Raw genomic sequence first — 129,664 nt, 5'->3', positions numbered from 1 at the left:
CAAGTCCGAGATCTTTGGGAATTTGTGAACGACTCAATGAAATAAACTTTTTTTTTCCTTTTCAACTCGAAATTAATTTTAGGCGATGATCGCGCTCATTTCATGTTTAAAATAAATTTAAAGCGGGAGATCCCCATTAAATCCCGCGCACCCGTGGGAATCCGTACTTACAGCACTTCCTTTTCCCAGTCTTAAGAGGATGGGCGGGTGGGTGGGTGGGTGGGGTATATTATTTTCCCTTTGGTGTACCTGGAGACACCAATGCGCGTGGATGCGTCTTTAACCCGCCACATCTGAACTGTTTCTCTTTTCCCTTAGTTGAAGGAAGCCACCTGCCTTTCGAATCTCGCCGGTCATGCAGACCGAAGCACACATTAGAACGATTAAAAAAAAAAAAAAACTCCTCGCGCGAATATTCATTCCTCCTCCAGAAATAAGCTTCGTGTGTGCGCAGCGCATAAACTGTGTCCTTCGAACAACTAAAACACTTCCTCGCACCTAAAAATGTCTTCGCTTCAAGTTCATAAGAGTTTGACAAACGACCTTCGCTTTGCCCCGTCTGCAAATCACGTGCAGGAAGAATTTAAAACATTCCGCGGGCATGTTTATCCACGTCGCCATGCCACATTTGACTCCGCACCCCGCCGCTCAGAAATAGGAGCGTTCCACTTACGATACCGAAGCTGGAGAGAGAGAGAGAGAGAGAGCTCGGTGCGGTGGCCTTGGGTGCGGCTACCGTTACTTTCCGGGACTTTGTAGCCACAGTCGATTGTTTCCCCTCGTGTGCGAGAGACTACACGACGACCTCTTCCTCTACCGTCGTTGCTTCGGATTAGAGCAAAGGTACGTGTCTTTTTCTTGTTCATCTTCTGCTAGTCTTAACTCGTGCCGCAAACTCCGGATGTTTTACTGCATCTGCATGGGAGAAGCGCGCGCGCGCGCCGTCGTTGTTGTGTCATTTCTTCTGACAGAGTTTTCGTTGCGTATGGAGAACATCACGTTCGGTTTGACGTCATGTGCTCCGTAACTCCGCATTGCCGAAATGAGATGAAATGTGTTGGGTCCAGCGGGGAAGGACGAAGGGCAACTTTTTTTAATGTTACCGGCGAAAGCAAGTCGGCTGCTTGTTCGTTCATCCACTTGTCAGCAGCTTCCAGTGGGCGGATCGCGAGCCATTTTGCAGCACAGTGTGTCTCGATCGGTGGCGTCAGCGTTCATTTCGCAAGAACGCCTCTCGCTGGGGGGTTTGCGACAACGGTTCGGATGTGTTTGCTCATCTGAAACGGGTGACAGTCTCAGAATAAACACTCCAGACCGTCTGCTCCGCTGAGATATTCGTGTGAGATGCGAAATATTACAGAAGCACTAGCTCGAGGGCGGGCTGTCTGTGCATCACGCGCCACATTGCGAGCGGAGGATATTTTTACTTCGGCTCGTGTGTGGAAGCCCGACTTTATCATCCCACTCGAAATCATCGCAATTTTGATGTCTTCGCCCCTCCGAAGGAAAAAGATTCAGAAGGGGGGGGGGGTCCGCACGTTTAACAAAAGACGCAGTCGATCTCGACGTAGTCCGCAGAATGCGCAGTTTTTGTGTGGTCACGTGGTCAACAAGCAATAATGAAAACATCGCCGATCTGAGGCTGCTGCGTGTTTCGAGAGGAGGCTCGGAAAGGTTGTAACGCGGATGAGATTAGTTCTCGGCATAAGAAAAAACGGAGACTACATCTTCAAGAAATTTTCATTTCACTTGTAAGATTTCTTGAATTATTCACCTTTTTTCCTGAGAAATGAGATAAAATCTGCGTGCGAACAAAACCGAACGAGCTTAACAAAGGAGGGAGGAGGAGGACGCCTCGTTATGCACAAGCGACGACTGCGAAAGTTTGATTCTTGCATTATTAAGAAGACTGAACTGATATTTAGAATTAATCCATCGTAAGAAACGCATAAAAGTGTGGCTTGCAGCGCCTCCTTCCCGCCCTCCCCTGTGGCACGACTGATTAGGAAATAGTCGACCTTTTTTACCCCCCCCCCTAGATGAGTCCGTTTTAATTGACAAGTGATGAACGTCTCAAAAATATTATAAATAATAATTAAATAATAATTATAAATAATAATTAAATATTATTCTTATAATTTTATTATTTTTTACTACTACTAATAAATAAAATGAAAGAGTGGTGCTTCAGTTGATTTTGAAAGCAAGAGTTCAGAGGTTAACGGAATGGCAAATCAAATCAAATGAAGTAAGGTGGGGGGGGGGGGATTCCCCTACTCTAAAGAAAGAAAGGAAGAAAAAATATCGAAAGAAGCAACCAAGGAAATAACGCACTCCTTGGAATTGACATCCGCAGAATTTTACGCAAAGAAGAAGGTCAACACGCAAGGAGTGAAAACGGCCGACGTGGTTGCAGTCCGTAAGAAAGGAGACGGCGAGATTTTTATCCAAGAGATTTTGCACATCCCATTTGGAAGGACTCAACTCCCGGGAAAGCTTAGAAAATTCGTCACCGTTTAATTACAGAGCGATTGAGTGTTGAAGCCACTTAAAGCCAGTAACAACAAAAGGCCACTTTGGGTTTCGTCACCACAATTTTAACCCGCGCTGGTGAGGTGGGAAAATGTAACAAAAGGGGTAAGGTGGGGTTCCACAGACCCACCCAAATAATGTGTGTATTATAGAAAGCCATATCTTTTTAATCAATATTAGTGGATTCTTCCTCACAGTCTTGTTCTGTACCGACTCATGGTTACTAATTAATTCCCAATCAATTTCATTATCATCATCATCTCCGCTAAAATGGCTCCTCGTCTGTCAAAGCATCATCTATACGTTGACGTAACCGTTCTACCTGCTCATAACTCATCTGGTAAAAAAAGATATTATTCTCAAAATACCCTCCAAATATTTACGAAAACGTATTTGCGTATAGTTGGTATGTAAAAATACAGAAGACACAGCAGTAACGATGATGTTTTAGTAGAATATACATGAAAACAACTTGCGTTTCGGAAGTAAATCTAGTCACCCTTTTGGTAAGGTGGGTAAGGCAAGTTCAGAGATGTAAAGCACACTTTAGACCTCTGAACTTGCTTGCGCGCAACAGCCTGTCGTCTATGGCGTCGAGTAGCGGGTTACGGGAGGGGAAGCTACACTGAGACGTGACTCACTGCCACGCGTTGTTAAAAAGCTATAGTCAATTTAAAATCTTTGGGGTCTGTGAGACCCCGCCTTACTAACTCGGGTTAAGGCACATTTTTGTCTTATGCGCGTTCTCCGGGGCACTTTTACTATTCCACGGAATGAAAAGCCCTTCCATCCTCGTATGAAACACGACGACGATTCATCTTCGACTGAAAACCCCTCACAAAAGCTACTCGAGTGCTACCGAGACTATTAATTCAACTGATTTGCATCTTGAACAAGAGAGAAAGGAATTAAGAAGGAGCTGAGTGGGGTGGAACAACCAAAGTGCGAGAAGCGAAAAACTGTTGTTCTTGTCAGATGAATGAATTGAGGTCACGAGTGCGTTCCGTGAGGACCAATCAGCGAGCTCCTCTCTTTTAAGCTTTACTGTAAAGTTTTCTAAAGAAATGAATAGCGAAGTCTTAAAATTTGTGGTAGTGGTGCACGCGCTCATTCTTCATTTCCGTCACCAAACTCAACAGCCAACCCTTCTCCGCAAATCTTTGCATTTCACATCGTTTGTTTCTTCCCTAAACTTATTCTGTGATATTTTGCACCTAACATACATGCAGGCACACCACTCGTGTGTACGCGTGGATTAAGAACAACAGTTCAGTAATTCAAAAAATGATAAAAAGATATCGACAATATATACAAAGGATAATATATACAATATATTTATATTGCGTCCGCGCGGTTAGCCGAGTGGCTTTGCCCTTCACAACCATATGCCTGGGGAAGGAGTGTCCTTGGTTCGATTCCAGTCGACGACGTGAAGAGCTCAAGGATCTTTCTCAGCCATAGCCAAGTTAGCCGGTCTTGGGCGTGGACAGCAGGGTTTTTCCGCCAGTTTATCTGGGGTTTTTCATCCCGCAAGCAGGCAAACCGGACCCCTGAACACACAGGCTACAGTCATAAATACAGCAAGGAAGGCAGCGGCAAACCACCTTGCGTCATTATCTCCCTAGTAATCAGCTGCAACCCTCTCAAGAGAGGAAGCCACAGCATCGGATCGGATTTATATTGTACACGTGGAATGAGAACGATGCAGTTCAAGAATTAATTGAATATTTTATTGGTTAATTAATTTCTCTAGATATAAATTAGTTAATTGCTTTTTATAGAATTATTCTAAACAAATTTTCAATCTTCTTATAAAAATTTAGGGACTGTCTAATCAGATTTCTGGATGTGTTCATGTTGTCTACAGTTTCAATTTAGATTACTTTTACAGTTGTGTAGGAATATATGGATGGAAAAATTGGCTTTACTGTTAGGTGTATTTTTGAATCTAAAAATGATAATTTTGTTTTTCCAGCATTCAGAGTGAGTTTGTAAACATGATACCAATTCGTCACTATTTGCAAATCTGTGTTCACCCCATTTTGCATTTCATTTACAGAATTTGCAGTGAATATCAATGTGCTAGCATTGTGTTTACAAAGGTGTTTACTTTACTTGCTCATTGTAGGTCACAGAAGTCGTTGATGTAAACTATAAATAGCCCAGAACCTTGAGTAACACCACATTTTAGCTGAACGAAATTGCTGTAACTTTTGTTGATTTTTACTGCTTGTGATCTAGACGGTAAATGACTATTAAACCAGTCACGTGGGGTACTGTGTCAAAAGCTTTCTGCAGGTCTGGAAAGACTGCTAGTTTGTGTTGGTCTTGTGATGATTAAACCAAGTTTGTGAAGTGTAGCAGCGCGTGCTCAGTGTTTAGTTTCTGTCTAAACCCATAATGATTCTTAGAGAAGAAGGGTTTTTTTTTCTTGAATAGTTGCTAATCTATTTTTTTACTAATTTCTCCAATATTTTGGAGGAAACCGGGAGTAGGAAGATTGCCCTGTAGTTTTTGAGATCATTTTTGCATCATTGGTATTACCACAGCTTTCTTAAATTCTGTTGGAAACACGCCAGTCATCAGCGATAGACTGAAGATAGTCATCAAAGGCGCTATCAGATATTCCTGGCGCTTCCACACAATTCTGACATTCATACTATCGTGGCCAGGAGCAGAAGAGTTTTTAATTTTCATTATAATATTTTTGATTTCATCCTCACGAGTAGGAAAAAAGTACTTTGAACTCTCATTTATTTCTTTTAAGTCCGCAATTTACGTACGGATGGATTATAATCCATCCGATTATAATCCTAATAATTATTAGGATTATTTACAAGTTTTTCATTGGCGGTTACGAAGAAATTATTAAATCTCTCTGCTAATTTTGAAAATTCGTTCGTAATACTCGTTTTTTCCTTCTTTCAATTTTTGACTTTCTCGGTTATCCGAAGCTATTCTCGTACTATTCATTGTCAGGACTTTTTTTGAGTTTTTTTATTCATCTTATCTCTGAGTTTTGTACATTGTTTTATGTCTTGCGTTTTCCATGGCTTCGCTAGTTTGCGCCTGTCCCTTGGAGTAAGACAGCGGCGAGTTGTATTTCAGTATCTTATATTTCAGTATGTTAATGAGTTTGCAGTAAGCACCGTCAACTCAACATTGCTTTCACATCGGCTTTGTTCCCAAGATTGGTACTTAATTTATATTTTAGCAGACTGCGATTTATTGTAGGATAATACTGGACTCTGATGTCTTTTGTCCGTAGATGGATTCTTACGGCTATCAATCTGTGAGTGGCTGTTTTAACACTGCTGTCTTGGTTTTAGTCGGACTTTGTGTTGGGATGATGTGTTTGTAAGAGCACGTGGTCCCAACGCGAAGCACACCCATTGAAATCCCTCGTCGGGATATTTACATGTTGCTCCACACATGGCTAATAAATCCATTAAATCTAAAGTCGCAAGGGGTATAAGAGAGATCTATAAATAGCGATTATGTACTAATCGTAGTTCTTTAAGTAAATGTTAGCATTCTCGGCTGTTTCCGTCTGCTAATGTGTTTAACAGTTAAATGCCTTCGAGCAAATAGCATTAATCCCCCCGGATCGGTTATAATCCCTGCAGTGATAGTAGTTTTAAACCCTTCTAAGTACTATAAGCTAGCTTCATGCTACTTTATCCGTATTTCTGTTAGTATTAAAATATCTATATTATAATCGAGGTCCTTTAATATTCGTTCTACTCTTACACTTCTAATGTTTAAACGCAATATTTTTAAAATTATTGAAAGAGAAAGATTTTTATCATTCTGTTGTGTCTTTGCAAATTATACAATTTTCAAAAACAGAATATCTACGAGTGTTCTTATTGTCCATCGTAAAAATAATCAGGGATTCTTTCGTTATTTTTTAAGATTTTGGAAGTAATCTTCGCACCTTATCCTCCATATATGTCATCTTTTCTCACGAAGAGTTTACCGTCCTTGATCCAGAGATGCTTCTAGTCTTTATTCTGTTTATATTTTTGCTGCCTCAAGTAGATGCTCCGTGTTCGCAGTCAAACGCTCATTCAAGTATATCTTGCCGTCTTTAAAATGACTACTTACATCTCTAGTACTTATTATGTGTTCTTGTTTCCTTCCAGCCATCTATCTCTCGTCTCCTTAGACCTCAATTTGATTATAATACGTTTTGACTTGTTTGTTTGTGCGTTATGGAGTCTGTGGGCTGCTTCGATGTCCTTCTCATTAAAATCCACTTGACTCTTCTGTGAAATCGTTTTTATTATTTCATACACGCTTTCATGGAGCTCTTGAGGAACATCTACTATTTCCAAAATTCGATTTAGGGCTTGTTGACTGATGTCATCGACAGTTTTATTAATTAATTTAAGTTCGCGCCGTAACTGTAAATTGAAATTTTCCAGTTCTGTATTTTGTGTGACTGGCAGTTTTAAGTTCTTTGATTTTTTCAGTTGGCCTAACTATCGTGCATAGAAACTCGCCTATTTTGGCAGATGTATAATCAGCAGAGGTTTTCAGTTCACTTACCTCCTCCTTTAAGTCCCAGATCACACTCGTTAAATTAGCAGTGGACATTGCTGCACTGGTGTCAGGGCTGAGTGACTGATTTGCCTGCGAGCACTGGGATGCATACCGCTTTGGGACAAAGGACTTCATCGCTGTGAGCTTGGTTGCTCCCTAAATTTACATGGAATGCATTTCCAGTTCTGCTTTCTGTCTTTTGATATTTTTTTGTACTGACTTTCACTCAGTCCTGCGCAGTTAAAATGATTATTGTTGTTGTTGTTGTTACAGCTAGAGTTTACGCGCCTTACAATAGTCTTATTATCGACGGCTATTTCCTCGCATACTTTGCAGCGTATCTCCATTTCCTAAGATAGCAGTATGTTAACCCTTTAGCTCTTTGTCCTACTTACCCTGTACGTAGGTCAGAAAGTTATGGCGACTGTTGGCAGTCATCGGGTTTCGATATATTTTACGTGCACTGTTGGGACACTGCTAGAGGCACACAATTATTAGTTATATCACCTTGTAGGGTAGTTGATAATTATGGTACATGGCGCAACTAAAATTTGCGTCATTGATACTGCGCCATCTAGCGGTATTCACGAACTCTTCTTTCTTTATTGCTTGCTAACGAGAAAAACCCTTCGATCACTATTTTCCCACTTAAGGATCTGAGCAATTCTTTGTACCACTTTGTTACATTACGTAATCCCTTTTCGAGTTTATTTCCTTCTGAGATGACACGTTAACCACTCTCCAGCAAAAAGGCTGCGGGTTCGAATCCCGCCGTGGGTATGGATGCTTTCAGAACTATCATTACGTCACTTTATTTCACATCTCTGTCTGTTTCTTTCGTTATGTAGTCATTCATATATTTTGTGGAGTGAATGTGTGCAGAAAATGTAAGGAAAACGAGGAATTAAAGCGTGTTTCAGGTCGTGAGTGCGATATTTTTGTGGAATGTCAGAATGTAGAAAATAGCGATGTGATAAGAAATTTCGAGATTGTACCAGAGAGCTGCGAGTGGGGCGTTGAAAGTGAGAATGAAAGTATTAATACAGAGCAAATGAATGGTTTAACAGATAATAAAAAAGATGAGATAGATGCAATGAGTGAGATCGCACGGTCGAGCGGAGAGATACGTAGGGCAAAGCGGCAGCTGGAGCGTATGCACAAATGTCTTCCGAGTGTACCAGCCAATAAAAAAAAGTAAGATAGGAAAAATAAGAGCATGATAGTGAACGTAAACAAAATGAAAGGGCGAGTGCTGTATGGAGATTCGTTAGTACGAGGTGTGATAGTTCAGAGTTTGACAAAATCGTACCAACCTGGTGAGACCAATAAGGAAGTAAGTGAGTCTATTAGGGAGCAAAAGCAAAGGGTTGAAAGAAATGATAGTTGCTGCAGGTACGAATGATTTGAAAGGAGATGAAATGGAAATGATAGAAGACCTGAATGAATTGTTTGAGGTAGCAAACGCGAAGAGTGAAAGAGTTAGATTGGTGAGTCTGTTTCCATGGTATCACAGTGAAGAGTATAGTAGGAGGGCCATAATTGCAAATGACGTTATGCACGGGTTATACAGGAGGAGTGGTGTGGAATTTGTGGACGTGTGGAGTGAGTTCGATGAACGAAAGGATCTATATAAGATGGATGGTTTGCATTTGAATGGATTCGGTGTAAGGAGACTTGAAAAAGTGTTGTTGAATAAAGTGGATGTGCAGAATCAGGGAAACTAGATTTATTAAGGGGAGGAGTAGATATGCAGATCTTAGGGAGGCAGTTGAGTGTATGAATGAGTATAATATGCCCGAGCGAATAAGGACAACAAATCAGAATGGGATAGTTAGTATAAGGCATCAAGGTAGGGATGGGGCTAACAGGGGTCTGCAATTCATGTATACTAATGCCAGAAGTAGTAGGATCAAGAAGAAAGAATTTTTGGCCTTGGTTGGCACTTCCAGACCACAGGTTATTGGCATTAGTGAAACATGGCTGACTGAAGATGATATAGCTAGTGGGATTGAATGTGATGGGTATAGTGTGTTCAGGAATGACAGGGAGAATAAAATGGGGGAAGAAGTGTTATTGCTGAACTGCAGCCAAGGAAAATAGAAGTTGAATTGCAGGATAGAGAAAAGAGCACATTTGAGGCCATTTAGTGTGAGATTGTGGCTAGCAGAATAAAATATACAATTGGGTGCTGCTATAGACCAGGTGATGGAAAAGATGGCGGAGATGGTATGCACAAGCAAATAGAAGAAATGGGTGGAAGGAGGGTGATTATTATGGGAGATTTCAACTATGGTCGCATTGATTGGAGTGAGGAGAGGACACAAGGGAGGAAGGAATTGGATTTTATGCGGTTATTAAGGGATAACTAACTGCGACAGCATGTAATGGAAAATACTAGGGGTCAAAGGTGCTTGACTTAGTAATTGCATCTGAGGATTTGACTGTAATGAATATGACCACATTGCTACCAATTGGTGAGAGTGATCATAGGGATTATCGGGCTGGTAACTATGACAAGCTTAGGAGTTTGCTTGGTTCAGTGCCATGGCATGTACAACTGCAAGGGCTGGATGTTGATAATGCATGGGAGGCGGTTATGAAGTGTTTGCGGGAGGCAATGACTGACTGACTGACCTAGAGACCGAATAATAAATCAAGTAAGGGTTAAATGGATGAATAACACCATTAAGCTTGAGCTGCAAAAAAAGAAACGACTGTGGAGAGAATTTAAGCAGAAAGGTGACCTGCAGGCACATGAACGGTATAAAGCCCACGCCAGGTAACAAGTGTGGTAAGAAAAGCAAAAGTGGATTATGAAAGACATTAGCCATGCAGGCTAAAGAGAATCCCAAACAGTGTTTTCGATATGTTTCAAGTAAAAGAAAAAATGTATATGGCCGAATGATTTTAAAGAATGTCGATGGTAGGGAGGTAACCGAATCAGTTGATATAGTTGAATTACTGAGCGAGCATTTTGCAAGAGTATATCATCCAGGTGGTGACATTGCAGAAATGGAAGAACCAACAACTTATACGGGAATTGTGGTGAATGAACTGGAGGTGAATAGTCTACTAGAAAACCTCAATGTCAATTCATCTGCGGGATTGGATTGTATACCAGCTCGTGTCGTACGAGATGCGGCTAAAGAATTGTCAGTGCCTTTGACCATTTTGTTTAATTTGAGTCTCGGGTCTGGGTTAGTCCCGGGGAGGTGGAAAGAGGGGAAAATAGTTCCACTGCATAAAGGAGGTTCCAGGACTGCTGTTGTAAATTACCGGCCGTTCAAAATATCAGGAATCGTTGTCAAGGTCTTGGAGAAAATAGTCAAGAGGAAAATACAAGATTGGATAGATGAAAATGGGATACTGTATGGGGGACAGCATGGTTTTGTGAAGGGTAGATCATGCCTCAGTAACTTGCACACGTTCTATAATACAGTGACGGCTGAACTGGATAAGGGTAACGGGTTTACAGTGATTCTACTGGACCTTGCTAAAGGTCCAGTAGAATCACTGTAAACAAACTGTAAATTGTAAACAAAGCGCCTTTGATAGGATACCACATGGAATTCTAATCAGTAAACTGCAGCATATGGGGATGGATATAGGGTTGGTGAGATGGATAGGAGGGTGGTTGATGGAGAGATATCAGAGAGCAGTCTATTAAGGAGTAGAGTCCAAAAGACAGCCTGCGACTAGTGGTGTTCTGCAGGTTCTGTTTTTGGACCACTGCTATTTAATTTGTACATTAATGATATAGGAATGGTTCTGAGAGGAAATGTTCAGTTGTTTGCTGATGATGCAAAGTTAGGTATAGCAATAGTGAATGCTCAGGATGTCAAAATTTTGCAGGATGATTTAGATAGTTTGGAGGACTAGGCTAAGTGGAAGGGATGTCATTTTAATGTGGCAAAGTGTAAGGTTATACATTTTGGGGATAAAAGGTTAGCAGAGTATATCACATTGGTGGAACTGTACTCCAGGAGATTGACAAGATCATGGATTTGTGAGTGTTGGTGGATAGGGAGTTGATGTTTAGGGGGAACATCGCAAAAGTGGCTAAATCAACTCATCAAATCATTTGGTTGCTGAAAAATACTTTAACAAACAGAGACAAACAGGTTATTGTTCCGCTATATAGAGCCTTGATAAGATCCCATCTGGACTACTGTGCCCAGTTATGGGCACCAGGGTTTCTTCGTGATGGGGAGGAGGTGGAGAGAATCCAGAGACGAGTGAACAAAGATGATAGCAGGTCTGTGGAATGAACCTTATGAAAACAGGCTGAAGATTTGTGGGTTGCAGAAATTAGTTGATAGGCGGAATAATGAATAATGATATGATTAAGATATTCAAATTACTGAAGTGGGGGGGGGGTGGGGGGGGGGGGGGGTGGGGGGGGGGGGGGGTGGGGGGGGGGGGGGGTGGGGGGGGGGGGGGGTGGGGGGGGGGGGGGGTGGGGGGGGGGGGGGGTGGGGGGGGGGGGGGGTGGGGGGGGGGGGGGGTGGGGGGGGGGGGGGGTGGGGGGGGGGGGGGGTGGGGGGGGGGGGGGGTGGGGGGGGGGGGGGGTGGGGGGGGGGGGGGGTGGGGGGGGGGGGGGGTGGGGGGGGGGGGGGGTGGGGGGGGGGGGGGGTGGGGGGGGGGGGGGGTGGGGGGGGGGGGGGGTGGGGGGGGGGGGGGGTGGGGGGGGGGGGGGGTGGGGGGGGGGGGGGGTGGGGGGGGGGGGGGGTGGGGGGGGGGGGGGGTGGGGGGGGGGGGGGGTGGGGGGGGGGGGGGGTGGGGGGGGGGGGGGGTGGGGGGGGGGGGGGGTGGGGGGGGGGGGGGGTGGGGGGGGGGGGGGGTGGGGGGGGGGGGGGGTGGGGGGGGGCTTCCCCTCTCCACCACGTGCGGAACGGGGGGAACGCGGAGGTACCTTCTTCTCGAAAAATGGGAATTCCTCTCTTTACGATATCTCATGTATTGGCAGCGCAGGGCCATTTATTTTCGCGGTATTGATGACAACACACGTCTGCGGCAAAACTGTCGCATCCTATTCATTCAAGGCGCATCTGAAAAGACATCTCGAGGGCTCAATAAACATCGTCAAGAAGAGAAATCCCTTTTGGAATTCCCGCTCATTTCGTTGCACCCGAGGTCATTTCGGAAGTTGTGTGTGTGGTCCGTAATTCTGCTTTCAGAAGCCGAGTCGCAAGTCACTCGTTTAAAAAGCGAAAGTTATCGACCAACTTATAAAGTCCTAAGAGGATGACGAAGCCGATTTTTTAATTTCCGTAGGCATTTTTTCACACACCTCGTGCACAGTATGCATTTGGCAAATTCAACGTGAAATATTCAGACGTGTCGTTGATGGCGCAACAAACACTGATTACTAAACGCAATTTTTCGCGTGCATCTTAAAAATAAAAATAAAAAAAATTGAGACGCTCAAACAACGACAAAAAATGCTCCTCCCGACAAACCATCGCAGCTTTGGTTTCACTTCTCGCCATAAACAGATATTTTATCACCGTATTTAAAAGAGCGAACCACGTCTGGGATTGCGATGGTTATCTCTTCTGTGCCTTTTTCCTCCCGAAGGTACTCGAATCGCTCCGTCAGAGTTGAGCCATTTCCGACTGCATTAAATTTCGGCGTGAATCTGTTCTTGCCTGAGACTTCAATAATTCGAGAATAAATTGAATAAACGGATTTACGAATTTTAATACGTAGTCTAATAATAATACGCCCGACTGAATAACGCGGCAGTGCGAAAGTAAACGGAGACTGCAGCGGTCTACTGTTAAAGGGTGCAAGGCGAACCCTTTTCGCATCGTACATTCAGTGCGGTGCTGTTATTTATCTGCGAGGTGGCTTCCTCGTTTTCACTCCGCTGTCCTTCGACGGACTCTTTCAAAGACACAGTCAGAAGCAAGGTGCAGAAATCCTGCCTAAGATGACGCAACGCTTCCTCCTCCTTCAGGTGACATTGTCGCGACACGTGAAGGATTAGCTGCCGCCTCGACGCATCGACAGGAAATCCTTCGAAAGCGAAACGCCTTGCATTTGACGAGTAGGTGCGTTTCTCGGCCGTGCAAGATGGGCGTTCGTTCAAACCTGACCTTCCTCCGAGCAAGGAAATACTTACGCAACGAATTCGGGGTTGGGGGGGAGGCGTGTTGATAGCTTTTTTTGTTTTGTTTTGTTTCATCATCTGCTGGCCACGTACAGCTTCGAACAGGAACTCGTTTCGCAAGCAAAGTCTCCTCGCGGCAGAATTCCACCCGAATTCAGTTTAAGCGAGTGCGATGCGGGGTGTGTGCCACTGAAAGTTCAGAAATTGTTTTGGGTCAAACTACGGAACTGCGTTAAAATTAAACGAATTTTCGAAGGAGCACTCGACACATTTCCGAATTCAAAAATATCGTCTTATTTTCATCTTAGGTTATATCGAAAACACAAACCCTCCCCCCCCACCCCGTACAATGAGAAGAAAGTTTGTAAATAAAATGAAAAGAAAGAAACTCACCAGAAAAAAAAACAAAAATCGTACGATTAGAAAAAGAAGTCAAAGACATCGCCTCGCTCGACCCCACTCGGATTTCTGAAACGCGGTTCGATGTTGCGGTAACCACGAATGCAAACAGCACTTCGATGAACCGCCGCTTTTTCTCAGAAGAATTCCGCGTCTGCCTGAATGACGTCGCCATTAAGCACCCACTCCGTAACATTAAGAGGTTTTGCTCGCGGAATTTTCACGCGCATCGCCATCTTCACGTGAGCCCGTGCCAAATACTTCCCGAAGTATTCTCGATAACATTCGGCCAGTTCGATATTGCGCCACGAACGAAAGAAATCGGCAGCCGTGACCGACCAAGAAGGAAAAGGGAATCCAGGCAACCCAAAGACCCCCCCTCCCCCACATTTATTTGACATTTCGTGACACGTAAATTCCATTTTCGAAACTTGTTTTCCCCCGTTTCAAATTCGCTTAAAACACTGCGAGGTTTATTTCAGGTCATCTCGTTCACGTACGCGAGAAACTTAATTCCCCACGGCGAGCGGTGCTTCTCTCCAAACCTCGTTTATTTCCGTTTATTTCATTTCCGTGGAACGAACTCAGTTCAGGGGTTCAATCGCTCTCCTTTGGCGAGCTGAGTGCGCCCAAGGAGAGCATTTTCTAAATTTGCTTTCTGAACGTGAAGTTTTCACTCCGACACTTCCAATGCGGTGCACTTACACGCGTTTGGTTCGCAGAATTTCGCGTGTCCCTATTAACCGTAAGTGCAAGTGACAGTCTGCATTACGGCAGCCAAAACTCCGTCGTAACAAATTAAAGAGGACTGCGGAAGGGCTGTGTGGCCTTGAAACGCGAGTGCTCAACTCAAGACGGTGTGCAAGGAAGAAAAGGGGGGGGGGAGACGTGGTTCTATTGCAAACCCAAAGCAGCCCATGCGCCTTGGTCGGTCGCTCTTAAAACCCTCGAAAGGCGGTCCCCGTGCAGCATCAGTGCCGCGTGTGGACTACGCATTGGATAATCCGACTCCTCTGCTCCAGAGGTCAAACATTCGCATTTTCGAGTCGGTGCAGCTCCAGTAAGCAACGCACCTCTCTTTTGCAAAGGTCATTTTATTGCGGTTAATAAAATCATTTGCCCCCTGGACGTTTAGCCAACAGGGATGCGGCAATCGAAATCTGACTAAAAGTCCGTTCGTTGTCGTGTAGCCAACGGACTGCTTCGTTGTAACTGTGGCCAACTCAACCTACAATCTTAAGGCGTTTTGTTAATTTCTTTGGTCTTGTTCGACAGGTTGGCGAGGTGTGAAACCAAAGCCTCACAGGAGGGTAAGCCGCGCCGTATCCACAAGACGTTGACTAACGTACTTTCAGCTAAAAAGCCTTCATTAGGGATCTTCGTGTCCTAGACAGGATTCGCACCCACTCGGGGATTTCCAACTAAGGAACAAACATCGGAACTGCGCTAAGAAGGCCTCGCAGCCTGCGGTGAGCATTTTTTCTTCACGGTGAAGTGCAAAGTCAACACGCCCTTCGTTGGTCGTAGTTAGAAGTGTTTGACTCAGAAATGTTAAGTAGGTCTCCTACAATTCTGCTTGTTCAGGCCTTAAAGTGGGTCCGATCTAAAATCGCTTTCCCTATTTTGTATTTTTTTATTTAATTTTTCATTGAGGAAACCGGAGTTGAATAGCCGTCGAAATAATCCGTGTTTAAAAAAATCTCCATCTGAAATAGAGGGAGCTCATAAAGGCAGTCATCGCATTCGGCGAAATTTTGAGAATTTCGAGACAGAAATGATTTTTGGACGCAGTTTACTTTCGCTAAATACGAAAACAATCCTCATTTCAAAAGAGCCTTTTATTTGAATATCACCACGTGTTAAGCGGATAAAAATCCTATGTTGCTATATAGCCAGTAAGTGAAACTCAAGATCGAGAACTGCGATCTATGAGTTTCAGTGCCGAAAAACTATCGGCGAAGGCAATTCGAAGCAAAGGTGGAGCAAGATCCCTCACCATTTTTGATATTCTCTCATAATGTAAAACACAGCTCCTAGGAGATGATTTAGCAAGTTGCTAAATCTCCTAGGAGATTTAGCAACTTGCTCACATTCCATAACAATGTTGCCATTGAAGTAGACAAGGGGAGCGGATACACCATCATAATTTTGGATTTTGCTAAGGCTTTTGACAGAATACAGCATGGCAGACTGCTGCATAAATTGGAGAAAATGGGTTTGGGTTATACAACATTAGCGTGGATGAAAGGATGGGTGACTGACATATCAAAAAGTGGTATATATATGGGGGATGGGAGTCTGCAAGATTTGGGAATCCGAGGGGTTGCGGTCTTGGCTTTCACATCCCCTGAGACATTTCGCAAGTGCGGTAGTAGGCAGCTTCCTATGGGCGATTCCTGGACACCTTCGGGTGACTTGTTGACCTGCTACGGTATTCCTCCCTTCCAGGGTTAAGTTTCCTCGCTTGCAATAATTCATGAATACCACCATACCTACCAGTGCAAGAATTATCTTCATTCCAAAGAAAGAAACTTCAAGCCGTGCATCGGACTTTAGACTTCTTACCATCTCCCCCGTGATACTTAGACTATCTTAAAATCTTAGATCAACGACTTCAGCAACATATACAGCATGATTATAAACAGAGAGCTTTTGTCCCTTCGGACGGCTTTGCCGAGAATATATATCTTCTTTCTTCTCTCTGATTCCCAACGCCGCCTTAAGCCTCTGTATATGGCGTCGCTGGACCTCCGAAAGGCCTCTGACAGCGTCTCCCTTCCTGCTCTCCTTCGAGCGCTGTCTATTGCTGGGTATCCAGAACCTTTTCTTTCCTATGTTATGGAGCTATACTTGGGTAGCTCCATCACTACAGGGTCCCGCGCAAATTCTATTCCCGCAATGCGGGGTGTTCGCCAGGGTGATCGTCTCTCTCTCCCCTTTTCTTTAACTGCGTCATAGACGAGTTTCTCCACTCTCTTCTTAGCCATATAGGCAACTCTCTAGGCGCTTCTTCCTTTAATGCTATTTGCTTTTGCGGACGATCTTATTCTCGTAGCCTCTACTAAGGTAGGCTTGAGGAACTCCTTGACCGGACAGTTGACTTTTTCTCTATTCGAGGTCTTTCTATTAATGTAGAGAAGTCCTGCTCTTTAATTCTTGTCCCCTCTGGTCGTGACAAGAAGCTTAAGGTAGAGACTATAGAGTTTTCCCTGCAGAGGCCGTTGTATGCTTTTACCATCCTGGAAGAGTGGAGATACCTCGGTATCATGTTCATCCCAAAGGGAAGGTCTTCTATCCCTTCTATCCTAGAGGCTGTCGCTTCTTTGAGGAAAGCTCCTCTCAAGCCCCAGCAAAGACTGTTTCTCCTTTCCTACTATCTCCTACCTCGCTTTTTACCACAAGTTGGTAGGACATATATCTCGTATTGTCCCGAATGGACAAGACTATCCGTTCAGCAGTGAGATCATGGCTCCGACTGCCGCCTGACACCCCTACTGCATATTTCCACGCGAGGGTGAAGGACGGCGGGCTTGGGGTTCCATCACTTAGATGGCTAATCCCACGCCTGCGGCTGTCCAGAATCGCGAAGTTAGAACCATCTTCTTCCGCTATCTGCAGAGAGGCTTTCTATATCCCATTAATAAAAGAAGACTTGAGGTGAGCTAAAGGCTGGTCCCATTATCAAGGTACTTTAATCGAGTCAGCACCCGCAGAACACGAGAGATGGGCATCTCTGTTGCACTGTTCTGTAGATGGTGCTCCTTTAAAAGAGTCGTATCTGGTGCCTCCCTGGCATGATTGGGTAAGGGATGGTACCAGACTCCTCCCTGGGTTCGAGTATATTGACCTTATGAGAACGAGGATCAATGCCTTGCCTACTCGAGCCCGCACAGCTCGATGGGGGTAGCGACGACCCCAACTGTAGGGCTGGCTGCCACTACAGTGAGACATTGTCTCATATAGCCCAATGTTGCTTCCGCACCAATGGGGGTCCGTGTGCGGAGGCATGATGCCGTGGTCTCCATTATGAACAACCGCTTTAAGAACGAAGGTCGGGAGACTGCAGTGGAACCACATTGTAGGACCTCCGCAGGTTTTCATAAGCCAGATTTAGTGATTAAAAGAGGTGGTGACGTTTGGGTAGTTGATGCCCAGGTGGTGGGAACAGGGCGCCCACTAGCCTATAGCCATAATAATAAAGTAAACTATTATAAATATAACCAAGATCTAGTTAGTAAGATACGGGAGGAGCATGGGGCAACTCCGAGGTTTACAAGCACAACCATCTCTTTACATGACGTATGGAGTGCAGATAGCTATAAGGACTTAAAACAGCTTGGGCTTACGCAAAAAGATATAAAAGTTCTTTCCTTGAGGGCCCTACAGGGTACATGGTGTTGTCACCAGAGAATTACTACTATGATAACTAGAACAGGCATAGAGTGAAACACTTGTAAAGGCTTAGGCCTATATCAAGTGTGGACGTGATGTAAGGGTAGTACTGCTCATAACCAGTACAAAGATTAATAAAAATTAAAAAAAACCAGTAGTGTACCACACGGATCAGTGCTTGGTCCACTGTTATTCATTCTGTACATTAACGATATTAGGAGATTTGACAAGTGACATGCAGTTATTTGCTGATGATGTGCAAAGATAGGTTGGGTAATCAGGAATGCTGCTGATATGCAGAATGACTTGAATAGGCTGGAATTGTGAGCGTGGGGAAATGGGTGTCAGTTCAATGTCAGTAAATGTAAAGTCATTCGCTTCGGCGTGATAAGGTATCCAGTGTCTTGTTATATTGGTGAGATTTGGCTAGAAGAAACTGATGAGGCTAGGGATCTTGGAGTGTTAATAGATAAGAAGTTGAAAGTTAGGGGGGGCCCATGTGGTAAAGACTGCAATTGGAATGCTGAAACAAACGTTCACATGTAAAGATAAGGATGTTATTTTGCCTTTTTACAAGGCTTTGAAAAGACGACATTTGGACTATTGTGAGCAGGTCTGGTCTCCTGGTTTCTGATGTGATTCTGATATACTGGAGAGTGTGCAAAGGAGAGTGTTAAAAATGATATCAGGATTGTGGAATACCGATTATGATGACAGATTGACAATTTGTTGACTGCAGACTACAAAAGACTGCAAACAGGAGAAAGAGGGGTCATATATCATTGAGACTTACAAACTTCTGAAAGGGTCATACAGGATTTCAATTGATGGAGGGTGGGGAAATCACAAGAGGGCATCCTTGGAAGCTGAGAATGAAGGCTGCTAAGAAGGGGGGGGGGGAATAGATTTTTCTCTGAGAGGGTGGTGTGTGATTGGAATGGATTGCCATTGGATGTTGTGAGTGCAAGCAGTGTGAATGAATTCAAGAATAAATATGATAGCTGGTGTGTGTAGTATGTGGCCTCCCTCGATGAGTCTCTGACTCCCTGGTGGTCTCTCCTAATAATAATAATAATGATTCAATAAAACTTGCAGTTCGACCTCACCATTTCTTTCTGTAGTAGAAACTGCTGACTGATTACGATAATAACTTTTCTTGCTTCTTGGTGAGATGCACAAGTTGGAAATGCGTTTCTTCTCCGACGTTTCGCTTCTTTTCTGGTAAATATCGTATTGCCGTTTAGTTAATTTTGCCTCTGGTATCGCTGGTGCTCTGTGGTCACTGGTATTGGATTTCGGATATTACTATGCCTTCTTATAATTCGATGCTCGTCTTGGGGGAGTTCATGCGACATTTTTTATTACATTTGCCGCGTCTCCATCAGAACGAAGACGCATTTGAGCTGCATGTGCAAGCTCACGTAAAACGAAGTTCTTCCGTCTTGCGTCGTTTCCTTCGTTCGGTACTTTACGAAAAGTCGAGAGGAGGTCTTCTAGCTGAAAATCGGCAACTTTCATACTTGAAAAAAGTCCTTTCTAAATAGAAAAAACAAATTCGTGCGAATATTCAGAATGTTAAGAAACAGAAAGTGCTAAGATTTTACCCAAAAAGTGGCGTTTTTTTTTTTTTTTTTTTTTTTTTTTTTTAAGAGACAAGGATCAGAAGAAAAAAGTATTTGTCTGACAGAACACGCAAAGCAGAGAATTCCCTTCAGTTCAGGGGGAAAGTTAGAAAATTTTTATAAGGTTTTACTTTTTTTCCCTTCTCACAATAAAAACGAAAAGAATAAACTCACACAAGTGTTCGCAGTGTCGGGCATGCCGAAAGAAACATCGAATCAGAATACAGATGACCTCTCTGTGGACCGAGCACTTTTGCCGTAACGAGTTTACTCAGAAAGCGGACGCCGGCCATCGAGTAATCCCAAAAGGGTGAAACGCCGAATGGCTCATCGATCGTCTTTGCTGAATGTCACGGGCTCATTCTTTCGCTGTGGTGAAATCAAACACCCCTCCCATTCTTTTGACCAAGAAAGTCCAAAACTTGATTTTCCCAAATTGTTTTTTTTTTTTCTTTTGATATTTCAAAAATTCCCTCAGCGGGGAAGAAAACATGCGAGGAGAAAAGAAGTTCACGGGAAGGAACCCGGCTTGGAACCATCGCGCCTTCCTTCCAACTTAATCCGTGCGGTGGATGTCCCTCCCAAGGGAGAGGAGCAACTGCGTCCTCTCCCTGTGCGGTGAGGTCGTGGTAGCACTGCGGTATTTCTGAAACGCGAGTGCAAAGTTTCTGCAAGTAAGGACGAGCTCGAATTCGGGTAATTCGAATTCGGGTAAACCCGCACTTCACCGTGCAGGCGTTCGAAACCGAAATCCTGCGGAACAGGTTGGACAGTCCTTATTCCGGGAGTGTCTTATGTGTGCAGATCCGTGTGCGTTCACGGGCTCATTCTTTCGCTGTGGTGAAATCAAACACCCCTCCCATTCTTTTGACCAAGAAAGTCCAAAACTTGATTTTCCCAAATTGTTTTTTTTTTTTCTTTTGATATTTCAAAAATTCCCTCAGCGGGGAAGAAAACATGCGAGGAGAAAAGAAGTTCACGGGAAGGAACCCGGCTTGGAACCATCGCGCCTTCCTTCCAACTTAATCCGTGCGGTGGATGTCCCTCCCAAGGGAGAGGAGCAACTGCGTCCTCTCCCTGTGCGGTGAGGTCGTGGTAGCACTGCGGTATTTCTGAAACGCGAGTGCAAAGTTTCTGCAAGTAAGGACGAGCTCGAATTCGGGTAATTTGGGGTCCGAAGCTTGTACTCGCACGAGCATCCTAGAGAGTTAACCGTACATTTGGAAAAGTTTTTTTTTACCCGTTCGCAGTTTAATGTTCTGTTGGCCCCTCTCTCTCCGGGATCCGCGTGTCCTGATCGCACTCACGAGTAAACCCGCACTTCACCGTGCAGGCGTTCGAAACCGAAATCCTGCGGAACAGGTTGGACAGTCCTTATTCCGGGAGTGTCTTATGTGTGCAGATCCGTGTGCGTTCACGGGGAAGGGTTGCCTTTCTTGAGGAACAAAAAAAACCACAGTTTCCGAGAGGAATCCCCCCCCCCGTATGAGACCGGGTAACTCACATTCGCTTGATAAAGGTTCCTCAGGTCATTGACGGGACTGGTCTCTCCAACCAAAAGACTGGACTAAACCTACCGAGCTAGGAAGCTCCAGGGCACGTCTAAAGATCTGTTTCCTGACCACCAAGAAGAGTTGACGCTTTTCGGATGTTTATACGTTCGGTTCAGTTTTAAGACGACCCCGAGGGCAAAAGTTTTTTTTTTTTTTTTTTCTATTGATCGTCAGAACAGAAGCCACTCCGTTGGAAGCACGTGTGGAAATTCTCTTAAAATAATCGCGGCATTAGTTTCTTAAGGATGACCTTTCTCCCGTATCTGCTTAATCTTTTAATACCGGTGCGAGATGAATTTGCTTCTTCCAGTAACAGGCGGTGACCTTTTGTAAGGCGTAGACGAAAAGCACAAGGGAGGGCTGTAAAACCTACGGCGTGTGCTGCCCTGAGACCCAGGAAAGAAGGGCATCTCTTTACTGGGTCCTGCACTTTAGCGTCCTCAAATATTCAGAACGAATCTTATGGGAAAATAAATTTCACTGAATAAAAATATAATAATTTATGAAATTCCGTATGTCTTTAATAAAGAATTTCATTTCCTCGTCATATCATCCAAACATCGCAGGCCCATCAACCCCACACCCAGACATGCGCAGTAATAGATAAATTCAGTCACCTCTGGTACTTGGATGAAAAAAACCAAACATTCACTTTTTTTTCTTCTTTTTCCCGCTATGAAGGAGAATTTATTCAACAGTTTGCTCAACAGCTTGACTAGAAGTTAAGCACTTTGTATGTTGGCTTCCATTTGAACTCTTGTCCCTGTTCCCGCAACTGTTAGGGGACGGCCTGTCTCCTCCCAACTTTCCAAGTATTCCTTAACGAACAACAACAATAATAATAAAAAAAAAAACATTTGCGGTTTTTAAATTCTCAAAGTGTGTGTGTGTGTGAGAGAGAGAGAGATTATTTAAAAATTCAGCCGTGAGGTCATCGTCTTCGACATCGAGGAAGTTTGCAACCAACATTCGTAGCCATTATTACTGCAAATCAAGGCCTCGGCAATCGGTCATCGGGTGAAGTCGCCGAGCCTCCCTCGCCTTTTTTGTTTCTGCTGAGTGGTAGGAATGACTCGTCAATCGGCGACACATCGTGCTGCCTTCGCTTCAAACCCGATTGTCCCTCGGATTTACGAACGATCATTTCCTACTACAAAACGCACGACAGCCCGAGTTCGTCCTTCGTTACCTCATTTGCTGTCGCCCTCCCTCCGCTCGTTTCCCGCCTCGGAGGTAAATAACGAGAAAAAGAAAGAAAAAAAGGCGAGCGCCGACCAGATGGCTTGTTGGTGCGGCCACTCATGAAGAACGACTGCGTCACAGGAAGTCAGCGCACTGTTGGGACAATTTGACGCTCGTCTGTGTTCAGGGTCACTGTGCTGTTAAGCGGCACGAAGCTGTAGCCTTTGGCCTTTTGTCGTACGCACACAGAGAGAGTGGGTGAGCGAAGGCGGCCACTTTACACGCCCGTGCGCTGGTTTTAGTCGTCGTCTGTCCAGTACCTGGAGTTCTCGTGCTACAACCCCGAAGTCGACTCCGAGCGAAGTGATTTCTCATCAAGACGGATGTCTGCTGCGGAGTGAGGTAAGTTCTCGTACGAACCTTCAGGCCACATATCTCAGCCTATCCGCAAGGCAGCGCGATACAAAGCCGAGTCACCCGATGACGTCTCGTCGGTCGGATGACTCCACCGCTGACAACGAAACACTCGCTAATTAGATCGAAATGTCCGTGGAGCAGCCTCGCATCAAAGGCGATCCTTGCTGGTGGTGCGACGCCTCCGCCACATTTTCCCTTAAACAAACGCGGTCATTTTAATATAACTCCCCCCCCCCCAATCCTTCCTCGCTTAATCAAGCAGGCCGATCAGACAGTCACTGCAGTGACTCTCTGGTCATGCGCACGACGTCAACGACCATTTCTCTGCTTCGCCGAAGGATGTGAAACTGCTGTCGCCCCATCGAATTTTCTCTGAATAAAAAGCCGATCGCATTTTTGCCTTTAACTTTCCCTTCAAGATCACGTGTTTTAAGAGATATGTGGATTATCAGATTCCCTTTAAATGTCTAAATACCTTCTTCATTCTTTTACGTAGAGTAGTAAGAGTAATAGTTTTTCTTGTAAGGCCACAGTTTTTCTTAAAAATAAGCTGTCCGAGCATTCCCTTTATTTTTTAATGTTTAAATTATATATTTAAAAATACGCATATTCAGGTTTATAATAAAACTCAGATGGCTTGTTTTACATGAAAAGTTAACGACGATGCACAGAGATTTAACATGTGAAGATATTTTTAATGCATTACTATTCGAGATGCCGATGTATTCCTTATAAAGATTATCACATTCCTATTGAAAATATTGATAAGATAATGTTGAGCTACAGAAGTACCACACTCTTCTGACCATCTTTCTGAAGAAAATCGAGTTGAGATAATATTAAAGTTAATTTGAAAGGAGCGTTGGGGATTTGGAGGGGTTCAGTTGCCCCTATTTTCATGGCTCATAAAAATAATATTACGAATGTTTAGTTCAATCGCTAAAAACACTCCGCAGTTTTTTTAGTTATCTCGAAATGTTATTCAGTGTTCACTTTTTGTAATATTTCTATTTATTTATTTATTTATTTATTTAGATTGCGATGATAAAACTGTTGCGAGGCTCACATGAGCAGGAACGGCACCGTTTTATGCAATATATAATGCAAGTGGTTGTAGTGTAATAATTTCTGTCTGTAAATTGCGTGTTCTCTGGCCGATATTTCTGTACGAGGATGAAAAACCGGAGTTTTCAGGGTTTTTTTTTTTTTTTTTTTGGGTGGGGGGGGGGAACTCCGCTACCTGAGGATGTCGGCGTGTTTCTTCACACTTAATGCGTATAGACACCCCGCCAACTTGAAATGATTACATTTTCTTTTAAAAGTTAAAACCTTCCATTTGGCAAACAACCAGTTTCGTATTCATTTGTACCGAATCCAGGAAGACCAGAAGTCGCCTCATTTTCAGTCCACAGCTGGGAATCTCCTTCAAGGTGTTTCCTCGAAGGAGATTTTTCTAAAAGACAGATGCAGCTGGGATGCCGGTTTGCCAATTTCCGAGAAATTCTTGGTTTGTAGAAAATTTTCAGCTTATCACAACCAAAACGTTGGGAGAACAAAACAATTTTTTTTTGTTTGTTTTTTGGTGATCGTCTCTTCTTTAAAAAAAAAGTGATTTAACGACCGTGACGCATATTTCAATATCTGATTTCGGAACAGGTCCTCAGGTATGCAACGGAACAAACTGAATAGGCGGAGGAAATCAAACATCATCGTGTAATTGGGATCTTTCCCCGTTTGCCTTTGGAGTCGACCATCGTAGGAATAAGTCAATGCACAGTGCACACTGGGCATCGGTTGCGCTGCATGTTTCTTAGCAAAACGATCGAAACTGAATCCGGAGATTATTGATTAGCTCTAAATGAGGCAATTTGGGGTCCTCCCGTCTTTTTTCCGTGCCCTGTAAGACAAGTTCAAAAAATTCATTCCCTCCGATGAGGGAACGAAAATTGGCATTGGAAAGGGGTTTCGGTTCCTTTTAATGCCGCCAAATTTGAATTGTTGAAAAGGGAATTTCAAGGGCAGAGAAAGTCGCGTGAGTGGGGAAATTTCTGAACTAGATCGGCGGGAACAGTCGAGAAACATTTCGTAAATGCGAAGAGAGGTTAAAATTTTGAATCTTTAATGCTCAGAATGGGACGATCGCTAATTTCCATTTCGAATGTGTTCGCCTGAGCGGGTTTGCGCGCGTTTTCTCATTTGTACGGTAGGAATTCGCGCGCCTCAAAGATAGAAATATTTTTAAATCGAAAGCATCTGCACAGCTGCTGCTCGTATACTTCGACCTTCATTCTGCGGCAAGCAGTTTCGCTTCTGCTCAGGAGAGCACTCTTAAAACCTTTTACGGTCGTAAAAATTCCGCGCATTACAATGTGAAATGTAAACTGGGAAAACCTGCGAAGCGATTTACGACCGTTCTGTTTACGAAGTGATTTTACAAACTTCTCAGGAACAAAACAATGCTCACGTCATCTGATTACCCCGAAGAAGAACATCGTAATTAATTCGCAGCTTCCCTTTACCCATCCAAATACGAATCACACGTCTAGGAGTCGCCATTCATTCCCTTCGATCACCTTTATTTGCACACCATCGCTTCCGCGAAATCCCCGTTTCCGCCAAAAAAACATGAAAAGAAAGACGTGGTCGAACATTACAAAAATTCAACCGAAGGAATCCGGACATACGCAACATTGTGTCAAGTTCAACCTCTAATAATCCTGACCCCTTTTCATCGGGGGTGCGCGAAGTTCTTTTAGCCGTAATTAACTTTTGAAAATCGGGATGCAACTGTTCTAAACCCTTCGTCACCGACACTGAAATGGCGATCACCAGTTTCAGAGCTGTCGAGACAATTGCATGGAACAGACTTCCTCCAACTCGTGATCCTACCGCCCGGCATTCACGCTGTTGCCGTATGTATTACTGCGAGTTCGTGGTAGATTTTTTTCTGAAAGTCGTTCAATTTAAAACAAAGCCTTCGGCAGGAGAGGGAACAAAAAAAACTACTTGCTTGGGTTCGACTAACTCGCAGTCAACTATCGACTAACTAAGGGACCCTCTGAAAAAAAGTTCCTGTAAACTAGGGTTTGTCGGTTTTTAAAAACCGTATTTTTTTGTTAAATTTATAAAATTCGAAAACCGGGTTTTAAATTAAAAAAAAAACCGGTTTTAGATGATAGAATTAACATGTAAAAATTAACTCATTATTTAGTTAAAAATGTTAAATTTTGATTTGAAGTCGTCTCGGGCACAAACGTATTGCAGTCAAAGTAATCTTCATGAGTCAGGCGAATGTTTGACATGCAAATGCAGTTACTGATGCGCGATATAAAAATAAAGAAATTGCTGAAACCGATATTACAAGTGAGGAATCGGAAGATGACGTAGAGTGTGAAGATGACGATGGCGAAGATTTTTTAAATTCTCTTGATCTAGATAACGACTGTGGATTCCGTATTGCATTTGTAATTGTCTGACAATTACAATCACTTTCCCAAATTAGAAAAATTTGCAAATTTTTTAGAAAATCTCCCGTAAGAGATGCCATCCTTCAGAATTATTTGAAACAAGAAAAAGGAAAGGACTTAAGCGTGGGTCTTGACTGTCAGACGAGATGGAACAGTTTAGAGGCCATGATCCAAAGATTTATAACATTAAAAGAATGTGTTGTTTTAGCTTTGAATGATTTGGTGCTTCTCCTATGTGGATGAAGCTCAATATCCTAAAATCATGGAGCTTCTTAACGTGTTGGGACCAGTACGTCAGGCAGCTCTGGCCTTAGGAGGGGTGGGGGGTGGGGGTGAGATGCCAATTTATTAAGTGAAGGCATATTTGAATTTCTGCTAAATGAACTAAAAAAATGTAAAGACTGAAATTAGTTCCAAATTATTGAAAGCTTTAGAAGTGCAATTCAAGAAAGAAGACAAGTTGGATTGGTAACCCTTTTGCTATATTTGCAAAATCCACAAAACATTTCGACAAAGAAATCGAGTGGATTTGCACTAGCTTCAAAATTCAATAATATTAAGTTATCGGGAAAAATGTTGTCCAGAATATATCCAAATTTTTGTATGGAAACAGATTCCGATGATGAATATCGGAGACGGAGAAGCTGTTAATCAGATCAGGGCAATGCTCTAAAAGAAGCCGTGGAAAAATCAATTCATAGGTTTCTTGAGGAACCCGAAGAAATAACATCAAATCCAAAGACACCGAAGACCGAACTTTCAGTGTTTGAGGCAACCAATAAAAGAACAAAGAATTTCGATTTTTTATTCGATGCCTTGGAAACGATAAAACCAAGTTCAGTAGCCAGTGAGAGAACATTTTCCATTTCAGGCAATTTTGTATCCAGAATAAGAACAAGATTAAGTAATTTGTTCGGTGAACATTTTATGTTTTCTGAAATCCTATTTCCTGAAGCAAAATACTAAAGGAAATAATAATTTATATTTTGTACGGATTTTAGTTATTTTATTTCTTTTATTTGGTTTTGTATGGAGTATATTTTAGTTTGTTATATTTTTCAGTTCAATAAATATTAAATAAACCGGAAAAATTTTTAAGTAAGTATAAATTTTTTTTACTGTTTTAATTTAATTTTTTTTTTTTTTTTTTGTAAAAATTCGAAAACCGTTTTTTTCAAAAGTCGGTTTTTGTGTAAACCCAACTGTAAACAGCGATTGGAATGAAGAGTTTCTTCTGGGGGCGGCATAACATGGCGACACCAGAAACGCTGCTACAGTATCGAAAACGGCATTCGCCGCAGATTTTTCGGAATAACGAAACCATAATGAGAATTAAACAAACGATCGGAATTCATCGTCGTGCCACAAATTCTCATCGACTTCACAATCTCGCCCGTTTGGCAGTTGAGATTCAAAATCGCTGTTTTTAACCAATCAAGACTTAACGCGAATGTTAGAACGCTCTTCTTTCTATCTGAGGATAAATTTTAAAAACGGTCTGCACACGGACAGCATTTCCCACTAGCTCTGCCTTTCTCGTAACTTAACCGAATAGAAAATGTCCTTCTTTTATTTATTTTACGATTCAAAAGGGACGTTAAACGTCGTCCCATTCTCGATTAGAAATTTCAATGTGTTTTAGGGTTGAGTGAAACGAATTAAAATTCAAAACTTCGAAACACAAAGTTCTCTCCCCCGTGATATTTCTCTGCTTGACCTTTTTCTACTGAAACGAAGTATCGAACGGAGTATCCAACGACCCCAAAAAAAAGTAGGTGCAGTTTTCTTTTCAAAGTTTTTATTTATTATTATTAAAATAAAAATCTTATTGTTTGGGGAAGGGGCGTGGCAGCTGTTTCCGACTGGGGGGAGGGTTCTCATTAGAGGCCGCAACAACCAAAAGCCGACTCTCGATCGTGTATGGATCGAAATGAAGAAGAAAAAGACCACAGAAAAAATGTGGGATGGTCACGTGAACGGAGTGAAATGGGAGAGGAAAGGTTAGCAAAAACAAGGATTTGCTGCTTCAGTTTTTTTTTTTTTTTCCTGCCAGAGAAAAAGTGTACCGTAGAAGATGGGTGGGGGTGGGGGGGGACCTTACCCCAACCAAGCGCGTCCCTCTGGTGGCGGATGAGGGAAGCCCAAGTGGGCAGCTCCGAATAACGAATAAGGAGCCGTGGACCAAAGGCCCACTTCAGAACCGTGGTCAGGAGAAGTGCTGCAGACCGACCACTGTAAAGATGCCAGCAAGCAGAAAAAAGAAAGGCCCAGTCCTGCTCCGCTCTTTGAAATCTCACCAAGGTGGTGGTGAGAAATCTGCAAGAGCAAGGAGTGCTAAGAATCTCGCAGAGGAAGGTAGACCACCATCTGGAAATTCGAACCTATTTGTTGGTTTTTTTCAACCCTCGGACTCTGTCTTCCGACTCCCATATTGATTTCCGGCTTCAAGAACTGCAAAATGTAAAGTTTGATGTCCTTGCTATTTGTGGAACCCGAAGAAGCTCTGAATTAACAGCAAAATGGAACAATGGCGACCAGATTTTCCTGGGGCCTCAGATCCTCCAACCTACAAGGGTTGGAGGAGCGAACTTCATCCTAAATGAAAAGCTAACTAAAAATATTATTTCTTGCACAATCCATTCTGAACGACTAGGAACACTAAAATTAAAAATAGGAGAATCAGTAACAATAAAAATAATAGTAGCCTATGCAACCACCTCAACAGCTGACAAAGAAGAAATGGAAACCTTCTATGCACGCGAAACATTACAGAAAAAAACAACATACACAATAGTGTGTAGGGATTTCAATGCATTGAAATCCCTACACACAATAGTATTTTCATCTATGTACAGGATCAATAGATCCTGTACAAAGATTGGTATAGGATCTGTTGAAGAAAAATACATTGGACCGTGGGGGAAAGAAATGACGAGGAGAAATCCTGGCAGAATTTGTAGAAGCAGAAAGGCTGTACATTATGAATATTTTTTTTTAAAAAAGAGAACTGGAAAAAGATGGACTTGGCAATCTTCAAATGGAGAGACAAGAAATGAGATTGATTTCATTCTAACGGATTGCTAAAGAATAATAAAAGATGTCGAAGTCATCGAGAAAACCTACTGCGACATTCATTCAGACCACCCTCCAATAAGAGCCACCCTCAAAATACAAAGAAAAAACACAGTCCAATCATTAAAAAACGCTCAAAACAGATAAACCCGGAAGAAAAATGTGGAAGAACCCGACTGGAACTTAAGAAACGACATCGACGAAGATTCAACAAGCTTCAATAATCATTTATTGAACTGCAAAGAAAGAGCCTCCTGTGAACTTCCTCCTAAACCAGGGAACGCCAACCAGCAAGAACGATAGAACTATTGAAGAAAAGAAGAATACTGAAAGATAGAGGAAAAGACCGTCTAGAATATAAAATTATTTGTAAACAACTGAGGCAGACCATCAAAGACGACTATAACATACATAGAACGACAAAAGTGGCAGAAGCAGCCAGGCTCCGCAGTTGCCTAAAAAAGTAGAAAAAGAAATAAGTCTAACGCAACCACTACCATCAGCCTTCATAGACAATCAAGGAAACAGACACACAAATAGAGGTGAAATGGAAAAAATAGTAAAATCGTTTTATGAGAACCTTTACTCATCTAAACAAGTAATCACAGCTCCAGTACCAGGCGAAAATTGGGATATATCATCTGTCCTACCTGAAGAAGTAAAAATGGCTCTCCATCATGTGAAAACTGATCGAGCACCAGGAAGTGACGCTATAAAATCGGATGAATTAAAAATGGGTGGACAAATACTCTTTAAAGCTGTAGCAGAAAGGTTTACCCGATATATGCAATTAAGGAAAGTACCTGCAGAATGGAAACATCAAAGACCATAATTCTGCATAAAAAAGGTAATAAAGAAGACATCAGTGACTACAGACCTATCTGTCTATTACCACACGCATATAAAATATTCGCCAGAGTCATTCTAAACGGAATAAACACCTCCATCAATGAAAATAGCTGCAAAGAACAGGCTGGTTTCAAAAAAGGCTTTTCAACAATAGATCACATTCAAACTATTACTCAGCTAACAGAAAGATGCAGAGAATCCCACTTTGTCTTCTTTTTATAGATTTTAAAAAGCATTTGACACTGCTGAGCATAACGCAGTATTCCAAGCTTTAATAGAACAAGGCGTAGAAAAAGCCTACATCCAACTCATAAAAGATATCGACAAAGAAGGCACAACAAATATCACCCTTTTCAATCACCCGATTAAAATTAACTTACGTGGAGGAGTACGTCAGGGCGTTGTCTTATCACCTAATCTCTTCACATCTACTCTGTCATTCGAAAAACTGAAATGAAAGATGGAATAAACATTGATGGTGAAATGTTAAATATGCAATTATTCGCCGATGATGTGGTATTAATATCTCACTCACCCAATCTCTTAGAATCAACGCTGAATAACATAAGCCAAAAAAAAATGGATTGGAAATACATCCGGACAAAACAAGATGGATGAAAAACAAATACTGTAAAGATCATACAATCACTCTAGAATCTCACATCACTGAAAAAGTTGAAGAATACATCTACCTCGGCTAGTCCATAAAAATGAATAATGATATATCAAATGAAGTAGCAAAGAGAAAAAGAGCTGCTTGGAGAGTCTTCAACAAAATAAAATCAACAATCACCAACCAAAGATATAGAAATCAGAGCCCATCTTTTCAGTGGTCACATCTTACCAGCATTAACTTATGGCAGTGAACCATCGAACACAACTTTAAAAGATGAACAAAGCTTAATAACAACTCGACGTGCAATGGAAAGAAGAATGTGCAATAGAAACAAAATAGACCACGTAAGACAAACAGAAATCAGGAAGAAGTCTGGACTCAAAGATGTAATAAAAGCGATCTACAACAGCAAAAGAAGATGGGCAGGACTTCTCGCCAGAATGAGAGACAACAGATGGACAGTCAAAGTTACAAACTGGCATCCGAGAGATGCTAAAAGGAAACCTGGAAGACCGGTCTTAAGGTGGGAAGACCCAATGATCAAGAAAGTTGGAAGAAAATGGAGAAGAAAGGCCCAAGACAAGAACAGCTGGACTCTTTACAACCTGCAGTCATGGAGAAATCCTGACTGAAATCACAGGCCCATTAAGGTAAGCGAATTCTTGACACGAATTTCGAAGAAAACTCTTGATGGGGAGTTGATAAAAAAAAAAAAAATAATAATAAAAGCGCTTGAAGATGACAACCCGGGGACTGGTTCTCCACCATCGTTCCTTCCCCGTGTCATAGGTCCCTCCCCTCCCATAAAATATAAATAAATAAAAGTGGACACTTATAAGCACAGAAAGAAGGGTGCTGAATAAATGTTTGTGCTGTTTCAGGGACGCGCAGTGCACTTCAGTGCGTCCGATGCTCCGAACAAAAGACCTTTCACAGTGAACTTTATTTCTCGTCACTTTGACGTCAAACGGCGTCATCATCACCCCAGAAACAAACAAATAACGAAGCGCACACACCGACAGACCTTGAATGTGCGAGTGGCTTTGCGAGCCCAGCGCGGGATGGCCGTAGAGGAGTTCGTTTGCCTTTCATTCCGAACTGAATTCCGTCACTTCGTGATCTCGAATTCTGCGAAACGACTTCGGCACTTGTACGAAATTATTTAAAAATGTAAATGCGAAGATGGCTTTGATTCCGTTGGGACTGTATTCGGTCTCATGCGCGGAATTTGCATCTTTTTTTTTGGGGGGGGGGGATGCAAATAAGTGTTGTTTCTTGTTCATAAACTGAACGCAACAACATTGATCGCTTCCCGACCAGAAGAGGACGAGGATTTCGCAGCCGTCAATGCGCGACAGTCTGATTCCAGTTCATCGGAACACACACAGTGAGATGACCGAATTTTCCAGAATCAATCGATCGCCAGTCTCCGGAATTGGCGTTCTAATATCACGAGACGCACCTTCCGTTCACCAGCACGAAGCTGCGCATCAAGGATGCGAAATTTAAAACAAAAGCAAAAATCTAAATAAGAATTTCTTGAAGTCAGTCGTCTTAAACGGGAATATTTCAAGCAGATTATCTGCTTGATAGAGAGAAATTTTCTTATAATGAGAAAAATATTCTTCGGGTTTGCTGGCATTTCTTAAGATGTATGTGATTGGAAATTTTTCAAATGTAAACAGAATTTTTAAGAGGAAATTTGTCACTTTACAACGTAACGCCTTGATTTTTTTCTTTCCTAAAATAAAAAATATGATCATCGAGACAGAGGTTATAAGATCACGAGAGGAGGTTGCCATGGCACGAAAGGTTCATGTCGACAGCATGAATATCTTCCCTGTGCACGGATTTTTCTTTAGGCAAAGTGCACATTTCGGGCATAAAATCAAATTCGTGCATTTCTGTTTCTTGAAAACACCAAAACACTTTATCCCCCCCCCCCACAGTAAACCCGTTCGCAATGGTTGCACTCCATACTTCGCTACTTCGTTTTCGTGGGTGCTTATCATCAGAGGTCTTCTTAGCAGCGAAAGTCCTCAAGTTTTGATGTCACAAAAACCGAAGTCCCGCTTTTGTGACATCACCGATTCGAGAAAGTGCAGTTAATTGTGGACGACACGCGGCTGCTTTGGAACAGCATTCACGTTACATGGGAACAGACCTAATATTACGGTGATAACACACTACACCGTCTTATGTGGCGCGTTAAGCGTGTTTGCTGTAGGGGAGAAAATGTCTCCATTGAAAAATTTCTGAAGTCGAATTTCGAAAAAACAGAAAAACATCTTTTTAATCAAAATCAAAACTTAATTCGAGTGGGTTGAAGATGAAATTCGAGTCCGATTGGGCATGCGAATAAACGTTACGCAATCGCGTGTTACGGTCTGGGGGATCTTTTAGGTTCAAATATTTGAGATTAGTGCAATTCTATTTTGTTGAACAAAAGAAAGAATTCCCCTTTCCCTTGGCATCACCCCTCAGACAGGATCAGGGGTGCCTTCTTCTCTCCACCAACTTTTCCACTCCTGAATCGCTTCTCGCTCGCATTCCAGGGTGGTTTTGATCTGTAAAAAGTCCAAATCGCTTCGTCCATCACTAGAATTGCCGCTTTCGTGTTTTGAGGTGACGGTCCTAGAAGGCACCCCCCCCCCAAAAAAAAGTCCTTGGTTATCCTCTTCATAAGCGAGTAACTGAGTTATTCCTCTTCAACGCCGACGAGTATCTTTTGCTCGGTTGGTCGTTTCTTTTCTCCCCTCTGCTAATTCGCATTCCGGATGTGTCGCATCTAATAAATTTCAATTAATTAGTGGAAAGTTTTAAAATAGCGCTCGTGCACTGAGACCACATGTCAGGAATTTGCTAATGCTGACTTCCGTGGCCTGTTCAAAACCTGCAAATCGTGAGGTAAACCGGTTTCAGTCCAGTATCAAACCCGCCAAACAAGCGTTTCCTTCTTTACTTTCTCGCCCCCTCCAAAAAAAGGAGAAGTCGTTCTTGACTGTTTTTCTTCTTTCAACATATCTTCGGGGGTGGACTCGGCCTCAAGCTGTTATTTCTATTTGTTGCCTTTTCCCAACTAAGTAAACGATTTTTATGAACTCTAAAATTCAAAGGGGGTTTTCTGATCCCCCCGACTGTTAATAGCGAATTCTCCTTATGGTTGAAACAGCAGGCGCACTGATCTGTATGCATGACCTCGGGGGCAATTGTCGTCGGTGCAAGATAATTTTACCGCCCACCACGTAAGAGCGAAATTAAAACTGTCTGCCGCTGAGTGTTTGTTGTGCATCCCGGTTGGTGAGGTAGCGGTGTCCCCCCCCCCCACTCCCTTTTTCCTTTGCTAGACAAATATTTTCGTAGACACGACGAGGTCTCTCCTTTTAGAATCTTCTACGCGAAAGTCGAATTCTTCAACAAAACTGCGGCTTTGATGACGACAAACTGTTTCCTCTCCGTATTCGAACTATTTTAAGGTGGCCTCATCTCGACTCGATTATTTCCTGTCACTGATGGGACACTGCGCGTGTTAATAAACGGCATGCGTATTTTCGGATCATTTTGCGGAGAAAAATATTCCAGTTTCCAAAGGAAATTCCCTTTCGTCACTTCCTTCTTAATGCGCGAGGGAGAAAAAAGAATTTCTGGCTCAGGTTTAAAAAAAAAAAAAAAAAAACGATGACGACACTTGAGCCGCAATATTATTTCATCTTGAAATCCGAATAATTGCGACGTGAGGTACGGCAATGGCACTTTGAGTTTTGTATATGTCATTGAGGTGCAACTAGCCGAGAGATGCGGGCTATCGGTCGGTCCCCTGTCTGTACGATGCTTCTGCCTCATCACGAGCGCTTAAAAATTCTTCTCATTTCACTTTGACTTCGGCGTCGTGTCTTGGGCTGACAGAGTTCATTTTATTGCGTCGGATTCATGATTCGCGGGGGGAAAAATGAAACCGACGAAGATCATACTTGCGAAACGGCATTTTGTTCAGCAAACAACGAAGTATCTTCGCTGGCTAAAAAGAAGAAACCCTCAATGCTCTCGACTTGTCTCGGAAGAGTTTTCGAGACAAGCCGACATTCCGGCCTGCAAAAACGTTTGAACAGCACGTGACTATGCGGACTGCATTACGAACAAACGAGCAAGCTGGAAGACGGCTTGTCTGCGGCCTCCTTCGGGGTAGGGGGGGTGGAGAAAGAAAACCTGCACACTCGACAACGAACGAGGGGTTTTCTGGCAGCGATTATTTATTATTATTTTTTTATTTATTTAATTCTTAAACAGAAGCCTCGTTAATACACCGAAGGTCATCCAAAACTGGCTTTCGCTAACATGCACGCCTTACGCCATTGCAAGTAGCGATGTTTGCTGCGACAACAAATTTCTCAGAACTCCTGCGGAAATTGTTCGCAATCTCGGCAACGATTTCCTGAAAATATTTTCGAACACCCTCGAATTAAACTTGAACTTAAAATTATTTACAGTGAACGGAGGCTGAAAGAAGTGCGTCGTCGATTTAACCTGGGCGGAAAGCTGAACTAATTCAGCGACGGCTCCTTAAATCGTCGCCCAAAGAAAGAACCCCGAGCACAAGAAACGACGTGAGGAATGCTTTTAAACCCTCAGCGCGATTGATTTCATCTAATGCACTCCAGAAAGGGCCCTTTTGCGGAGTCCCGTTTGACGAGAAGCGATTTCGTTTGTTCTCAAAGTGTGCGGGAGCAAAGGGGGGGGGGGTTCTCTTCCTCCTTAAAGCGAACAAAGGTGTTTGTGAATTTCTCCCTCACCAGAAAACAGGCTTCGTTCTCTTAATTCTCACCACCCCCATTATTCCTTTATTGTCGATTTTCTGTTAAAAAGTAAAACCGTCGCGTAGAATGCAAGAACACGTTTACGACACCTTTTTCTTTTTCTTTTTAATTTTTGTAACGCGGGTCGCCACTGTGAAAAAGAGAAGCATCTTCAGCACTGCGCATGCTTGAAGAAGAGGCCTCATGGAGTCAGTGATCACGGAGTTTTGCATCTCTGTTGATGGCAGTTTCGAATCGCATCGAATTATTACCGAGGATAAATGAATTACGGGAATGGCTTAAGCGGTGTCTACGGCGAATATTAAATCTTTAATGTTTTGAATGCACGTAATAAAAGTGTACGCTTACGCGCAAGCCTTCCCACTTCGCTTCGTTTTTCTGCCGTTTGCACAAGTAAGAACCCCGAAGGTCCAATTGCCACACGTGACAAATGACTCGCTGTCGCTCTTCCCGCACTCATCTCAGATGGACGTGAACTGCGCGAGCGTTTTTTTTTTTTGCCTTCGTTCACAGACAGAAAATTAGTGGGGTGTTAGTGACACTTCCTTCTTGTCCTCTTCCGTGTTCTCTCCTGTCTATCGTTTTTACCGATTGCCTCCTCCGTTATTTTTTTAATTCTTCCACTTCTGTCCACAACACGACGATTAAAACTTCAAGATGCACCCGCGTAATCATAATTGGGCGAGAGGTCGTCGTGCATTGATCAGCAACTGGAATCTCGATCCCGATGGAGACGCAAACTACATTTCGGCGAAATCCGCCGCACAGGATGTGTCCTCTTAAACGTCGTTATGTTTTATGGCAGCGAAGACCTTAAAAGGCAGGATGCGAGCAGAAACGAAACAAGGGCAAGAAGGGGGGGGGCAGGAATATCTCCTGGCCACTTGAAAGAGATGAACGCACCACACACCGAAACACATGCGGCTTCAGGGTTTCCGTCAGTAAGATGGCGTTCGTATTTGCGATTTTAATCGGTTTCTACATAAATGACCACAATTTTGGTCGCATCTTCACATTCGTTGCCAAAATGCTCCGGCGGAGCTTATCAAGGTCATTTGGCTCCTCATTGTGTCTCATTGCTTATTCCTAAATGCGGAGGAGTTTTCTTGCAGAGTATGTATTAGACATTGAATTCTTGAAATCCCTCTATTAGTGCGTTCTTTAAAACAGGCGCATTAATCGAAAACGCACCAATCGAATATAATAACCTATGGGGAAAAGTATTATTCGTTCGTCAAATTTCTTTTTGACCCTTAATTTTTTTATAAACGAATTAAGGTATATCTTAGGGCCTAGTTAAAAGAAAGGCGTGAAGCTGGAAGACAATAAAACATATTCAGAATATAAATTTCATTATTCTGCTTCTTAACAAAGAATTGAGCTGACGTAGTTTGGCGGGCATTTTGTTTCTTATTTTTAAACAAGCGACGGTATGGCCCTATTGCCTCTTCCACTCTTCTGCAAATTTTGCTGCTTCTCTCTTCATCAGGGTCAGCCTCTAGGCATTGCTGCTTAAAAACTTCGCTTGTACGAAAAATATTTTCAAATTGTTTCTGTGAAATCTCTTTGGGCTGACTATCAGTGGTTTAATTTTCTTCATATTCTTCGGGATCTTCCCGCTGTGCATCTAAATTCAGCTGGTCGGAATCACTCAATTCTTCAGAATGAGATTTAATTAACTGTTGGACGTCATCATTGTCAATCTCATCAAAACCCAGTTCATGCCCGACGTTGGCAATTTCCTCAACAACATCATCCATTTCATTTGAAAAGCTTCCAAAATCTTTTGCACAATGGGGAAGGATGTGCTTCCAGATTGCTAGCAGTAACTTCATTCCGATATTGATGAATATTTTCAGTAGCAGATTTAACATTCAATTTCTTCCAGAATTCTACTAATGTCATATAATTCTCACCACATGTTGCTTCTATTGCCTGTTTAAATGTTCTTCTCGGGTAGTATGCCTTAAAGGTTGCGATAATCCCCTGGTCTATAAGTTGTATGAGAGAAGTTGTATTTAAATTTTTTTAAAATAGTTAGCCATAAAAAATGTATTGATAGAAAATTTTTAAAATCTGTAACATTTTTTTAAGATGAATATAGGCGCACTAATCGAGGGATTGCTGTGCACAATAAATGTAATTCGTAACGTGTTGTTAATGTTTTGTTTTATTTTTTCCTGAATGTCTGCAAACTTAAAATTAAGAAGTTTGTGAAGACCTCCTCTTAGAGGGTGCACAAATAAACTAGGAGATTTCTGCAATATTTAATTTAATGAATATGGATGTGCAGAACCTTCGTCGTACTTCTGTTAGTGAGGATAATAAATAGATACAATAAATAAAGTATTTACTCGTAAGCTAAGCATAAAAATATTTAAAGAATAAGAAACAATTTCGATTTCATGCGAGGGAATATTCAAGGAAATCTTCATCTGCGATAGAAATTGCATCCACTGATGAAGACAATTTTTTTTTTTTTTTTTTAATCTACAAAAATAAATTATTTACGATGAAATAACTGGAACGAAGATATCGCCCGAGATTGATTGCTTATTTCGGTAATCCGACTTACTTTCACGGGATTAGTGCAGATTAAAGCAGCGGTTCTGAGTGCGCTTTTGTCGAATCGGATCTTCACCCGCTGAGCATCGATTTTCGGGAATGGGGCCAACACGAAGCCGTAAATAGTCGGCTCTGCAGATGTGGAGCAGCAGCAACACACTCACCGCGCTGTGCGAGGTAGCTTGACGATATTCCTTCGGCTTTGCACGTTTTCCGACCGTGACCTACGCCGTGTATTCTCCGCAGAATCTCGTTTCCCAAACGGCAGACTTCCCGAGTATCCCTCTGGGATTGCCAGGGGACCGATCGAAGTGTCAAAGGAACGCTGTTAAAAAGAGCGGCCGCACGGAGCTCTTCTATTTTCTGCACGCGCTCCATTTGGGAGTTGCAACACTGCACGAGGAATGTGTGTGCGCACTCAGTTGCATCACGTCGAGTGCAAAATGTGCAACGCTGCACGTCGCTACTGACCTCACTCGCCATCTGGCCCACTTGGAAAAACATGAAACAGGGTTTCATTGTACTGAAGTGGAGTTGCGCGTGGTCTGGCTAATTAAGAGGGGGGGGGGGGGATGCATGCTAATGGCGACATTTTCAAACTGCAGCGAAGAAAATGAAGAAAGATTTTGCATTTCCGCGTTCTGTAGTCGTATAAAACCTTCCGAGAATTTGGGTTTCTTTCAACCGTAACGAGACCGCGCTCGCCGCCATTCTGTGAGAAGTGACGCAGTTCAGAAGTTATTAAATCGAGTACACGAAACGCGTGATCCACTTCATTTGTGTGTGCGCGCGCGCAAGTGTATGTGTAGTGCTTTTTTTGTGACTGCACGGACATGCAACGAGATCATCGTTAGGGTAAACGCTGTCCCCATGCAAAGTCAAGAAAACATTTACTTAAGTATAAAGAGCTAATAAGCTTCATTTCGGCAATGAAAACATTACTTAAATTAATATCGTCCGGTATTGTACTACGTACTAGGGTCACTTGCATTGGCTAACGCTAGTATCGCCGATACTTTATAGTTTACTATATTCGGCAAGAAACTCTCTGATTCCAATCTTGGAGTTTCTTATTCGGTTTTAAAACTATGCGGGATTTAATATCCCCTTAATTTAAGTCAAGAAAACATTTTAAAAAACGTCCTTTTATTAAGGGATATACTATCCCTTAACTTAAAAACGTCCTTTTATTAAGGGATATACTATCCCTTAACTTAAAAACGTCCTTTTATTAAGGGATATACTATCCCTTAACTTAAAAACGTCCTTTTATTAAGGGATATACTATCCCTTAACTTAAAAACGTCCTTTTATGTTTGAATTTTTTTTTTTTTTTTTTTCGGTTTTCGTTCCACACCAAAATTCTCGCTCCTAACGATGATCTTGGTCAGGTCACGTGCTTACCGTTGGGCACCCTCACTAAAAAGCACTGTATGCACACACACACACACACACACACACACACACACACACACACACGAGTGGCGCATGGATCGCGTAGCCGAATTAGTCGCTTATTGGTTTATTACGAAGGCCCCGCACGTGACAGCGGGTGTGGTCCATTTGAAATTCGCAATATTCAATCGTTTCTTAACGAGAACGAAAAGAAGTCGAGTTATTTAATGACGCGTACATTTTCACTACGTGTGTGGTTATTTTTATTGTACATTCGCTGTATAATTTTCATAGGAATTTATTGTATGCATTTTACTAATGTTTTTTTTTTTTTCGCGTACCATAAATTTATGCTTCATCAAGTGTTACACACTTGATATTCGTGGAATAAGAACAACGAACTGTTATTGCGATTATTATTACGCATCCAAGGACTCTTCGTGGGAGGGCGCACCACTACATTCACGGTCTCCCTCGGTTGATCCTTCACCACACAGCGACACTACTACCATCTATCGTCGACTACCACCAACACAAATAATATTTATTGTTTGCCGATTTGCCTCTGTGAAGGAAGAAGCAAAAATGTCACAAAATTTTCTTTCCGCGTCGTTTTTATTTTCAGTCTTTCCTGCTAGCAAGGAATGAGTACCTACTGTTTTACAAAGAGGGGAAAAATCGTTGTGTGCGTGTGTGGCTAAAATGAATATTAGCTAAATATCGTTCGTGTTATCGAGGGAATGATCGTTCTCGTCATATTCCTTAATATTTTAACTTAAGGAATGTTAAAAACGGTTTCAAAATTGCGGTTTTCGTTCTATCACACATCGATAATCGCGAAACTGCCCACCCAGAGATCTTCTTCTGATAAAACTTAAGAAGAAATATTTTTTCCCTCCTCTGCACCCAAGAACGTGGAAGTAACGTTCCTCTTTGTAGACGGCAACAAATCGCCAGTTGACGCACAGGAAGCCCGCTCAGTTGCGACTCGGCGCTTTCATACAGTAAAAGGGATTTTCGAGGTAATGATGCGGTCGTACTTGTCGCTTAACGATTATTCCTTCTGTCTGCGATGAATATCTCTTTCGGAGTCGGCGGCTAATTGCTTCGCGACTCCCACGCACGACGAGGGTTTTCTTCGCTGCTTAAGCGCTTCTCTCTGCGAGCCAGCGGAGACTGGTGCAAGAACTCAGACAGGATTTCTGGTTGGGCACTCACGTGGTTATGCGGACTCCACCCATACGCGAGCGAACGGAATCGCACACCTTGAAATGTCTTTTTCGCGATGATATCACGCGCGACACTTTCATCTGACCTCGCTGTCGGTGAAAGGCGAGCTGCTGAATGTTGCGAACAGCAACGTCGTCGGCATTTTGTTCTCAATGTGATTAAGCAGACTACTTACGGACACCGACTGGCTCCGTAAGTAGCCAGTCGGTGTCCCAGAGTGCTGCCGAGAACTCGCTTTGTGTCGCAAATGACCAAGCCCATCGGCCTTTGTCCAGAGCAATGGCGGCCATTTCCATCTTTCCTTGCTCAAAATAAAACTTTTTTTTTTTGCTTTCTTTCCGGGATTTTTGCCCGAGCTTTTCACGATGTGTCTCGTGAAGTAAACAGCAGTTGAATTATGCGCTTCAGTGGGATTAAATTAAAGAAAAAAGTGTTCATTAAGCAGCTGCAAAGCATAACCACGAGATTCATTCGTGCCCGCCGGACAGAGAGAGAGAGGTTTCTATTCTTTAACCTCTGAATAAGCGGTGCGTCCTTTGTTATGACTTCCGTGCATGCGAGTGCTCGTGGAAATTCAGAGTTGCACACGCAAGCGGGGCTTCCCCCTCCCGCTATTTACGACAAACCAAACTTAGCCTTCAAGTGACGCTTAAGCGCGCGTGATGGTGGAAGGGAACAATGTGTGCATGCTCCTAGAAATCGTATTACTTTTCTCCCCTAAGCGAATACGTGCAAATGCGCGTCCCTCACTGCGTGACTCGAAACCCCTTTCAAAGTAAAAACGGTTTTGCGTTAATTTTTTAAAAAGTGATTTCCGCTTTCTCTTCGCGTGCCTCGAGGCGCCGCGCAAGAAACGAAAACTTCGACTATTTTCGACAAACTTACTTTCCAAAATGCTCCTCTCCGGGCGAGTTGATTCTGTGGCGCGGAAGGGATGTCGGAATTATTCGTTTCCTTCTCCCCTCGCGACCTACTTTTCTTTTATTTATCATGCACAGACTTTCGAAACGCGTAAAAATATCTCTCCTGAGGGCACTTCACCCTCCAATAGAAAAAGGGGAGGGGGGAGGTGTCATTTCCTTTACTTTTGTTTCCTTCGCTTACGTCTTCGCTTCTCAAAATCGAGTCCGCCATTATTAAGCGAAGCCGTTCCGTCGCGGCCTAACGTGGGTGAAGCACAGTCTAAAATGGACACCATACACGAGCGTGCCGTATTATGCGAGGGCGCAGTGACGTAGTTCACTGCATCAATTATTGCCGAAGAGAACTTTCGGCCATTTTAAGGAATTCCGAACAAGCGAAACTGAGGAGGTTCTTAAAATGAGGTCGACTGGTCGTCGTTAAAGCCGTTCGAACAAGGTCGTAAAAGGGTGTTTCTATCTTTGTTTCGATTTTATAAATTCCCGAAGATGCGCCGCAATTCGCGGGAATCTGTGACACAAATAAACTGACGTCCGATTTTTTAAGTTTATTTGGGTCCGAATCCGATGTAGTACACAAAGAACCTTTATGAAGCGCTCATCAACAGAAGTGGGGTCATCTGATCTCATACGGGGACGGAAGAGACCAGATGACCATCTCGCAACTCGGCCATGAGAAACCCGCACTTGCACAGACACAAGTGCCCCCCCCCCCTCCCCCGATATCTTCTTAGGCTTTGGCCTTCCTTAATCCCTAAACAACGGCACAGGAAATAGCTCCAAAATACTACTCTAGATTAAGATTTACAAATCTATTGGAAATCCCGAATCTCTAGGACTTTAAAATCATCAGTGAACCTCGGCCCTTACATTCTTGTAATTTTCCACGTTGCAGATTGTTCAATTCGCATTGAAGGAAAATAATAAAGCGTATTGGAACGATTTGCTTGTTTGTTGAAGTCCTCTCCCCGCTTTTATTTATTTATTTAAACTTCTCCGAGGAAATTTCTGTTCTGCCGATGAGTCCTGCGTTTTGACAAATGAAACATCCACTAATAGCCTTTGTTTTCGTAGGGTTTCTTTTAATTGCCAGCAACTGTGGTTTTCAGTCACTCAACTGAACAAAATTGATCGTAAAACTCACCATTCCAAACAGTAATATATATCATCATCAGCCATTGTCGATCCACTGCTGGATGAAGACCTTTCCAAGATTACTCCAAAACTGTCTGTCCATAGCTCTCCTTTTCCATGTCACTCCTGCAAATCTGATGATATCATCAATCCACCGTGATTTCGGTCGGCGTCGCGGTCGTTTTTCCTCTCGTGGAATCCAGTCCAGCACTTCTTTTGTCCATCGCTGATCTTGTCTTCGAGCAATATGCCCAGCCCACTTCAGATGTTTCACTCTTCCTATGATGTCAGAGACTTTCGTTTTATTTCTTATCCACGTATTCCTTTTGTGATACCAAGCATACTTCTTTCCATACTAAATTGCGTTGTTCTTCATTTTTGAATTTCCTTTGCATTCATGTTTCGCTGTCATTTGTCAATATAGGAAGAATACATTGGTTAAGAACTTTTCTCTTCAGGCATAATGGTAGTTGGCTTTGGAATATTGAACGTAATTTTCCAAATGCTTTCCACCCAAGCATCGTGCGTATTTTAATTTCGTACATGATATTGCATTCCATTGATATCTGTTGTCCTAAGTATATGTAATGATCTACTTGTTTAATATCCTCATTATTGATTTTTATTATTTCTGGTTGGACATAGGTATTGAACATAACTTGGGTCTTCGTTAAGTTTATCTTTAAGCCTGCTGTTCTGCTAGCAATTTGGAGTTCATGAATATGAGGCTGTAATTCATGCACAGTTGAAGTAAACATAACTATGTCATCTGCAAAGTGTAAATGGCTCAAATATCTTCCAATTATCTTCAGACCTTTCCCTTCCCAATGAAGAAGTTTGAATATTTCTTCTAGGCATGCTGTGAATAATTTTGGAGATATTGTGTCACCCTGTCTTATACCGCTCTGTATTTTCACAGTCCATGTTTCCATTGAAATGAATTGCAGCTGTGGCAATGGTGTATGCTGATTTGATGGTTATGATGTGGGGCTCCTCCACTTGTTGGTTTCGTAATGCTTTACGTTTCGTACAAGTTGTAAGTGAACCAAAGGCTTTCTCATAACCAATAAAACCAAGACATAGTGGCAATTGATATTCATTACACCGTTCAATAAATATGTTTACAACTTGAATATGGTCGTCCACTGTACTAAAGCCCCTTCGAAAGTCTGCCTGTTCTGTTGGTTGTGCTAGGTCTAGAGCAAGGTTGGCCAACCTTTTATAGTTCAAGCGTCAATTTGTTTCATTTTGTAGTTAGATGCGCCATACAAACGTATACCACTTTTCAGACCTTTTAAAATATGGTAATATGGATATATTTAACAGTTATGCATAAAATGATTTATTATATATATATGGTAATATAGACACTTTTAGCAGTTTTAAATAAACGGTTTCATTTAAAGACAAAGATAAACATTAATTATTTTACTGAGACTTTTTGAAATTGCTTTGCTTTTGCTAAGCTTTTAATGTTTGGAGTTAAATTAGTTAAGAAAGCATCAAACAGTTTTTCAAATTTGAATCAGTCAGTCGCGACCGTAGTTTGTTCTTAATCATTTTCATTGATGAAAATGCTCGTTCGCATCTGGATGTAGTTCCAAAACGACAGATATAACTCTGAGCAAATTTTCTCGGTTCTGGAAAATGTTCACAGGGCAACGATCGCCAGAAATTAATTATATCAGAAACATTTGGAAGTAAAAAAAGTTAATTAAATTTCATTTTCAATAAAGAATTGGTTTTGAGTAATAAATAAGTTCAATAAGTTCCATTTGTATGTTACTAGGCATCGTCAAGATTTTTTGTTCAGTAAGTGAAAAGGAATTTATAAATACAAGTATGCAGTCTTCTTCTTCAGCTAAAACGACTGTTAAAGGACTCTTGCAATAATCTGAGTTTCTCAGTATATTCTGTAAAGTTGCCATTATCTTCAACAGATTCACTATGTTCTTTTAAATGTGGAAATTGACTTAAATGCCCGTTTTCTAACTGGGAGATGAACAGTTTTAATTTCATTTTGAATGCGCTGATGTCATTTACTAAGCTAGGAAACAATTTGTTCTTGCCCTGCAGTTCGAAATTTAGATCACTGAGGTGGCTGGTAAAATCAACTAAAATTGCTAAATGAAATAGCCATTTCTCATCACACAACAGGGCTTTTTCCTCATGCAGCTCATCCTTCTCTTCCAGAAAATTACGAACCCTTTCTTTCAGCTTCCAAAATCTACTGAGAACTTGCCCTTTAGAAAGCGAGCGCACCTCACGATGAAGCATGAGATCACCATATTCCTTATCTAGCAGTTCACAATATTCTCTGAATTCTCTTCTGTTTAACCCTCTTTGCTCTAATTTTATTCACACACTTTACAACTGGTATCATGACATGCTTCAAATTTAGAGTTTTTCCACACAGAGATTCTTCATGTATAATACAGTGATACTTTAGTAGAGAACGACCTAAAAAAAGTTACAGTCCCAGAAACTCAACCTGCCATTGACGGTGCTCCATCAGTGCAAACACTGATGAGCTTACTAGAATCTAGTTGTTGATTTTCTAGACATGACTTTACTTTGTCAAATATGCTGACCCTCTGGTTTTTCCATGAAGTGACTCAAGACCGATAAGTTCTTCAAAGATGCTAAAATTACCATCAATTCCTCTTATAAAAATGCTTAATTGGGATACATCACATATGTCGGCGGATTCGTTCAAGGCTAAAGAAAAGAAAGCACAAGCATGAACATGGCCTTTTAATTGCTCAGTAACATCATGGGAAAGTTCTTCGATGCGTCTTGTAATTGTTTGCTTGGACAGAGCAATTTGGTTTACTTTTCTCGAAAAATTTTGCAAATTTTTTGAGACAGGGCTTAACAACTTCCTCTCCATCAGAGAAAGGCTTGTGATTTTTAGCCAACACAAAGGCAATTTCATAAGACGCCTCCAGCATTGCCACACTTTCACAACTTCGTTTCACAAATATATTTTGTCTCTTTTTTATTTCTTCCTTTTTCTTAACCACATATTCTTTCCGCAACTCAGACCCAGGAACTAACTTCAGTTTTTCTTCTAATTGAGCTTGATGTTTTCTATAATGTCTGTTAAGATCATGTCTTCTATTATCTTTCACAAACAATGCACAACGGTTTTCTTGAAGGATCCGCAATAAATAAGAACTAATTTTCCCACGGTTCATTAAACGGGCGTTTGCTATCACCTTCTGCTTTTCTTCTGCTCATTTTCTTTTGCAGAGTAATAGGTAACTGACTGTAAAAAAATATATTTCAAAAAGTAAATCTTATTATTAAATAATTTATTTAAATTACTTTATCCTTTTAAACATTATGAACATTCAAAAACACTTCTACAAGTTTAAGATAAGTTTCCTGTTTTCATGAAGGCCTAATACAGTTCTATAAGTTTAGAAATTATAATTTTTTTTTCATAGAGAGTTTTCGTCTCTCTCTCGTAATATATTATGTCCAATGAAATCGCTTCCTGCCATAATCAGCTGGCAATCACACACACAACCCAAACATTCTCATTACGAAAGCTTTGCTGATGATCAGTTCAATTTTAGGAATAAACCTACGATACGTAAATCAAAAGGAAAGATATTATATAAAAAAAACACACACATACCAATACACCGAATAATTGCGAGTTTCAGTGATCAGCAAATTAGGGGATCGGGAAAGAACTTGACATACACGTTCAAAATGCAAAAATCTATTTTTAAATTTACAGAACAATATTAAGCCTTCATGAAAACAGAAATCTTATCTTAAACTTAAAGAACTGTTAATAAAAACATATAAGTTCGAAAACACAGAATTGTTCACTCCCATCGAATCAGAAGTTCATGGAACGTTATGACACGAGAGTCAGCTGTAAACTGATCGAGTAACTGGTGACGCATGTCAGCATTTGCCGGTGCCTGTTCCTTCAAGATCAAACAAGTATAATAATAAGTGCACACTCTAGAATTCAATCATAGGTTAACTGTGTGTTTATATATATATATATATAATCGTGTATATTTTTTTTTATTTTTCTCTGAGGTTCAGTGCGCCACTTCTAATCATGCAATGCGCCATAGGTTGGCCACCCCTGGTCTAGAGTAGCACTAAGCCTATGAGATTTTTGTAAACACTTTGTAAACCACTGATAGTAGACTGATAGGTCGGTAGTTCCTCGAGTCTTCTATCTCACATTTTTTATGTAATCAGAATTGGAGGAGCCTTCTTCCATGTTGTTGGTACATCATTTTTCTTCAGGTATAAAGTAAATAGTTTTGCTAAGAGTTTGGAGATTATTTCTTCAAACTTCTTCTGGTAGAATCTGTGGTACTTCAGCTGTGTCGTAGTTGTCTTCTTCTTCATTTAATTCATCATCCTGATATCGTAGTATTGAGTAAAATTCTTGAAATCTTTTTGCTATAGCATATCTATCTCACAATTAACCACAATTATCTCCGTCTTGTAATTTGACTGCAACCATCTGTTTGTTGCTTTCCCATTTCCATCCAATATCCTCTTTTGAGGTCTACCCTGCCTTCTCTTTCCAATTGGCTTATATTTCAGTATTTATTTAAGATATCGGGTGTTGGCCATTCGGTTTACACGTTCTATCCATTTTTGTTTGTAATTGTTTAGTTTTTCTTCTATTGGTCTTCCTTTTTTGTTCTTCTCATGAATCTCATTTCGCTTGTTTTTATTCTTTGTTGATCTTGTTTGTTTATTGCCCAAATATAGGGTCTCTTTTCACTGCCAAATACTAATGTGGGCACTTCTAAAGTATTGTATATTTTCAAGGGTGTTTCTTTTTGTACTAGATTTGGGTTGAGTGTTTTCTTTATCAGGCCTATAATTTGTAAAAGGTTTGAAGTTTTTAATTTTATGTCTTTTTCTCCTTCATATGATATTTCGCATCCAAGATAACTAAAAGTATATTTCTGTTCTATTATTTTATTATTAATAACTATTTTGCTTCTAACTGGAGTTTGTCCACAAAATGCCATTGTTTTAGTTTTATCCATGGATATTTTCATTCCAAACTGTTCTACTGTAATGTTTAAATTATATATAGCTCTTTGCAAATTGTCTTCCTTATCTGATATTATTACCTGATCATCTGCAAATAATCGCGTATTTATTTTGTTCTTCCGGGAAATTTCTATACCTGCTGGATTGTTTAAGGTGTTCCACTGTGTTAATATTTCATTAATGTAAATATTGAAAAGTGTCGGAGACAGAGGACATCCCTGTCTTACTCCTTGGTTTATAGTTTGTTTTTCAGAGATTTTTTCATTTATTTTTATTTCATTATCTTTGTGCAATATATTCAATATTGCATGTAGTAAAATATTCGGTATATTTATTCTTTGTAATATATCAAACAGTATAAATCTTTTTACTTTGTCAAATGCTTTTTCGTAATCTATAAACAAATATGAGTTTCCAAATTAAATTCCCTTCTTTTTTTTAAAGTAGTTTTAAACAGAAAGCTGCATCCATTGTGGAGAATCCTTTTCTAAATCCATTTTGACATTCTAATAATATTTTTTCACTACTATATATTTTGTAGCATGTATTCAATAAACTAATACCTCTGTAGTTAGCAGGTTTTGTTTCATCCCCTTTTCCAAATATAGGTATTACTATATGTGTGTTCCATTCTACTAGCATTTGTCCATTTGTATATATTTTATTTAAAAATTTCAATAATCTCTGATGAAATTTTTTTCCTCCAGCAAATTTATAGTTCGGAGTTTATCCCAGCTTCTCCTGCTGATTTGCCATTTTTTTATTTTATTTAGGTTGTCCTTTAATTCTTTCATTGTTATTATAATACCGGCCAAGACGTCAAAGTAATCATGGATGCGAAGTGCATATTAAAATTATATTACCGTTGATATTCCATTGAAATATACGACGGATACGAAGCACACGAGGATGCGTATTTGATCCATAACGGCCGGTGAGGGGGTTCATTAGTGTAACATTTTTTAATGCCAGTATAATCCAACCAAAAATCTGTAAAGTAATCCAAGAATTCTTTTACATCTATTTCACAATTTATATTTGCAATTTCTTTTTATAAAACAATCCCTGGATTAATGCGCCCCTCCCCCCTCCGATTAGTGCGTCATTTTTTTTTCTATACCCAAATTCGATTAGTGCGCCTCTATACATCTTAAAAATAAATTACAGATTTAAAAAAATTTCTCTCTGTACATTTCATGGCTAACTATTTTAAAAACCACTCACCGGGATGAAATAAGTTAGTTGCCGATTTAAAACATTTCAGAAAGTGAATTTTAATGGTGTGCCACACTATTTCCAATTACACTGCGTTCCAAATTTACCCTCAAAATGTAATTCATCTGCTAATCACAGAGCCTTTTGATGATCACATCTCGTCCCTCTTTTGCAACTGTTTTTTCCCTTAAATTTTTTATTTTAAATTATTTTCCCAGCCTTAAATCACGAGTAAAAGAATTAGTGAGCAAAAATGTGGAAGTGTGAAAATGATTCGAAAAGTAATCTCGTTGGAAGAAAAACTTGAAATAATAAAGAGAAATGAACAAAGCGAGTCCAGAGCAAAGATAAGACAAGAACACAAAATGGATGAAGCAACTATAAGAGCAATTTTACGCAAAGCTGGTGAATACAAAGAGAAAGGTGAGGCTGCTTCAAGTTCATCACGCATGCACTCGAAATCAATGTATTAGAATGATTGAATTAGAGAAACTTCTTTCTACACGGATAGAAGATTCATAACCAAAAACGGATCACTGACCTTATTAAATCAAAAGCATTAAGTCTTTTTTGCAACATTGAAAGAAAGAGCTATGAATGATGGAAGAGAAGAATTCCACGCTAGTGCTGGGTGGTTTGAACGTTTCAAAAAAGAGAAACAGCCTACATAATGTTCTAATCACAGGCGAAACTGCAAGTGCAGATAAGGAAGTGGCCGCAAATTATCCAGAGATTTTGAAGAAAATTGTAGAAGAAGGGAGGGGAGGGGACTATTCTGACTAACAAACATTTGATGTCAATGAAACCAGCCTTTTTTGGAAGCGAATGCATTCCAAGACTTTTCTGGCCAAATCAGAGAAATCTCAGCCTGGTTATAAAGTCGCAAAGTCGAATGACATTTCTGCTGGCAATCTGCGAGCAGTTTGGAAGCACATTCTTCCACATTGTGTAAAATGGTTTTACAGGGTTATCAAATGAATCCAAGTTAATTAAATCTCATTCCGAAGAACCGAGTGATTCCGATCTGCTAAATTTAGATGCACAGCTGGAAGATCCCGAAGAATATGAAGAAAATTAAACCACTGATAGTCAGCCCAAAGAGATGTCACAGAAACAATTTGAAAATATTTTTCGTACAAGCGAAGTTTTTAAGCAGCAATGCTTAGTGGTTGACCCTGATGAAGAGAGAAGCAGCAAAATTTGCAGAAGAGTGGAAGAGGCAATAGGGCCATACCGTCGGTTGTAAAAAAAAGAAAAAATGCCCACCAAACTACGTTAGCTCAATTCTCTGTTAAGAAGCAGAATAATAAAATTTATATTCTGAATATGTTTTATTGTCTTTCAGCTTCACGCCTTTCTTTTAACTAAGCCCTGAGACATACCCTAATTCGTTTTTAAAAAAATTAAGGTTCAAAAAGAAATTTGAGGAACGAATAATACTGTTATAGGTTATTATATTCGATTAGTGCGTTTTCGATTAATGCGCCTGTTTTAAAGACCGCACTAATCGAGGATTGCTGCATCTGCATTCCTGTGTTTCAGTATTTTGTACGCACTGGGTCTTATTTTGCAAATGTAATTTTCTAGATATCGTACAAAATTTTCGCAGCTTTCTCTGTGTCTCTTTCTGGTTTCTCTTTTGGCCATTGCTCGTCTTTTTTACGTTCAATTTCATGTTCTTGTTTTTTTTTGCTACTTAACCATCTTTCAAAAGCCAGCTTTTTATTTTCAATTATTGTTTTTATTTCATTGTCCCAGATATGCAATTTTTTATTTTCATAATATTTTTGTGTGTTCCTAGACGTTCATGTGCTGCTGATGCGATAATTTCTTCTATATTATTCCATTCTTTCTCGATGTCTTCATTTTCTTGTATTTCTTCTAAGTAGTTATTAATCCTCTGTTAGCATAAATTTATTCTACTTGAATCAGTTAGTGGTCTTACTTGGTAATTAGATTTTGTTTCTCTAGTTTATTTTTTTGTATTTTTGTAACCAGTTTGGTGGAAACCTTAGTTTTGCCTGCACTAAAAGTGCTCTGTGTCGATTTCTAGCCCTCTTCTAACATCTAAGAAGAGGTTTGCTGCTTTTTCTTTTACTATAAAGTAGCCTATTATTGATTTTTGTTTGTCCTCTTGCACGCCTTGTAAATTTTTATGTTTGCAAAATGTATTCATTATTTTTAAATGATTATGTATTGTATAATGTATAATAATTTAACCAGCTTTTGCATGTATTTGGTTGTCCACTCCACTATGCACATCACTATATATATATATATATATATATATATATATATATATATATATATATATATATATATGTGTGTGCGCGTGTGTGTGTGTGTGTGTTACGGTTAGGGACCACGAGATGGCGTCAGTTGTCTACCATACTCACCTCCCCGGAAGCCAAAAGACTATCAACGACTTTTAACACAAATCATTTTTAAAGCTTTGGCTCAGCTATCCAACCTGTGATGGGATAAAGGGAGTTTCGCTGCCTCCTGCTCATCAAAAGTCCACAGTCCGCGAGGAGGGACAGTCACCATTTATTTGCTAACGCACGACAGGTCATCAACCTCTTGTGAGGATTTTAGACATGCTTTGGGAGCACAAGAATTTCACGAGTACCAAAGTGCGATTAAGGAGAACGTGTTACTTGAAAAGTCTGTTTGTACCTTTGGGGAAAAGATTATGGAGAAGTCCATTTCAAAGAACAGAAGAGGGTAATGAATGAAAGAAGAGGACAAGAAGTTGATTCAATAAGTTCTAATCCAAACTGTAAATGAACGTTCGTGTTTTTACGTACTCAGAAGGCAGTGGGGGAGGATGGTGGGGGTGTCCAATTCGGTAGTGCAGCGCACATGAAAATACGGAAAGGCAAAAAGCAGGGACGGAACGTTTATGAGAAAGTGAATTGAAATTAATGTTTGAGAGAGAGAGAGAGAGAGAGAGACGGATTAGCTGTTCAGGCCAGTATTAAGAATTTTATGGAAGGGTTTTGATGAACCCCTGTCAAACATGAGAACAGTATTCTAAACGTGGAAGTGTTTTGGATTTAGGTACTGCTAGGAGTTGTACAAAACAGCGGTGTCTTGAACAGCAGAAGATGAAAACATTTCAGACGGAAGTTTAGAGACGCGATTCGTTTTTGTACTGAAAAAGAATGAGGATGTTAGTCCAAGAGAAATTTGATCTAGAAGGACATCATCTAAGGAGAGGGGAAGTCAAGATCTTACCTACTAGAAATAAGACGTGCGTGTATTTTCGTAGCGTTAAAATTTACGAGGCTGTTCTCAGCCGATCTGAAAGGGAGTAGCCGATCTCGTATGCCGGACGAAGACCATTCTTCCACAAGAAAAGCAAGCAAGAAGAACAAGCGCACACGTGTTACTGGAAGAAATAAGACCCCTGCCTCATGGCCTGAGCTGTTTCGCCATAATTCAAAACCAGCAGCCCCAGAGCATTAGTATACAACCCCGGGAAGAGTAATGACCCGATCTCAAAAGGGGGAGACAGACCATAAAATTGCCTTAATGTAAGCCTCTGCGCTAGACGAGGTCAAATGCGGTGATGTTGCTGCAGTGTCGCTTTGATAAGAGAAGTGGGAGGTCAGACGTGATGCAGAGAAGACTTTTGTGGAATTGCCGTTTGAGCAAGACGCAAGTTTTCTGCATTTGGCGCTTTCAAAATCGATTTCGATTTATTTTTTTTAAACGATATCGTCGACTGCGATTTATTACCGACCGATATTGTGCACGAGACACGAGGGGAAATCGTGAACGTCTTTCCATTGTGTTAAAACTTCTCTTTTCTTAAACATACGAGAGGGGAGCGCTGAAACGTTCTGATAAACACCTCGAACAAAAATGATATTAAAGCAACTCTTCTGAAACGTCCTACAAGAAAAAGAACAAATCATTACGATTCGATGAAGCACGGGGGTTAAAAGGGTTTTACGATGTTTCTTTCATGTTGTCATATCATTTTTGTTCCAGGTGTTTATCACAACTTTCCATCTCCCCTCCCCTCCCCGTACATGTCGCAATTTCCACACGATCAACAATCACAGCCGTAACACTTTTCAGCAGACGAACAAAGAATCGAAAGTTCGTCATCAGATGACGTTTTGTTTCATCGTTTCCGACACGTACAACCAAACGAGGGAAAACCGTTCCCTTCATCATCCGGAACTTCGTGAACTTTTGTCACGAATCGGGTGATGTCCCGAAAAATAGTAACCGCCGTACCAGAAGGTGCATTTCGCTCTGAAGAGCGCAACTAGATTTAAAAAAAGGAATTTCACTGCGTCATCAATAAGGGGGAGGGGCATTTCAAGAGCTAAATTTCCGCTGCGATTAGCTGCCCTTCATACGCAGGAATCTCATGAAACCATCGCACGTGCAAAAAGCTGACGAGCGGTCACTTCACGCATCATTTTAAATAATTCCTTTTGCTGCTGCGATGTTTCACTTCGAACGTTGCACGTGCAACAACCAAACATTAACGGCAGCCAAGCGGAGGCCCCTTTTCCGGTCTCCTCCCTCCGCAATGTTTTGCAGGTTGATTTTCGTTTAACGAACCCCCCCCCCGTTATCCTTCGAAGTGGATCAAGCAAGGAACAGTTGAATAATGCGGTCTGTAAAGGACGCGACCTCCCCACGCGCACCCACGGCCACTGCCAAATTCATCAAAATCGGTTGCATGATATGACCTGTAGAAGTGTCTGCGAAGGTCACCCCAAAGAGCGAAGAATTCTGCCTTCATTTTTTCCGTTAGGCTGAAAGCATGAACATCGTAAGAAATAAGTGGGGTTCAGGTTTTGAAGGAATATTCCCCCCCCCCCCGCCACACACACACAACCTCCATTTTAGTGCTACTGGAGTGAATTTCTTCAGAACACCTCCAGGAAATCAGGGGCACATCGTCGGAAGCTGCACCTCATCACCCACACCAGCCGTCATCCTTCTTCCAGAATTCATGCCACCCCACCTCGCAAGGCAGCCATTCCAGCCACGCACCATCTAATGAGAGAAAAATCCATCCTGTTCTCTCCCCTCTTCCCTGGCTGCGTTCAGTCTCAGCTTCCGTTTATCTTCTTCCCCCATAAAATGACAAATTTCATCCACAGTTTGCGATATTAGTGTTTCTTCTTTTAGAGATCTCAGAACACAACAAAAAATATTTCTTTCGCTTGGCGCACCCTGTGAATATTTTCATAAAAAATTGTCGAAAGGAAATTATGACAAGAAATGGTCACTTGCGAAACACTTTAAGAAAACATTAAAAATAATACGACAAAATAGTCCTGTTTCTTGAAATCGGCCAGTTTAATAAAAATTTTAATGAGAAATACGCGCTTTTAATGAGAACGACATAAGTTTTGGGAAGAAGATAAAATCGTCAAAGTCAACTCGCATCTCCATTAAGGTTGCAATGCTTTGCGAATTCACTTTCACATAATGCGAAAGTTGAAGGAAAACGGAGAATGGCTCAAAATATTTTTTCCCCGCCTAAATTCCAGTATTCGTTATGAATTTTTACTCAAAAAATAATCAAGTGATAAATTCTTATTGAAATTTTTTATTGCATTCTCTATAAAAAAGATCTCCCAACATCACAAAAGATGTGGAAGAAATACCGTAAAGATAATGCGTAAATATGATGTCCGTTAGGAATTACAGGCAGCAGGCTCGAAGAGTCACAAATGTTGTATGGAAAGTTAAGTCTGATTTAGAAAAGAAACTGCCTTTGAAAGCAAAAGCTTGAGGAGCCAAAGTGAAAAAGAGAAAAAAAAAAACACAACCCAAAAGAATGCTATCGATATGCTGCAAGTAAAAGAAAGAATGATAGAAAGAAAGAATAAAAACGACAGAGTATCTCTTCCCGTCCCCTCGCTCCCAAATGGAGTGTACGCTTTTGTACGCGCGTAGGGGAAAAATCAACTGAACGGCAAATGATGCCCCTCCCCAAACCCACCATCTCGTTTACGTTGCTGGCAATATGACGGCTCTTCAAAGCACTTCGGATTGGTGACTGCGGGAGAGGATCTGGGGACGGACACCGTCGTACATGGACGGTTGCAGGAACACCTTCTCCCCCACTAGTTAATTTATCACGGGCCCTTTTCCTCTTCTTAGAGTGCACTCCCCCCCCCCGTCGGAAATCCTTCTGTCCAAGAACCGAATCCTAAAAAAAGTGCGAACTCCCCTTTCCTAATGTAGGTGATCGGAGCGTTTTTCTTGGAGGACGTTTCCGGTTTAAACTGGGTTTTTCCTCCTGTCTCGTAGAGTGCCTAAGGAAGACATCTCTCAAGAAGTCGGATTAAAAGGAGGTTGCGGATATCAAAAAGGTTCCGCCGAGAGTTACTCATTGAGAAATTATCTTGCACCAAGCTTGCGAAAGTTAAAGATCCTCGGGAGGACTTTGAAAGCAAACCAGCAGTTTGTTTAACACTTCGTCAAGAGAAGTCCTCCTGCTATCGAGGAAAAACACGAGAGCTTTCAGCGTTCCTCTTTACAGTGGTCGATGCAGATCGCCCTTCGTCGATGACCCTTGTTCGGCCTTTTCTACGTTATATTAAAGCGGGTACATTGAGAAGCGCTTTATATGCGAATATAGCGCACGTGAGCCTGCTTGACCCGATTTCTTATCACGAAGAAGGAATCGCACGCAGAAACGAGGAAAGAACGAAGAAACGTTAAAAGGATTTGTTTGTTTATTTCTTCATAACGAGGTTCGCCGTTCATAAGAAGCCGCACATCCGAGGCGGCCCTCACTTAGATCAGCGAGCACTTAGAGCGGCTGTTGGAAGTCGTCAAAATGAAGTTATGACCGCGCGCAGGCACCGCTTCCCGTCCCGAATTGATTCATTTGTAAAATGAGCACCAAGGAGAACGCAGGTCAAGTCGCACCAGCGAAAAACAACACCGCTCCATTATGCACGTGTCACTGATGTTGTGCGCGCATTCAACCGAGTCAAAACAAACAGACATTAAACATCGTTACGAACTCGCTTTAAAGCTCGGTAGTTTTTCTTCAGTAATGGAAAGAAAGCGTTTAAATGGTGGCAGTTTGTGTTTTGCCAGTTCGGCAAAAACCCCTTCGCCTCGGATAGTATCGCATTACGATAGAGGGGAGCATAACTTCCGGCACATTTGAGGTTTTGCGTTTTAACTCTGCGCACAAAACGTGTGCGAATTTATTTCTTTAGCATCTGCAGAGCAAGAGCAGTTTGCGATCCCAACAAATATTGACAGTGTGAACAACTTAAAATTCTGACAGGCAGAACTAAATGTAATTTACTGGCATATTGATTAATTACTTCCAACAGCTGTATTCATCTTTTAAAAAATGTTACGTCATCAATTACACGAACTACAAATCAATCAATCTCTCTCTTTCCAGCTATTTTCTTACACGAAGAGAATGTATTTGACTCTGCGATTATGCCAGATTAATCTGGCATAATCGCAGGCATCGAGTGTTATTTAAGTGCATTTTTCAGCTCGTACAAGCTGATTAGGCGATCGTATTTGTTTGTTGTTGTTGAGGTGCTCTGGAATAATCAAAAGCAATTAACTCTCCGAGGGCAGCGTATTATTTGACTCGAGTGGGCGTGTTCTTCTCTCTCTCTCTCTCTGGCTTGTCCGTCTTCCCCGGCGAAAACCCGAATTTTTTGGGCTCGCGATAAACAAGATTCAGTTTAGGTGGGATGATCAAATGGTCACACTAGGGTTGGCGATGGACTTTCTGAGTGAGAGACGGTTTCGTTTTTCATGGCTAACGCCATGAAATTCGGAATTTCTTAACAGAAATTCCGAATTTAAAAAGCGAGTTTTCCTTTAATGCACGGAAGAGCGAAACAGTTCATCAGTGGTCCAAGGTGGTTCCGAATCGACATTCGTAAGCGTGTTTTAATATCGATAACCACAAGAATTGTCCGCCGACGGCAATGGACATCGCTGTTGAGATTTGCTTTTACGCTTTTTGGAAAGAATTCATTTGTACGACATTGATCGGCACTCGCCGATCAATGTCGGTGTGCGGATATCGATTGGCGAGTATATTTGTTTATTTCGGTAAAGAGAAACGTTTGCTTACGTGCGGAGAGATTTTCATTTTTACGTTTCTCGTAAATGAGTCCGCTTTTATTAATTCTGCACGGCGATGCCACAAATACATTTTGGTGGGAAGCAAAACAGACATCTTCGTCTGGTTTTTCCCACCAAAGGAAAAAGAGATGAAAAAGGGCTTTTCTCTGTTCGATTCTTTATGCGATCATCGGAATCCCACATTCGCGCGATCAGCTGCAAAAGGGTCGGAGACTTACCGAAAGGAAATCCCACTTCTTTGGAGAAAAGCTCGCGCTGGGTAGAAATTCGTCGCCTGTGGGCAGAAATGTTTTCGTATGCATCGTGTGTGTCTATGAAAGCGGTTTGGTGAACCCTTTGCTAGCGGCACGAGAGGGTTTATCTGTCGCTCGCTGCCATCACGGGGAAAGCAAACTTTTTGTCGCTCGGATGAAAAAATGGTTTTTTGATGCCCGACGGCTCACTGCAGAGCAGGCCATTCGCTGCTCGAAGGGGGCTCCCTTAACCGAGATGTCCTGGAGGGCACACACATCGTTGGCGTCCGGGAAGGAAAAGCGAGGAATGTTCATCCGAAGTCGAATGATCTGCCTTCGTCACTCCGCAATTCACATAACGGTGCTTCTTAGCTGAGTGCTTGAAAGACTTATGAGGAAACGGTCGTGGTTTCTTTGGGAAAGAATCTAAATTATACGATCTGTCTCACAGTTGAATGAATTCCTCTCCTTGGTAGCTCAGCTGAGATCGATAATTGCCCTTTCTGTCGGAAAAGACCTGCGTTCGAAGAACACTTTGTATTCCTCCCCCGCACCCCCCCGCATCTGAAGGACGATTCGTCGGTTTGTATGAAGGTGGGATTCTTCCTCTGGGAAAACTCGGGGTTTTGATGCCAAACAGAAAACCCGCCAGAAAAAACATGGACACTCTTAACATTCCCTTCTTCCTCTTTAGCCCCCCCCCCCCCCATTCTTTCCTCTCTATCTTTCCCTGAACGCCTTCACATTCTATCTCAACTAACTATATTTCGCGGAAAATTTATCTTCGGATCGGCTTAGTGAGCTCATTTTCCGATCTCCTTTCGAATTCAGCAGGAAAAATTTCGAATTAAAGTAGAGAATGCGAGTTCGTGCGTTGCGTAGCTTGAACTGCGCGATTAATAATTGTTATTGAACGCGCTTTCGGCAGAACAGAAGTCGCGGTCGTTTGTCGGAATAAGCACCCACCGGTGTGCTTATCAAGCTTCGTGCGGAGAAGCATTTGGAGTTAAAACGATTTTGCTTTCGTGATTTGCCGTAAGAATTTGTTCGGTAACTCTGGTGGTTGTTGTTGCGGCAGCGAGTTTCGTTATCGGCATTACCCCTCGCTCAATCACTCATCGCTGTAAGTTCTGGTAATCCGCTAGAATGCAGTAAACGCGTGCAAATCCAGGCGGCGATCCGCCGAAACGTAAGAAACGAGGTCACGAGGATATATCGACAAAGTAACAAGACGTCGGCGCCACTACGAAGCATAAACAACAGAAATGTGTCTCGCGTGAAGAAGGTTTCGGACTGCGGGAGGATGGCGAAGTAAAGCTGCGCGAAATTAACTTCGAAGACATCCAGCTGCGAAGATTTAAGAGAGCAAGTTCAGATTTAAGCCGCAGATCTCTCGTTGAGGTTGAAACGCTTCCCTCCCCTCGGTGACACCGTTTCTGCAGAAAAATAACATCTCAGCCCGCTGCGAGGAACGAACGAGGTTCATCGCAGGTTAATCCACCTGTCGGTGGCATCATTTCTGCCCCGACATCATTTTCGCCTGTCTTGGCGAAACAACACTTGCTCAATCCACGCGCGTGATGCCTTTCCTTCTGTTCCCCAGAGGTAGCCCGACCGAGGAACGGGCATCGTGTTATAAGTACGTTGGCACCGGGGTGTTCTTTTCCCTTTCACACATTGGTGGGGGAAAAATGCCCTCTTTGCATTTGCCAAAGAACCAGATTTGTTTCATTCGCAGGGAAACAAATTCTTCGTCAAATGGCTATTAATGGAATCCGTATGTTCATTAGAAACTGCGATTTCTTGGCGTAGCCATTCGAACTCTTTAGTCGAACGTTACCGAACTAAAAATGAAAATTTCGATGGCGCATCCGCAGTGAACGGAAGTAATTTTAAACACCTTTCGTCATCGGTTCACTCCAACCACTCCCGCACTGCACGCATTTTTTTGTAATTATTTCCGCGGCCAATGTTCTTCAGAACTATCCTCAATACTCCCCCCCCCCGTCTCTCTCTACGAAACCTATCACAGTCCGACTCCCTACTCACCGAGCAAGTTTCTCTTCCCCCTCCATTCCCACTTGGGAACGGCCTCCTTCCCTTCCCTCGCACGCTTCCCAAGGAATTCAATGCGCAAGATTTCAAATCCACCGCGAACAAGTTCCTCGTTTCCCGATTACGTCGGTTGACCGACCGACCAACCTCTCGTGTGCGAGTCCAACATAAAAATAAAAAGATTTAAAGAAGACGAAACTGAGATGACGTCATTTGCACGATTTGACGTGTCGCATGCAAAAAATCTTAAGAGGTCGGATGGTTCTGTTAGCATCAGCTGACCTGGAGTTATTTATTTTTTATTCCTATTTTGTCACGTGCCACGGCGTGCGTAAGAAGGATTCATTTCACTTTCGCCAACAAAACTCTCCGCGAAAAATACTGAAGGAATTAATCGAATTAGACGACGAAGAGGGAAAATCGCTTCCTGTCAATTCGGTTTCCTGTTCGCGGTGCTTTTAACGTGAAACGAAGATTTGTCATCCGAATGGGCTTCGGCAGAGGATGATTGCTGTGGGGATAATTCGTTCATTAGAGACGAAAGGCAGAATTAAATGCAAATGCAAATTATGCGAAAAACGAAGGATCAGAGTATGAACGAACTACAAATATGGAAAGCAGAAAATAAAAGAGAGCGCGCACGTAAAGAGAGAGAGAGAGAGATTGACCAGCTGTGGGAATAACTCTTGAAAGCAACTCATGGACTGTCTACCTGGAAGCACGAAAAAGAATCGTGTGATCCTTCGTCGTAATGAATTTGGTTAACCGCATGAAACAAGCCTTTTATTTTATTAGCTTTTAAAATACGGAAAAACAAGAAAAAAACGAACTTTCTGCCACAAATAATGTTAATCTAAATACTAATTCTGGATCTACTTTTGTTGCATATGCTAACCAATGATAAATGAATGATGTTGTGCAGCATTGACAGGACTTCGATGATAGCAGAATCCCATCAGGAGTTGACATTAAAACAAGCGCGAGTGTTAGTGGGCACATCTTGGGATTCTGATTGAAGTGAGTGAACTGTCTTTGGAGAAGGGAATATTCTGATGGCTTAAAATAAACTGTTGTTGAAGTAATTTTTAAAGAAGACAAAGCTTAGTTCATAATTATAGCCAAGTATTCACGTTGCCAGTATTTACTAAGGTGATTCAATAAAAAATTATACAGAAAGAGAGAATCCACCACATTTACTGCAACAATTGCATGCTGGAAATGGTAGAAGAGGTCCTTTTTTTTTATGAATTGAAAACGCTTATATTAGCTGAAACATTTATTAATTGCTTCGTTGTGAAAAAAAATGGGTTTAGAGTTAGGAGTAGTGTTATTTTTAGAATTCATTCGTTCATTTCATATGGTGATTCAACGGCCGTGAGCCCCTTTTGCGGGGAGGTACGGCACCACCTCAATCCCCCCCTTTTTTTTTTTTATCAGGGCTCGGGACCGGCATAGCTGACAATTCAGAGCTATGGCTGGAGGGAATGTCTTAAGTGTTCCTGATTGTCTCCGTGTGTGTTCACGGGGCTGATTTGCGAGATGAAAAACCTCACGATAAACTGGTTGCGAAGTTCATATGGTTGCAAAGCTCAAAGCCACTCGGATATTTTCAGGATTAATGAATTGTTATTGCATTTCAAAGTCACACTTCTCCGCCGATTAACGGAGAATTTGAATGTAATGCTGAGCCATCGGATGCTCCTGAATATGAGCACCCACCTGCAATCTCATCGCGACGTGCTGCAAGCGAATTGCATTGAAACACAGCAAAAACAAAAAGGTAATTATTTTGGACTGACCAAATTAATACTGCGATTGCACCGATTGGGTCTTGTGTTGCCAAGCAACGGTGAAACTACCCAGCGGCAGAGAGGTGCGGGTTATTCTGCCCAATACTCGGATGCGTTTTGTGGAAGAGATGAAAAAGTACTTTGGAAAAAGAATCAAAGGCGTCTGTTTTTAGTATTCGGCACTGATTTCATGGAGATGCTTTCTATGCACGTGCATCTATCGCCATTCGGTTCTGCGCTACATTGCAATGTGAAGAATATGCGGTTGGGAAGTGTGCGCACAGCCCTCACGTGGTGTGCATTTATTTTGGTTAATAACAGAATAGACATAAAATATAAATGAAAATGGGCAAAAGTGGAAAAAAAAATCACAAACTAACATGAAAAGGATGCCTTACCTGTCAAGGTGACGAAAGATCTTAAGAAGTGCATCCACTGAATATCCGACTGGCATCCTCCTTTGAAACCTCCGTAATCTTTAGTCACAAACACCAACAGTTTTGGTTTCCTGTGTGTTATGTTGTTGCTGTGTTATTTTGATTCGCGTGCTTTCGTATCTTGAATAAAAACAAGACCGACGCGCACTAAATCGGCAAGCGGGAAGGGCAAACGTGATCCACCGCAGTGAAGCTTCACTTAAAATTCTCCCTTTCTCATGGCGATCCGGTGTTATCACTGATCATTCGGTCAGCATTGACATTAGCAAGATTTTCTTCACCCTTTTCCTTCCTCAATGCTCCCACACCCCGAAGCACAACCCCTACTGCACTCTCGTTACATTGCGAAGCTCCTCGAAAACGCACACCGTCGGTTATATTGCTACTAGCCACGGCAGATTAGCGATCAAATAATAACGCAAACAGCAGCAACTCCCACGTGTTCCATCTGGTTTGAATACGACAAACTGCTGTCGATTAGTTGACGTCCTTCGTTGAGTGCATTCGTTATTTTAACTTTGCTTTTGGATCCGTCTGTTCTGACTTCCCATTAATGTCAAGTTATTTGTGTTTGCCTTTCAGAGAATAAAATTAGTTAACGATGCGTTTCCGTTCTTTCTCCAACAGAGCTCCTTGCAATGCAGCATTTTGTCCGTCGTCATCATGGGGTGTGTTTCCTCGAGGCCAGAAATAGACGACACCACTAGGCCGATCTTCCATGTGAGTACCGCTTCATTCTCCTTGTTAATGTGAGAATTCTCAAATTTTGCGATTTGTCTAAATAAATCTCCAACCCAAACAAAACTTACTTTGTTTTTCCTGCGTGTAGTTCAGAAAACTCAACAAACAGATTATTTCGACAGAATTCAAACGATTCAATGTTCTGCTGACCTTAATGAAGTACGTTAACGAAGGCGATCTTGTGAGCCAAGCCTTAAACTGCATTAAGTAATTTAAACGACGCTTTAGTTTTATAATCTCCTCCCCAACCCCTATCCAGTGAAGTTCGCACCACCGCTCGCGAGGAGAGGGTAGGAAAGAAGAGTTTTTCGCGAGTTACAGTCTGGAAATCTTTCGCACGTCATGCGGCCAGATCTGACTCAAGAAGCCGAACGTGCGCCATTAAACTGGAAAGTAGCAAGGGGGAGCCCTGTTGAGCGTAAGCGAGACTGAAGTCCTGCAGGAATGACATCGTCCACAGAGACGCACATTCAGCACGGGTGCAATAAGATGGCGATCAAGTTCTCGGAGAAAATTTACCACCTTCAGAACGAACTGTAGAGGCAGAAGTCGGCGTCAACAGTTCAAAGAGGTCATCAGACGAAAGGAAGTAAAGTTCTATCGGAAATCAGATCGCGAACTCCGCTCCTAGTGACAAAGTGAAACCAAGGTTCATTCAGCTTTAATATTCTTAGTTACACAATTTCAGTTTATTTCGTATAACCCCCTAATTATCCCGTCCCTTAACGTTGTATTAGATGAAGACAAGTAAATCCAGCGGCAATTAATTTTATAATTTTGTCGGTGCATTGATTTCAAAATCAAAAAGAAAGAACGAAGGGTGGAAGCCTGATTACGGTTGTCTGTGAGTCATTTCCTGAATTGCAGACAACTGCAAAACTGTGCGTTTCTCAATGTGTTTATATACGACGAAGACAACCGAACCTACGGACGTTTGGCGTAAAATCTGAACACTTTTTTTTCCACAAAAAGTGATTGACTTGAGATAGCAAATTCGGAAAGTCCCCCCCCCCCTCCCATCAATCAGGATCAAACAGAAACAGTTCACATAACCAGAATACCCGATAAGGATATTCTGGTTGTGTGAAGTGTTTCGTCGTCATTCTCCCTAAATACGGAGAACTGTTATACAGTGCATCGGGGTTACAAAAAGGAGAACTAACAGAACTTTATCCACGTTTTCCTGTTCTACAAAGCTGCAGAAAAAGAAACGTGACAAGTGACCTCATCTCAGCCAGTGTCACCTTCGTGCCTGATGGTAGTACAAGCGGTCAACAGGGATGCCCTCCGGTAATTCTGTGCCTCTCTTCCAGGGGGCAGTTGCTGCTGCTACTTCTTTCCTGATGCAAACAAATTACTGAAATTATTGTTGGAAAAAGGGAAATTATTCCCACTCCACTTAAAAAATCCCCAACTCCTGTCCAAAGCGGCCCAATATAAAACTTCAACGTAAATTCAGTGGCTCACCTCGAGTTGCAACCACACGCAAAACAACTGGAGGAAAATCTACAAATCCAAATCTCACTTTGTAAGGACTAAACACAAAAAAATATTCAAATGGCAGTCGAAATTTCTGGTCCAGAGTTTCAACCTCTCTCTTCTTGATGGAATCACAGTTCCATCAGGATGAGATTCCAAGAGATCTATCTTATCTAACTTTAAGATAGACCTCTTGGTATCCGTTTTCTCCTCCAACTACTGACAATATGCCTTTTCTGATCTTTCGCCAGAAGGAAAAAATGCTCGATGGTCTTCCTAATGATATCCTCCACTCCAGATGGCGTTCTTCCAGTTGTGCTCAAAGCTTGGACTCCAGAACTAGCACCTCTCCTGCGTCCTCTTTCTCAACTGTCTTATTCATTTGGCATCAGTGCAACAGCTTTAATTCAGTCTGTTTCTGAAAAAGGGAGATAAAAGTCAGCCATCAAACTGCCGTCCGCATGACCTCACGAAAATAATGGAAAAGCCGATTAACGGCCAACTACTTCGACATTGAGATGCGCCAATTAATTAGCGATTTTCAAACATGAATTCCGCTGCTCTCACTCCTCAGCAGATCTTCCCGCTGACCTCACCCATCTCTGGACAGAAAGCATGGAAATGTTGGAGAAACGCGCATGATAGCTTTGGATGTTTGACCCAGTCTGGAATCGAGGCATTCTTATCACCATAAAATGGTGATCTTATGGTCTCCCCCCCCCCCCATTGCCATCTTCCTTCCTTTCCGGTTTCGTTGCTTGTTAATGGTGTGCGTCTTCCTCTCACCAGATTTTTCCATTCATCGTTGAGTATCTGAAGTGTTTCCAGCAACCCTCTTTCTGCTGCACGTCGAAGATTCTTCTCACTAACCTCAAATGCTATCCGCAGTTTTGCTGATGAGAGTACTTTCCATTGCCCTTCGAGAAAACTCGAAGTACTCAAAAGATGGAACCTTCTTGATCTGATTTCCTTAACATGCTCAAGTGAAGTAAGAATTTCAAAACAGAATTCTGTTTGGTCTCTCGGAAGAAAGATCTTTCTTCGTCCCCATTTCTATGCCTTTTGCTTGGAAACCCTGTCTACGACGAGAATACCTTTCCAAAGGATTTTCAACTGGAGATGAGTTAAGCAGCTTCAGACAGAGGTGCCCGAGATTGGCAAACTCGCCACAAGAGAACGCGCTACTAACAGACGCCAGGCACACTCTTCCTAGCATTAGTTGCTCCGGGTCGGAATTCTAAATAACAAAAAGAAAATTCCCATTTGCGTCTGACGATGTTTCGATCTCCAGACGACTTTAATTTCTCTTCTTGGGTTGTCTTTCATATCTAGTCGTGGCAAAAATGCATTTCACTGAGGGCCTCCTCAGCCTCTAAAATACTTTTTCTGCTCAACTCCTACACTTTCTAAATCCCAAACCCGCGTGATCCATGAATGTTGTTCGCACATTTCAGGTGGTGCACTGTAAACCTCCACTTGCTTAGGCGATCTCTCTGTCAAGAACTTCCTGCCGATGCCTTTCTCACAGATGCTCTACTTTGCATAAAAGATCCTTCAATATTTTAGTATTTTAGGATCTTTTATGCACTCTGCTCTACCAACATTTTCCATTTCCTTCCTCTGATTATGTGCGATCCTGAGCAGCCACTGCGCTGCATCGATTCGCAGTCCAACCCCAAACATATCAGGCCAACTTCTCACCTTATTTCTTTATTTTGTTCTTTGGAAGATCCTTCTCGATACCTTTTCCCTAATAATTCTTCAAGAAGCACATTATAAATTAATCCTTTCTCTCTCCTGATCACTTCTTCGCACTGTTATAGTCATAGATTTGGTGACGTCATGTTGAAAGAGTTATTAAAAAATCAACCCTTTGGTTCAATGGCAAGAAAGTTCAACGGCGAAATCTTATTCTTCCCTGGCTTTATGGAATTTAAGGAAATTTGGGAGGAACTTTCCAACTTGTTGTCCCCTCTTAACAGAGCAGGCTCTGCTGACATCCTCAACGAATGTCAAGAGGAGAGAAGTTGTTCGGAGGAGAATTTCTGAGTGTCCCTTCTCCTTTGAGTTGGCAAGAACTATTCCCACGTTGGCGTGACCGATCAGAGGTCCCTTCGGGTTTTTGTAAATGGTCGGCCCGAAACACGGAGATGGCTCAGCAGATTTGTGCAAGGAATATTCCAAATGTTTACAGTAATTGTGTTCAGCTCAATCCAAAATCGAAAACTCTTTCGTCTGTTCGTTCGTGCCAGAAGAAACTTCTTGGGCGGGTGGACAGACCGAACGATTCAAGTTAAAGAGACACTTCATAAATGTTTTAGCGTTCTTCAAGCTAAATGGCATTAAGACGATTCCTCAGTAGGAATCGTGGATACGGCGATCCTTAATAATAACACGCAGCAGTTCACATCTTTGTGGGAGTGCACGTCCAGGACTGAGTGGGTCCCTTTAACTACCATTAGCTTTATAAACATGAAAGCATCGCATCAAAACGTGTTTGCCTCCCACGTCTCAGAAAAAGTAACGGGAAAATGTAATTAGAAGGTGCTGAGAGTGTTTCAATTCTACGAGCATGCACTCGTTTGCAGTTCAATCCCGAACAGCAACACTCTTCTTATTATAGTTTTGCATTTTCTTAAGAAACAGCATAAGCGCGCGCGCACGCACACACAAACGCCCTTCGCCATCGACGACGCAATTAATCCACGTTTTTCTTTGTCTTTCAGGTGTGGAACGTCGACGACCAAGGAAACAACCTGAATGCCGGCAAGATCCAGGTGACCGACAACGATCTGATTCTTTACCAGAAAGGAAAAACGCCAGTTGTATGGCCTCTTCGCAGCTTGCGCCGATATGGATTCGACTCGGAGTTGTTCTCTTTCGAGTGCGGTCGGAGGTGCCCGACGGGCCCCGGCATCTACGCCTTTAAGTGCAACCGCGCCGAGATCCTCTTCAACCTCCTCCAGGAATCTCTGCAGAATTCGGCGTCTACCAGTCATGTGGTCTCGGGAGATGCTGCGGAGACCGTGTTGGAAGACCAGGGGGGCGCTGCCACCGACGGTAGCACGAACGCCCTCGTGGCAAGTGACACCGCCGACACAGAGACGAATGGCGTCGCTCAGTCGATCACTCAGTCTGATTCGGCAGCGACCAGCATCCAGCCGGACGTGTCCATCTTGCCAAGCGCACCACAAGACACGGTGAGCTCCCCTACGAGTCCGCTGTACACTGCCCTCAGTTCCAACAGGACTGCCGTGCAGAGGCGAAACGCCGATTACGCGTCTGCTCCGTTACCCCGCTGCTGCACCATCGGGACCTGCATCAAGGCTTCCAGCCTCCACTACATGAACGAGGATGTCTTTCGTCACGCCACCTGTGGAACGTGCCGGAGTTGTTCGCTGAACATGTGCGTCGTCCAGCCTTACGTCAACTCCACCGTCATCACCGAGAACATCAACCGATGTCACGAATCGCCCGAAATGGGAAACGTTCTGAACGCCGCTGGTCAGGTGCGAAAATGTGTCCACTGCTGTTGCAGTCTGATGCCATCTAGTCAGTTTCCGTGCTCCGCTGACAACTGCCCCGTGCACTGCAACAACTGCGTCGACCAGGTGACAAACTACGCCAGGGTTGACGACCTCCTGAAACAAGAGCAGTCCATCAAGAAAATTTCCAACCGACATTTCTACATGAACGTGGCTCCGACGAAGGCGAACGGCATCTCCAGGAGCAAGAGCGCGTCGTGGAGATCTCTTCCTCACTGCAGCAAGTTCTCGTCGCATGCGAAGCAAGGGCCGAGGCGTTCAGCCTCTCATTTCTACGCGAATGTGACGTGCCACGCGGAGAAGACCACCACGACCACCACCACGGATGACAGCTCGGCGCAGGAAACGGACCAGCAGGTGAATTACATCATGCTGGACCTCGACCCCAATGCCGACTCCAGCACGACCGTTGTGTCGCCGTCGTCACCGACGAGCCGCCCAAGCGTGACGACGTCGCAGCCGAGTTCCCCAGTGAGGGCCCCAGAGGGCTACGCGACCATAGACTTCGACAGGACGGCTGCGTTGTCCAATTCTGCGAATCCGTGCCTCTTTGATAATGACAGCGTTCGGAAAACACGGCATAACGGCAGTATCTCGACGAGTACGCCCACTTCTTAAATCTCACGCAGCGGGTGGACGGCTAGAAGAAGCGCAAGGAGGAATCCCGACAGTGTTCAGTCATCCACCTCGTAGTGCTTTACGAAGTCCTCAAGTAGCCGGTTGGTGCTCTCCACCTCGAAGAGCGTAGATACGTAGTTGAGTTACGCCACCCTCGTGAGTATCGTTCAGTGGTAAGAGTGGGTCTTAGTGTCAACCACGTAGGTGTCGCTCAGTGCGATCGAATAGCATTTCATCCTGCAATTGCGACAGGGAAGGAAGCTGCCTGTAAATAACTCATGGCCGACATAAAAGTAATCAGCATTTTAGCCCACACGAATGTCTGTTTTTTATTTCTTTCTGTCTGTCTGATATGCTTGTGGTATCTCACACACACACACACACACACACACACACACACACACAAGCTCCTCTTGCACGCAGAATCACTTTAGAATACTGGCCACCCAAACGGAGTTTGTCTTAATACTTCTTCGAAACCCCTTGGGGTCATTTTTAAATAACGTTGCTCCCCCTTTTATGGAGGAGGGGAAGGAGGACTTCTCTCGTTCATACATTAGACGTGTGTGTGTGTGTGTGTGTGTGCACAAACACTAGACCTCCGGAGCGCCCAAAGACCTAAAATACCGACCCCCCGTTATTTTATTTATTTTCACTTCGGAGAAATTGAAATTTCACTGGGATGTTTGTAGTTCGCTCCTCCTCCCAGCCGCTGGTAAGTCGTCCGCTAGCATTCGTTCTACTTGAAGCAAACGGAGTGTGTCTTAACCGATGCTGAGCACGACGGTCGGTCTTGTTTCGTGCTTGACGCATAAACTAAGCTGAGACGTACAAGAAGGAACGGCGTTGTTAAAAATGTCGCATCCATCTTAATCAGGCAAACAAATGAAACATTTCGGGGGGGGGGTGAAAACACGAAATTTTGCCATTAAAATTTCCAAAATATTAATTTCTTGTAGTTTGCAGCTTCAGTAACACATTTCGAAGATTAATGCTTGGATTCCGCTGGAGCGTTTAAATAGTTTGGGGTCGTTAATTGAAGGGGCTGTTAAAGGAAGTTACGAAGAGACTTCTAACCTGAACTTTCCAAGAAAAAGAAAAATTAACGTAAGAAAATGCTTTCGCGTCTTGATGTGGGGGAGGAAGAGAGAACGGGGCGTAAGTGCGTTCTCTAGTTGTTCCCGATTAATCTTCGTATTTTCCTGTGGATGGAAAATGTAATCGACGGGGGTCTTGTTTATGCTTGCTCCGTGAGCTCCACCGCTAATCGACCGACCTGATCCGCTCATACGCGCCTCGATAAAGTTTCCGCACGGAGAATGGACCAACCGTAATCTGAACTCCCCGGCACGTGCAGCAGAAGAAAAGTCTACTCCAGTCCGAAGATGCCGTTTACGGTGAAACACGCGTTGGTGCTCAACGATATGTCCGCGGCATCGCAAAAGTGTGCGGGTGGTTTCACTCCAGGGAACGAAGGGGATTTCGTGTCCTTTCGCGAGAAGCAGAAATCTATTTATAACCACCGGGAAGAAATCCGCGCGTTGCTAGGCAGCTCTCCTGTAAATAAAACGACCATCCTTCGCCGGACGACTCTCCGGTCACGATGGGCTTCGAGGTCACTCAGAAACGATCGCTTCATTACTGGCGATGTGGAAGCAGAAAGAGGAGAAAAATTTTAAATGAAAGAGCGAGGGGTGGTGGGAGCTCGCTGAAATGTAATTACTACTCCAGCAAGTGTTTTTTTATTTTTTTATTTTTTTATTTAAATTTGAGCAAAGCATTCGGCTTAACTTCGCTAACAAGTCTAAAATGGAAATAAACGGAGCCTTGAAAGAACTTGCCCCACCCACGGTAATAAAGGGTGCACACTACAGAATTACATCCCTTCGTCGGTGGGAATTCGTATCACGGACGGCCTCGTTTTAAATTCGACGGACTTTGCTGTGTGAGTGAATTCTCCCATTTACGCGGCGGCGATGAGCGGAGGAACGAGAGGACCCTCAAAAGAGCACCCCTGGCAACGCGATGGTGTTCGTCATCCAGCGAGAGTGCGGCGATGCTCGAACTCGTTTCTTGCTTAACTCGTGAGCTCGACTTTATTTGGGCAGCGAATAAACACCACGAACGTGAATTTGCGATGCCGAGCAAACAACATCGGAGAAGAGAAGGTTGGTTCGTTCTCAATTTGGCCGACATCCGAAGAGTGTGGTCGCATGTTCAAGCGCCGATTAGGAAAATAAAAGAAGCCTTCGTTATCTGCTTTCTCGTAAATTGTTTAGGATTACGCGCGATGCCGTTAAGAAAAGGAAACGCATTAAATGGCAATATTCTCTTAAAAAACAATAACAGCGTAAAAAAACACCAGATGGAGTGCTAATTGCAAGCAGCGCTTCCTTTGGTTGAAACGGTTAACTATCATTGGTTGATCTGATTGATTGCCATGTCACATGCTACGTTAAATCAGTTGTTTTCAGGTCTGCTTCTGTCAGATCACTTACTTCGGGGTTCTATTCTGGAATTAAACTTGGTGAACTTTTTTTTTTCTTTTGATTCTGGGTCATGAACAAAAGACTTGTGCGTTTACTGTTCGATAAAAATATCCTCATTTATTATTATTATTGAAGTGAGAGCATGCAAGACATCTTCCCAATTTAGTGTCGGCAACAAAGCCACGTTAAATGATAAAAATAAAATGATACTCAAAGATAAAACCCGCCGAAAACATTTACCGCGAATGAAGATTAGCAAATGGCGAACTCAATAACGAGCTTGCTGTTTATGAAGGGTCAGCGGACTGTCGACATCACCAACGCGCATCATTCAACCTGAGCAGAATGACCCCAAGGGGACTTCGATTCACAGAGACAGACGGAGATCAGAACCGCAGGAAGGGAGTCATTTGAGGAAGAGCATTTTTTTTCACGACTGTCCGAGTTTTAAAGGGTTTTATTCTCTTCTTCCCCCCCCCCCCTCTGCGTGACGATTCTGACTGCTGTCGCTGAAGGAATCCGTTTCTTGCACGAAGGGGTCGTACAATAAACAGATTCTTCTGCGAGATCAAATTTCTTCATTATGTGGGAATCTGAAAATGATAAAACGTGCTGAAGACAGGCGACTCAACGGTGTCGCTTTTTTTTTTTATTCCAAGCTAACCCCAGTTAAATTGTCAATGGAAGTGTGCAAGCATAAAGAAAAAAAAAAAAAAAAATCGTTCAAAAAGGGGGGGTGCAACAAATGAATTCCTGAGCCACTCCAAGTGTTCGTTACTCGCAAGTCAAATCATTTTCAAAGCTCTTGAAAATTTTTCTTAAAGCAATTAAATAAGGAATTTCAAGGGATTATCTTTCTGAGGAGAAAGAAGGTGCCAACACTCGGTTATGATAAAAAAAAAATGAAAAAATGATTGATTCGCTCCTGAAATCATCAAAATGATGAAAGATTTTTAACTGACACCGAACGATGTCGAAAAAGATGATGAAAAAAAAAAATAAACATCGGGAGAATTCTTTAAGAAAGGAAAATGCAACAAAAGATCGATCGAAAATTGAAGTGAATCGGATTAAAAAAAAATGATTCTCTGAATGCATGACCTTCGGATTTCTTGTAATACGCTGCATTTTTCTTCTTTTTTTTTGTGAGCCTCCGTGGCTTAATTTGTTTAGACGAGCCCTTTTGTTGGAAAGACACGGGTTCGAATCCCGTCTGTGGGGAGGCGCCTTTATTAGGTATGTTCAATCAAATGGTGACTTCGAGGGTCTCATACGAAGGAGGAGAGAGTTCTTCTTCCCGGAAACTCTTTTGTTTCATCCCGCTGAACAAAGACGAAACCGGTCATGAGAACACGCGCAATATTCAGACGTGGTGACACCGTGGAAAATGGCTTGATCAGCGTTTCCGTCCAATTTTGTTTCGAATACGTGCACGGTGAAGCGGTGATCAACGCAAAAGCGTAAATGAGGAGCCTTTGTGTGCAGCTGAGCTCAATTCTGTGACGAATCGAAGCAGAATCTTCTCTTCATGCAAAGCGATCGCAATCGCAGATATTCCGTAATGCCCGAATTCCTTTCACGTGAAGAAAAAAGGCCCTCTTAAGTGATACGTGACAGTAGTCGCTAACATAGAAATGCGCAAAAGCGGGGCATTTCTACGTTACGCTGCCCACTAGAATTGTCGAATGTCACCTCAATAGAACGTGCAGTCACATAAAAATAACAAAAAAGCGTTTCGCTGTTTCAGGTCCTCTCGCCGATTGGAATCCCACCTTCCGGTGATGTGTGCAGATGGTGGTGGGATGATTTCCATCGTCACGAAGAACCGTCTTCACCTTGCTTACTGGAGGCTTGAAATGGCCTGCAAAAGAAAATATTTAGTCTGTAGAGAGGGAAGGATTACCCAACCCTAAAACCCCCACAGCAGAAGCGAGTTTGTAGGTTGGGAGCGAATTGAGGGAAACTCCCACCAGGCTTTAACAATGGTGGAGGTTCATAAGCAACGTTTGACGTCAGTGCAACACTTTTCCCCTTCGTATTGCACGCTCTTTCCGCATTTCGCAGCCCACCAACGGTTCGCAAAGACCTCGCCTAACAGCTCAGACATGAGAATGTCGACTGACATTCCGCCACTGGCGATTTCAAAAATACGCTCCGTGCAACCGAAATGATCTAACTCTTTTGAAACGTGCCGAAATTTTCGGGCCAATGGGATGCGTTGCGATGTATCCTTAAAACTTCTTTTTTATCCGCGCTCATTTAGACCACTTTCCGTTGAATTTGCGCGTTAATGATTGGCAAACACTGCGGAAGATTTCCTCGGTGCCAGTGAAGGTCACATTTCCACTCTTCACCAGGGCTGTTCCAGAAGATGAACAAGCACAGAACTTCTGCGATTTGTTTCGTGCTTTCAACGCGTCCATGAATGGCAGCAGAATTCGAACCAAAACGTGATTGCAGATTTCCCAGAACAGTTGGGAGGCAGCCCTCTTCTTTTCAACTGAACGCTTTCATTTATTAGAAATAAATTTCCACTGGAGGGAAAATTCGTTTTCATTTGTTTCCAAGTTGAATAATAACAACCAGCCTCAAAAAGAGTAAAAAAAAAAAAAAAAAACGCCACAAGCACGCGAGTTGTAGTTTTTCTGAAACTTTGCGCAAAACCTTGAGGGAGAAAGGATTATCTGCTTCGACCTTAATTCCAAACATCCCAACGGTGTGCACAAAGCCACTGCATTAATGTGTGTGTTTCGAGAAGGTGTCAAAGAATGGGTAATCCCACCATCTCCGTTTGAATCCGGCTAACACGCCTCGCCTTTTTTTTTATTTAAAAAATCATAAAAAACCCTCCTAAAGGTTCGCTTCCAACATAGGATTCTAACCCACGTCTGCACAGACCTCATTCCCAGAGCTGAAATTGAAAGGCTTAAATCATCACAGCATCTTCCTGTCAACCCCCTCCCATTCCCAAATCAACGAAGCGATTTCAGTTTTCTTTTGTCTTCGCTCACAAGTGAAGCGAGCTTCAATTTCATCGAAGCTTCAATTCATCACTCCGGCCATGTTTTAAGATGTGGTTCTGCAGATATATTTGGTCGATGAGCTCGAGCAGCGCATGCATTGCGCAATGAAAACATTACGCTGTGCAGCGCATCACTGTGAAAGGAAAACTTTAAAAATGTTTCCAAGGAAATTTGCAACCCATCACCGGCGGGTGCAGGGAGGGGGGAATAAGAGAAACTTGAACCCTTTTCTCCTGCTGCAGGCAAATCAGCAGTTTCCAAGGACCTCAAGTAAACTGGAATCGTGATTTCGATTTTTATTAATCCACTTTCTCAAATGAGAACCGATCTTCAATCCAGAAACAGTGCACGTAAGAAAAAAGGAGAAGAAAAGCACGTGCTGCTCGTCGATTGAATGGTATCGCAAATTATTTTCTTAACTTTCTTCGTTCACTTAGCGAAATACAAACCGAAATGAATCTGCCGCCATCTCGGAAACGAAATATTTCACTTATGGAAGTTGAAACAGATGAGCGGAGGATTGGATCCAGCACTGTGTGGTTGCGGGAACTGCGTGGGAGGGAGAGGCTATCAGGCCGCGATCAAAAAATAGCGAAAAAGACATTCAGCCTCCATTTTGATCGGTTGACTCGCCTTTGAAAAACCTTGACAGCGGATTTCCACGTCTCCTACACAGGACTCGAACCCACATCTTTCTACTCAAACGACAAAGACAGCAGAAAGAAAGGATATTGAAGCAGAACGGACTGACAATCCCTCTTCCTCTTATTTCAAACTTAATATTACTGAGAAAAATCATTTCAAAATTTTAAATTTTAACGACAAGATATTCCGGAAATAATAGCCAAGGAAAGGAAAGGAAGGAGTAGCGGACTGCAGCGTTTTTCAATGTGCAGGTCGCGACCAGCACTTTGAAAAACGCGAGATTAACTTAGTGGGTCGTACCAGTGACGTGGATTATCAAAAATGAATTTTTATCCGGTCTTACGGATAGCTCGGTCTTCCTTTTGAAGGCTGAGCTATTTCAGTGCTATGTTTACATCACGCTAATGACATTCGGGACCTCCCCTTGATTTGCTTAAATATGACATTGCAATCATCAGATTAAAAAAAATAATAAATAAATACTCTAAATAATAAATAAAATAAAATTTTGCGAATCAATCAACAGACTCTCTTTCATTCATTTTTTATTAAACTTCTATTATGATTACATGACACCTCCAGGGAGTCCAAAGATTCATCGAGGGAGGACACCTACTCCACAACTCTCTGTCTCCACCACTCAATCCACCCAATGCCATCTACCACCCGACACCACCACTACTATTTTCACAGACAATCACAAACATCCGTGCCCATGGAGGGATTTGAACCCACTCTCCAGCCTTTTGGCTGGAGAGTGGATACGCTAACCGCTCGGACAACCAGGCCGGCTGGTTGTCCGAGCGGTTAGCTTTACGTGTGTTATTAAACAACATTTCGGTCGCCGTTTCAAATGTGGTGGGTCGTCATCAGAAAAGTTTGAAAAACATTCAGCTACACTGCACAAATAATAATAATTTTGGAAGGCACAGTCTTGCAAGCAAGGCTGATGTCGAAAACAACAGAAGAACTTGAAAACGTTGGTTCTTGTGGAAGATTTCATCAGCAGAGTACGAAATCAACAGCAGACATGCAGTAGAGAAAGGTGTGGAGAAATGTTCCAAAAAAAAAAAAAAAGATTAAAGCTAATAATAATAGTAAGCGAGACCTGGATTTCTGGATTTCTGTTTAGGACTTGGATTAGTCAGTGCTAACGCCACGTTCCTGCATCAAGAGGTGCGAAGATTCACGTGAAGAAAAAACACAAAAATAGGAAAGGTCTCTTTGACTGTTGTTGGTGATGGCGACGTCTTCTTACACGTGCAAGACGCAACAGAATATGCAGAGTATCTGAAAAGAAGTTATCACTATTTAGTTTTGTGCTGGAGGAGGCTTATTGGAGGCCTGAAGTAGCTTGAAAAAGTTTCATGTTTGGTCTCCAGAGCAGAACAGGGTTTCCGAACTATGCAAAATATATATTTAAAAAAATATAAAATTGATAAAAATGGAAAAACTCCTTGGCCTTCCCACGGCACAAATGCTTTATAGGTTTACTAATGACCTTTCGTGGGCTGGAACCACAAAAAAAAAAAAATAATAATTGAATTTCGTATTGAAAAGAAACTTGTGTGAGGAAGATTTAAAAACAAGTTGAGCAGCATTCACTGTACACTCAAACGCACGAACATTTACAAATACACAAGGGGGGGGGGGGCGTTTGGAAACAAGAAACCTTGGAAACTGTGCTCTAGACCGTGCAGAAAACACTGAGTGACTCAGCCAGAGAGGCACGTGGCGCAATTGTTTACCAACATGGAAAAGTCAGCTCCACAGCGGACTCGAGAAGTTAAAAAGGAAGTCGTGGAAAAGCGCGAGAAAGTTAACTTTCTGATCGTTTTCTTTGTTAGCAGAGTGAAAAGTGTAAGAAAACGAAACAAAACTAGTCTAACGAAATTCATCGGAAGACTTCGACAAGAGTATGGAAAATATATAAAAGGAAGGTGGCAAAATGCTCTGGAGGTTGTTGAAGCAGCTTAGAAGGGAGGGAGGGGGGGGGAGAAAGGAGTACCGTGAAGGGGATCAGAGATGATAAAAGTGCCACGAAAACGGAAGACGAAGATTGGCTGGAATTATTACTTCGAAAGATTGCAAAACGAAAGAAGTGAAGGAAGTAAAATAACATTGGAAGTTCTTCCACGTGGTGATAATATGAATTAAAGACGCCAAGAAATTAAATACTTCGTTTCATCCTTTGTCCAAGCGTAAGCAAACGAAGTTTGCGCCTCAACTATTTTCAGGACTGGGGCTAGCTCGTGGTAAAGGTAATATGACTTCACATCACTTGCCTTAGTATCCCATAATTCAAAACACATCTCCTTGCGGGGATGTATAATGCTATGCATTATGGAAAAGGGTCACTACCCAGACCGGTTTCGACCTTCATTGAGGTCGATTGACTTCTGCATTACTCCAACCTTGGTTGAAGACTGATGAGACCTCAATGAAGGTCGAAACCGGTCTGGGTAGTGACCCTTCCCATAATGCATAGCATTATACATTTCCATGAGAAAATCTGCTTTGCATTATGGGATACTAAGGCAAGTGAGGTGAAGTCATCAGCCCCTATATACGAGATGCCCTGTCCTGAAGTGACTTCACGCGCAAACTTTGTTTGCTTACACTCGGATAAAGGATGAAACCAAGAAAATTGTTTTGCATCTTTAATTTAAAAACAGCAAAATAAATTCACGAATAATGCAACGAAGGTTCTGATCAATATTTGAAGCAGAAAACAGGACTGTCGACAGGCAGCTGGAATCAACTAGAAATTCTTAAATGCAGAGGCTTTAGAGTGGTTGCTTCTGCATAATTCAGAAGGGCTGGTCACTGGAGTGAATTCTGGATGATTGGAGAAGGGCTCCTTCCATGGCAGAACCGAATGTGAGAATTACAGAGGTATTTCCCCACTGAGTCTTCCTTGTTAGATTTCTGCAAATATTATTATTATTATTATTATGTGACACCTCCAGGGAGTCCAACGAACATTTACTTCATATACTTCAGAAACGGCTAAGAAAACTTGTGGAAGGGAAGCTTGGTTCCACAGCTGGATTCGGGATCGGGTTTTCATTTTAAACAAATAGATGAGAAATCTTAGGAATATAACAAGAATTTGTATTTAAGCTTCGTAGATCTGGAAAAGGCAGACGACAAAGTGTCAAAAGAAATGCTGCTTAAAGCTCTACAATTATAGTATGTAAAAGGGACATTAGATCGTGCATAGGGACTCTATAACTACACTATGTAAAAGATATATATCCATTTGATAGTTAGTATTTGGTCCTTTTTTTCACTAATTTTTTCACTAATATGATCCATTATATTGGATTTATTGGACCATGATTTTGATAAACATATATACATAATCTCGACAAGTTCCAGCTAGGGGCTGTCTGGCTTTTTCAAGAACGAGAAAGGCTATACTAACATTAAATGCTAAAACAAAAGAATGCTCTTCAATTTGTTTAACTGATTTTTAGGCCGTTACTGCATCCTTCTGTTTTAGCATTTAATGTTAGTATAGCCTTTCTCGTCTTGAAAAAGCTAGCGAAACTTGTCGACGATTATGTATATATGTTTATCAAAATCATGGTCCAATAAATCCAGTATACTGTATCATATTTAGATATATATCCATTCGGATCTTATAAACAGATTTAAGCTTCTTGAGAACTTTTAAGAATATAACCTCAGCATGGGAGTTGCATTGGTTAGCAGTACTCGAAAGACACGAACTCGTTCGCAAGCCCATATATTAACCTTTTATTAGCGTCTAGGTTTCACTGGCCAGACAGCCGCTTCGAATTAATTGGTTCTCATCAGTGACCACACAGAAATAATAGTAAAAGGGCCAAAAAAGTATATAACATTCTTCACATAGTTACTTATTCTTACCAGAATGAAGCATTTGGCTCTTTGTTTTTAGTTTTATATACACCGATTGAAAAGAAGTCAACGGACACCATAGTGTGGGGAACAAACAGCCATGGCACCCATCTTCATAAGTAGGACTTCCTTCTTTGCACAAGCGTACGACAATAGCGATCGATGGGGAATTTTGGACCATTCTTCCTGAAATGAGGTCCTGGACTTCCAAGGCGTAAGGCGGGCGTCCCTTAAATTCACCCCACGCTCCAGTTCATTTCACAAATGTTCCATAGGGTTGAGATCAGGGCTCTCTGGAGTCCAGTCAAGTGTGGTGACGTTCTTGTCCACAAGCCACGCTGCTGTAACATTGTCTTTCTGAAACAGACAATGGTCAGTTCCCTAGAGACGCCACCAATTAGGAAGCATAGCGTTGTCCAGAATGTTTCGATACCTCTCGGAGTTCAATGCTCGTGGTACCACAAACAGAAGTCCGAGGCCAAACCAGAAAAAACAGGATCATGCTACCACCTACGAATTTCATGGTTGCGGTTGCTCACTCTGATAAGAGACGTTCACTGGGCATCCGCAACATCCACACCCGCCCGTCTGCTCGGTGAAGGGTGTGGAAATTCGTCACTCTATAATGCAGCTTTCCAAGCTTCCACGTCCCACTGTGCACGCTCTTTGGACTACTGAAGACGACGCTACAGGTTGGTTCGAGTAATCTGTGCTTACATTTTGCATTCTTACCATGGAAGCTCATGTTGCAAGCCTTCTGAATGCTTTTGTTCGTATTCGCGTTTCACTCGATGCCCGGTTCTCCACATTCAATGTGTCGGCAGACGATTGACGGTTTTTACATATTATCCTCCGTAGCACCTTCAGTCACGTTCAATGGGTGTGGTCTATCGTCCACTGCGATTAGCACTTGCAGTTGACTGCAAGTGCTAATCAGCCATCTTTCCATCTCACCATCTCAGTACACTATCACTGACTGTTAACTTTGGATGGCCCAATTTGTCAACAAGTTGCCGTACAACTCGCAACATGGCGTCCCTTTCCAATGTCAGTTCCCTTCTTGCTGCCATTTTACTCGAACACAGTTGCACTGATTTGGAAGCATCGTGTTCCTTCAATTTATACCGGCAACAAGCACACGATTCGTTACATGGCACGATGCATTTTTCCCATGTTTCAGTTGAAAGCCAGCAGTTAGAACTGAAGGAAGTACAGGAAGATGGTTTAATGTAAAATCAGAAACAAGACAAGGATGCACATTATCTCCACTCCTATTCATCGTCATCTACCAGTATGTGGATCAGTCACATTAGGAAGGAAAGCAGTATTAAACTTGATATCAAAACTGGAAATGTTAATCTCATCTCTCTTATGCAGAAGATATTATACTTCAAATCTTTAGGATTCCCTGACTAAAATGCCTAACTATTGTAAGAAATTTGTTAAGAAAATCAGCAATAAAGAGACGATTTGAAACATCTATTTCGAAATGACAAAGTTCGTTGCCAATGTCAATGTCCTTTTGCCAATATTGAATTATTCATAACTAATTTAATATTGATAGAAAGTTCCGAGTATTATGTGAACGATTAATGTCGTCCCACCATAATATCCTGTACTCGCTTTGAGGAAGTGCATATCACGAATGTTGCTGGATTCCCTGCATTTCGTCACAGACCGAACTCCTTTCAAAAGCGTAATTTACGTAGGTCATCGGCTCTTGATTTGTACACTCGAGAAGTATCCCGGATTCTGTAACAGCACTAGAGTTTCCATCATTACTAGCTACCTATTAATAATTAAATCCCTCAAACAGTTGGAAAACAACTTTAATCAACAATTCGTGAACTCCGTCCAAAAACTACAAGAAACACCTTTCCTCACACAAAGGACATTTTCCACTAGGTCCACGAGCAACCCAGTCGATGTGGTTCCCCACAATAACAAAAGAAGAACTATCACTGGCAATTCAACAAATTAACCCTAACAAAGGACCGGGGATAGACGGAATCAGACCAAAATACATCAAGAAACACTCAACCAACTTACTTCCAGTTATACAAAAACTGTTAAATAAAATCTTCGAAACGGACATACACCTGAAACACTGAAGACTGCATTAATCACACCCATACACAAACATGGAAAAAGAAACATAATAAGTAATTACAGACCTATCGCCACGCTGCCTGTAATCAATGAAATCATGGAGCGCATCGTGCATCACAAGCTCTCCACATACGTTGAAAAATTTCAAATCATACCCAAAACATAATATGGCTTTCAAAAAAATAAAGAAACAGCAACACTCCTGGAATAGTTCACACACCTAATAAACGCTGCATTCGATAAAAACAGAATAACATTAGTGGTATTGAATATTGACCTAACACATGCTTTTGTTAGGTCAATATTCATTGACCTAACAAAAGCATTTGACACACTAACACACAAAACCTTGTTAACGAAACTAACGCATATCGGAATCGTCTACTCCAGTGGTTTAAAGCATACATGAAAAACAGGAAGCACATCACACGTATAAGATCAGCGTACAGCAAAGAGGTACCGGTAACCTGCGGAGTACCGCAAGGAGCTGTCCTATCTCCCATTCTATTTAACATATACAGACACACGACATAAACCATCTTCCCTTAAAAAGTAAAATCTTCCATCCAGTACGCAGACGACACGGCCAGTAGTATCCATTCACAACAACGCAAATATCGCTTACACGAATATGCAACACGACATCAATCAAATCACTAACTGGTTAACCGAAAACGGCATACATATATATAAACCCATGGAAAACAAAGCTAATGGTATTCAAAAACCCCCAAACCCTGCCCATAGAAACTAAATATCTCACTCTCCAACATTCATCCTCCTATACACAAAGTGCAGAACCTAAAATCACAACCATCACACAGGTGAAAACAGCACGCTATCTGGACTTCATTTTGATGCTGATCAAAGTTGGAATAGCCATACAAACTACCTACATACCAAGCTTAGGATAATAGCAAGCAAACTATACCGATTAAAAGACATAGTCCCAACCCACATAAAAATACTTATCTATAAAGCATTATGTGAAAACATTTTAAGATACGCAATCACACCATACGCATTCCGCGCAGACTACAGACTTAACAGGTTACAATGGTTGCAAGACAAAATGGTAAAACTGATATTCTGGGAACAACCCACTCTTATGCAAGCAGCACGGACACAACACAAAACATTTACGGTGAAACACTTATGCTACTACACAGTCATGTTGAAACATTACTACAGCCCAACATATAGAGTAACCAGAACAACATATCACATAACAAGACCCCAGTCAACAAGCTACTTATATGTTATGTAAGTAGCTTGTTGTCAAAAATCACTAACGGCAACGCCACCCGAAACTTCTACGTACCTGACATGATAAACAAACTGCCGCTCGAAGACAGAAACCTAGGGACAAACAGAGAGCTGAAACAGGCGCTATATAAACATTATAGCGAGAATGAAAATTAGAGCAATTCCTGTTTCTCTCTCCCCCTCACACACACACACACATACACACACAAAACCTATGACAAACCCCTCTCAAAAACACCACTACAAGGACACCAACAAACACACCATGTCCAAATCCAACCCTACTTACAAAAAAAAAACAAAAAAGTTAAACTGTGTAACAGCAGTTGAAGCCTTCCATGCACGTACCAACAAACAGTAAAATCAACATCTGGCTTGCGGCCAATTTAGAAACATAACCACGAAACCACCGCCATCTATTATCTTCCTCAGATAAGCTCTGCAAAGCTTCGAGGAAGAAATCAGAAATGCCTCCCAAGGTATCATTATTATATTAGTTATTCACAAAAAAAATTCTGTATAATCATCACTGTTAATATTAGAACATGTGTTGTAATAAAGAGGCAAAGAGTGTTATTAAAATTATTAACTGAATTCCAATGTAGAAAAATTTTTTAAATTATACTGAAGATAACCATTGTTCATATATGTGTAAATATTCTAGCAATGAATAAAAATATTATTTTCATTAAAAAATAAATGAATAATTATGTGCCTATTAATAATTATCAATATATACTTGGCTGGTTGGGGGTGAATGGCATCTCCTGGTGCGAGACCCCCTTCCCGTTATTGCAGGCTTCAAGTGATTTGAAACAAATCCATGTTTCGTCTCTTAGAAGAGAAAAAATTTCCCAAACTCATTCACAGCGCGAACCTTCTGGGGGATTTCATCCTTTCACGGTGGGAGTCAGAAAAAAATCCCGAGTGAGCTCTGCACGCACACGCAATTTTCGTTGCTTACAATGTGAGCTCCTTCCTAATATCTTCATTCTTTATATGATTCTTCCATTGAGTTTCCTTCCAATTTTTAATCAGAACCCCCCTTTCTGCAGTCTCTGATGAGCTGTTTTATTTCTATCCGAAATTCCAGGTTCATAAGTTGAAATCCGCCTTGCGCATGCAGTTTAGCGTTTTGGCCAATTTCTCTCTTCACAAAAATTGTGCCAAAATAGTTTAAACGTTTTTCTTCTTTGCGTTGCCCATTAAGAATACAGCCGATATTTCCAATGTTTCTCTCTATTATCTTGATCTGTCTTTTTATTGCTGATTTTCGCGGCAAAATTTACTCCATCTTTTATTCAATTCAGACGGAGAAATCCTTCGGGCTGCTTGTGCTTGGGAGTGCAACTTCACTAGCAGAAAGGGATCAATTGAATCTCTGCGATGTCGCCTTTCCTCGTGCTGTGATTCACCTAGATCAGTATTTCGCAAATTTTTCCGGCCGTGGCCCTCTTGGACAGCACGAGCGCATCACTCAACGACCCACTAGCGTCGATATCCCGCCCTTTACCTCCAGATCGTATTTCGTCACCTGAGCTAATCCTTCCCATGCCGAAGTAGTTGGTAGAACGTGCACAAACTTAATATTTTTTAGTGGAAAAGTAAGTCGCGGGGAAATTAGGAAGGATGCGAAAGGAATTCTACGCGAGTGCATCAAATTCTATCAAGAAGTGAGACACTTGCCAAGTATTTGATTGCGTATTCAAGTTTAGGCATTCACGGAATTTATTTATTTATTAATAAATAATTAATAATTATAAAATAAAAAATAATTATTATGTAATTAATAAATTAATTATTAATTTAGTTTAATTTCAAAATTTAAATTTCTTTCCAAATATGTCTTCCCATGACTTTTTGTTTAATTACTTTTAAACGCACTTCCCCCCCCCTGCATTTTTCTTTTTATTCTTTTCCGGCATCTTCACTTATTTGCTAGGAACATCTGGTCTGCTTTCTTCTTTAGCACGACTGTCTTCGTAACGTCTCGAGTCCGCTGTGGAGTTCTGATAACCTTACAGATTCCTCCACCCCATTCCTCTCTGGCTGAATCAATCAGGGTTTCTTTCTTGTTTTCAAACAAACTCTTTCTTTTCTCACAAATAATGTTCGTGCATTTAAATTCGGAGAGCTTTTCATTCTTTTCGAAACTTTTCTTTTCGATGTGTCGTTGTTCGTCTTGAACCAACGCGAAGATATCGCTGTCTACAATAACATAGCCACCGAAGTTGTTTTTTTTTTTTCACACGGATTCGTACTACTGGTGAAATTCTTCCTCTGGTGTGAAATCCTGCTTACTGGAGGCCTGAAGTACTTTGAAAGAACGCGTTTGTCATGTAGCGCAGGGTTTCCAGACTATGTAGATAATGAATTAAACCACATAATAAAATCAAAATGATAAGAAAATAGAAAAAATGCATGCCTGCCCACGGTACTATACGTTTAAATGATTCGTGAGGGGTAGTTACATTAATAATAAATATTTAAAAAAAAAAAAAAGCCCTGTCCTGAACAGAAATCCAGCATGTATGCGCCCTTGTTGGTTTTGGATTACGGCCAGTAACTGCGGCTATGAGACCAGTCCAAGATGTCTGTCAACTGCACGCATTCTTCTGGCTGGTTGCCCGCACGATGGAGGATTAACCCGAGTTTCTGAGGAGGGGGGGAGGGGAATCCACGCACATCAGACCGGCTAACCGAGCTATGTGCAAACCCACCTAGCACAGTGCTACTGAAATTTGTTCTCGCTACGTGTTACAACCCCCCCTTGAGAGTGATGAGAAAATCATTACTCTCAAGGAGGATACTTTTTAATTCAAAGAAACCGCACTTGACATTTCGACAGATTTTATGCACCCAGCAGTGCGGAGAGACACACAAATGAATCCGTCTTTCTTTGTGGGAGGATCAAATGATTTGGTGCCATTCGCTGCGTGGATCGTGAACCTCCTGGAATTTCACTCGAAAGGACACAGCGGCTGCCTTAAGCAAACCCAAATCAGGATTGGTTCTTATGCCATTGTATCGATCTACTGCAAAGTTCCAATACGGAAGACTGTTTTTCTTGGGGCGTCTCGGCAGTTCAAACCAAAATGACAGTACATGCGGTAAAAATCAATTCCCGAAATCAAAGAATGTCATTCACGGTCACCTTCCTAAGGAAACATCTTATAGTGCAACAGTCTCGCCCTTATAAACAACAAATCAAAATGCCATTAAAATTTAGGCTGTGTGTAGGTGTGTGTGTGTGTGTCCTTGATAATGATAAGAGCAACATAGCGAGAACAAGTGTGATGCCGACAAATGAAAACAAATGCTTCTACAAATCCCGCCACATCAAAATGTTGTCTTATCCATAAATATTTCTTTTGCACGGCTTCCTTCAAGTTATTCTAATTTGAGTATTTGATGGAGCTAAAGAAGATAAAAGTATTTCACATCTTGATGAAGCACAGCCGACTTGTTACGATACAAATAACAACTGGAAGGCCACTACAAATATCTCAGAAAACATGACCTCATGGAGATGGTCATGAATTTTGGGCACAATTTTAACTCGTACTTTTTACCGATCTTCGAAAAAAAACAAATCCAAAATCTGAGTGCGAGTTTTATGTGCTGAATATTTTTTTCACTCTAATGCATGCGAATAAGTAACTTTCTGGTGACTCATTTGAATCCCATTATTTGGGAGGAATGAAGAACACTTCAGAAAGAAGCAAAAATAACACTGACTTGATCCTGCTGTCATACATACACAAACTACATCAGCCTCATTACAGCAAACATCCGACTCCCGTTCGTACTGTATGTGAAGGCTTAATTTCGATTACTTGGTGCAATCAATCGAAAATATCAATTTTGAATTGCACGTCAGTAGTAGGGTGGCCACTAGTGACAAGATGAAGATCAAGATAAGATAAGGAATCGTGACGTGATTGCTTGATGACGCCATTGGAGGCGTGACGTCATGAGATTGGAATGTTTGGAATTTCCCTGGGGGAATATGTGTCGATGGCTTCAGTTCTTCTGTTTTGGTTCGCGTATGGAATTATGGGTAATAGTAGAGATAAGGATTCGTGTTGTGATTGGTGGTGCACTAGTGACAAGAACAAGATCAAGATAAGATAAGGAATCGTGACGTGAGTATGTGTTGTTATGAGATGTAGATAAGTGACGTCATTTGTTAGTTGTAAATAAGTGACGTCATTTGTTAGTTGTAAATAAGTGACGTTATTGTTTTGAATGGAAAAGGGAGGTGTATAAGTGTATAAGGAATCGTGTCGTGATTAGTGGGACACTAGTGACAAGATCAAGATCAAGATAAGACAAGGAATCCTGACGTGGATGTTTGTTGTTATTGATTTTGGAATGTTTGGTATTTTGCTGGGCCCCCCTTCTGTCAGAAACATCACCTGGTATTTTTGGTTCGTTTATTGCCTTGTGGGTGATATTTAGAGATAAGAATCGTGACATTATGTGTTTGGATCAATATGTCTCTCTGTGATATCACATGGTGTTTTGGTTTGCCTATGGAATTGTGGGTGATGTTTTTGAGATAAGATATCTCGGAATTTCCCAGGGTGACACACATCCGTCATTGTTGTCATGTTTTGTTTGGTTGTCTATAGATGGGTGTACTAATTTCCAATACATTATGGGGTATTTCTTTCCTGTTAAAGGTGGGAATTCTTAGAGCAGAGTAGAGTTGTGATGGCGTCTGTGTTTAGGGTATTCTGAATAATTTAATTATATATACTAATGTCACTCAAACATACAGTTTTTTTTTCTTCTATAGATGATACTAATTTTCCAATATATTTTTGGGGTATTTCTTTCCTGTTAAAAGTTGGGAATTCTTACAATATGTCGTGATGGCAGGTGTGATTAGGTTTTCTGAATTATTTAATATATACTGGTGTCCTTAAACACACACACATTAGACATGAAAAGTCGCTAATGTATCCATGTTGATACTCTAATATGTACCCTATGATTTTTCTTATGGAAAATAAACTATTCAGTATTATAATTAGGCTTACCAAAAACATATGAGCAGTGATTATTGAAATTACAATTATCAGTTATGTACAATTTTTATTCTAATGTTTTAAATAGTTTAATGTTTTAATAGTATTAGATAAATATTTTTTCTAATGCTATTTTTTTCCCCATCCCAACAATTTCGGACATATGTGTGAGAGAAATAGTCACATGGTGTAACATCAAAAACACTTTCTGGGGATAAAATACTTAACATAATAAGGACAAATAATATAGAATACCCTTCGAGCAACAGAGATAAGATTTGCCCTATGATGTCTCAAAGTAAGATAATCTCATATCAACATCATATCCAACAGAATGTAGAAACATGTCCGTGAATCATCTGTGTGAAAGTTTCATTATGAAAGGAACGGTCAGGGTTAAGGTTCAGGTAAACAGTACTGTAAGCAAAAACAAATGAGTCAAGTGTCTTTGCAGTTACGGCAATTCGTTCATCCCGTGGCTATCGTATTGTGTTGTGGTGATTGGTATCCAGGAAAATAAAGTAAAATAATGGGCGAGCGACAAAATCATTGAAATTTTCTTTCTTCAGGAAAATAGCACGAGAATAAACTCTTCACCTAGCTCTAAAAGGATGGAAACCGATTATTATTTTAGAAGACACACACATTGTGATGGATTTATCCAGGACCACTTGGGAAAAGTTATGCAGGAAGTGGTCTGCTATCCTCGGCTACTTGCAAAGAAGAGTTGTCTACGAAATGGACCTTGGTGAGTGTTATATTCTGAAATGCCAAGATGGGGAACTAATACTTGATGATACAGGAGCTGGTGAAAGTAAAATTTTTTCTATTAGTTGTGAAGAAGCTGAGAGAGAAATTCACCAAAAATGTATGACATTGATAATCATTTACTATTTTTGGAAACTAAATTACTATTTATTCATATCATGGGGAAAATTATCGCTCAACATTTAAATTCATCAATGGTAAAATTAGGCTTTCAAGATTTTATCCAATTCGATAAAGATTCTTTATTTTGGGACATTTACGAACATTTTAAAAAAACTGTTTGTGTATATTTGTTGACAAAAGAATACACAGAATGTTTAGTGAGGCATGGTGTCATTTCCAGACTGACACAATATCAAATGTATGGAAGTGTGGCTACCATGGTATCTGCTTTAAAAATTCTTTTGCATGACCAGCTATTTTGATGTAATGTAACCAAGAAACAGTGAGGAAAAAAAATTTTATTCATTGAACTCTTTGGAAAATGTTAAGAGTCTAACCTAAATATTGTGAAATATTTTTAGGTAATTACATGTTTCGAATTTTTCTCAGTGAATATACTTATAAATAGTATTTCAGCAAAATAAAATATGAATTTGTAAACTTAAATGAACAAAGATGTGTTTTCCACAGTGAATTTTTTACTCAGTTATTCTGATTAGAACTTGATATTTAAATCCACAACTTTATATCTTAATGCAATTCTGTTTTTAAAAAAATCACAATTGTGAAATTAATGCCAGGATGGGGGGGGGAGTGTTGAAAACTAATATCCATGTATTGATTATTTTAGAAATTGTCTAATGCTACCTATTGACATTATTTGAGTTATCTCTAAAAAATTCGTTCACATAATCGAAAATCCGAACTGTTTGAATTTGGTTGTTTTACAGAGAGAGAGAGAGAGCAGCTAATTAACCCAAAACATGATTTTAACTCTTAAAGTTTGGTATAGAAAAAATGTTTGTACTCTCCAGATAACACATATACAAATTTTATCTTTTCCCACACAAAGTAAGATAAAAACACACCAACAGTATATCCAGCAGCATGTGAAAACATGTCATTGAGTCATCTGGGTAAAAGGTTCATTTTTGAAGGAATGGTCAGGGTAGGGCATGGTAAGTGAAAACAGTACTATAAGAAAAAACCATAGAGTCGAGTGACTTTGGACTTAAGGTAATCGTTCATCCACTGCAGCTGCTGTTTTGTGTTGTGGTGTTTTGTGTTTGGTAATGTAAAAATAATGGGTGAGCCATAAATTCTTTGAAAGTTTCTTTGTCAAAAGTTCTAATTGTTTAGAATTTTGTAAATGAAAGTTACCATAAAGTATATGAACAGAGCTAGTAATCAGTGAAATAATAATAATAATAATAAATAACTATTTATTTGTGGTGCCATATGAAGTAATCGAAGAAGAAGAATGAAGGAAAACGATTATGAAAAATCGACAGTGGGTGAAAAATACGAATTTTCAGTTATCATTGGGATAATTGATTGCCAATTTCTTTTAAATAAGAGTTCAAATTTATTTCCTAAAGAAATTTGTATTTTTGATGGAATTATTGTAAGATATGCATTGACAAAATCACCTTGTAGTTGGAAAGAATTACCCAAAAGAGTTAAAAAACAGAATTCTTGGTTAATAAAATATAACCATCAGCTGAAGTGGGAAATTGGTTCACTATCTTTGGACAAACTAAGAAATTGGATGATAGAATCAACATGCAAATATCATATATTACTCGCCAAAGAAGAGAAAAATCAAAAACATTAACGAGGTTAATAGGGAGGCCTGTTCTTGATTTAAATCAGATTGACTGTCCAAAACGTGAAAACATAACGTGTACTTTTAAATGCTTTTGGAAACATAATGAAAGATTCTGTGCTTTTAATAATTCTCAGAAATGTATGCATTGGTTTCAAAAAATGAATATGCAACCCTTAATTTTACTACAGTAATAAATTCCCAATGATCACCAAATGAAATTTAACTTTCAGATGAGAGTCACATTGTCAAAAACCACATGATGGCAATTCCACAATTTCAATTTATTTATTTTCTGTATTGTTAGATTCAGTAAATACAATTTGTAAATAATATTTCATTCAAATAAAATGTGTAAATTTAAATGAACAAATTGGGTATCATTGATGTGTTATACCAACTTAAGACCATAGCATTTTTTTTCCTTGTGAAATTTCATGCCAGAAAGTAACCAGAGACTTTTTTTTGACTCAGTGAATTAAAAGTTATTTGTTCATGCAAGCACTCAAATATTTCATGAAACTGTCAACTCTTGGAAGCAAAAGGAATAATCAGGTATTAAATTAATAGCCAGAATTTTAGTGGAGAAGATTTCACCTGAAAAGTCACAATACTGTTAGAGTTTGGTTATTTTACAGAGCCATTAGATATTTAAACCAACGACACGTTACTAAAACTATTAAAAAGATTGCTGTAGAAAAAGGCTGCAGTGAGTTCAAAACCTTGTCTCATATCGGTTACTTACAATTACTAATGCTAAAGAAAAAATAAATAAAATAAATAAATTCCACTTACAGAAATAGGTTAAGAGCACAAGGAATCGAAGGTAAAATTAATAGTCATATTGGAAATTTTGCATGGAAACCAAGAGTTCGAATATAAACACACGATTTCTCACCTATGTACAACAATTTGGCAACTGGATAAGAGCGATATCTTTAAGATAAGACTTAATGAGAAATCTACAGTGTTGGAAAATAAATTCACATACACTTTATATATTTATTAATTTTTCTCAGTTATTCCGTTAGAATATGAATTTTAAAAGTAAAATACAAAATATAACCAATCAATTTGGAAAAAAAAATAATAATTTCACTTGTCAGAATTCCATACTCTAACAGCAATCGGAATCGAAACCAGAAATAACACTTACCCTAAACTAAACGGCACATAGACTTTCCCAACAAGCTTGGGAAAACATAGCATGAGCAACAGTGGGAAAGAATTAATACAGAGAACCAATTGGATAGTAATCTAAATTAAGTAGTCAACTAGCTTTTCTGGTTATTTACAGAAATATCTTTCAAATCCTATGTTTTGTGTGTTTTTGTGCTGTGAATATGTTAGCCACAGTAACCTATAATGAAAAAGTCAACTGCATTTTCAGACTTGTGTTCTATGTGATGAATATATGTTAATAATCAACAATTTGGAATATTCAGAAAACCTAGATAGTATCAAGATGTTCCCATTCTGGAAATAAATGCAAGTTAATTTTTTTAACTTGTACATAACAATTGATAATTTTAATTTCAATAATCACTGCTCGTATGTTTTTGTAAGCGTAATTCTAATACTGAATAGTTTTTTTTTTCATAAGAATAATCATAGGGTACATATTAGAATATCAACATGGATACATTAGCGACTTTTCATGTCTAATGTGTATGTGTGTGAGTGTGTGTATGTGTTTAAGGACACCAGTATATATTAAATAATTCAGAAAACCTAATCACACCCGCCATCACGACATACTCTAAGAATTCCCACCTTTAACAGGAAAGAAATACCCCATAATGTATTGGAAATTAGTACACCCATCTATAGACAACCAAACAAAACATGACAACAATGACGGATGTGTGTCACCCTGGGAAATTCCGAGATATCTTATCTCAAAAACATCGCCCACAATTCCATAGCCAAACCAAAACACCATGTGATATCACAGAGAGACATATTGATCCAAACACATACTGTCACGATTCTTATCTCTAAATATCACCCACAAGGCAATAAACGAACCAAAAACACCACGTGATGTTTCTGACAGAAGGGGGCCCAGCAAAATACCAAACATTCCAAAATCAATAACAACAAACATCCACGTCAGGATTCCTTGTGTTATCTTGATCTTGATCTTGTCACTAGTGTCCCACCAATAACGACACGATTCCTTATACACTAATATACCTCCCTTTTCCATTCAAAACAATAACGTCACTTATTTACAACTAACAAATGACGTCACTTATTTACAACTAACAAATGACGTCACTTATCTACATCTCATAACAACACATACTCACGTCACGATTCCTTATCTTATCTTGATCTTGATCTTGATCTTGTCACTAGTGCACCACCAATCACAACACGAATCCTTATCTCTACTATTACCCATAATTCCATACGCGAACCAAAACACAAGAACTGAAGCCATCGACACATATTCCCCCAGGGAAATTCCAAACATTCCAATCTCATGACATCACGCCCCCAATGGCGTCATCAAGCAATCACGTCACGATTCCTTATCTTATCTTGATCTTCATCTTGTCACTAGTGGCCACCCTACTACTCACGTGCACAAAATGCCCGCGTGTGCCAGTTTTAGAAACGTTTATTCGCTGCATTTCACATGTGCTGAGCTCCACTAGACAAGAAATATCCAGTCCAATCGCGTTTATATCTGATCGAAATGACGTCAGATGCCTGAGCAGTATTTGCGAATGCGTCCGACATTATCTCTTAGCTGTCAAAAGAAATTCCTGAGGGAGAAAAATACCAGAAACCGACTGATGGAAATCACCCCGTCTAGAATCTCAGAATGTGGCGTAGGTGATTTACATCTTGGCAGAAATGAAACATTTTTAATAGGAATCCTACCTGCAAAGAGGTTGCAAAAAAAGATGGAATACATTAGTATAACTGCGGGCTAGATTTTAGAGGAATTTTTAAGCTACCTCAGGGCAACTAAGTGGGCCTGAAGAGGCTTGGTTTTCATTGCCTCATTTCACGAAATTATTATTATTATTACATAACTCCAGGAAGTCATCGAGAGAGATAATCTACTCTGCAGCTCTCCGTCTCCACCACTCCACTAATCGCAACTACCTTCATCATCTACACCAGCGCCATCTACCGCCGATCATAACCACCACTATTTTCACAATTACAAACATCCATACACACGGCGGGATTCGAACCCGCAGCCTTTTGGCTTGAGAGCGAATACGCTAACTACTCGGCCAACCAGGCTGGTAATCATGTCGACATTGGAAATCGAACCTGCAGCCTGTCGGTGAGCAGAGATGCTGTTGAGCAATATACGGAGCTACTAAGGGGGAGGAAAAATCTCCCTATTCCAACCAACCACTGTGCTCCCCAAGAACTGTGATTTTATGCGCTCCCTTCCCTTACCTCATACATATGTGCTCCGAACTCACTCTCCACCAATACTGCCGACAAATCCTTAACTCAGTCAGTTTCTACCAAAAAAAAAAAAAGAATAAAAAAAACCAGAAACTGAGGCAGGATATTCTGAACGTTTTTTTCTAGACGTCACGTTGGAATTTTTTTCAACAAAATTCACACAGAACAAAGCAACGTCAGCTCTTCGATGATAAAAGCGTCTTTTCATTCGATGCTTATTCAGGTAGAGGAGGTTGTCCCAATAACCGTGGTCTCCGCCGGGTACAAGACATCATCGGTGGCCACAAATATTAGTGTGAACCATTCTAGTTTCTTGCTTAAGAGTCTTTCATGTATGGAAACGCCAGGTGTGGTCTTAAACCAAATAAAACAGCAAGCACGAAGGTTTCGAGCTGAAATCTCTCTTTCTCTCACGACTCAACTTTTCCCACTGCAGTGTTTCGTCAGGTCAGTCATCTCCCAAGCACCTTGGGCTTGTTTGCATTTCTTCGCCTGTAAAATGGAATAATAATTTGATATTCATTTATTTTCGCACCGGTTAGGGAAAAAAAAGTTTCTCAACTGATTGGTAGCTCAAAAAGTTCAGAATTCAGTACGGGTTACCTCAGCACTGTACAATGCGCGAAATAATCTGCCATTTCCACTCTTCATTGCGCTAATTTCGCAGCTTTCTTTTTCAACGCTTCACTTCTTCTCAAAGAACGCTTTCATATCCCTCCGTCGGCGCTTTGACCAACTGTGGATCGGCGTGCAAATCGCAAGAAATACGCGAAAGAAGCTTCGATTCAACCTTGAATCCTATTAAACGGGAAGACAGTCCACTTTCTTTTACGTTTCAAACGTACGATCTCTTCAAAGTTAAGTCCATGCCTTCCCCATGGGGCTTGGAACTCGTCTGCAGTTGAGAAGCTGGGATTCGAATCCACGTTTTTCAGGTCGAAGGTCAAACGTCGTAAGCGTTTTCGCGATTCCGATAATGAAGCTTCACGGACTTCATTACCCCGACGCTTGATTACGAAGGTGAATGTGAACCTCGTATTCATTTTTTTTTACATTTATTAATAAATGGTAAATTGTATTGAAGCACATAAGGAAACGAGAGGCCTGTTTGTAATTACAGCTGTTAATTGCATCTTCTTAATTGTCCTCCCGGCCCGTTTTCTACGACGAAAAAGCGATTTTGGTTCAGAGAGGAAAAACCTTTTGCCTCGTACGAGCGCAGCTGAATTCGCCTCGGATGAAACCCACTAAAAAGGCCCTTCTCATCTTAGATTAGATTCAAGCCAAGTTTTTTTCACCAAAGGTCGTCATCGACACACACACACACACACACACACACACACACACACACACACACACACACACACACACACACACACACACACACACACTCAGCTACCGATGAGACTCGTCATGGAACTCCGATCCAAAATATCTCCACGGCACTGAGAAAAACTAAAACCTACAAGAAACAGAAAAAGCCTTTTCAAAATGCGAGTTTCTTATCAGCGTCGATTCACAGACGGAAAAAAAATGTTAGCGGCACTTCCGATGATTTTTTTTTTTCAATTATGTCAAAGGATGTGATGTGAAGTTGGCTTCTGCGCAAAATGAGGGAAGCCACCTGCCGATTAGCGAACGGGAGGTGCTTTTCCCGAATCACTGCGAAGTCACATTATCAGTCGCCTTTCGAAGACAACCCCGCGCTTCATTTAAATTGCCAATAAGACTGCATGCAAGTCAAAACATTATGTCTAACATCCTATTTGAAACCGCTGACCTCTTTGGAAGGTCTACCAAGTTGGGATGGTGGAGGGGATTACCAAACGCCAAGGTCAGTATCTCAAGGTGGCATCATTTTGACATCGATTATTTTAAAAAGGACATTCTTCCCCTTCTTACCAAATTGTCCCCAACCACGACTGGAAATTAAAGCAATGATAATCGTACAGACAATTTTTTCTGATTGACAACGTCGTTGATCAGCAATGCCGTCACACACAGAAAGAGGAATAATTTCAAGTACTGTGATCTCCTCAAAGATCTATTCTGAAGTTGTGCGTCTTCAAACAAGCAACTGATCATTTTTACCTCACAAACTAAAGAGCGGCTCCGAAAATTTTTCATTTTCTGCTTTTGAAATTATGAGAGCCCTTGACGAAGGATCAACTTCTATCGAAACGAGCTACAAAAAAGGATCGATTCTCTGCTCTGTAACCAAATGAAATATTTCATGCATTTGACAAAATGAAGTCGACTGCGAATGCTCGTGATCATCAAAGTGTCTCTTTAAAATGGTCAAACCAACCAATCTGGTCGAGTAGATTCAAAGGAGGATAATTCCCAAGATGCATTTCGTGTGCGCTAGAATAGAGGCTGCAACTATTTTGATTGTATTCCATTCCAATCACTTGCTGCAAACTTCTCTTCACTTTAATGACTAAAAATTGGGAGTAAATATGGTAAAAAGCATTTTGTAACGTCTGTAGGAGTTCCCTTCGACATTTTACTTCCTTGTCCTTCCTTTGGTAAGACTAGAGTGATGGTCTTTGGCCAAAGATGCAGAATTATTAAACCGAACTTTTCACAGGAGCATAATCTCTTGTTTCCGAATTGTAGCAGAAGCAACAAAGGCCACCATGAAGAGAACGTATTGACAGTCGACTGCGTGTCCTTCTGGGCTCTTCGCCTAATGAAAAACACGAGTTTCGGAAGGGAACCCTTCCACTCCTGTCTTAATAACCTAAGCCCGAAGGAGTTCGAACTTCTTCGTTGCGGACATCTTGAAACATCCGTGGCGATGAGTTCTGAATTTCGGACATTTTAAGTACGTTCATGTGGAGTCGCGCTGAAGACAGAGGCAGATGGGTTCGAGAATATTCCCAAGTAGGTCGTGATCCACATTTTGAATACGATCACGCTCGAGTTTCCGTACAGTGCTCCAACGGAACAGGATTTCAACCGATTAAGCAAGGCGCGGTGCTGAATGCAGTTCAAGCCGATGCGTTTCCACGCGGACAACTCGGGTTGCATTCAACCAGAAAGCAGCGCATCAATTTTGTTTTTTTTCTCGGGGTGCCACGCGAGAGAATCACCTCACGATAAACATGTCGTAGTAGAACGTACAATGACACAACAACGAAAAATGACACAAGATGCGTACGGAAATAGACTTCCACTTTCCCCCACGATAATAAAATGTATGCACGTGATACAACACCAGCTTTCAGATCGAAACGCGTCGAATGTGGTCTGCATTCGAATAACTTTCTATTTTAATTTTGAAATCTCTGATGCTGCAAGGATTTTGCGCAATCTCCGAAAAATATTTATACGGAAAAGAGTCGCAGCACTCCTTCTGTTGTCCGGGCTGTTTGAACAACTTGATTGAGAGAGGCAAAATAAATAAGAAATGTACGCCATGATAAAACAGAGATCGGTTAGCGTGTTTTAGCGATGTCCCCCCCCCCTCCCCATTTATACGAACGGGGAGGATTAGCAGAACTTCAGTGATCCCTTTTATTAAATTAAAAAAAGGTCCGTGATGAGGAACGCACTCGAATCGGAGAATTTCTGATGGTGCCGCTTCGAAGGAGGAAACACTCGACGAATTTTGAAAACATTGTCACTGAACCCGCGGCGCTAATTAATGCAGTTCACGTTCACGGATTTCATCAGTGGGATTGAAAATAACCTTCAACACTTTCTGTTCCTTCCTCACGGAACTGCCGCCTCGATCGGGTTTGAGGTTCCTCGAGCGATTTGAAACTTCAATTGAAATTTCAAATCGCTCGAGGAACCAAAACGTGCAAGAAATTTCAACGGAACGTTCCCCTCCCACCTCGTTCATTCGAGCGTTTTTTTCCGTCGCCAATACACGCGGTGCTTTCGTCACACAAATCCAATCAAACATCATCGCTGCGAATTTGTTCGAAGAATATTTAAATCGTTCGCAATATTCTGTGAGAAATCTGAACGAAAACAATCCCTCTCGTGCCCCCATCACTCGAATTACCAAATTCCCAGTTTAGTCTTCTTTACAAACCCCCAAAATGATTCGTAATTTCCTCAGAATTTTGAATCCCCGCTGATCGTTCCTGTGTTCCGATGCACTTACGGAGCCCACTCGTTGTCATTCGAGATCCGATTACAAAGATATTCGCATCGCGCCTTCCTGAATACCTGAGGAATCGAACCGTAACCGTTGCTCACTAAACGGAAGACGGGGCATTCGCGATTAACACATCCCTACGAAAAAACCATAGGCGAAGACGTTCTTGTCTTCTTCGTTATCCAACTGTTGCCGAACTGCAAGAAAGCTTCTTACTGAAGTCTCTTTCACCGAACACGAAGGACCCGGATGAACCGTCATCCAGAAAGGAGAAAAAAGGCTTTTCTCAACACCCTCCCCCCCATCTCTGGCTTTACTATTTTTCGCTGAAGAATCTCCGTAAATCCACTCGCCGTCTTCTCAAAGGGATCGCCGCCGATCACCTTGCACGGATTTTCTTTGTAATAATCGTTTGAAACCTCACAAGTTTTTGGGTGCTCGTCCGATTTTGAAAAAAGAACGACATCCCGTTACAAGGGGGAGGGCGTAATCTTAAATAAACAATCTTATTGCGGCATTAACGAGAAAAACGACCCTCGGATTTCCGTGTAAATTCCCATTGAACAAGTTGAAAAGGAAGCGAATTTGCATTTTCATTGGAAAGAGTTTTTCCTTGATTTCCCAATGGCCGCCTTAAAAACTCGCGTTCGTGGCGTCCCCTGGAATTATTACGCATCAATTAAATCAGCTCACGTGAAACGAGCGTGAAGGGGAAGCGAAGGTTGCTCAACGCCGCGAATGCCTTCGTTTAGTCGCAGAAAAAAAATAACAAAACAAAACCCAAATGAAAGTCGCCCAGGAAATTTCGCACGAGGGGGGTGGCCACACAAACGTGCATTATGAGGTGGAGAATTTTGTCTTTCACATGCAGAAACCAAATCCCAAGGCATTTGAGAGAGTTGCTTGTTGGCTGAACGGACTTTCTAAGATTTTCGATCTCAAGCGCACAAAAACGCGATCTTCATCCTCACCACAGAGAAATGCTGACGGAGGATCTGCTGCTGAACGTTGAGCGGAGATTTCTCGTAAGGCCTTCAAAAAAGGTTGAAAGCGAGATAGAAAGAACTCGCCTCGATTTTCAGTCATTTCTTTCTTTTTCCGCTTAACCTTTTTTCCCACCGCGAGTCTGCTTCCGGCAGCGTCAACCAGGATAAAGACCGTTAATTTCGTGCCCCGAACAGTCCGCCGGAACGATATTCCGTGCACTCGGATCAATTTAGCGAAATAATTCTGACGTCACGGATGAGAGGGCGTGGACGGATGAATAACTGTCCCTTTCCGTAGAGGACGTTCGTCACCTGTATCCACACTCGCCATTGCGCCACGATGCATCAAACGCCAGCCAGATAACAAATAGGTTCGAGTTTCGTTTGTCCTGATACAGGTGCACGTGCGACTACTGCATCACCTCCGGATAGAGCACTGCGGGTACGTGTAGTAGCGGTCCATAAGCCACACACACACACACGCGCCCGAGGCAAAATTATAGCGGTCACCAAACACCCGAGATCGTCATCCGAAGCAGCCATCAGGGAATTTCGTTGCTCGCCAAAGGTAAAATTATTTATTTTTCCCCTTAAAATTAGAATTATGTTCTGATGACGTCATCTTCGTCAATGCATTTGAAACCTTCGTTTCGCTTGAATTCTCAAAGCGGCCTTCAGTAATGCGTGATGAATGCTTTGCGTCCTCGAGGATTTCATCACCGCCACAACTGCTCTGATGAAATCGCTGAACTCCAAAATAACTTACGACTGCACTAATTGCAATCAAGAGGAAAGAGGTCACCATGGCTTCCACATCTTTCCTGTTGTGGACAGCTGAGGCGGAATCAGCGAAAATAGGCGTAGAGCAACTGCCGGCCAAGATGACGGACTTGAGCATGTCCATTTACGCTCCCAAACCTGCGAACTCGCCGTAAGACTTACTCTTGTCGGAGTCCTGAAGCGTTTTGAGCAAAAAAAGTTGCATTTTAGTGCGTGGGCATCTTCTCCTTGGTGCTCTAATTCTTTCTGACCATCGCAAGTGCGATTATCGTAAAACATGCACAAAGTTAAGATGGCTTCAGGGTGTTCGTGTGTCCGATTATTTCAGGAAATAAAACCAGATCGATAAAAGAAATTATTCATTAATTCAACGATGTCGAAAGCCTCTGATTGGTAGAATGAATCCCATCAGGGCAAAGAATGTTTGGGAATGTCATCGTGGAGCATCGCCATCCTGCTAACTGGAATCGCCGAAGTCGCTTGCAAGCAGTTCGCTGTCGCGAAGACCAGATGGTTTAATCCTTAGCGAACTCATCGCGTCAATAATGACGTGCTTGACACTTAAGCTTCCAGTCCTTTGACTGGTAAAGGTTAATAAAAAAATAAATAAATAAAGGGGGGGGGATTCCGAGTAAAGGAAAATGTGGAATGGCTTCTGCGCCGCTCGGAGCTTCGCTTGAGGCAGTTTCAAAATGTCTCGTCGCCTCTCTGGATTTAATCTAAGAATCTGCGCCGTCACTTAGCCTCGGAATGAAGTCGTTTTACAGGAATGAGTCAGTTGGACAGAATTTTCATGACAACGACGATTCTTCTCTGATCCACACGTTGGGTGTGAACGAGAGGCGCCGACCGAAGGAAAGCTTTGTTCCTTGTAGGTAACCACCCTAAAGCACGGGAAGCTTTTTCGACTTGTGTCTGCGAAAAAACTAGCGAACATGCTTTATTTTTTTTTTCAGAAACTTTGTTCCTCGCATGAGCACGATCTGCAAAGTGGCTTCCACTTGTCACTTTTTTATTTTCTTATCAGGAAAGTAAGCTGTGTGCGTGTGTGTGTACACGCACGCACACACACGCGACAAATAATGAAAGTAAGTAATCCAAAACCTTCTCTCGAGAAAACGTTTTCACGGCGGGATTTCGAAACCTAGCGCCCGATAGTTGAACTGAAGACACCGAGATTTTACTGCACCCCTCTAGGAAAGAGGATGCTTCTTAAAGAATAAGGAACAACAAGAGACCTTCGTCGGTTGTCTTCTGCGTCTATTATCATAAAATCTGAGGCGCGGAATAACGAAAGCCATTCGCTCGTACACTGCGAGGAAAGCGTTGCACGTGGAGAGAATTTCGTTATAAAATTGAGCAACCGTTTATTTCGGAAATACGAAAATAAATGTATTGGGGGGGGGGGGACGCTGCAAAAGCATGCACGCGTATTCGATTGTTAATATCATTTCGCTGCTGCATGCTCGCATCGCCACCCACGTTCTTCGTGAGATTTTTGGTTTAAAGTTTAAAAAAATAAAAGAAAAAATGTTTTTTTTCCATCCCCCAAAGCAGCTGGCCGGAGAGCACGCGCCATCAGCAAAGCTCATACGGTCGACGCATTGACTGATTTCTCTTTCGAAGGAATTTCGTCCACCAAAATAGAAAAAGAAAAAAAAAAAAGTATTTCTTTCGGTTTCTCTTTTTCAAGGCAAGCGACGCGAGTTCAAGCCGATGTCACAGCAGCTTTCTTGTGGTGACCTTAGAGAACGGCGAAATGCAATTTGTCTCTTACACAGTAAACTTACCGTTGCGATTTCGTCGAACTTTCTCGCCCTGCACGAAACCGATCAAGTGGCGAGTGATCTGTCGGTGGGTCATTTAGAATCGTGTACACACTCTGCGAACGAAAGGCTTAAAAACCCGTCTTGAACAGGGTTGTTTCGGAATAACTTTAAGTGGGGATGAACGCCATCGGCTGATGAGAGACCACCAGAACGCCGCTGATAGGAATGTGTGAGTGGAGGAGAAAAAAAGAACGAAACGCTATCAGAGTTCGATTCATTTCCGCCGGTGTCCACGCTCCTCCAATTATCACGTGGGTTCAAGAACCTGCACGTGCTGTGGATTCTTGCGCCTCTCGTGCGTGGGATAAAATCACGATTTCTTCCCCCTAAGGAATAAAATCATTTCAGAAACAGGATTTACGACTTTTGTTCGACACCCACAAAAAACCGCGATTCGGGATAACGGCTCTTGCTGTGTGCTCTTCCCGGCCAAGTGAAATTGATGAGGATCTTTCTATCCGCCACTTTATCAAAATGCCACCTTCGTCATTTCCGTTCACAGTTCAAAATTAAGAAGAATCAACTGAGGCTGCTTGACAAGCGGTGTTGAACTGTGTGCGTGTGTGTGTGTGTGTGTGTGGGGGGTCATTTGAGTGAAAAACAACCTAAAATAATCTCGTATGAGACCGGATGACCTCAACTCCAATTGAAGAAACCCTTAAAAGGTTCTTCTCATCCCAGGCAGCATTCAGACCCAAGTCATTCCAACCAAACACCATCGTCGTTATTGACTAAGCTCGGGAGAATATTTGACAGCCGAGGAGAAATCTGACCGAGAAGGCTTTTTACGGAACTGAAATTCGTCCTTCGATCAAAGTTCATTCTTCTTGCGGAAAATTCTCAGCCTCGGGGAACACCGAGAGAGGCTGAAGATGAAACAGGAATGGATGGGGAATGGATGATAGGAATGCAACCCAGGGGAAGAGCGCTGCTCCATCAGGGCGACAGTGTCGATGCTCGTGGTCAGAGTCACATTCGGGGGTTTAAGAACTTCGGCAAAAAGGCACGCAGGATCCCTCGAAGTAGATCGATGAAAGAAAAGAAAAGGTCGACGACTAGCAGATTGAATATTTTTATGAGGCTTGCGAAACATTCGGAAAAGGGAAGTTCATAATCGGGAGGAAGTCGCTGAAGAGTTCTTAAAATCGGTGGGCGGACTATTCGCACTTCGTTACGAAAAGAGTGTTGGGAGCAGGAATTGTGGAGAAGCGCAAAAAACCCCGTAGCAGAGAAGGGGATGAAGCCGAGAGTCCGTCGTATTTCAGCAGTGTGGAATTAGTGTGTCGTGAATACTCAAGTGTGCACTCTCTGACTGCAGGGTGTCGGTAGCGCACGCACCCATACGTACTATTTTTTTTTTCATTACCCATTTAATATTTCTCAGCGGCTTTGGCAATGGAAAAAGATTCTAAGAATAAACTCTCGTATGCGACTGCATTCGTAAACACTTCTCCTCCCTCAGCTCCAGTGGGCCTTTCTTTAACTGTTTGACGTTTCACACTCCTCTTGCGAAAAATCCGTCGAAAAACGTCTGAAAGAGCGTCGGTCAAGCGACTGCGTTCTTATTCGATAACAGAAAATTAATTAGCAAAAATAAACAAAGAGAAAAAAACCTCCGCTGTCCAATGGGTTGATGTGTCGTGTTGCGCAAGAAAAGTGGGCCAAGAGAGGGTCGCATTGATTTCAATAAAACTGCGTACGCTGTTGATAAAATTTAGGACATTTCCGTAATCAACTGGTTTCGCCAGAGGTCATTCCACATGAAATAATCAAATGCAAATTTAAATTGCGTAACTTTGCATTTGGATGAAAGAGGGGTATCTCGCTACCCCATCCTTTAGATAGAAAAAAAAAAAAAACATTTCTCCCGACAGCCTGTTAATTATGGCGACCAATTTTTATTCTGCAGAGCTTTCGCAAAATTCGGAAGATTTTAAAATAAATCGCAGTTTATTTCTAGATCGTCCACTTTCTAATTTTTACAGCCATTTTAATACTCAAGATGTGCAGGTTTCGATTTCTTGTTTGCATTTCAGACAAGCATTTTTTTTTTGTTTCAAAACTTTGCCTAAAATCACTAAGCGAAGCCACTACTTTGTGTTAAAAATTTGCCTCAAACTTTGCAAAAAAGAAAAGTTAAAATGAACAAAATATTGTCTGCCACTATGGCCACTAATAAAACTGACTTGCTATGGAATCAGTATTAAAATTTACAGAAAGGTCATCAGATGCTTCGCGAAAATCCATCGCATTCTGTTGTGAGTGCTTCAAACAGCAGCAGCAGTACACACACCTCTTTTTTCCAAGCCCTAGCGATACGATGTTGTATTAATGGCAAATCTGTATGCGTACCAAAACAAAAAAAAAAAAAAAAAAAGGAAATATTTCATTTTAGTTTTACTTTAATGCTGATGACGTGGAAAAACTCTCAACAACAATTTACTTATTTCACGCTGCTCCGGAGGTGCATAAAATTTATAAGTGGGGCAATCGATTCGCTGGACGATGCAACCATAAAATCCTGTTGGCTTCATTTCCCAAAGGCATTCCAGGCTGGCCGAACGGGTGGAAGCCACAGGCGGGACGGTTTCGCTTTACGAGGTGCTACTCAGAAGTTAAGGGAGGTGTTTTTTTTATGATCAAATTCCCATTTCCACCGTCCCCTTCATCTTGGCCATATACACGGCGATCCCAGCGGCCTTCTACGATTCCACCCATCCCTGCTGGAGCCCTCAAGGGTGACTGTTGAGCACCTCCCGCGATTCTGCCTCGATCCCCTCAATCGTGTTAAGATGACGCCCGGAATTTTATATTGAGTAGCGGGAAAAAAGTCGCAGGGGTTAGCAGGGGGACGGACCAGGACTGTCGTATTTCTGAAAGCCAGGAATTGTCGAACAAGGAGGGATGCGTCGTTATGCTGGAGAACCCAGTCTGGTTCTTCCACTTGTCTGATAATAATAATAGTAATCGTATGATGATACACGGCCATGAGTCCCCTTTACGGGGAGGTACAGCACCATCTAGTCCGCCCAAATTTTATCCGGGTTCCGGAACCGGCATAGCTGACGAATCAGACCCATGGCTGGGTCAATATTCCTGACTGTAATCCGCGTGTGTTCACTGGACCGGTTTGCCTGCTTGCGGGATGAAAAACCCCAGATAAACTGGGGAAAAAACCCTGCAGTCCACGCCAAGACCGGCAAACTTGGCTATGGCTGAGGAAGATCCTTAAGCTCCTCGCGTCGTCGACGAGAATCGAACCTAGGCCACTCCTTCCCCAAGCATATGGTTGCGAAGCGCATAACCACCAGGCTAACCGCGCGGCCACTTGCCTGATGCTCGCACCGAATGCTCTTCCTCTGCCGCTTCAAATCTCAAATGAACCTTTCCGTAGACAATTTGACTTGAAAATGCCAAGGAGGTAAAAAAAAAAAAAATCAACATTCACTTGCTGCGAAATTGAGGCGCTTCTTTCAGCCGCGGGGGCTACCAACGCTTCCTTAATCATTTGTGGTTTTCTTCTTTCGAGGTTGAAGAAGATGGCGCAGTTGAAAAGATTCTTCGCTCCTTAACCCCCCCCCCCCCATTTCAGTTGAAGAAGAAATTCAAAGAACGACTGAAACACGACGTTAGAAAAATACGCTTAATCCAAGAACGCAGTCTCTCAGCATGCAGGCATTCTGATTCCTAAGGGTACCGTTTGCCCCTTATAGCAGCGGAGACCGTACCACAACCGGTTCGCGCACTGTTAAAATTTCCCAAACTTTTAGCATCTCATCCAGCCAAAAGAACTTTTCGTAAAATTTTCTTCGGTCAACCACGTCCATTTAAGCTTCGCTGCACGCACACATCAAAGCTCTCACTTGTGGATCGTTCTTGAAAGACGCTCGCTACAATAACGAATAGGTTGAATAAGGAGGAGGAAAACTTTAAATTAAATTAAACTTTAATTTCATTAGGCATACCCGTAGAATATCTCTGATTTCTTTAAGATGCGTGTGCTCGCAACCGGAAAGAAAGGAAGCAGAAACGATACGTAATACTGAATATATGCAACATGCGGTGAGTGCCAGTTAACATTCGCTCAATCCCCGAAATTAAAAAAGTCTTAACGTAATCCATTTGGTTTCTTCAATTTCCAGTTCCGCGCGGACAATTCGGCAAAAAAAAGTTGAAATGTTTTTAAACATCGGAGGCAGTCGCACATCTTTATAATGCTTTCTTTTGCTTTAGGTGCTCGATGGCGTCCGAAGAGGTTGCAGAGTACACCCTCCTCACTTCGGTCCCTCTTCCTGAATCCGTCGCCTCTGCAGAGTCCGACCCACTGGGGGTCGGGATCGCTTCGAACCTGCCCAACGAGCTCATATCGCATTATTCGCTAGCGAACTATTTCGAACGACCTGCCGCCAACTTCTATGGCGTTCCTGGTGACCCAGGAGATGCGGAAGACGACGGAGATGACGAGGACAGCGACAGCGCTAACCAAGGAACGGATCCGTTTGCCCCGGAATGCAAAATCCCTTTGCCGGGCCCTTACGTGTCCTACGAGTACTGGCTGGAGCCGTCGTTCATTCGTCGACGAAATGAGCGAGAGCGACAGAGGGTGAGGAACGTGAACGACGGCTTCGAGAGACTGAGAAGTCACCTGCCGCTCAACAACAAGGAACAGGAAAAGAGAATCAGCAAAGTGGAAACCCTCCGCATGGCCATTTGGTACATCCGCTACATGGAGGACCTGATCAGGGAGGGCGGAGAGGCCACCGAAGAGGCGAAGGAGAACAGTGAGCGGGCGACGGGATACCACAGCGCGGAGTAAGCACTCTTCGACCGCCGATCAAGCAGAAGCAGGGGAAGAAGTCGCCTCGGGAGGCCAACAAGTTTAAAGTGGAGGAGCGGGAATGAACTTAGAAAGACGCAGAGGTGGTTGTAAATGGGTTTCGATGCGAGCGGATGGACCTGCAGTGACCTTCTTCAAGGGAAGAATGAAACAAGAAGTTCGTGAGTACGAATATGTTTGCTCGAAATGACTTTAAAAAGTGTGATTTCAAAACAGTTTCAATTGCTTTCCTGATTTTCCCCCAAAGTATTTATTGCTCGCGCGATGAGCGCTTCCCCTGAACGAATTGTATTTCTTTCTCTGCGACTGATTTCGAACTGTAATTTCATTGCGAATGTCTTGCAATAAAAGAAATCTTTTAACGCCCAGTGTCTTGTCTCACACACACACACACACACACACACGCTAAGAAATTTTTCCTTTGAGTGAATGAGAAATTTATTCGCGCAAATAACTTCTTCCTGTTTATCGACAACCGTAGTTATCAGGAGGGGAGGGGAGGGGGGGAGGAGATATCCGACACCAATAAACAAGCAGGATTGCCTCCGCACGGAGTAGTTGTGAACATTTCAAAAAAGACAATGAAAACGAGTCCGAGGAGAGAAGAAGAGGAGCGGACGACACCCGCAGACCGTAAATTTCTGTTTTCCAGCATGTAGGCGAAGTTTTCTTCGGAGTAACGCAGTGTTGTCGGGGCAATCACCAACAGAAGTGAACCGTCATGAAATTAATTTCCAAAAATGCGGAATATTTCTGAGTCGCATTCGATCGGCTCTCGGGCTGTTTGATGCTCTTAAAAAGAATCCCACCGGAAACAGCCAATCGAATGCGACTCAGAAATATTCCGCATTTTTGGAAATTAATTTTATGACGGTTCACTTCGTCTGTCGTGCCATTCAGTTAGCACATTTTGAGTCTTCTTGCCCACTGACGGTCAACAGGAACTTCTCCCCAATTGTTGACCTCCTGTCAGTTGTTATAAAACCGTTCATTGGGTTCGGCACAAAGGCAACATTAAAATGTTGCGATCCTCAACGTGTCCTCATTCTTGTGAATCCTTCGCTAACCAACCAGAGGGAACTCCTGGAAAAGAAAATCCCCTTTTGCAGATCACTGATGGGCAGTCTGTGCACGCAGTAATTTCCATTTCCGCTGTACATACTTCTAGAGTAATACTTGAACCTTTAAATCGGCAAGGACGTCGTCATCATGCGGTAATCCTACATGAAAATGTTCCCTGGATTAAAGACAAGTCCCAAGCAGGCCGACCGCGATCGACCGGTCGATTATTGACAACTGATTGCGGAAAAATATACGAAAAAAAAAAAAAAAGGGAGAGGAAGCATTCTTTTGAATTGTTTGGAAAAAAGTGAACGCAAGGGTTTCCTTTGTTTCGCATCCTGGCAGCCATCAAACGCACTTGCAGGAGCTCCTTTGAACAGGCTGCGCCACCGGGCAATCCGCCATGTTGTCTCGTTCCATGGAAATGCTAGACGGGTGCGTGCATTCTGAAGACGTTCACCTTAAGCGAATCTAAGTAGGTGCTGATGGCCGATCCCGAATTTAAAGAAACGCTAAGCATTTCTTTAATTGGAAAGAAGTTACACTGCAGATACACAAACCAGCCACAGAACACATAATTTATAGACATAAGAGAAGCTGGCCTTATCGCCTTAGTCTCTCTAAGTCATAAAAGATTTCATGACAACTCAAGTGTCGAGCAAGTGTGTGGCGTGATTTCGTGCGATGGCATGGACTCCACCGATTCTTTAGCCTTACAGGTCCACATCGCAGGCGAGGCCTCACGGCGAAATCCCTTTCGCTTCCATTTGGGTACGTTGAGGTTTATGCTTCGAATGAAAGAAAGCGGCTTCTATCAGGCTGTCCATCCGAAATGCGCTTTCGTTCAAGGTCGCCATCGATTTTGGAAACAAGCGACATCAGTAACGGCACGTAAACAAGTTCAACGCATGCGGACGAGATGCCCATTTCAAGTCATTTTTTTCTTCACTCGCAAAACGAAGGCAGCAATTGATTGCGCAATGCTCACGTCTGTCTTTGCAGCTGACGAAAAGGGTACTTGAAATTTCCCCGCGCAGAGTCGGCATGCTAGCAGCTCGTGTTCGTCCCCAAACAACAACATTCAAAGGGACTTGCTCTTGTACCAAAGCATGCGATGAGTTCTTGAGCGGGAGGAGCGAATGAGGAACGTCGTTGACTAAAGGGATCGACTGCTGTTTGCAGATCAAATTTTTAGTTTTAAGGAGTTTAAAAAACTTCCCACAGCAGAGCGCAAGCATTCATGCGGATCATACGTCACTTCCGCCACGAAAGAGAGACCAGGCGTTTTGTATGCTGAGGAAGATGCAGATATAACACGTCTACGCCGAGGGAAATGTCAAGCGAACGCCATTCCCGGAAGGAAAGCGTGTCCTAGACGAGAGTTCTGCGGGGTACGAATGAAGGCATTCGTTTGGAGTAATAAACCAGAAACGAATTAAAATTTTAAAAGTTCATTTTCTCTGATCGTTATAGCGGTAGGGCATTCATTTAGCGATTGTCGATATTATTGAGAAGACGCATCTTTAAGAGAGTGCAACCCCCCCCTCCCCTCTATCACTTTGTGATTAACATTTCCAGGCGGATTTATTTTTCCCCAGTAATTTTATCAACTGCAATTGCCGATTCCGCACTTCATTCGGGATTGGAAAGCAATAACTGGTGAGATTTCGCATTAATTCCTCGATTTTTAGGTGTGTTTATAATGCACGAGCTTACGTCATCCTGGACATGCTCCTCCAATCGCTAAATTTCTCACATTTCCCATCTGAAATTCCGCATGTCCTTATTGAGGGCGCATCGCAAGGGAAACATTTCTCGGTGTTCGAGAATGACGTCAATCAATCGAGCGTGCGTAACCTTAGGAGGGGAAAAATAAAAGAAAACATCTTAACAGCGGGAACGGTGCTGCGTGGCACCGCTGCTGACCCGTGGGTGGGTCAAGAAATGACAGAAAGGATGAATTACAGCTTCGTATTCTTTACCGTTTAGAAATAAGTCGGCGACTTTCTAGCCCACCTAATTTAGAAATAACCCTCTACTCGTTTTAACCGGGTTTGGGTGAGGGCTGAACCTCGTGAAACGATGCCGTCAGTTTTGAAATGTTGGACGACGTGACGCAACATTAACGGAGGAAATTTTTCAGAAAAAAAAAATTCAAAAGATCACGAAAAGTGCGCAGGAATCGATTCAAAACGGGAATAAAACAGGAGAAATGCAAAACGAAGGAAATTTCGACGCTCGCGGGAGAAAAGAAGTTCTTCCTGGATGAAGAGAGAGGCGCGCATTTGGCGGGTGGGGGCTTTAAAATAGGGGGTTTGAGTCGCTGATTGAATTCACTCATCGTGCTGAAGGTGACGTCGTGAAGGCCAAGTGAGAGTTCATACGCACGAAGGGGGACCCCATTCCGTGGAGAAGTGCTTCGGGGCACCCCCGAAGGCAGTGTTTCTCAAGGTTTTTGATCATGCCCCACCTCAAGGCTCAAAGATTTTGATGCCCCCCCCCCAGCATAATAATCAGCCGAATTCTGAAAAAGTATAATATGTACATTTTCTAATTGTCCCCCAAAATATTTAAATTGGCCCCCTGTGTGGCGTACGCCCCACGTTGAGAAACACTGCCCTCAAGGGGTGCAGTGTTTCTTGGTTGGATTCGTTTCTGCCGTGAATCGAATATCCCTCTTAGCGTTTCGTGTTAATTACGAAACAAAAGGTCGAAGTTTATGAAACTCGACTGCAGTCGTCCTCTTCCAGGTTGAAGGAGCAGGTCAGGTATATATGCGGATCAGGTATATAAGCCAAGGAATGCGGCGGCATTCCTTGGCTTCATCTTCAGTCACTTGATATCTTAGGAAACACTCGCACGGGCCAACCGATAAACAAAAACTCGAAGTCTTCTTCGACCGAGTGTGACCTCCCTTCATAACTGCAACCGTACAATAACGACGAGGGAGAATCCAGCTACGAGTTGGTAGTGCGCGCTTTCACAGACGAACTTTTAAGAGCTTTCAGTGATCCCCCCCTCCCCCCGCTACGTCTCGTTAAAGTTATTACGAATACTTCAACGGACAACCGCAGAAGTTGATGAAAAAATAATTTAAAAAGTTCTTGAACAATTTTGCAGTTGACATCCCTCTGGTGCCACAGGACATCGTCAGGACACCGGCATTCACGTGCGACAGAGACGTGTCTGTTTGCTACGACAGGATGGTGAAAACGATTCTTTGAACGAACTCGCAAGTCAAAGTAAAAAATTGCGACAAGAAGTCCCGGCGTTCAATTTAATGACCCAAGTGTACAGAGCCTGTGCAGCTCAGTGGATGTGACGATTGCACACCACGGCGCTTGGCCGCACGAAGGAAGACTTGGTTTCGAGTCTAGTCGGCGACTGGAGGAAATTTTTCTAAGCCTTTTTTCGACCGGTTCCCGAGTTAGTCGATCTCTGGCACGGGCAAGCAGGTTTTTCCTCCCGGAAACTCGGGTTTTTCGTCCCGTAAACTCAAGAAAATCGACTGTATAACCCACATTATTTCAGACATTAAATATATTGTGTTAGGGTTAGGGACCACGAGATGGCGGCACATTTGAGCCGTCTCCCTTCACTGTGTACTGCTTAATTAGTGATAGCCTTGGGCCATCTATCTCTGATTGGTACCAGTGGAGATTGAACTGCCCACTCAGTCTCCAAAAGTTAGATAGGGCTAAATGGCCTCGCCTACTCCCGTATACGGGAATAAAAAGGCGTTAGCTGATTTTCTTTTTTTTTTTTTTTGAAGTGTACGGAAAGTGGCGTAGTTTATAGGCTGTTGTCTAACTTCAACTGAATTAGCATAGCCGAGGAGGACGCGTGGCCACGGTAGTTGGTTGGGCCACCTGGAATATACCAACGCTGTACTTTCTTTTTTTCCTTCAAAAGAACGAAGAGTTTCTGAACCGGAGAGAAGAAAAACTGAAATTATTTAAAAATATATATTTTTTTTTAACGGGCGGAAGAATTTTTCCATCGTGATCCGCGCCAGATGGCTCCGAAATCCTCGCCAACAGCAGACATTTTATGGCCCTTTAAACGGAGATCGTTTCGCATCTGTTGAATTCGCGTGTTATCACGTCCTGGTCACGCACTCGCTCGACCTGCAAGGGTTTTGATGCCGCCAAACATTTAACCAGAAAGGCGGTAGCGAGAAACCTCGGATATTTTCGCATGCGAAAAACGAATGCGAAAGAGGAATCATCCGAAACAAAGAGGGGGGAGGGGGGGGGAATAGACATTAAAATAATCTCTCGTTGGCTTTGATGACGCGTAACAGAACAATACCGCATGAAGAAGGGGAAACCCTGGTTTTTCAGTTCACAAATAGGAAAAAACTGATCCGAGAACACACACACACACACACACACACACACACACACACACACACACACACACACACGTGGTGAACAAAAAATCCGTCACTCGATTGCAATCGCTTGAAATGCAGAATAAGAAAATTCGAATTCGCTCCGCAGGGCAGCGAGAGAGAACAAAAGAAGGCTTTCACGGACCTCTTTCCAGGTTTCTAAATCACCCTTCTGTAAAAAGAAGATCAGGGAAGAACCCTCCCATCGAAAATCTCAAGGATGGGTTGAGAGGACGGCATTTCTTTGCCGCTTGAAAAGCTAAATGAAAATGCACGCGACAGTGAAGAGTGAAAGCGGCGCATAATAGATGTCCACGTACACGTGAAGCGTTCCCTCATCAAAATGGAGAGCGTTCTTTTCTACCTTGCGTGATCCCACCACGTTCATACGCAGAATCAGCCCCCCCCATTCTCCTCCCCCTCGTCGAGTGTTCTGCTTTGATCCTGTTAGGAAGCGAACTTCTCCGCAACTGAACAAGCATCAAGACCACGTGGGTCTGCCCCCGCGCTCTGTTCGCCGCGTGCAAGACGGAACTGCGTGTTGTGTACTCGAAATCAGGTGCACACTCCTCAATACTCCGCTACCTGAAAACACATCCGGAGTAAAGGTTAGTTGGCGAATTACGTGGTGTGCGGCCAAAGCGACAGACGAGAGTTTTATTGACATCGATCCGATGTTTACACAGGAGGGGGGGAAGAGGGGGGGGAGACTCATTGGATGTTTTCCACTGTTCCTAGAATGAAGCCCGTTTCGAAACCGTGGAAAACGAAAGTCACCAGCCGGAATCCCTTCCAATTGCGCTTACGCTGGGCGCGCACATCGGCGAAGATTTATTTACTTATTTTATTTTTTTAATGGAAATCCCGAACGATCGTCAACCTGTCGGAGCACGCTTGTGCAAGGTGTTAAGGAATACAATCTTCTGGGAATGCTGCTCTCCAGACCAAACACCCATCCGTTTTCACCCCCCCCCCCCCCGCCAATAAGCCAGGGCAGTTTCACAGGAAGGCAGTCCAGCGAAGACGTTGATGCTCTGGTGACACACGAAGGTTGAATGCGCCGTGCATTAATCGCATTGATTAATTACAGTTCAAAGAAAAAAGCAAGTTGGGAGTGAAATGGATGCGAGACCTTATTAAGCAAAAGGTCCACAAGAAGATGTGGAAAGAACATCGTGAGAATAAGAGCGAGAGGAGTTATGAAGCAGGCCAGGAAACTCTCCCGAGTATTGTTAGAAAACTAAATCGTAATATGAAAAGAAATTGGCTGCGCAGGCTAAAAGGCAAAAGAACTTTATTGTTATGCCGCATGCAAAAGAAAGAATGAATGTGGAAGAATAACTTTACTGAATGCAGATGGCGCTTATTCATTCAGAGATTTTTCATTGAATGAGTGCTCAATTTGCTAAGATATATCAACCAGCTGTGTGTAAGATGGTGCACAGTGCGACTACTATCATACATGGGAAGAACAGTTACAAGGTGCTTGAGAATGAGGGTGAAGAGCTGTTGCATTACCTGGATAAGAATTTTTCAATAGGAACAGATGGAATATCAGCCAGTTTGCTAAAGGAATGTTCAGCTGAATTGGCGACGCCTTTCACACATTTGTATAACTTGAGTCTCAGCTCAGGAATGGAAGGAATGTATGGTAGTTTAGTTCCATTGCACAAGGGTGGTGCAAAAACTGATTTGTCTAACTACCGACCTATAAGTATCTCTGGAGTGGTAGTGAAGATTTCAGAGACGTTGGTAAGAACTCGCATACAGAATTGGGCAGACAAGCATTCCATACTCTGCAGGGAACAGTGGGTTGGATAAAGGAAGGTCATGTTTTAGCAATTTGCTCATATTTTATAACAACGTTATGGCAGAGTTGGATAAAGGGATCGGATACACTATGATAATATTGCATGCATTTTTTCTAAGACGTTTGATAGGATACTACACGAAAGGCTGTTGCATAAACTGGAGAATTAAAATTGGAGAACTGGAATGTAAATTCTTGACTTGTGTGTGAATGTGTCAGATTTAAGGTGACCAGTGGTGTACCCTGTCATCAGTGTCCTTAGACCATTGTTGTTCAATCGGTACATTAATGACATTGGGAAGGATCTGAAAGGAGATGTGCATTTGTTCACTGATAACAGCAGCATCGATGAGCAGGACAGTCATCGATGCTGCTGTTATACCCAGCTGCTACAGAATGATCTGAACCGGCTGGAAATTTGAGTAATTAATAATGGCGAATTCAGGGTCAAGTTATGCACTTTTGCATGATGAGATTCTCAACTGCGTATTATGTATGCTACAATAAACTGATGAGGCTATAGGGATCTTGACATTGCGGTGAATAGCAATGTTGAGGTGAACCTTGACATGTAAGGTTGAGGAACTAATTTTACCTCCTTATAAGGCTTTCATAAGACCACACCTGGATTGTTGTGGGCAGATTTGGTCTCCTGGATTCCAAGGAGATAAAGAAGCTGTGGAAAGGGTGCAAAAAGAGTTACGAAGATTATATCCGGATTATGGGATTTAGATTATGAGGACAGATTGCGAGTATGCGGATTGCAGACTCTGGTTAACAGGAGACAGAGGGGTGATATGATAGAGGTCTATAAATTTTTGAATGGGGGTTATAGCATTTCAAATGATGAAATGTTTCGTTATATGGAAGGCGTTATATGTTCACAGTCAGGAAAGGGGTAAGGGATAGGTTTTCTCCCAGAGAACAGGGAATGAGTGGAATAATTTGCCCTTACGGGTAGTGAGTGCATCTAGTGTGAATGAATTCAAGGGAAGGTATGGCTGCTGGTTTGGGTGATTTATAGACTCGCCCAATGAATCCGACTCCCTGGAGGTCTCTGATGGTGGTAATAATCCCCTAGTCCATGCACGTAACGAAATCTTTTATTTGCATGAAAGAAAAAAATCCGCCTTAGAATTATTTAGGCACGCAGAAATCACGACGACTTGGATATTTCCGCCTCAAAAGACAACACCGTGTCGTCTTCACGATCTAATTGTGGTTGTGTGCATGTCATTTCACTTCCTCTCTCTCGATTCTCCACAGTGATCTTTGATTGTTCCAAAGCACCCCATCCCTCAGCGACTCTTCGGAAATGTTTGTGCACATCTGCTTGACCCCTCGCACTGCAGGCTCTTCTCGCATTGAAACTTCATTGTGTCGAAGAACAAGAAATATTCTATTTTGTCTTCTTCTTCTTCCTTTCCAGGCTTATAGTCCAAGTGGCCTGTTCCGGACTCATTTCCATCTTTTTAAGGGTCTTCCTTTGCATCGAGTACCTTTTGGGTGGTAATTTAGAATTTGTTTAGGTATTCTGCTTCTATTCATTCTCAGCATGTGTTCTTTCCACTTTTCTCTATAGCAAATAACCGTTTCATTTGGGGAGGTTGTAATTCCAAGTTTTTTTCTGATTTCGCTGCTTTTCATTTTATCCATTATTGTGACTCCTTCAGTTCTGCGCAGAAATTTCATTTCGGATGATTCAATTCTTCTTTCATCTGCTCTTTTTATTGTCCATATCTCACTGCCATAAAGTAGGGTCGGTTTAGCTACTGTATCGTAGATTCTTATTCGTGTGTGTTTTTGTACATAATTGGGTTTAAAAATTCTATTTATAATGCCTGTTACTTTTAAAAAGCTTGATATCTTTGGTTCTATATCAGCTTCATTTTCATATGATATTGGGCAACCTAAATATTTGAATGTATTTACTTGCTCTGTTATTTTGTTGTTTATTACGATTTTGCTTCTTATTGGATTAGCACCTTTGAAGGCCATGACTTTTGTTTTGTCTGCTGATATTTCCATACCATATGTTTTTATCAGATTATTTAGACTGCAGAATGATTTTTGCAGTTCATCTTCATTATTTCCAAGGATTATTTGGTCGTCAGCAAAAAAAGAGTAGCAAATCTGGTGTTACGGTTTATCTTGAATCCTCCATTCTTTTATGATTTTATCTATGTATATATTAAATAAAACTGGTGAGAGAGGGCAACCCTGACGTACTCCTCGATTTATTGGTTTCCAGCGTTATGTTGAATGATTGTACTTCACAGATATTTTATTATCTTGATATATCTACCCTATAGATATAAAATGATAAGCCTTTTTATGAAACGTTTTTTGTCAAGTTATTTGAAACGTTTTGAAACTCAGGGGCTAGCCTGAGTGTCAAGTCTTTAAAATTCGAGTCATCAGAATTCAAGGAGAACTGGCCCACCAGTCCGGAACTCGGGGAGTTGGGCGCCGTAGGCGTCGTGGGAGGGGGCGGAACTCCCTAGTATTATATAAGGCTCTAAACAGTTGGTTTGGTATTTCATATTCTTCTAGAATTTTTCATAGTTTTCCTCTGATAATTTGATCAAATGCTCTGGTGTAATCTATAAAAGCTGTGGGTATTTCTATCTTCATTTCTGTGTGTTTTTCGATTAGTGATTTTAACGTAAATGCAGAGTCTACGCAAGACCTGCCTTTTCTGAATCCATCCCGCCGTCGGCATTGGTGGTTGTGATTGTCTGTGAAAATAGTGGTGGTGGTAAATGGCGCTGGTATAGATGAAGGTAGCTGCGGTTAGTGGATTGTCGGAGACGGAGAGCTGTAGAGCAGGAGCCCTCCCTCGATGAGTCCTTGGACTCCCTGGAGGTGTTATGTAATAATAATTATAATAATTTTGTTCTTCGATTAATTTTGGGTTTACTATACGTTTAAGTTTATATGCTAGGATTTTTGCATATACTTTATAACAGGTACTAAGTAAGCTGATGCCACGATAATTGTTACAATCAGATTTGTGTCCTTTTTGTAGAAGGAGATAACTATTGCATTAGTCCAATGTTGCGGGCATTTTCCTTCTATCCAAATCATATTATAAAAGTTAAGTAACCTGAGCGAGAATTCAAGTCCTGCATATTTGATAAGTTCCCAGTTTATTTTGTCTTCTCCTGGAGAATTTTGCTTTGGGTTAATGCTTCTGTTAATTCTCCTAGGGTGATGTTTTCCAAGTTTTCCGTGATGTTTACAAAGGGTAGTTTTCTGTTTTGAATGTTTTCATCATACCACAGATTTCGGTAGTAATTTTCTCATGTTTCTATACTTCTCACATTCCAGGTACGCTATTTCATAAGCAGTAAATTTGTCTCGTGCGATAAATAAGGGAAGCTATCAGGAATCGAAACAGTCATAACGAGGGTTTCTGAGAAATTACAGTTAGGGGCGCCCTCGAGCTAAGGCCTCACAGTTCAGACGTTAATTTACCTCACGCCAACAAGTGAAGATTCATCAGATGCCCCCCTTCAAAAAGTATGCCGATTTAAAGTGGGAGAGAACACGGGAGGGAGGGAGCATCCAAGGAGGTTCAGTTTGTTCGCAGTCAAGAAAGGGATAAGAAAGGGATAATGAGGTTTTTCTCTCACAGAGCAGTGAGTGAGTGGAATAATTTGCCTTTAGGGGTAGCGAGTGCAAAATTTTTAGAATATTTTCCACAACGATTCCCCCCCCCACACACACACAGATTTTTGCTTGCATGTTTAAAGGCAGATTCTTCGAGTAATGCCGTGCAAGTGTGTTCACGTAACAATTTTGAGCTTGCGTTTTGTAAATTGCGGAGTTCCCCTTTCAATGTTCGTGTTCCTCTCGGTGACACACCCGCTCCAGATCAGCGGACCGTGCAGAGTGTGGGATTTCTCTCCTCCTTGCTATCTTTGTGTGTGTCTACGAGTTCCGTGTTCATGGGGTGCAGGAAATGTCACAGTTCACAACAACGCAAAATTCTGCATGACACACACACACACACTCGCAGAAAGAGAGAAAAAGTGAGAATTTGTTCTTTTTTTTGATGGGAACAAAATACAAACCCGGACTATGCGACAGCATCGCAGGACCCTATCGGGGGGTTTCTCTTCAAGGATTTCCTGTGATTTCCCTCTTTGGAAGTGACGGCAGTGGTGAAAAAGTGCAGCTCACAGATTTATTCGTGGCCTATGACCTCTCCGGAAGGGAGCAGTCAAGCAGTTCGATTACCCCGATCAAGGCTCTTCTGAATTTTGTGCACTTTACTGTGTTTAGCGGAATAAATGTTCGGTGTGGGTTTGAAAACCAGCCACCCTTCAGTTACGAGGATTGAGTGTCACGTGCGCTGTAATGACACCAGCTGATGAATCTCTTTATCCTGCTCGCCTTTGTCACGAGGGCTTCATTTTTCTTTTGTTTTATCCTTTGTTATAGCCGTGTTCCGACACAATGACCTAAAACGTATTTTCCTGCGTTCCCCTTTTCTTTCTTCGGCGGGGCTGCAAACACGTGATCAAGTGGCTAATTGAGACGCGCATATTTCGAAAGAAAAGAAGCCTTTCGGCGGCTGCTGCCGAATCAATAGCACGAAGCGTCCGATCGATTGATGGAATCTCAGCAGCGCTCGTCTTGCGTTTCGACATACACAAAAGGGGCTTTCATCGCGCGCGCACCTCTTTCTGTGCACACATAATGGGATAGTGTGTCGCACCATACGTGGTTTAGATGTTGCGAGTGGCCCATCGCTCAGCACCTGTCAATGCGTTCGATGGAGGCGCATTCAAGTGGACCCGATCCGGACAGACGGTGGGGGGGGGGGGTAAGAAGACGAAAGGCGTTACGTCACTGAATGCGAATGACAGCATTACAGGACTAGACGAGATTTTTTTTTTTTTTTCAATTTTAGTTAGTTGTAACCGTTAAGAAAATGTTGGAAAGCGAGGATTACTTTAAACCAGTCGAATTAACTAAGAGCCAACTCGATCGCATTTTTCCGAGTTCATTGTGACGCACTTCATGGTTCGCTGTGCAACAATCAGCTGAGCTGAGCTGAGCTGCTTCGTTCAGTTTCTTCCATTTAAGCAACAGCTTCAAAAAAGAAATTGAATAGCGTTCGCGAATAAATAAAATTAACCTCCGCATTTCGCTATCGCCACAAATGTCGACGTTACGGGAAATGGCATGTGTTTCTTACAACCCTCTCTCGCAATACGAGGAAGAGAATCAAAGAAATAAAAGCTGCCTTAATTTCACGAGGAAAGCTGCCGTTGGGGAGGGCGATTAAACCCTCTCGAATGGCACAAGTGCGAAAGGCTTCGACCGAGGAAGAAACTCCTCAAATTTCTGCTGCCTCTCCAAGACAAAAAATAGTGAGCACGTGCTTCCGCCGTCCCCTTCACCAATAATCTTTTTAAATTAATAACACGCTTCGACGGTTGAGCATTCATCTCGTGACGCGACGCCTTCGTTATTCCGCCCATCGATCATTTCGCCTAAAGAACGGGGTCAATCAATTCCGAGGCATCGCTTCGAATTAAGCCTCAAACGAACCATCGTCAAGATCATTTTTTTTTGCGCGGATTCTTCGGCAGAAATGTAAAACGCGCCTTGCATCGATTTCCCTCAAGGGGAGTTGCATTTAATGAGATCATAACGTGACCTCCGATCACTGAAAAGCGTTTCGACGGAAGTGTAGCAGACAGAGAGTTGCGGGGACGAAAAACAAAGTCTTGCTTAATATCGAAGCCCGCAATATCGAACTATTACAATTCCACTCCGTCTCTAATCGCATCGCCCCTGAAGAAATGAATGTCGCGCCTCCTGCAGTTCCCCACCCCGGCAGTGATGAGCTGCCCGAGTTGGGTTCACAAGCCTTCAATTCCAGGCATCTCTCGAACCCAAAAGGAATTATTCCATCAAACAACTTCCCCTTACTGAAAACTTCCGGAATCTTAAGACCCCCCCCCCTTCGCGCTTTAACAGTTCCTTTTCCTGCGCATTCTTATTTCCCGTGAATTTTTCCAGCAATCCTTCGCAAATCGATGACTACGCTTTTGATGAAACGCCACCGTCTGCCTTCCAGCTGACCTTTTTATGCCGTCGTGTTTTTATTCGTCCACCACCACCTCCAACAAGGTGCAGAAATCCCTGAAGACCACCCTCCAGAAAGCGATGACACGTCAAGGTCCACACCCTCTTCCGACCCCGTTCTGGCACTTTCGCCAGCCCGATTCCTCCATTTGATCGCAGTTGTTCGCCTCGACACCGAAGATGAGTATCCCTCAGAAATCTCGCTGATTTGGGTGGCCTCAACGGCCCTCGGCGCTGTTGTTAACACCGCTATGTTCATAGCAGAAATCTCTGAATTCCCCCCACCACCCCCCAAACAGTACAAGAAAAGTCAAGAAGGGCAATGCTGGTTGCAGGAATTCTTGCGACCGAAATTTTAATTGGGGTCATACGGGGTTCGAGGCCGCTTCATAAATCTTGCACACCGCCGGAGTTGTTTGTATTACTGACAGTTTTTTACGCAATAGCTTTCGGATTTTATGTGGTGTTACGAAGCACGCAGCTTTCGGTGATATTAACCACATACGTCTCTGTATATGTGTGAAGAGATGCTGAGACTCGTGCAGGAACCGGCCACGTCTTCAATACGTCCACTGATTCGAGTGCAATGCTACACTGGCTTCCAAAAGGGAAGGACGAGCTACATTTTCGCCTGCATATAATAAATTATATTACACAAGTAATGTGTAATAAATTTCTTACAAATTGAATTGAATACGTTTTTGGTAAAAGTTATAAATTTCTTAAGGAAGGAATTAACGTACAGTGTTTGCAGAAAACTTTTGCGGAGAGACAGTTCGGAAATGGAATATGTCCACCCCGAATTACGACGCAGCTCTCGTAACGTCGGTCCATGCTCAGCACCAATTCTCAGTGATTCAGGAGTTCTTGAGGCAAACTGGCCCACTCCTCCTTCAGGACAAGGATAAGGCCATCTTTGTTTTCTGGAGGGAGCTGTGAGTTACCCTTTTGTGTCCCATAAGACTGAGATCTGGGGAACGTGTTTGCCACTCGATTCGATTAATATCCTCGATCTCCAGAAGTAGCTCTACTGCTCGTGTATGTTGTGGTGCGGTATTGTAATCCATAATAAATAAATAATAATAATATTAACCACGATATTAGCTATCTTCCCCTAAAAATTAAAATCTTCCAGTACGCAGACGACAGGGCCATAGTATCCATCTACAAGAACGCAAATATCGCTTACACTAACATGCAACAAGACATCAATCTGATAACAAACTGGCTAACCCTGAAAAAACAAAGCTAATGATATTCAAAAACCCCCAAACTCTGCTCATAGAAACTAAATATCCCACTATCCAACATTCATCCTCCTATACACAAAGCGCTGATCCTAAAACCAGAACTATCACACAGGTGAAAAGAACACGCTATCTCGGACTTCACTTCGATGCTGATCAAAGTTGGAAGAGCCACACAAATTAGCTACATACCAAGCTTAGGATAATAGCAAGCAAACTATACAGATTTAAAGACATTGACCCAACCCACATAAAAATACTAAACTATAAAGCATTATATGAAAACATTTTAAGATATGCAATCACATCATACGCATTCCGCGCAGACTACAGACTTAACAGGTTACAATGGTTGCAAGTTAAAATGGTAAACCCGATATTCTGGGAACAACCCACACATATGCAGGCAGCACGGACAAAACACAAAATATTTAAGGTGAAACACTTACGCCACTACACAGTCATGTTGAAACATTACTACAGTCCAACCTATAGAGTAACCAGAACAACATCTCACATAACAAGACCTCAATCAACAAACTACACAGCATATAAGTATAATGACCACTACGGAAAAGCCACCCGAAACTTCTACGTACCTGACATGATAAACGAACTGCCGTTCGACGGAGGAAACCAACAGAGAACTGAAACAGGCGCTATAAAAATATTATTGCGAGGCTGAAAATTAGAGAGAAATTTCTCTCTCACACGCACAAACCTATAGCAAACCCCTCTCATACACCACTCTAAGGACAAAATCGCGCCATATCCAACCCACCCTCTCGCAAAAAACTTAATCCGTGCTCACACAGTGGTAGTCTGTCAGCGCATGTACTCTCCTCTACACGCTAACCGGAAAAAATCATTTACGTATAGAAATATCTTCGTATATGAGCTTCCAAGCACATCCAATGGACGGTTAAATCAACTCCTGGCTTGCGATGGGCATTGAAACCAAACCACCGCCCGTTTATTTTCTTCCTGAGGTAAGCTCTGCAGACGCTGCAAGGAAGAAAGCCGAAATGCCACCCAAACAAACCAAAAAAATATTATTAATTCAAAAAAATAGCAACGTTAAAAAGTAAAATGAACCCATTCAGCATTTCCTACTGATAACAAATAAATAAAATAAAAATAAACTGTAAATATAATTTGGGAATGAAGATGAACTGCAGATTGAAATATAAATGTAAATGATAAAATGCAGAAAAGAATTATGTGTGTGTATATATATATATATATAATTATTCCACATCCAATATCGTTAATATGAAAAATCTCTCTCTTCACGTGCGATATTCACGTAATGTTTTGCACTGAATATTTGCAGCGAACAAAAATGTTATATTAATACTTCAACTGCACATTTGGAAATATTCTGTATATGTGAAGAGGATAATAAACTGCCAATAATAATAATAATAATAATAATGAATTCTTCGCCTACTGACTCACCGAACATGACGTTGAAGAACTTCGTTGCAATATCGTTCGCCAGTCGCAGTCCCATTTTTCCAGCACTTGTAGCTCGGTGCGTCCAGTAAGCATAATGCCTCCCCACACCATGACCCCAGCATCGCCGTATCTATTCCTTTCCAGAACGTTATCGGGATAGTAAGCAGGACCACTTTCACGGCAGACAAAGTGTCGTCTAGAATCGGATCTCATCTGTAAAGATGAAAGTCGTTTCAGCGGCGCTGTATCCAATGCTTATGGATTCGACACACTGAAAACGTGCTCTGAGATGAGCTGTGGATAAAGGGATGCAAACTTCAAGCCTTCGGGGTATATAGCCCCTACTTGTCTCAGTTTGTCGAGATATCCGCGCATCTGTGCTTCAATGGAGCTGACATGCAAATTGACCTGCCGTAGTGCGTCGATTACCCTTGGCTGTTATAAACAAAGATCTGTCTTCTTGCTCCGCGGCAGAGCGAAGGCGACCTCTTAGCCATAACGTCTGGAACACATTCCATTGCTTTGAAACGCTTCCCAGAGCCTGGATACAACGCTGTGTGAGATTCCGAACCCTGAAAACATCAGTAATTCTGCGGCTTTCTTCGAGTTTTCCAATAATTCTTGAAATCATCCAGAGTTGTCTGCGAGACATTACAAGCCATCCCAAGTTCGCAACTTTATTCCTTTAGAAAAAGAGCTTCATCAAACACGATTCGCTTAGCGCAGCCTTTTTTGTCTTTTATCCTATTGAGTGCCACCACGTGACCCCTTTGCGCGCTATTCGAAAAGTTGAATGTGCATTCGCTTTTTACTCGAAATCGCCAGTTATTCAAATTGCCACAGGATGATTCGTCTGAAATTGCAGTTGTAATCTTCAGAAACAGCGTTCGTCCTTTGGTTCGGACACCAGTGAACTTTCACAAAATGGTACGAATGCAGTACTCGTCGTCGAATAGCTGATATTCGTCACAATACGGTGGGTGCATTCAATAACTAGTTGAACAGCCTTTACTACCTAAACAGGTTCTTAAATTTAAATATGCTAAAAATATTAGCATATTAGCTTGGGGGAGGCCACACTCCTACCAGGCGCGTCCCCAGGGTGACGGATGGGGGGGAACCCAAATGGGTTGCTCTGAATAAAGAATAAAGAGCCGTGGACCAAAGGATGTAGCAGAGGCATGGCAAGCTGGCTACATTATTATGTCAGTAACTTCCATGAGCCGGAGAAAGTCTACAAACCGAGATAGTGCTACAACGTACGGGACAGCTGACGCGCCTACTCAAAGACCACATTGAGTAGGTGAGAAATCAGCAATGTGGTCTGCCAAGGACGTGAAACACGTAGCCATCCTCAACATAAGATCATTATACCAACCTGGAAAATTGTAATTAGGCCAGGAAAATTTAAAGAGACTGAAATGGAGTATTTTACGTTTATCAGAGACACATTGGTGCGGAGATGGATTCATAGATTTACCAGAAGGAAGACTATACTTCTCAGGAAGAAAAGATAACATACACAGAGAAGGAGTTGCATTATTAATTGAGAAGAAACTTACACACTCAGTAACTGAAATAAAACCAGTGTCTCCTAGAATAATCACAGCCAAACTTCAAGCAAAAGAAAAAGTCAAACAATTAAAATAATCCAAATATATGCACCAGACAGTAACCATTCAGAGGAAGAAATAGAAAATTTTTAAGAAGAACTACAACAGGAAATAGATAATCTCTATTTCCTGTTGTAGTTCTAGATAATAGTGATGGGAGATTTCAACGCTAAAATAGGACAGTTCACAGCAGACCAAAAAAATGTGATGGGGAAATTCGGATACGGAGAGCTTAACGACGGAGGAGAATAATTACTCCTGTAAATTTAATGATTACAAACACATTGTTCTATCAACGCCCTAATAATAAATATACATGGACATCCCCAAATGGTAATATAAAGAACTGCATTGACTATATCATCATAAACAAACAATGGTAAAGATCAGCAAATAATGTACGAAATTAAGAAGCGTTGATTTCGACACTCACCACGAAATATTAACTGCCAAAGTGAAAATTCAACAGGAAAAACAATATCAGAACAGAAGAAAACAGCAACCTATCAAAACTGAAAGACAGCTCAAGCAGAAGTCGATTTTTAGAACAGATGTGCTTGAAATTAAAACATCTTCCAGAACAGCGGAAAATACTGGGAAGAAGGAAAAAGAAACAGTGTTATCAAATGCAAAAGACCCAAAGTAAACAACCAGTGGATAACCGAAGAAATCATAGCTACGATAAAAGAAAAAAGAGAGGCCAAAATACTTGTAAACCAACAAAACAATGAAGAGAATAGAGAAAGATGCAGAGTACTAAAAAATAAAGTTGATAACCTATGCAAAAAAAGCCAAAGAAAATGGTTAGATGAAAAAGCTAAAAAATGCCAAGAAGCATACCAACAAAAACAACCTAAAATCTTCCATGACACTATAAGAGAAACTACAAAGGAATTCACAGCAAAATCAGTAACAATGATAAACAACAAGATGACTGAAACGGGAATATTGAAGATGTAAGAAAAATCTGGTCAAATTTAAGACTATCTTTCACCAAGGAAACAAAACTACAATGCCAACAATAGAAGAAAATTTTACAAGAAGAAGTTAGATACGCAATAAAACAGATGAAAAGCACCAGTCATTGATACTATCCCTATTGAACTGTGGTCAAATGAAGACAGCACATCAATAGAATATTTAACACCCCTATTCAATAAAATACTACAAACAGGAGAGATCCCAGATGACTGGAGAACTGGAAAGATCATCCCAATATACAAGAAAGGAGACAAAAGAGACTGCAGAAATTACAGACCAATCAATTTACTCCCTCACACCTATAAAATATTCGTAAGATTTAAAATTATACAAAACAGATTAAAAAACACCTATAAAGAAATAATAGGCATAGAACAAGCTGGTTTCCGAGAAAACTATTCAACAATAGACCAGATTTTCTCATTGCCCCAACTAGCAGAGTTCAGCTGGGAACACCAGAAAGAACTATATTGTTGTTTTGTGGACTTTAAACAAGCTTTTGATGGCATCAACAGAGAAATCCTTCTTAAAGTTCTACTAGAAAAAGCAATAGACAAATATAAAATACAGTTTCTGATAAAATATTGCTCTAATATGCCCATTATCCCCAAGCCTATTCAACATATATCTAGACGAAGTTGTAAAGATAGCAATAGAGAATGAGGCTGGAATCAATGTCAATGATTTAAACATAAATAATATCAAATATGCGGATGATCTCGTCCTTCTTGCAAGAACCCCAAATGAACTACAAAAGTTGATCAACAAGCTAAACGAAACCGGTAAAACATATGACATGACAATAAATATACAAAAGACAAAAGTGATGAAAATAGGAAGGAACGGAACTACCATCTCAGCCACCCTAAACGGAGAACAAATAGAACAAGTAGACAACTTCATATATCTTGGCTCAAAACTAACAGAAACAATAGATGAACTCAAAACAATCAACCACAGGATAGAGATAGGATGGACCACCATGGGAACAAACAAGATATCTAAACAAGCCAAAATCAAATTATACGAATCAATAATTATACCAACAGTCATCTATGGAGAAGAAGCGTGGACAGTTAAGAAAAGAGAGAAGAAAAAACTGCTGGCATTTGAAATGAAATGCTTAAGAAAAATAAACAGAACAAGTTGGATAGAAAAGAAAACAAACAGCAGTCAGACAAGAACTATTTTATAAAAAGACAATAATAGAAAAAATTAGAAAACAACAGTTAAGATGGTTTGGCCACACTGTACGCATGGACGCAAACAGACTTCCCAATGTCCTAATCAATACTTTTCCAACTGAAAAAAGAAGACCAAGAATTACCTGACTGAAATTACTAAAAAAAAATATTTCGGGATGTAGAACATATAAGGAACTTTTTCTAACAGCAAGAAATAGAGAAGACTGGAAGATCCTGCTCAAGGGAAGACTCAACCCGTCTTAGACGAAAGAGAAGAAGAAGAAGAAAAATATTATATTCTGCCTGGATTCAAAGCCATAATATGCAATATGGCATATCAAGTTGGGGAGGAATCTATCGCACTACTCTGAGACCTTTAGTCTCGACTCAGAATAAAGTAATTCAATCTTAACTAGAAACAAATACGAGGATGCTGCAATGTGTAATAAATACACCAGACTAAACACACTACCCCTTAGATATTTATACGCCTATAGGGTACTATTATTCATAAAAAACGAATGCGTAAATATCAAACAAGATGCTTTCCTTTGTAGACATAGGGCCTAAAATATTTAGTTCCGAAAGCAAATAAAGAAGCAATACCCAAACATTACACTTATTTAGCACTAAAAGTATTCAACAAACTACCTTTAACAATAAGAAATGAAACTAACCCAAACAAATACAAAACTCTAATCAAAGAGTATTTATTTTGCAACAGAAATGAGGAAGCTCTGTTCAAAATAATTGTATAAGTTATTGGTTTGTAGCATATTTGTATTCAAAGATTCGCTCATTCATTGGCTCATTCGCTCATTCAAAGACGCGCTCTCGGGGTGGGGGCTCCCCTATCCGCCACCCAGAGGACGCCCTAGAGAGCGCGTCCTCTGGGTGGCGGATAGGGGAGCCCATCATGTATGTGCGTGCGTGCGTGTGTGTGTATGGTGGAGTGGGCCGAATATACTGAATAAGGACTCGTGGACCAACAGGGCCATAAGGGGAAATCATCTTGATTATAAGGGAAGTGGCACTCCCATGGACCCCTAGCTGGATCTATCCTCTTCTTCTTCTACTACTTTAGGAAGACCCACCTACTTTAATCTTTCCTATAAGGCCTTATCAGCCAACTCTTCTTATTTTATGCCCCTTATGCTATCAGAGTACTCGAGGGCCATGGGGTCTTTTCATTTCTGGCCTTACAACTATGCCCTCTCTATAAACCTTACTATAATTCTTCTATAATCTACTCTTCCCCACTTCAATATACCCTATTTCTCCTATGGGTTTAAATTCGGAAGAAGGCTAGTTCAGAAGCCTTATGGTAGCAGCCCTACGACTGAACTATTCCATCGTCAGGCTAGTCCCCCTGACATGGAGAACATAATTCTACTTGTCAGCTGACAAAAAAAGATAATCGGATTGAATCTATGGGAAACGACCCTGGAACGGAAAAGGGAAAACGAAAATGGAACGACAAAATATAATACACATAGCAAACTCGAATGAGAGGAATAGCATATAAAGAAATAGAATTTGACCAACTATTAAATGAAAGAAATTTTAAAATAGCTGTAATCACTGAAACAAGAAAGAAATGAAAAGAACCATGAGAACCGAAAATTTTAATGTGATATACAGTGGAGTTGACAGAGACCAAAGAGCACAACCAGGAGTCATGATTTAGATTCATAACTCCCTTTCAAAACAGTTAAAACATTATCAATTATGGAATGAAAGAATAATAGAAGCTAGAATAAAAATAGATAGAGGCTATTTAACAATAATTGGTTTATATGCCCCAGAAGAAGGAAGAGAACAGGATAACATTGATTTTTATAATCAGCTACAAAACATATATAATAAAATAAATAAAAATGATTACGTAATTTTAGCAGGAGACTTAAATGCAAGAATTGGAAACACGAAAAGTAATAATAATATAGGAATACATGGAGAACACACTCTGAACAGGAATGGTAAAAAATTGATCGATTTGTAGTTTATAATAACCTGATAATAATGAATTCCTTCTATAAACATAAAGACATACATAAATACACTTGGGCAGCAAGAGGATGGGAATCAATATACTTTATATTAAATGAAAAGACATCAAAATTTTCACTAGATGTCCTTGTTAAAATAAAATTAAGATTACCACCTAAATAGCTACAAGTAACAAGAACAGAAAGAAAAATTGAAACATTTGTTTATAAAACTAGACTATTGAATGACACAAATGTACAATGGCTATATGAACAAAGAATTAACCAATATCTAGATAAAATAAAACAAAATGAATAAATAGAAATTGAATGGCTTAATATAAAAACGATACTAAATGCAGCAGCAAATGAAAGCTCAGGAAAGGCCAAAAAATTCAATAAAAGGAAAAAAAAACTGAAGATCTGGGATGACACAATCAATATTACATCTGGGATGAAATAATCAAAAAGAAAAAAGAAGCCTATCACAAATGGTTAAGCAGTAAAAGATTAGAAGATGAAATAGAATATAAAAGAATAAGAGCCACAGCTAAAAGAGAAGTCAGAAAAAGACAGAGAATCATGGAACAAATTTGTTTCTAATTTAGAACATGATTTATATAAAATAAGACCCAATGTATATAAGATTTTGAAACACCTAAATGCAGATACCAAAGAAAACATAAAATTAAACACTGAATTGAAATTAGAAGAATTTCTAAATTACTACACAGAATTGTGGACAGACAGATATTTTATAAAAGACAACTGGCAAACAATTAACGAAAATGAAAACGAAATAACTGAAGAAGAATTAGAAATCAGCCTGAAAGAATCAGGAAACGGAAAATCACCTGGAGAAGATAAGCTAGGTTCAGAACTATATAAATACGCAGGAACAAGATTCAAAGAAAGACTTATTATTTTTAAATAAATTTTTTTCAACTGGTATCCCCCCAATAGAATGGAAAAAAGCAATTGTGATTACTATCTTTAAGAAAGGTAATAGAGATGACCCTAAAAACTATAGAGGTATCAGTATACTAAATTCATGTTACAAAATATACAGCAGAATCTTAAATAACAAACTAATGAAATATTCCGAAAACTTTATTCTAGAGGTACAAAATGGATTTAGAAAAGGACGATCATGTATAGACCGAGCCTTCTGCCTAAAATTAATAATAGAGAAAAGAAGAGAATATAATTTAGAAACACATATTGCATTTATTGACTTTGAAAAAGCATTTGACAAAGTTAAAAGAAACATATTATTTAACATATTAAAAGAAAGACAAATACCAAATAATATCCTAAAAGCTATCACAAGTGTATATGAAAATAATCAAATACAAATAAGATTAAATCATGAGCTATCATATACAAGAGAGATAAACCAAGGGGACCGACAGGGATGTCCCCTCTCAGCAACTCTTTTTAATATCTACTTAAATGAAATAATAATAAAATGGAATAAAAATTTTACATCAAGGAATTAAACTTTCTCCTAGAGTAAACTTAAACACTCTCCTCTTTGCCGACGATCAAATAATAATTACAAATTCTGAAGATAACTTACAGAAAGCTATTTTAGATCTAAATGAGATATCCAAAGATTATGGTATGATAATATCAACGGAAAAATCAAAAACTATGGCCTTTAAAGGACAAGATCCAGCAAGAACTAAAATAGTATTAGATAACAAGATCTTAGAACAGGTGAATTCATTTAACTACCTAGGATGTACGATCACATAAGAAAATGAAAAAGATATAAACGTAAAAATTGCAAAATATTTAAAAATAACAGGTGTAATTAACTCTATATTTAAACCAAACCTAGTTCAAAAACAAACCAGGCTAAAAGTATACAATACATTAGCCCTACCGGTCTTAATGTATGGAAGCGAAATCTGGACAATAAAACAAAAAGACAAACAAAGATTAACAACAGCAGAAATGAAGTTTATGAGAAAAACTGCAAAGTATACCCTATTTGATCACAAAAGAAACGAAGATATTATGAAAGAATTAAACCAAGAATCAGTAATAGAAAAAAATAAAAAATATAAACATAAATGGATGGAACACGTTCAAAGAAAGATTACCAAAACAAGCCTTAAAGTACAAGCCATTAGGGAAAAGAAAACCAGGACGTCCTCTTAAACGATTCAACGATGACTTCTTAGGCCGGAACAGGCCATACTAGGCCTAAATTCTTGATACGCATGATGTGATGATGATATATTCAAAGATCCAGTCTCGTGTGTAAAACGTAAAAATGTAAATACTGTTTAACTGCTTTGTTTTATTTTGTTCCCAATTATTTGTTATGCGACTTTCCCTGTACATATTAACATGTCTCCTGCGATTTTATTGCGTAATTATATCATAATAATGCGTAATATGTACATTATATGGATGTACATGTGTGTATATAATGAAAATGCATTACATAACTTTTTGTAACTTTATGCAGATCGCAACCTGGACGAGCTCTTAAGGTTACGCATATGATTGTCAAATGTTTGTACTTGAATACGCAGCTTATAAATCAAATGTCAAAAATAATAATAATAAAAAGAAAATAGCGGGCGTTTCCGCCCTTTAAATGTTCGCCGTGTTTACAAAACACGTCACTGGAATTCTAAGAAAGTGAATTAGAGCAGCTTTAAAATTATCTTCGATCCTCGAGACTGTCAGAAAGAAACAACATCCGCTGTCTTCTTATTTGTCGCATTTATTTTCTGCTCGTGCACGACGTACTTATTT

At 41.6% G+C, this 129,664-nt stretch overlaps 2 protein-coding genes across 2 annotated transcripts; both read left to right on the top strand.

Moving 5' to 3' along the window:
- Positions 1 to 22,605: 22,605 nt before the first annotated feature.
- LOC150096484 (uncharacterized) lies at positions 22,606 to 68,400 on the top strand. Its single transcript, XM_090408346.1, has 3 exons — positions 22,606 to 22,739; positions 62,332 to 62,424; positions 66,651 to 68,400. Exons 2-3 carry the CDS (start codon positions 62,368 to 62,370, stop codon positions 68,085 to 68,087), a joined length of 1,494 nt encoding a protein of 497 aa, XP_090264472.1. The 5' UTR covers positions 22,606 to 22,739; positions 62,332 to 62,367; the 3' UTR covers positions 68,088 to 68,400.
- Positions 68,401 to 104,457: 36,057 nt separating this feature from the next.
- LOC150096483 (uncharacterized) lies at positions 104,458 to 105,033 on the top strand. Its single transcript, XM_090408623.1, has one exon. It carries the CDS (start codon positions 104,458 to 104,460, stop codon positions 105,031 to 105,033), a length of 576 nt encoding a protein of 191 aa, XP_090264749.1.
- The last annotated feature ends 24,631 nt before the right edge of the window (positions 105,034 to 129,664 follow it).

The sequence above is a fragment of the Typopeltis vanoorti genome, chromosome 18, assembly GCF_054136105.1.
Source record: "Typopeltis vanoorti isolate ZY-2024b chromosome 18, IOZ_Tvanoo_1.0, whole genome shotgun sequence".
NCBI lineage: Eukaryota > Metazoa > Arthropoda > Arachnida > Uropygi > Thelyphonidae > Typopeltis > Typopeltis vanoorti.
The sequence above is the reverse complement of the archived record's forward strand: the minus strand, read 5'-3'. Positions and strand labels throughout refer to the sequence as shown.

Coding starts and splice junctions, on each gene's coding strand:
- LOC150096484 (XM_090408346.1), top strand. CDS start 62,368: ATGGGGTGTGTTTCCTCGAGGCCAGAAATAGACGACACCACTAGGCCG. Junction 62,425..66,650: donor CCACTAGGCCGATCTTCCAT/GTGAGTACCGCT, acceptor TTTGTCTTTCAG/GTGTGGAACGTCGACGACCA.
- LOC150096483 (XM_090408623.1), top strand. CDS start 104,458: ATGGCGTCCGAAGAGGTTGCAGAGTACACCCTCCTCACTTCGGTCCCT.